The sequence below is a fragment of the Oncorhynchus clarkii genome, chromosome 3, assembly GCF_045791955.1.
Source record: "Oncorhynchus clarkii lewisi isolate Uvic-CL-2024 chromosome 3, UVic_Ocla_1.0, whole genome shotgun sequence".
Taxonomy (NCBI): domain Eukaryota; kingdom Metazoa; phylum Chordata; class Actinopteri; order Salmoniformes; family Salmonidae; genus Oncorhynchus; species Oncorhynchus clarkii.
The window spans coordinates 68,641,663-68,748,309 of NC_092149.1; the positions used below are offsets into that span (position 1 = coordinate 68,641,663).

The window sequence follows — 106,647 nt, forward strand, 5'->3', positions numbered from 1 at the left end:
TCTAGTTCTCATCAACATGTATAGTATAATCACTCCTACTGTACAGTACTGTGAGGGTTCTAGTTCTCATCAACATGTATAGTATAATCACTCCTACTGTACAGTACTGTGAGGGTTCTAGTTCTCATCAACATGTATAGTATAATCACTCCTACTGTACAGTACTGTGAGGGTTCTAGTTCTCATCAACATGTGTAGTATAATCACTCCTACTGTACAGTACTGTGAGGGTTCTAGTTCTCATCAACATGTATAGTATAATCACTCCTACTGTACAGTACTGTGAGGGTTCTAGTTCTCATCAACATGTATAGTATAATCACTCATACTGTACAGTACTGTGACGGTTCTAGTTCTCGCTCTCTCCTGCATTTGGCCACAAGTTCTCAGCAACATCACATCTTATTTCTTCTCTGGTGATGCATCTTGGAAAGTATCTTCTGGAATGTCTAATCCAACCCTGTCAGTCTTCTGGAGAAGTGTCTCCACACCCTGGCAGTCTTCAGGAGAAGTGTCTCCACACCCTGTCAGTCTTCTGGAGAAGTGTCTCCACACCCTGTCAGTCTTCTGGAGAAGTGTCTCCACACCCTGACAGTCTTCAGGAGAAGTGTCTCCACACCCTGGCAGTCTTCAGGAGAAGTGTCTCCACACCCTGGCAGTCTTCAGGAGAAGTGTCTCCACACCCTGCATTCATGGCATCCAGTAAGGACATCTGGTCATGTGGATGGTGGTCATAAACCTTCCACCTCCACGCAGAGAAAACCTCCTCTATGGGGTTTAGTAAGGGGGAGTATGGAGGGAGGAAAAGTACTGACATCCTGGGATGTGCAGCAAACCAGTCTGTGACTGCAGCAGAGAAAATGCCACATTATCTCACACAACAACGAAGGTAGGGGAGTTTCTTGCCCCTCTCTCCTCCGCTGGCACAAGTCGATTATGCAGGTCAAGCAGAAAATAAATGAGCCTCTCTGTATTGTAGGGGCCAATGAGTGGTTTGTGTAACAGCAAACCATCATTGGACGTTGCTGCACACATTGTGATGTTAGCTCCTCTCTGGTCTGGGACATCCACGGTTGCGCTCTGTCCAATCACATTTCTTCCCCTGCAGTGTGTTTTTGCCAGGTTGAATCCAGCTTCATCCACAATGATGAATGTATGTGCAGTTTGCCTGGCTTCCATCTCCATTACTCTTTAAAATACAGTAAATACACCGTTTTACAGTAATTTCGTTATGCATAGCTGTGTATGCACCCTGTTTGGTTATTGAACAGACGTCTTACCTGGACATATTGATACGAGAGTTCTTTCACACGTTCACCGTTTCTCTCAAACTGCTTCACCCTTATTTTATGTTTCTCTAGGACTTTGGCAAATGTCATTGTGCTGACCGCATTCACATTCCCAAAAGTGATATTGTCTGCCAACACTCTGTCCCGAATTCACAGCAGTTTTATTGCAAAACACAAAACAATACATATATTTCAAAATGTCAGTACATGTAAAAATGTGAACATGCTGTATTGTACTGTAATATGTAGTTAAATTATCATTGAAGGATGCACATCTCACCTGTTGTTTTGCCAGAAAATTCGTACTATTGGTGAAACTGTTGAACGCTGCAGATTTGGTTACACCCTTAAACCGGCCTCTCTCAAAGAGAGACCATGGTTTACAACAGGGTCGATAATTGTGGCCCTTATCTCATCAGAGACCACCGCTCTTGGTCTTCCTCTCCTTTGTCCTCCACGCATTCTCCCTCTCCCTGCCACTCTTCTTTCCCCACCAACCCGTCTTCCTTGATCCATGTTTCCAAACTAAATCATTCCGAAGCCATCTTCTTTTGTCTGTTTGGTAACGAGATTAAAAACAGGACACTTGGGTAGGCGTTCAGCTGAAATTGCAATCAGCTGTGTTTGGAATAATTACATTTTCTGCTGAGATTTTCTATATGTTTCAATCTGGTTACTGCAGAAATGCACGACATTTGCAATCATTCTGTTTTGAATGTGTTTTTAACAGTTTTGTGTTTGCATTTAAAAACATGTGTTGTTTGAATGAGAAAAGAGTTCATGGATTTCAGGGGGAATGTGGTCATTGAATGCCTTTTGTGTGAAAGCAATGAAAAATGATTCACAGTTTGGTTCACATATACTTCTGTTTCGCTGACTGTGTGAAGAGTTTTGACAATGTGACTTCAGTTTTGACTAATGCATGTCAGCAATTGAAAAAAACTGTAAGGTATCTTTACTTTTACTCAAGTATGACGATTGGATACTTTTTCCACCACTGCACCTTACACACACATACATGGTTCCTTTCCCATTTCTCCCGCCGCCTCCCTCTCTCTTCGCCCTTGTTCCCCTTCTCCTTCTGCTGTAGCATAGTAGCTTCGTACCATCCTGATCTGGCGAGGTTAGTGGCGTAGTGGGATGCAGAGCCAGTGTGGTAGTGCAGCAGGTTGAACCCAGGACACCAAAACACTCAGAGACAGAATAGAACGGCAGCATGTAAAAGCTGGAGCTGTATGTGTCATCTCTTATTCAGCACCAGAGCAGAGTAGCACTAACGGAGCCTACCATACAGGGCCTGGGGAGAGCAGCACACAGAGACATGATGAATAAGATTAGTAAACAGTACAGCAGGCAAACGCTGAGAAAGCCTTCCCTCCTTCCTGATTGCAGTGCTAGATAGAACTCCGAGAGCATCATCTAGTTGTATCTAAGATCAGTGTGTGCGTGTGTGTGTGTGTGTGTGTGTGTGTGTGTGTGTGTGTGTGTGTGTGTGTGTGTGTGTGTGTGTGTGTGTGTGTGTGTGTGTGTGTGTGTGTGTGTGTGTGTGTGTGTGTGTGTGTGTGTGTGTGTGTGTGTGTGTGTGTGTCAGACCTGGGTTTAAATACTATTTCAAATATCTAAAATTATCCCAATTACTTTCACATATAGTACATTCGAAATAAGTATTCAGATATATTTTATTTGAAAAGACAAGTAGTTTAATAGTTTAATGTATTTGGAAATACACTTAAAAAGTATTTGAAAATACTCAAATACACTCTTATGCATTTAACCCCGGTGTTTGAAAATAGTTTTTGAAATATGAATTTGAAGACACTCCAATACAATTTGTTTTTTTACAAATAATCACTCAAATACTGAAATAAAAGTACTTGTTTTGGACTGTGTATTTGAAAATTCTGAAATACACAGAATACTTAAATGCAGAGCGTAAGAGAGTTAGAGAGAGAGAGAGAGAGAGAGAGAGAGAGAGAGAGAGAGAGAGAGAGAGAGAGAGAGAGAGAGAGAGAGAGAGAGAGAGAGAGAGAGAGAGAGAGAGAGAGAGAGAGAGAGAGAGAGAGAGAGAGAGAGAGAGAGAGAGAGAGAGAGAGAGAGAGAGAGAGAGAGAGAGAGAGAGAGAGAGAGAGAGAGAGAGAGAGAGAGAGAGAGAGAGAGAGAGAGAGAAAGACAGCCTGTTTAGATGGAAGTTGGATATGAACAGGTTTGAAACTAGGTCAGATATTTTTTCTGTTTCTCTCTAGAAATAAATGGTTTAGTGCAGAGTGTAAAGTTGTCTTGCAGTGGAAAGGGAATTACTGTCAGGGTGGGGTTGCACTGGTGCCTAGACTGTATTGTATAATAGGTTATTAGCACTGCATGTAATCATTCCTAACAACAGTGTATGCATGCATGTGTGTGTGTGTGTGAAGGTGTGTGCAGCTGGGATCTATGGGTCTGTGTGTGTCCACTTCTTCATAATCAAATCAAATCACATTTATTTATATAGCCCTTCGTACATCAGCTGATATCTAAAAGTGCTGTACAGAAACCCAGCCTAAAACCCCAAACAGCAAGCAATGCAGGTGTAGAAGCACGGTGGCTAGGAAAAACTCCCTAGAAAGGCCAAAACCTAGGAAGAAACCTAGAGAGGAACCAGGCTATGTGGGGTGGCCAGTCCTCTTCTGGCTGTGCCGGGTGGAGATTATAACAGAACATGGCCAAGATGTTCAAATGTTCATAAATGACCAGCATGGTCAAATAATAATAATTGTCAACTATAACAGAATAGACTTCCTGTCCTGCAGGTATTTTGTTTTCTATGACAAAGAACCATCAGAGAGTTGGCCACATTCCATAGTGTTAGATGGGTTAGAATGAGGTTAAAGCAGTCAGAGGGTAAATCAAACATCTGACCCAGCCATGGATAAGAGATAACAAAGGCTACAGGGAACTACAGGGAGAAAGATGACACCACATAACCAGGGTTGAGTTTCTGTTTGCCCAACATAACATCATCTTCGACAATGTTCAGACTGCCATTGAGATGAATTCCCCAGGCATTGACTGTCTAAGGAATGTTCTATTGTACGAGTCTGTTAAACTATGTGAGAGTGTCCTACTAGCACTATAACAACCCAGTATGTTACTGTGAGATCCATCCTCATTCCCATTGATTAGAGCCCTGGGAAACTGTGTGTGTGTGTGTGTGTGTGTGTGTGTGTGTGTGTGTGTGTGTGTGTGTGTGTGTGTGTGTGTGTGTGTGTGTGTGTGTGTGTGTGTGTGTGTGTGTGTGTGTGTGTGTGTGTGTGAGTGTGAATGTGTCGGGTCACTTTCAGCCTCTGTACACGAGAGGAGTCATTGGTCCTCAGTGCTGCTCGAGGGGTTGCGGGTCGGCTGGGACAAGCAATATAGTGGATCCCCATAGAAGCAGGCATGAAGGACCCCAATCTCCAATCTCTCTCTCTGTTCACCTACTCTCATCTCCCCTTGCTGCCTTTTCTCCTTTAACTTCCCTTGCTCCCTCCTCTACTACCCTCTCTCTCTGCTCATACCTCCTTTCCCCTGTCCTCTCCTCTTTCCCTGTCCCCTCCTCTACTACCCCCTCTCTCTGCTCATACCTCCTTTCCCCTGTCCCATCCTCTCCTCTTCCCCTGACCCCATCCTCTTCCCCTGTCCCCTCCTCTTTCCCTGTCCCCTGCTCTCCTCTCCTCTTCCCCTGTCCCCTGCTCTTCTCTTTCGCTGTCCCCCTCCTCTTCCCTTGTCCCCTGCTCTCCTCTCCTCTTCCCTTCTTTCATCTTCCCCTGTCCTCTCCTTTTTCCCTCCTCTTGTGTGTCCTTGGGCTGGGCTGAGAATTCCCTCCACATGGTGTAAAGCTGGTAAACACATACAGGAGCAAGGCAGACCACGCACACTCACTGAATGGTCACAATAAACATACACATCTGTGCGTGTCAAAGCTGAGTTTTTCGTATTGGAGGTTGTTGCATTGCCCTGCAGTTTGGCTGAATATGGACCTAGAATATAGATACTGTGGGCAAGAGGAGCCAAACTGTTGTTGCAAAGTGAACTGTCTGGATTACATGTGTTTGGGCTCACAATGTTCAGTGCTGTGCAACACCAGAACAACCCAATTCGTATAACAGAGCATGAGGTCAACATTACACACTGTGCACACAGAACACACACGTCATTGGTTGAAATGACTGGAAATCTTACATACAGTAACAGACTTTTAATAGATAAAGACAATGTTATTAGACGTTTATTAATTGTATGTAAATAAAGTAAAGATAATGAAATCCATCCATGGGTTGAGCTGTTGGACCCATGGTGCTGATAAGAGTGGTTGCCTATCAACTGCATCTAGGGGTGGGCCAGCTATGTCTGAAGTCCTCCCTGCCAAGGCACAGTGCTGCTGTGAAACCCTGGTTGGCCCACCCCTAGATGCAGTTGCTAGGCAACCACTCTTATCAGCACCATGGGTCCAAGTGCAGCACTGCTGTTGTCTTCTCCTCTCTCATCTTATTCGTATTATCGCTCTCCTCTCGTGCTCTACTTAAGCTAATCACATTTGAAGATATGATATCATTTTGTGAGTATTAGATTCCCCATAAGCTGATAGTTATGAGTGGTGTAAACTGTAAACTGTAATTCTAATATATACTTTTGTCTTTAAAATAAATAAAAAACAGGTCACTCAAATGTTTCTAACCTACTTTTGCACCGTTTTCTAGGCCACCACACTCAATGTCCTGAATGCAAGGTATTTGTCAGATTAACACATGATGCTGTTTCTCCAGACAATCCAGGCATGTGCAGCACACAGACAAGACCCTGGCAACAGCTTCTGTTGAGAAAGGTAGAAGAACTTTAGCCTACTGATTGAGTACTGGGGACAACTGAGGGTTATGCTACTGTTAAAAAGTATGTTACTACGGTAAATGAGAGAACTCTTCATGCATTCCATGTTGAAGAATAAATAGTTTGACTCACTGCTAGTGGCTGGTTGGATTGAGAGGTGAGGCAGAAAAAAAGCTCTGTAGCGGATCGCGCGCGCCACGCTTCATGGAAGAGCACTTCCGTCCGCGCGCACGTCAGCAGGTGCAGAGAGCAGTGGGGGTCTCGCGGCTTCATCATCCCTGCATCGAAATTACGCCGGCATATAACAATTTTACATCAATATAACATTCTCAGAAAATGGTAGCAAAACAAAGGATCCGTATGGCAAATGAAAAGCACAGCAAAAACATCACGCAGAGAGGCAACGTTGCAAAGACCCTGGTGAGGCGAAGCTTTTCTTCATGCTGTGTGTGTTCATCATCAGACGAAAGGAGATGCAAGCATGATGACACCGATTCAGTTAATCATCACTGAGAATTGCATGATTTCAATAATGTGACCCATCCATTTCATAATTATAAATTATTGATTGTGTAGGCCTATCTGATGTTATTGTTTAAAAAAAAACGCATGTTGTAGCCTATCTAATATGATTCATTTCAAACCATTCTGATCAATCACACGACACATACAAGCCGCAATTAATGAGTTTTCAAGCCCTTCTCCATTCATTGTAATTCATGGTTGTTTGGGTGGTTTATCAATACTGATGGCTGTATGTTATATAATGGTCAATTATCTTGAATCGGCGGTTTGCCACAGGGTTTACAACCCGGTATTCTCGCAATCAATAATTAATGAGAGATCAATGCCACGTAGATAAAGATCGAGATTGTCGATAAGGATGGTGTCATCATCTGGTTGAACAGTCCATTTAGAAGTCTTGAGGTTGTTGATGAACTCTATGGTCCATCTGTATCCTGACCGGGTCACAAATACACGCACAGTTTTGTATTGCTATGCTTGTAGGAACCATAGAATTCCCACCCAAAATCCGGTTTTCCCTAACCCTAAATCTAACCCTAACTCTAACCTTAGCCCTAAACCTAACCTAACCGTAACCCCTAACCTTAACCCCTAACCCTAAATCTAACCCTAACTCTAACCTTAGCCCTAAACCTAACCGTAACCCCTAACCTTAACCCCTAAGCCTAAAATAGCATTTTTCCTTGTGGGGACAGGCAAAATGTCCCCACTTGTCGGAATTTTCCTTGTTTTACTATTCTTGTGAGGACGTCTGGTACCCACAAGGATAGTTAAACAAAAATACATACACAGATATTATAGGACAGGTAGTGATACTGATAATTATGTAACTCACTTCCTCATGGGGATTGGTTACACTGGCCTGTATTAGTTTAAATAGTGTACATTAAACACTTGTATAATTGTGGTGTAATAGCCTTAGGGAAATGGGAGGTGTTCATTATTTATTAAATTATCATAACTGCTGAATATAATGTTATAGTATTTGTTATAGTATTCCCAATTTATCCAAAGTCTAACAGATTCCTTTCCATGGCAGGCTGATTTGTTCTGTTGGTGTTCCTTAAGATGTCGGTTTTTCTTCGGACAACCTTGAATTATGAAACTATACCAGAAATCTTTACATGCCTTCAACATGACTGCATTGTGCAAGGTGACACTGAATGGAATAGCTCACTGTGGAATAGAGATTGTTTTCATTGTTTGTATTGGAATAAAGGAATACTTGGGGTTTGCGCTGTACATTCTAGATAGCTATTGTGTCATCCACAATAATACCGTACCACAATCAGAACGCACATGGGTGCTATCCAACTGTATTATGACATCACCCACACCAGACCACATCTTGTGGTTGTGATGGTTTATGATGGTGATTCTCATGCTGCTGGTCTAGACAGCCAGGCAGGCTGAGGGTTTCCAGAGACATATTGTATATCATGTGTTTTTACATCAGTGGTTTGGTTTCCACTCCTGTTTTCCATAAGAACTAGATGTGTTCATAGCTGAGTCTGCAGGGCTATATGCTAACTCAGCAGAACTCAGTTTATTATTAGATCCAGTCTATTCTGGTGTAACTGGGTACAAAACAGCCACACCGTGATGAGGACAAGGTTTAAAACAGTCAGACTGAGCCTGGACTAACAAGGTTTAAAACAGTCAGACTGAGCCTGGACTAACATGGTTTAAAACAGTCAGACTGAACCTGGACTAACATGGTTTAAAACAGTCAAACTGAGCCTGGACTAACATGGTTTAAAACAGTCAGACTGAGCCTGGACTAACATGGTTTAAAACAGTCAGACTGAGCCTGGACTAACATGGTTTAAAACAGTCAGACTGAGCCTGGACTAACATGGTTTAAAACAGTCAGACTGAGCCTGGACTAACAAGGTTTAAAACAATCAGACTGAGCCTGGACTAACATGGTTTAAAACAGTCAGACTGAGCCTGGACTAACATGGTTTAAAACAGTCAGACTGAACCTGGACTAACATGGTTTAAAACAGTCAGACTGAGCCTGGACTAACATGGTTTAAAACAGTCAGACTGAGCCTGGACTAACATGGTTTAAAACAGTCAGACTGAGCCTGGACTAACAGGGTTTGAAACAGTCAGACTGAGCCTGGACTAACATGGTTTAAAACAGTCAGACTGAGCCTGGACTAACATGGTTTAAAACAGTCAGACTGAGCCTGGACTAACATGGTTTAAAACAGTCAGACTGAGCCTGGACTAACATGGTTTAAAACAGTCAGACTGAGCCTGGACTAACATGGTTTAAAACAGTCAGACTGAGCCTGGACTAACATGGTTTAAAACAGTCAGACTGAGCCTGGACTAACATGGTTTAAAACAGTCAGACTGAGCCTGGACTAACATGGTTTAAAACAGTCAAACTGAACCTGGACTAACATGGTTTAAAACAATCAGACTGAGCCTGGACTAACATGGTTTAAAACAGTCAGACTGAGCCTGGACTAACAAGGTTTAAAACAGTCAGACTGAGCCTGGACTAACATGGTTTAAAACAGTCAAACTGAACCTGGACTAACATGGTTTAAAACAATCAGACTGAGCCTGGACTAACATGGTTTAAAACAGTCAGACTGAGCCTGGACTAACAAGGTTTAAAACAGTCAGACTGAGCCTGGACTAACATGGTTTAAAACAGTCAGACTGAGCCTGGACTAACAAGGTTTAAAACAGTCAGACTGAGCCTGGACTAACATGGTTTAAAACAGTCAAACTGAACCTGGACTAACATGGTTTAAAACAGTCAGACTGAGCCTGGACTAACATGGTTTAAAACAGTCAGACTGAGCCTGGACTAACATGGTTTAAAACAGTCAGACTGAACCTGGACTAACATGGTTTAAAACAGTCAGACTGAGCCTGGACTAACATGGTTTAAAACAGTCAGACCGAGCCTGGACTAACATGGTTTAAAACAGTCAGACTGAGCCTGGACTAACATGGTTTACAACAGTCAGACTGAGCCTGGACTAACAAGGTTTAAAACAGTCAGACTGAGCCTGGACTAACATGGTTTAAAACAGTCATACTGAGCCTGGACTAACATGGTTTAAAACAGTCAGACTGAGCCTGGACTAACAAGGTTTAAAACAGTCAGACTGAGCCTGGACTAACATGGTTTGAAATGTGTCCTATTCAGCATGTTATTGATGTCGGCCTAAAGGTCATAACACTGTATGAAACTTCATCCAATGGATGTTTGTTCAACCTGCTTAGTCTTCCTCCACCAAGCGGTGTTCTGTAGTTGCATATTCTGCAGTTTTGACCACCCTTGAACAACAACTGTCTGACCTTGACCGTCATACTAACTCTGACCTTATACATCCGATCTTATGTCCGGTGTATGTGCCCAGCCAGAGGAGGATGCCTCTCAAGATTTCCTCCTTCTACAGTGGAGGTTTCCTGGCCATTGTTACACTAAACTTGCTCACTGGGGTTTCAGGCCCTATCAGGTCCTAAAATGACAATCTCTAAAACTAAAATAATTAACTAACGGAAGAACACCGATAACAACTGTTTCATTCAGAAGAATCATGTAGTTTCCAAAGGGGTCCTAAGACATGACATAAATAGTGACATTAAGATAACGTTTGACCTGTACAGTATGTCTCAGTGGTTGAACATTGTTGTTGTTTTCTCTCCCCACTCCCTCTCAGCGACCTCAGGAAGAGAAGTACCCCGTGGGGCCGTGGCTCCTGGCTCTGTTCGTCTTCGTCGTCTGTGGTTCTGGTAAGGTGCAAACATCCAGTGTTCAACATTCTGTTTCACATTAGCCATGATATTACTCACCTAGGGAACATTGGTTAACCACAGAACTAAACCAATTTTAGTTTCACTTCAGTTTTCTGCTCAATTATTTTGCTTTTTGTTGTCTTGTGTAACAACAGCCACTTTCTCTCTAAGCCATCTTTCAGATCATCCAGAGCATCAGGATGGGAATGTGATCCAGAGGTCCCACAGACTCTCCCCTCTCTCCCCACACCCGCTCATCAGACCTGAGGCTGCTCGCCACCCTACGTACCTCCCTAACACCTCCAGGAGGCCTGGAGGTCCGGACAGCTCTGTGTCCATCAGGGAAGGCCTGAGAGATGAGTGGACCACCCCCCTTCCCCCCTCGATTTTCTCAATCACATGTTTACAGAGTTCCAGGCTGTGGAGATGAGAGCTTTTCTACTGACAGTCTAAACCACAACCAATGGCTGGCTCAATCTCGTACAGAGTGTTGTGAGTGTGAGACTGTGAGTGAATGTGTATGTGTGTGCAGTCAATGATGTGACTGGCTGCTGTGCAATACTGCTGTGTTTTATATACACTCACCGGACAGTTTATTAGGTACACCACCTTGTTCACAAAAATGGATCGCTCCTACTGACAGTGACCATGGCTTGCTATATAAAGCAGGCAGGCAGGAATCTAGACATTCAGTTACTGTTCAATTGAACGTTAGAATGAGCAAAACAATTGACCTAAGTCACTTTAAGCGAGGTATGATCGTCGGTGCCAGGCGCGCCGGATCCAGTATTTCAAATGGCCGCCCTCCTGGGCTTTTCATGCATGACAGTGTCTAGGGTTTACCGAGAATGGTGCGACAAACAAGAAACATTCAGTCAGTGTTGGTGAAAACAGCTAGTTGATGAGGGAGGTTGTAGGAGAATGGCACGAATTGTGCAAGCTAACAGGCAGGCCACAAACAGACAAATAATGGCACAGTATAACAGTGGTGTGCAGAACGGCATCACGGAACACACAACTCGTCGATCCTTGTCACGGATGGGCTATTGCAGCAGACGACCAAACTGGGTTCCACTCCTATCAGCTAAAAACATTAAGAAACGGCTCCAGTGGACATGCAATCACCAACACTGAACAATTGAGGAGTGGAAAAAACATTGTCTGGAACATGACAGCGAGTTCAGTTTACTTGAGTGTCCTGCACAGTCCCCAGACCTCAACCCAATAGAGCATCTTTTGGATGAGATGGAACGGGGTTCCGACCCAGTACTAGATGGAAGTACTTAGTAAACGGGCCGGTGAGTGTATATCTGTGTTGTGTGAGAACCTTTTTCAAATAAATGTGACTCATTTGGGATATGTCTGTTTGTCTGCTTTCAGTTCCACTTTGGCTGCTTCTATCCCAGCGCATGTTGTGCAGATTCAGCTTGCTAATAGTGTGGTTCATTTGGGGCTTCCTGGTGTGTGTGTGTACATGCATATGTGAGTGTTATATAACTTAGCACTAAAGAACCACGGCTTAATGGAATGTTAGGTGTCTTAATGTTTAAATTCCAGGTGCTAAACCGTCACAACTATTTACCAGGATTCTGTCATGTCCTTTCTCCAACATACCTGTATGACACCAGGGTTATGTCATGTCCTTTCTCCAACATACCTGTATGACACCAGGGTTATGTCATCTCCTTTCTCCAACATACCTGTATGACACCAGGGTTATGTCATGTCCTTTCTCCAACATACCTGTATGACAACAGGGTTATGTCATGTCCTTTCTCCAACATACCTGTATGACACCAGGGTTATGTCATGTCCTTTCTCCAACATACCTGTATGACACCAGGGTTAAGTCATGTCCTTTCTCCAACATACCTGTATGACACCAGGGTTAAGTCATGTCCTTTCTCCAACATACCTGTATGACACCAGGGTTAAGTCATGTCCTTTCTCCAACATACCTGTATGACACCAGGGTTAAGTCATGTCCTTTCTCCAACATACCTGTATGACACCAGGGTTAAGTCATGTCCTTTCTCCAACATACCTGTATGACACCAGGGTTATGTCATCTCCTTTCTCCAACATACCTGTATGACCAGGGTTACGTCTTGTTACTCAGCCTCTCAAACTTATGTCTCCCGAAACCATCCTTCTTCAAGGCAGATGGCAACTTATCGTCATTTGAACGGAATGCTGTTCACACATTTATCCAGTGTGGTGAGTTGTGGAGTTATACAATCACTGTTTGTTCACTTAAAGTAATGGGCCAGAGCAAGGTGCTGTTCCTGTTCAATTGGAGTGATTTGTGGACCATGTAATCTATGCAGCTGTTAACTAAGGCCGACCCTGGTGAAAAGCAGAGAAAAAGCTTAACCTACAGCTTGCAGTATACGGTAGTGCTCTGTTGCTCTGTTTCATATGTTCTCTTTTCAGTGTACAGTAGGATGATGTGGCCCTAGACACTAAACCAAGGTTAGTTTTACATTTCCCCTCCATAATGGTTAAGGTTGAGACTAAGGTTAAACTGCTGCCTACTTCTGCTGACAGCCCTGGCACAGCAGTGTTGAAGTATGCTAGAGTATGAGGACAGTGAGACTCTGCTATAAGTAATCAGCAGGCACACAGGTCTGATTGTTACAACCGTAACCCACAGCTGAACACCATGAGGTCAATGCTCAGCCTGGCATTTCTCTTTTTTTATTTTAATTTGACCTTTATTTAACTAGGCAAGTCAGTTAATAAGAACAAATTCTTATTTTCAATGACGGCCTAGGAACAGTGGGTTAACTGCCTGTTCAGGGGCAGAATGACAGATTTGTACCTTGTCAGCTCAGGGGTTTGAACTTGCAACCTTCCGGTTACTAGTCCAACACTAACCACTAGGCTACCCTGCTGCCCCGCCCCTGTCTCTGGGAGATGGAGAACACGAACACTGCCTGTCCCTTTCCTACACAGATCCCTCTGTGTGCATTTCCTATCCCATATAAACATGTTTTCCCTAACTCACCCCTGAAACACAGGACATAACATAACCTAGGCAATGTGTCAAAGCTCATCCAGCAGTGCTGCTATAACATGCCTCCAATCCTACAAGTAGAGATGCAGCCAGCTGAACTGGCTACATGCCAATAGCCTACGTGACTAGAAAAAAGGTGGAGACTACTATTGGACCGCAGGGGAGAGAAAATATATAAATCAGGGACCAGGTGCTGGTTTGTTATTTACATAAACATGTGGTATCCATACAACCACTAAGGAGGACCACCAGTTCATCCACAACACCTCAACTTTTGTTCACTTGGCAGGTCAACACTAAGTAAGAAATTGATGTTAAATGGCCTACAGGTTAAGGTTAATTATTTATACTACAGAAGTAAATGAAGACTAAAGTAAACATGAAGAGGCATGAACAAGTTGATTATTCCTTTAACATTTTATTGAAAGTTGTGAAGTGAAACTGTCAAGTGCAATTGTGTTAAGTATGTTTACAATACCTCATCTGGTTTGAGGAAACATGCACGGAACATACAACGTATACATAGAATGCAAAGAATCCATTTCAGTTCATCTTTCTGATATTCAGAGTAACGTGTTTGTTATGTTTAAGAGCTGATCATCCGGAAGTACTTTACCGTCAAAATGAAAACAAAATACATTTACTTCAAATCATTTCAAGTGAACGATGGTTTACAGTAGGCGTTAATGTTGCAGCCGAAGATATGGATACTGGATATTTGCCAGTTAAATAACCTCCACAGCTCTATTGTCCCGAATTACAGCATTAAAAAAACAGCACATATCTTCAGACCAGCCCATTACTAGGCCTAGATCACTCACCATTTGTACTTCACCTAAATAGCATCTGTCTTCTCTCCTTATGTCACTATATTACACAGTACTTACACTAAATATACAGAAATATACACAATGTAGAAAGCCCATCAACTCCTTTTTGAAAATGCAGCTTAGCCAAACATCTCAGCCCCTGCGCTCCTTTACATGAGAAGAGAAGCCGCAATGAGGTTTAACAGGGCGCAAGGCTGAGGGGTTCAAATTAAAATAAGAATGTCATAATCATCATCTCTTTTAATAAGCAAGTGTAGGCTACAATACTCCATTCAATCCCACAGTTTAAATGATGACGTCCATGGAAATGTTGTCGTGTTCTCCTTTCAGATCTCCTCCCCCTCACTCGCCAAATGGGGACTATCACACCATGATAATCCTCTGATTTTTCACGTTGTCACCATGAGAGGTGCTCCATTCTCCGTCTGTCTCTCTGTAGCACGCAAGCAGAAGAGAACCACTGTATTTATTTACATTATCAGGATTCAGCAACGCATGGCCGTTACTATCTCCCTCCATCATCGTTACCACTGAAGTCGACATCACTTGAAATTCATTGACACAGGCACAGTAACTAAGTCATGTCTACTTTCTTGTTGGTTTTGTTTTTCTTAGTCAGACAATCTTGTTCTCTCTCTCTCCTAAGTCCATGCATTTTTTGGCAATGTTCATTCTCCTATAACAGCCCCTTTCCCTCCTCTCCTAGGCAGATTGTCTTTGATAGTGTTTTTAATAGTCTTGAAACGATGACAACACCTGTCGCCGCTCTCAAAGTTAAATATGTGCAAATTCTTGTCTTAACAGCGTAGCCCCGTGCAATGAAGGCCTGGTTGTTCTGCAGCGTTAGAACAGGAGTCTGTCTGAGGACTGTCAAGTCAGTCAGGCCCTGGTTGGTTGATAGACTTCCTCATCTACCCCTCACCGGGGGTAGGAGGTGATGCTACGCAGAGGGTCCAGAGTTGTGTGATGGTTGGGTCAGGGGTAGGGTTGGTGCCTGGGCTGGAGGCTGGGTGGAGGTGGGAGGGGAGCCTGTCTGGGTCTGGGCCTGGAACTGAGCCATCTGTTCTGGGCTGGCCAGGGTCTTCAGAAGGCTGTTCTCCTGCTCAAGCTGGGAGTTCCTCTCAATCAGCTCCTTGATCTGCTCCTTCAGAACCTCCACCTCCTCCCTCACTGCGTACATCAGGTGGCTCTTCACCAGGTCCTAAAGGGACAGAGAGATGAACAAACAGAACAGACTTTAGTGTCTAGTTTTTTTAACATGACAATTAAAAATATCATATGAAAGAAGACAAAGACAGTGTTTTGCATAGTCATTTCACCCCTACCCACAAAAGACCGACTAACCTGTACCCCCACACGTTGACTCGGTATCGGTATCCCCTGTATATAGCCTCTATAGTTATTTTTTAATTTTTTTTTATACTTTATTTCATTTGGTTAAAAAAAAAATTAGCCTTTTTCTTGAACTGCACTGAACAAACAGAACAAACTTAAAATTGTTTTGTATGTAATTTCAAATCAAAACTTGATTTGTCACATGCGTGCTGAATACAACATGAGTAGTTGTGTAGTTAAGGGCTTGTAAGGAAGCATTTCCCAGTAAGGTCTACACATGTTGTATTCAGCACGCATGTGACAAATAAAGTTTGATTTGAAATGACATAAAATTGTTTTGTAAGTTTGTCCTGTTTTTTTTTTTTTTATTACCATAAATATATCCCTGCGGTTGAAAATTAGCCGGCTGGCTACAGTGCACTGTACCTGTAAAAATTAAATAAACTCAACATTATAGTCTTGGTGCAATCATAATAATGTATGCATAGCATTACTACGGCTCTTTCTGTGGGAATTACTATTACTATGTAATACATGTTAATTATTGTAGCTAGCTTCTGTTTGTTTTAATATAAGAAGTGGGTCTGATCTTAAACCTTAAACCTGTGAGCATATGGATTAAATCAAGACAAAGATTCTGTAGATTCTGGGACAAATATTCCCAGGGTCTAAATCTCCCCTTCCTCTAAAGCCTGGACAGGACTCAACGTCACCAAACAGACAAAATGGCCGGCCCACATACACGTTTTAGCCAATCAGAGCCTGAGATATTTATATCTTATATCCAGGCGTCAAATATTTTCTGTTTGCCTAGCAACAAAGGCAAGCACAGTATGGCGCGAGTGAGAGAACGTCCTTAGCGGGAAGGGATCCAGAGACAATAAAACACTAGAATGCTGAGGAAATGAAAATAAAATCCTGCACGCATGCTCATCTCGTTCACCCTGTGTCAACGTGTCTATTGAAATAAATGGTAGCTTCAGGTAGAAATCGAAACAGTGTTTTACAGAAGTGGATAGTACACATTACATAAATGTACATATGGCCCATGTGTTACCATGGTAATCTGGATACGACTTTGCGTGATGACAAACCTGGCTAACGTCTAGGCCCCCATAAATACACTTTGGCAAACTAAATATGACAGACGTCAAGGCGCATAATAACACCATATGCTGCAACATTGTTGCCAGAGCATCAAGCTATTGTCGATCTATGTAACCGCGCCAAATTAAATGGGTTACAAAGTAACGTGCAAATTCAAAGTGATTCGAGGTTTTTCAAATCCAGTAGCGTTTAGAAAGAATCAGCAAAAGGCTGTATGTTGCATGACTTCCCAGTTCTCGCTGGTTACGTGGTTATGTAATCCATTCATTGCGCTAACTGAAGCAACCTTTTCTTTTAACTGATCTTTCTCCGAATGTATTCTTCGAAATAAGTTATATTCGCATGTGATTTGTGTAGTATAGTTTGCAGATAAAGCGAGTTTTAGATTGCATAAACTTACCATAGCCTGTTCAATTTTGTTGTCTATGGCCACCACACTGGCTCCTGACGAACTGAAAGAATGAAAAGAAAAGAAGTCTTAATACACTGCATCGGTAAGAATGAATGAAAGCAACTACTGTCGATGTTGCAGGTCTAACACCAGTCATTTCAATACAATGAAATACAGTATAAATATCCTTATACAGGTGACATCACTTCGACCGAAGACCATTCTAGAGCCAAGTGTTCAGGGTGTATTGAATAGACCGCAGACTATTCCTCTCAAATGCCACAAAGAAGCAGTACATGTTCTATTACTGTCATCAATGTAAATCAACTGTTATTTTACTGTCTTCAATGTAAATCAACTAAGGGGGTTAGCTACAGCATTTCCTGGGCCAGCAATAAGCATCCTAGTGATGCCCCATCACGACAAGTGCATTTTCTCTCACTGAGCCCAATCAAAATGGCAGCCTCAGCATTAACGTCAAACAAAGGCATTTGGCTATACTTTTATTTTAATAATCAAGTTCTCTATAATACATAGACTAAGTGCTGTATTATCAGTGTATAAAGCAGCGCTTCTTTCGGAATACAGAAATAATATTAGCTGCCAGCAATAGGCATCCTCCTTGCAGCACAATGTAAACGTAAAATAGGTGTACCTATTGTCGAGCCTGACAGGTGAACTATCCGTGCTCAGTAACGAAGATAAAAACGAGATTGAAAAATTCCTTAACTGGCAAACACCGAGATCCATCGCCACTGTTGTATAGTACGGACTATTCATGCTATATCACAGATATAAACCAAGCTTTAAGCAACGAAAAACTCCTCTCTCGACGATTATCGTGTATCACAAATCACATTCTCTAGTTCCGTGGTTCGGAGGCGTTAGCAGGCACTTTATGTCCCTTCAGAAAAGCCTCGTATCCCGGGAAGCCTGAACATCTATCTACCGCTGCAGCACAAAGAATCTCCAAGGTCAGCTCATCTCCGCTCGGCTGAAAATCTGCAGCCCGGGGACATTTGCATAATGCATATAAGAAAAACAGCGCTCCGATGCACCCGATTGGTGGAGGGATATTAATATTTGCATAATCTATGTAGAAAACGCCCCTACCTGCGGCTCAGCTGATTTCATTTTCATAAATTATTTAGAGGATGCACCCTCTGCCGAAACTGGGAAAAACCGGATGAGATGGTGAGGAACACTACAGTACTTCAAAGACACAAAGAAGGGACATGTTTACTTGTCGAGAATCAGGCTACCAAGAAATGTCCGAATACCAGGAATTATACACGAGAAATGGACAAATGAAAAATTTATTTGGTACATTTACAACTACCAAAATGACTAAACGCGTTGAAAGTGTATATTATGAACAAAAACGAATCAATCATTCACACAGTACAAAATAACCTTTCAAGATCGTTGTGGATCCAAAAACAACTGAACATATCTGAATTGTATACAAGTTCTGCACGTCAACATACCGCCCCCTGGCGGTTACTATGAGCACAGCCCCACACAAGGATAACAACACTCCTGTCCACACAGGATTTACTCAAACCATTTAAGAATACCCAATTACAACAAGTGAACAAATGCATTCCGAACTCTTCCAGCATGTTTTGTATATGTGCCAGGGACACAGGCCCCTCAAACCATAGATGAGTCAGACACTAACCAAATTCACTTGAAATGCTCCTTGCACCATGTCTCTATTTTAGATAGACGCATTTGCTCATTTTATTAGTGCTCCAGAAATTAGAACTGTTGTCAGTCCCCCCCCCCGACCAAATAGCTTTAGCCACACAAAATAACTATTGACTGTAAGCAAAACACTAAGGAGTGGGTAAGTGAATTGACAGGCAAGATGGATAATAACATGTACTTGTTTTGTTAATGTCCTCATGAAAATAATGTTAGAAAAATCTAATCAGAGACTGTAGACCTGTTAACCAAACCTCCTAGAATACCCTCAGCCTGTATTTGATGTATTCCAGAACTAGCACAGCTGATTCAAAATGGTCACCTTATCATCAAGCCTCTCATTAGTTAAATCAGCTGAGGAGAGGTTTGTGAAACACTACTGTAGACTATCCATCCAGAGTCCTTGACTTGTCTACACTAAGTCAGACATGTACCTGCCCTGTGCCCAACACACCTTACGACAACCATTACTGGAGATATTGGGCTTTTTCTACTCATGCCACCATGACAAAACAAGATAAAATGACCACCCATTCTATCAAAGACAGCACAAGCACACCATCAGACCCAAAGCATGGATTCAACTGATCATTTCCTCATATTTACAGACTCAGAAACTATAGGCTAGTGCCTGGTGGGGTGGCTTCTCCCTGACCCAAAGCTACACCTCTGAAATAAGAGCTGTAAGAACCTTTAGATGTTTTGATTCTGAGGTAGGAGATATCCATCAACTTAATGAAGGGGTTCATTTTAAATAGCGCTTTTCCAGATGCTCCAAGCACTGTTCAGTGCTGTTGAAACATTGGCGTCTGAACTAGAGGTCGACCGATTATGATTTATCAACACTGATACCGATTATTGGAGGACCAAAAAAAGCCGATACCGATTAATCAGTCGATTAATTTTTTTTTTTTATTTGTAATAATGACAATTACAACAATACTGAATGAACATTTATTTTAACTTAATATAATACATCAATAAAATCAATTTAGCCTCAAATAAAAAATAAAACATGTTCAATTTGGTTTAAATAATGCAAAAATAAAGTGTTGGAGAAGTAAAAGTGCAATATGTACCATGTAAGAAAGCTAACATTTAAGTTCCTTGCTCAGAACATGAGAATATATGAAAGCTGTTGGTTCCTTTTAACATGAGTCTTCAATATTCCCAGGTAAGACATTTTAGGTTGTAGTTATTATAGAAATTATAGGACTATTTCTCTCTATACTATTTGTATTTCATATACCTTTGACTATTGGATGTTCTTATAGGCATTCTAGTATTGCCAGTGTAACAGTATAGCTTCCGTCCCTCTCCTCGCCCCTACCTGGGCTCGAACCAGGAACACATCGACAACAGCCAACCTCGAAGCAGCGTTACCCATGCAGAGCGAGGGGAACAATTACTCCAAGTCTCAGTGCGAGCGATGTTTGAAACGCTATTAGCGCGCACCCCGCTAACTAGCTAGTCATTTCACATCGGTTACACCAGTCTAATCTCGGGAGTTGATGGGCTTGAAGTCATAAACAGCGCAATGCTTGAAGCACAGCAAAGAGCTGTTGGCAAAACGCACAAAAGTACTGTTTGAATTAATGCTTACGAGCCTGCGGCTGCCTACCATTACCCAGTCAGACCGCTCTATCAAATCATAGACTTAATTATAACATAATAACACACAGAAATACGAACCGTAGGTCATTAATATGGTCGAATCCAGAAACTATCATCTCGAAAACAAGTTTCTTATTCCAGTGAAATACGGAACCGTTCCGTATTTTATCTAACGGGTGGCATCCATAAGTCTAAATATTCCTGTTACATTGCACAACCTTCAATGTTAGGTCATAATTACGTAAAATTCAGGCAAATTAAGCGGCCCAAACTGTTGCATATACTCTGACTCTCTGTGCAATGAACGCAAGAGATGACACAATTTCACCTGGGTAATATTTCCTGCTAACCTGGATTTCTTTGAACTAAATATGCAGGTTTAAAAATAGGATTTTAAGAAAGGCATTGATGTTTATGGTTAGGTACACATGGGAGCAAGGACCGTCCTTTTTGTGAATACCCACCGTATCGATTATATGCAACGCAGGACACGCTAGATAAACTAGTAATATCATCTAACGTGTAGTTAACTAGTGATTATGATTGATTGTTTTTATAAAGATAAGTTTAATGGTAGCTAGCAACTTACCTTGGCTTACTGAATTCGCGTAACAGGCAGGCTCCTCGTGGAGTGCAATCTGAGGCAGGTGGTTAGAGCGTTGGACTAGTTAACTAAGGTTGCAAGATTGAATCCCCGAGCTGACAAGGTAAAGAGCTGTCGTTCTGCCCCTGAACAAGGCAGTTAACCCACTGTTCTTAGGCCATCATTGAAAATAAGAATGTGTTCTTAACTGACTTGCCAAGTTAAATAAAGGTGTTACATTTATTTTAATTTTATAATTATTTTAAAATTGGCCAAATCGGCGCCCAAAAATACAGTTTTCCGATTGTTATGAAAACTTGAAAATCGGCCCTAATTAAAATCGGCCATTACGATTAAATCAGTCGACCTCTAGTCTGAACTACACCAAACTATAGCTTGAAATCAAAGAAATATACTTTCTCTTGTTATACAACTTCAGTACTTGGATGTACAGAATGCACATGGACACATGCCTTGCTTGTCACGGAAGACACCGTAAAGGCCTAAAGGTTGTCTTTTATGGTGATCCATCTACAGTAACTGTCAGTAAAATGGCCTTGAGTTAGACAACAAAAAAACAGCTTCTGTTCATTTGCGTAAAAGTTTTGGCTGAGAAAATTATTTAGTAAACTCCACATACACACACAAGCACAGGCTTGCCTCAGGGAGCTAGAATCTGTGAATATGGACTTGACGTTCCAGGGGAGAGGATTGCACATTCTCCCTTTGGGGACTTCTGAACAACAAGTCCCTAAAGTAGGCCTAAAGCTATGAGAGCATCGTTTATTTCATAAGACAGGGCCTAGTGAGGCTTTCATTCTTGTTGAAATCCAGAACATTAACCATAGAGATCCTAGTTTCTATATTAATTTTAATGCAAACCAAATCATAACACAACAAGGATGTGGATGAGCATCCTAGTTGGCCTACTATGCGCAGCAGACAAAACCTTCACACATACAGGGGATTGAGTGTTGCCGTCTCAGTACTTCTGGGGGAAGAATGGAACAGTGTGGAACACTCATCCACATATCCAAGACATCTCAAACACACCCTAAACACAACTCAAAAACAGACAACAAAAAAAACACTTCACACAACTCGACCCGTCCCACATCTTACATTCCACACAGTCACATACGACAGAAATCTGACCCCCGCTGTGTACAGGCTGTGTGCTGAGCTGGGGTGATTTATGCAAGTTCCCTCTTTTACACATACTACCTGGGAGGAAAGGAGGGAGAGAGGATGGCTGGGATACCTGAGAGGAAGGGTGGCCACTATTGAAGAATGTCTTAATTCTGCCAGCAGGGTGCAGGGATTAATACCAAACAGAGACACAGAGTTAGAGACACACACTAGAGCCTTACACACAAATAAGAACACATTTTTATTTACAATGACGGCCTACCCCGGCAAAAACCCTAACCTGGACGCTGGGCCAATTGTGTGCCTCCCTATGGGACTCCCAATCACGGCCGGTTGTGATACAGCCTGGAATCGAACCAGGGTCTGTAGTGACAGCTCTAGCACTGAGATGCAGTGCCATAGACCGCTGCGCCACTTGGGAGCGCATTTACAATAAACACAAAATAGGCTACTACATAGTCATTAAGGCCACCCTTTCATCCAATTATTCACAGATCTATCAGTCATAGGAAAGGTGTCCGTCTTTACACACAATTCACAGAAAGTTATCTAGTTCTGCAGAAGTTGACTTGGTGTTAGTCTGAGGTTCAAACATAGCCCAGTGCTTAGTACTGAGTCCATACAACAGTAACAGTGAATTAGAGGTCGACCGATAATGATTTTTCAACGCCGATACCGATTATTGGAGGACCAAAAAAGCCGGTACCGATTAAATCGGCCGATTTTTAAAGATGTATTTGTAATAATGACAATTACAATAACTGAATGAACACTTATTTTAACTTAATATAATACATATATAAAATCAAATTAGCCTCAAGTAAATAATGAAACATGTTCAATTTGGTTTAAATAATGCAAAAACAAAAGTGTTGGAGAAGAAAGTAAAAGTGCAATATGTGCTATGTAGGAAAGCTAACGTTTCAGTTCCTTGCTCAGAACATGAGAACATTTGAAAGCTGTTGGTTCCTTCAATATTCCCAGGTCTTCAATATTCCCAGGTAAGAAGTTTTAGGTTGTAGATATTATAGGAATAATAGGACTATTTTCCTCTATACCATTTGTATTTCATTAACCTTTGACTATTGGATGTTCTTATAGGCACTTTAGTATTGCCAGTGTAACAGTATAGCTTCCGTCCCTCTCCTCGCACCTCTCTGGGCTCGAACCAGCAACACAACGACAACAGCCACCATGGGGTACAACTACTAGAAGGCTCAGAGCGAGTGCCGTTTGAAACGCTATTAGCGCTTGTATGCTCAGTCAGATTATATGCAACACAGGACACGCTAGATAATATCTAGTAATATCAACCATCTGTAGTTAACTAGTGATTATGATTGATTGTTTTTTATAAAGATAAGTTTAATGCTAGCTAGCAACTTTTCTTGGCTTACTGCATTTGCGTAACAGGCAGTCTCCTTGTGGAGTGCAACGAGAGAGAGGCAGGTCGTTATTGCGTTGGACTAGTTAACTGTAAGGTTGCAAGATTGGATCCCCCGAGCTGACTATGTGAAAATCTGTCGTTCTGTCCCTGAACAAGGCAGTTAAACCCACCGTTCCTAGGCCGTCATTGAAAATAAGAATGTGTTCTTAACTGACTTGCCTAGTTAAATAGATTTAAAAAATATATATATATATATATATATATATTATAATAATAATAATAATAATAATAATAATAATCATAGGCAAATCTGCGCCCAAAAATACAGATTTCCGATTAAAATCGGCCATTCTGATTAAATCGGTCGACCTCTACAGTGAATATACACAGGGTACAAACATTAGGAACACCTTGCTAATATTGAGTTGCACACCCTTTTGCCCTCAGACTGGCCTCAATTTGTTAGGGCATGGACTCTACAAGGTGTCGAAAGCATTCCATAGGGATGCTGGCCCATATTGAGTCCAATGCTTCCCACAGTTGTGTCAAGTTGGCTGGATGTCCTTTGGGTGGTGGACCATTCAATCAAATGCAGCAGATGTCACAAAGTGCTATATAGAAACCCATCCTAAAATCCCCAACAGCAAGCAGTGCAGATGTAGAAGCACAGTGGCTAGGAAAAACTCCCTGGAAAGGCAGGAACCTAGGAAGAAACGTAGAGAGGAGCCAGGCTCTGACTGTGCAGGGTGGAGATTTATAACAGTACATGGCTATTAAGGACAGATTTTTCTAATAGATGACCAGCAAGGGCAAATAATAATCACAGTTGTTGTAGAGGGTGCAACAGGTCAAACATCAGGAGTAAATGTCACTTGGCTTTTCATAGCCGAGCATTCAGAAATGGCAGGTGCGGTAGAGTGTGTTGAAAACAGCATTCTGATACACACAGGAAACTTGAAATTTAAAAACGCAGCAGCGTTGCAGTTCTTGACACACTCAAACCAGTGAGCCTGGCACATACTACCACACCTTGTTCAAAGGCACTTAAATCTCATCTTACCAATCACCCTCTGAATGGCGCACACACACAATACATGTCTCAATTGTCTAATCCTTCTTTAACCTGTCTCCTCCCCTTAAATTACACTGATTGAAGTGGATTTAACAGGTGACAACAATAAGTGATCATAGGTTGACCAGGTGAAAGCTATGTCATGGAAAGAGCAGGTGTTCCTAATGTTTTCTACACTTCCTGTCCTCTTTGCCTGGAGGTGTCTTTAACCCAAATAAAGACCCAAATATACACCTGGGAAGCGCATGACCTAACCTCAGTCTACCTAAAACACACACAACACTGTGACACTGCGACCAAAGCTACTTAGCCCTGAGCTATACTGGGCTCCATTCATAAAGCACACAGGGGCATACTGGGACAGGCTTTCAGGAAGCTGCGCTTAACCAATGTTCTGTACCTTCTCAGTGTCACTGATCTGTACGTACGCAGCCAATGACAAGCAGCATATAGCCGAGGTCGGAGGTCACTATCTGGCATAATGGAAAAGGTTGAAAGCACAGTATTTTCCAACCCCAGAAGTGATTTATCAACCCCACCCTTAACCCAAACCCTAAATAAAAACGAATTCTAATAAAAAAAATAAGTAGTTAACATACATGGGCCATTCTGGCTCGGACCCACGTATTTGAGCACCAATTCTGACAATACTGCTTCTTTTGTCCATTCAATATGCGATTTACTGAAAAGCAGTTTATGGGATGGAGTATGGGCTCAATAAGTCATTGTAGAGGTTCCCTAAACACAGATCTAAGATAAGCTCTATTAAAAGCTCCATGCAGTCTAACATTTTGACCACTATGTAGCTGGGCCTTTTAGTGCCATATGGCTGCATATTGCATAGTTAGGTTGGAGACCTACTGAAGTCAGTCATTCTCTGATCCCAATCCCACACTAATATCAGGAAAAAAACACTCACCAATATCATGCATGCACCAACCACATACTAACCAATGCCATGCAATCAGCATGCAACCATCACACAACTAAACTGACAAATGAAGTGACACTTTAAACCAGTGGTTCCCAAACACTTTATTTTTTGACTGGAACTCAGTCAGGCATGAAACTTACTCTTGAAAGTTGTAATAGTAGAACGCACAAGGTGCAATTTCTAAATTGGGTAGTGCATCCTTGGTTCCTCTTGTCATTTTAGTTATTGCATACCTTAGAGCTATTTATAACTTAATCAGAAATGTCCAGATCAACTATAACATGTCTCCTAACGTTTTTTTTATTTAGGTTTTTTAGCCCATAGATATTGTTGTAATTTTTTTTGTCACTGAAATATTACATGAATACACATTAGAAATGTCAAAATGTATAGAATTGCAAGTAAAGTAGCTTTTAAACAATTTTTTTTGTTGTTGCAGGAAATAAGCTTTAAACCTGCAAAATTCTTTCCACCAACAAGATGTGTGTGAACGGGCGCAGTGGTTAAGGGCGCTGTACTGCAGCGCCAGCTGTGCCATCAGAGTCCCTGGGTTCGCCAGGCTCTGTCGTAACCGGCCGCGACCGGGAGGTCCGTGGGGCGACGCACATTTGGCCTAGCGTCGCCCGGGTTAGGGAGGGCTTGGTCGGTAGGGGTGTCCTTGTCTCATCGCGCACCAGCGACTCCCTGTAGCGGGCTGGGCGCAGTGTACGCTAACCAAGGTGGCCAGGTGCACGGTGTTTCCTCCGGCGCATTGGTGCGGCTGGCTTCTGGGTTGGATGTGTGCTGTGTTAAGAATCAGTGCGGCTTGGTTGGGTTGTGTATCGGAGGACGCATGACTTTCAACCTTCGTCTCTCCCGAGCTCGTACGGGAGTTGTAGCGATGAGACAAGATAGTAGCTACTACAACAATTGGATACCACGAAATTGGGGAGAAAAAAGGGTCAAATTCAAAAACAAAAAGAAGGTGTGAACAGTTTGTGTCATTAACAGTGCCCATAGAAATAGACATGCAGGGTGGGCGCAGGATGTTCCCCAAATCTGGAAGTGAAAAAGTTTGGAAACCCCTCAGGGCTGCACACCCAATTTTTCAGTTTTTGATTTGTTAAAGTTTGAAATATCCAATAAATGTCGTTCCACTTCATGATTGTGTCCCACTTGTTGTTGATTCTTCACAAAAAAATACAGTTTTATATCTTTATGTTTGAAGCCTGAAATGTGGCAAAAGGTCGCAAAGTTCAAGGGGGCCGAATACTTTCGCAAGGCACTATATATATATATATATATATATATATATATATATATATATATATATATATATATATATATATATATATATATATATATATATATATATATATATATATATATATATATATATATATACACACACACACATACACACACATATACATACAGTTGAAGTCGCAAGTTTACATACACTTATGTTGGAGTCATTAAAACTTGTTTTTCAACCACACCACACATTTCTTGTTAACAAACTATAGTTTTGGCAAGTCGGTTAGGACATCTACTTTCTGCATGACAAGTCATTTTCCCAACAATTGCTTACAGAGATTATTTCACTGTATCACAATTCCAGTGGGTCAGAAGTTTACATACACTAAGTTGACTGTGCCTTTAAACAGCTTTGAAAATTCCAGAAAATTATGCCATGGCTTTAGAAGCTTCTAATAGGCTAATTGACATCATTTGAGTCAAATGGAGGTGTACCTGTGGATGTATTTCAAGGCCTACCTTCAAACTCAGTGCCTCTTTGCTTGACATCATGGGAAATCAAAATAAATTAGCCAAGACCTCAGAAAACTAATTGTAGATCTCCACAAGTCTGGTTCATCCTTGGGAGCAATTTCCACACTTTCCTCCATTTACCAAAAGCTTTCCGCAATGCTTGAAGCACAGCACTGTTTATGACTTCAAGCCTATCAACTCCTGAGATTAGGCTGGCAATACTATAGTACCTATAAGAACATCCAATAGTCAAAGGTCTATGAAATACAAATGATAAAGTGAGAAATATATAGCAGTCTGCAGCGCGGGCAAAAAGTTGCTCCAGAACACCCCCCCCCCCCCCCCCACCACGAGAAAAAAAATGCACCAACAGCCCCAAATCACTTTCCGCAGCTATGCTTGCTACTGTAGCTAGCTTCTTTGCAATGACTTGGTGCAGTCAAGAGAGGCACTACCAGATGGTATGATAGACAAACTTGTTGATGCCATAGGTAATCTAACTAGCACGAGTCGGTTTGGCTACTTTCGCTATCTTCCTCCGTGCCACACACACCGGCCCCCGCACCTCTTGCCCTTCCCCCACCCTTCTGCTAAAACGAGCACAGCGCACCAGCTCTCTCAAGTCACGTGATCAAGTCTCCATTGCCATTTTAAAATTACGTTATGAAAAAAACAGACTATTCGGATACCTGAAAAAATGTTAGTCATATTCTGAAATAATTTCAAATGCCCATCCCTACACTTAACACCAATCGTCAGACCAATCATTAGTCTGACCAAGACAAAAGACAGACAATTCAGCTTAGTGCATCCCTTCCTTGGCTTGTTTCCAGACTCCTGTACAGTAAGAGCAGACATACAGCCTATACCTCTTCAACTACAGTATTAAGACCCTAACCAGGCTGGCAGACATGGTAGGGGAGGACTAGGTCAGTATAGTCAACAGTAGACTAGATCCAGTAAGGGGGGGACTAGGTCAGTATAGTCAACAGTAGACTAGATCCAGTAAGGGGGACTAGGTCAGTATAGTCAACAGTAGACTAGATCCAGTAAGGGGGGACTAGGTCAGTATGGTCAACAGTAGACTAGATCCAGGAAGGGGGGGACTAGGTCGGTATAGTCAACAGTAGACTAGATCCAGGAAGGGGGGGACTAGGTCGGTATAGTCAACAGTAGACTAGATCCAGGAAGGGGGGGACTAGCGCCAGTAAGGGTGGAATAGGTTGGTATTGTCAACAGTCGACTAGCTCCAGGAAGGGAGGACAAGGTCGATATTGTCCATCTCCAGTTTAAGTCTTAGTTTACCTCTTGAGGTGCTGCTCCAGTTCCCAGAACAGCAGCTTCATGGCCATCTCGTCCTGGCCTTGCACCCGGACCACCTGCTCTCTCATCGGGCTGTCTGTTCTCTCCTCCAATAGAATCAGATATTCCTCATTTCTAGTCCCTCGCTCCCTTTCTTTTTATCATCTCGGAGTCCCACCGGAGTGTGGAGAGCAGTGGTAGAGATGAGGGGACAAGCCAGGGCTGCGTGTGTCGGTTGGTGTGTGTGTGTGTGTCAATCCTCTGCATGCGTCTCCAAGGCAGGAGAACTAGCGACTGATTGAGCAAAAACAAGTGTAGGGCAGACGTGACATCACTGCGAGGTCATGTGACCTAGTTACATAAAAGCATCAACACAGATTAGCTTCTGCCCTGATGAGCACCGCTTCTACTCCTCTCCCTGGTGAGCCCTCTCCCTTCAGAGTGGGGTACATTTGGAGCCCTCTGTGTTTAGGATGGACCCTGACCCCCCCACCCCCATTTAAGGCAGGGAGTCTGGCCCCTGTACTTGAGCCAGGTCTTTTCCTGTCACTTCTCATCAGTAGGGAGGGCTAACAGTGGGCTTAACACCTGCACGCACAGAACGAGTACAACACACACGACTGCAGTCTATCAGCCAGCAGCCTGGGTCAGGGGAACACCACAGGCAAGGACAAAGCAGGGGGGGGCTTACCTGTTCAAATACACTGTGGGCTGAGTCAGAGGGGGGCTTTGTTGGTCACATGTCCAACTGTTGCAGTTTAGCCTAAAGAACACTGACCTGACCCATGATGAGACATTAAATCATACACAATTGACCACATATTTCATGCGCTATCCAATAACTTTTATTGATTACGACACCTTTTAGGGCTACAAGTGCTCTGATTGTTTGGTAAATTCAAGTGAACGGTTATGGAGGACTAGTGAGGCCCAAAGATGGTGATTTGGCGGAAAATAGTATGTTGTAGAACATCATACTGTATTTTTATTGTAATTGTTCTCCTAATTATGCCTGGCCAAATTAACCCTGAGGGGATTGATCCAGTCATATTGTATTTGTTTGGGAAACAGTGGGTTAAAGATGCTGCCCTTGTTCTTTCAGTCTAATCCCTACCATATATAATAGCCTACTTATTACACAACTCCCAGTTTATAAATAGCAAGTCTTAACATTCACTGTCTGATGGTGATTCCATGTAGGTCTATTTTAAGAATATTCCCCAGTTTATACTGTCATATCACCAATGGGACATCTCGGCTCTCATTTCCATAGCCCAAAAATGCGACTATACCGGAAGTTTCAAGCCTGGATAGGACAACTATGGATAGAGTAATTCACTGTGGGAAAATGATGAGTAGCCATTTTGGCATTACGTTGTGGTGTGAGAGGTAGAAAGGGAGAGGGTGAGAGAGGTGCCATTTGAACATTTGGGCTGACAGCAGCAGGTCAAACAACAGAGCTGAGTCCTGCTCTCTCCGGCTCACACCAGGGGAGAATGGACCAGATACACCGCCTCAGCACGTTGCTCTGTCTCAGAGAGCGAGAGAGAGGAATTGCCAGGGACCTCACGAGACGGTATTATCACCATACTTAGGTGCCGATACGATATGTATTGCAATTCTCACGATTCTATATGTATTGTGATTCGATACAGCAATTTTATTGTGATTTGATGTTCCAAATATATTGCTCACAACATGTCTGCTGCAGAGATAAATAAAATAGATAAATAAAAAGTGCTGAAAACATGTTGGCCCACTACTTAAAAAAAAAAAAAACATGGATTACAAGCTATATGATGATAAATACCAGAGTTTTGACGTAGGTACACCCTACTAGCATTCAACAATCCTACCTAGTGAAAAAAAACAAGTATGGAGTCAAGTATCGATATAATATCGTCCAAAATAATACTGTGATAGTTTTTCCCCCCCATCACTAAACATCATGTGGTCAACTGGATCCAATACATCTCGATAGGTTCAGATAGAGCTTTACAGCCCACCATTCAACAACTATGCTCAAACATTAAGATCAGTACAGGTCTACTAAGAAAGGTGTTTGTAAGAAAAACAAGAGCAGCAGGTATGACTAATGTGGCGTGAAACCTGGTATTAGCAGGACTAACACTCCGAAAACAAAAACACATGATGCACTGCTCAAAGACCTGTTGAACACACAGCGCTCAAAGAGGAAGACCTGGGGCGGAAAAGCTGGCAATTCTTACATGAACCATGAAGAGAGGAGGGGCAACAGAAAGAGGGAAGACAGAAAGCAGAGAGAGACAGAAAGGAAAGAGAGACAGAAAGCAGAAAGAGAGAGGGGGACAGAAAGCAGCAGAGAGAGAGGGGACAGAAACAGAGAAAGAGAGAGAGAGAGAGAGAGGGGGACAGAAAGCAGAAAGAGAGAGAGAGAGGGGACAGAAAGCAGAAAGAGAGAGAGAGAGAGAGAGAGGGGGACAGAAAGCAGAAAGAGAGACAGAAAGCAGAAAGAGAGAGGGGGACAGAAAGCAGAAAGAGAGACAGAAAGCAGAAAGAGAGAGGGGGACAGAAAGCAGAAAGAGAGAGGGGGACAGAAAGCAGAAAGAGAGAGGGGGACAGAAAGCAGAGAGAGAGAGGGGGACAGAAAGCAGAGAGAGAGAGGGGGACAGAAAGCAGAGAGAGAGAGGGGGACAGAAAGCAGAAAGAGAGAGGGGGACAGAAAGCAGAAAGAGAGAGAGGGGAAAGAGAGAAGGGGGACAGAGAGAGGGGGACAGAAAGCAGAGAGAGAGAGGGGGACAGAAAGGGAGAAGGGGACAAACAGACCAAAAGCAGAAAGAGAGAGAGGGACAGAGACAAACAGAGTGATGGGGAAAGAAACAGTCAGTCGTGCCTGCATCTGTAACAGTGGTGTCCCTCCAGTCAGTCTGTGTGGAGCCACTGGGCTGTTGATGAGAAGTGACACAGAGGGGGGGGGGGGGGGGGGTGAGAGGCCTTCACTAAAGCCTAGTACCAACTGCTGCTCCCCTCCACATGTAACCACCAACACAGCTAGGCCACATCACTGTGTGTGTGGTATGAACTGGGGCTTATCCACAGAGACAATGGCAGAGCTGTCCGATTTGGGGCGATGGGAGAGGAAGAGGGGACGATGACACTAGAGGGAAGAGGAGAGGGAAAGAAGGAGGAGGGGGGGGCTCTATACATTGGCCTAGAACATGATGTTCTAACTCCAGACGGCTAGACAAACCAGAACATTACTTCCACTGCAGCAGCTGAGGGGATTGGGAGGGCTAAGCTGAGTTGGATGTATAATACTGCACACTCATCAAGTGTTAGGGGTCAGTCACATGTTATACTGCATTAAATGGACCCCCTGCGTGATAGCTTAATCAAACAGGATTGGTTGGCCCTTCCACACTATTAACCTGGACACACACACACACACACACACACGAGACAGAAAGACAGACGGGGCAGATGGATGGTTTGTGATTGTAAATCCAGACCTTCACACTACCTGCTGGTTTGAACCAGATAATAGATCATAATCCATAATCTATTATGCACAAATTGTTTTTCTTTACTGGGAAATTAGACTGGATAAGTCTAGATAAAAATGCGTAAAAAAATAAATAAAATAATCATACAGTATTCATGTGAAGTAACCTAGTACAGGTCCTCATCAATATAAACTATCTAAATGAACAGTGTGTCAGTAATCAACAATGCCAAATTCAGCACATACAAGCTCTCACACACAATTAGGCAGATTTTTTCACAAATAGGTATTTTGGCCAACCAGATCTGAAAAAAATTGAATTGGGCTGCCTGTGAGAACGCAGCCATATTACCTGCCACAGTTAACAGAAGGGTTAAGCTGAGGGCAGATGTGTACCATTCATGTAGAGCAGGCCTGGACAATTATTTTCCATGGTGGGCCAGAATCATATTACAGGATTATACATGTGTATGACTGTGTTGACAGATATCTACTGTACATTGTCATCTGATAGGGAACAGACTAGTGGTGTCAGAAGGTGGGTGAGATTGTTGTCATCTGATAGGGAACAGACTAGTGGTGTCAGAAGGTGGGTGAGATTGTTGGCTTCTACTTGGCAGGTCAGGATGAGTCATTTTCCCTTGAAGGCTGACAAGGCTGTACATCTGATGTGCAAAAAGGTCCTTCCCTTGTAGTTTGGAATTCAGTTCATTCATGAGGGCCATGATGTCCACAGTGAAGGAAAAATCGGCCAACCATTCTTTATCTTGCAGTTGATAGAATTCCACATATTTCCTTCAATTTGCAAAAACTCAGCAATCTCCGAATTCAGATCCCACACCCTTTTAAGCACCTTCCCCAAACTCAGCCATCTCACGTTTGTGTGGAAGGGGAGCTCTGCATGACCCGACTGTCTCTTCCAACAGTGAGACAAACTGGTTGTGGTTTAATGATTTTGCTCTTAAGAAGTTTACCACTTTAGTGACTGTATCCACAACCTGGCTCATTTTCAGAACACATTTACAGAGCACCTTCTGATGAGTAATGCAATGCGGGAAAATTATTTTCTGATCTGGGTTCAGCTCAGCTACTTGATCTTGTATCCTTTTCAAAAGGCTAATGTTTTTTTCTGTCAAGTTTGGGCACCCATCAGTGGTCACACTGAATAACCTTTCAATACTCAGTCCCAGCTTTGCCACACACTTATTAACCTCCTCCAATAAATATTTCCCTGTGGTTGGGTTCTTCATTGACAGCACTGAAGCAAGCTCCTCTGTAATTGCACAGTCTGGGTTTATGCCTCGTGTCACATGCATCACTGCTCTCATCCAGGGCCAAGGAGAAATAGGTGAAATCCTTTACCTCGTCTTTCAACTGTTGTTCCATATTCTCTGCGAAGTCCTCAACACGCCGTGTCACGGTTTGTCTTGACAGAGAAACTTTTTTTGTCGGGGCAAAATACTGCAGCAGAGTCAAAAAAGGATTTAATTAATTTGCCCTCAGTGAAATGCTTGCCATGTTTATCACTTTTATGGGACAGTACATAGCTAGCTCTTGCAATTCCGTCGTTTTCTGAATGCAGTTGTCAAAAGTCCTTGTGCAACTGAGAAAGCAACTCTTTCGATGCCCTCTGCTCAAAAGACATATTCCTATATTTCTCTGCATGCTTTGTCTGGAAGTGTCAGGACAAGTTGTAGTCTTTGAAGACAGCGATGCTCTCTCTGCACACAGCTTTACCTGATACCTCAATAAATAAATATTTCGATGTCCACTCTTGGCTGGAACACCCTACATTCATTGTCTACTTTCCTTTGAAAAACTAATTTTAGCACAATTTCTAGCTAGCTACTATTTGCAACTGACGTGTGTGTCAGCCTGTCAGTCACTGTCTGTCCTTATGCAGTTATTTATATGTGCCTTCAAAATAAAAGTACCACAAGCGGTGGGAGTTAAATCATGACACAAAGGTGAGTATTCATTGGGCGTTTAATTTGAATAACAAATACATTCTTCAAAACTTTACAAATCGCAAATTCTTCTTGTGACCGGAGCATGATTACGCATATGGCCCCTGGGCCGGCCTTTGCCCATGCATGTAGAGTGTAAACCAGCCACCTGCTTTTAAATGCATTGGACAGGCTATGTGTTTGTGCTTTTCCCGAAGATTCTTTAGAACTAGAGCAAACACACGTGTCAAGTGTACTATAAGTTGGGGGCATTGTGTTCTGTTGCTCTGTTAGAGGGTAGTGTGTTCATGCATGCATGTCCGTATTTGTGTGATGTGCTCTGTACTCCTGTGCAGCTCATGTTCTAATGAGCAGCTTTTACCTGGCCTCGGCAAGGAGACTTCAGAACACAAAACTGCAATAAAAGAAACACAACCCATCCCCCACTGACATACACAAGAGAGTAGAAAGAATAGGATGTGGAGTGAGTTAAGTACACAGACTAGTCGGAACTAGCAAGGCCAAACCTCCCCATACATAATGTTTGTGTTTATCTCTAACCTCTTCAAATAGAACATCCCCATTCTAATCCCAATTCTCCACAATATCACCTCTGTGTCCGAACTAGGGGATTTCATTTGTATGTAGTGCTATCCCTGAGCTGTTCTGGTCTATTAATGTTCTGTATAACTTCATGTTTCATGTTTTGCCTGGACCCCAGGATGAGTAGCTGCTGCTATCACAACAGCTCATGGAGATTAGAGGTCGACCGATTAATCGTAATGGCCGATTAATTAGGGCCGATTTCAAGTTTTCATAACAATCGGAAATCTGTATTTTTGGGCGCCGATTTACATTTTTTTAATATATATATACACACCTTTATTTAACTAGGCAAGTCATTGAAGAACACATTCTTATTTTCAATGACGGCCTAGGAACTGTGGGTTAACTGCCTGTGTTCAGGGAAAGAACAACAGATTTTCACCTCGTCAACTCAGGGGTTCCAATCTTGCAACCGCAGTTAACTAGTCCAACGCTCTAACCATTGCACTCCACGAGTAGCCTGCCTGTTACTCAAATGCAGTAGAAGCCAAGGTAAATTGCTAGCTAGCATTAAACTTATCTTATAAAAAACAATCATAATCACTAGTTATAACTACTAATCCAGTTTAGCAGGCGAAATTATTATTTCTCTTGCATATACCCTGACTCTGCGTGCAATGAACGCAACAGTTTGGGCTGCCTGGCTCATTGCGAACTAATTTGCCAGAATTTTACGTAATTATGACATACATTGAAGGTTGTGCAATGTAACAAGAATATTTAGACTTAGGGATGCCACCCATTAGATAAAATACACGTTTTGTTTTCGAAATGATAGTTTCCGGATTCGATCATATTAATGACCAAAGGCTTGGCTTTTGTGGGGCGATGGGTAACGATGCTTCGAGTGTTCCTGGTTCGAGCCCAGGTAGGGGTGAGGAGAGGGACGGAAGCTATACTGTTACACTGGCAATACTAGAGTGCCTATAAGAACATCCAATAGTCAAAGGTATATGAAATACAAATGGTAGAGAGAAATAGTCCTATAAATACTATATTAACTACAACCTAAAACCTCTTACCTTGGAATATTTAAGTCTCATGTTAAAAGGAACCACCAACTTTCATATGTTCTCATGTTTTGAGCAAGGAACTTAAACGTTAGCTTTTTTACATGGCACATATTACTTTCTTCTCCAACACTTTGTTTTTGCATTATTTAAACCAAATTGAACATGTTTCATTATTTATTTGAGGCGAAATTGATTTTATTGATGTTTTATATAAAGTTAAAATAAGTGTTCATTCAGTATTGTTGTAATTGTCATTATTACCCCCAAAAAATGGCAGATTAATTGGTATCGGCTTTTTTGGTCCTCCAATAATCGGTATCGACGATGAAAAAATCATAAATCGGTCGACCTCTAATGGAGATCCCCAAAAATAACACTTACTACACTACCAGATTTACAGCTCAAACTCCCCCTGCCCTTCCACCCCCTCCATCCCTCTTCATCTGTCCATCTGTCTGGTCCGGCATATCAAATTGGGTGTCAAATGGAAGCTAAGAGTATCGATTTTTGGGAAATTAAGGCATATACATTTAACCCTTTTTCCCATCTGAAAAATGAGGCATAAGTAAAGGCTTTGATTTCTGGATAAACATATGGAAAAGGGTTTTTAGAAAACATCAACCAGAAAAAGTCTTAAAAAGGTATCAGAAATGCATCAAAACACAATGTTCACAGAATATCAACACATTTAGTTAAATTGATTGCCTTCTTTAAGAAATATTGAAATATTGCCGTTACCAAAACCCTGCATATTTTTAAGATATTTTCTCATTTCTCTCCATCATGAGGGAGGATAATGAAAGTTCAGAGTAACAAATAAATGAAAGACCTACCAATCATAGCGATTTTACTGATACGAGTTTTAATCACTTAATAATTCATGAATAAAATTGATAACTCCGTTACCAATTTGGGAATGGAATTACCCCAAAAACGAATGGAATTACTGCAACTAAATTGGCTACAATGGGAAATCATAAGTGACAAACCACAGTTGGGTCACATGCTAACGTCCTCCCTTCCACTGGCATACTGTTATGTTCAACTCATAGCGGTTTTCTTACTCTTTCTGTTATCTGGTTGTCAAACCAAGAGAGTTAAAACAGTCTGGACAACCCCTCCCTCTCCAGTTAATATCACCTCTTCCCTGCTCTTACTAACATCTACCCATGAGCCCACTATTTCCATTCACTGTGACACCCACTGAGCACTGACCAACAACACCGGACATCAACAACGTTGAAAAGTAGTTGAGATATGGTCACTCCACCCTGGCCTTGATGTTAACGTCCACAGACGAACCGGACCAAATCTGAACCCATCATAGAATTATGTTTCACAAGTTTGGATAGCACAGTACATTACAGTACAATGAGTAGAGCACAGTACAATACTGTACAGAAAAGTAGTACTGCACTAAACTCTACCCTGCTGTATTGTACTGCACTGTAGTCTACTGTGATCTGCTGTGATGACCAGATTTGTGAAACATGAATGACATTCATATCCATAATTATGCATTTCTGTGTAGTAGAGATCAGGGATCCATGATGTAATTCCGTTACCATAATTCCATTACAAGGTGTAAATCCACTTCACTTCAATAACCAAAAGAGATTTCTTCAAACTCAAGGTGCCATGTCATAGCTGACATCCCATTCTTTCTGCAGACATCTATAAATCTTAATTCGGAGCAGATATTTAACAGTCTTTGGAAACCATGGTTACATTAAAAAAAACCTGAGGGAGATTTTACTGTAATTCCGTTACCAAAGATTGTATCTGTACATTTCTTGCACTAAAGTAATTTTTGTACATTTCAGTAGAAATTGTTAAACGTAGTCCTTGTGCATAGATTTGTATGGTTTGTTAAACTTCGATAATGTTTGTGTGACATACATTTTAAAGCGTAATTCCGTTACCGTGGAATTGCCCTGCTCTGTCCTACTTCTGACTGGAACAGTAGTGGGAAACCGGTACAATCCAGTTTGGATGGAGGGAGAGAGAGAGAAAGGGAGAGAAGGACAGCCAAATAGCTTTTCAACCTACAGCTCCATGACACAGCAGAGAGCTGAGGGCAGAGGGTATAGAGAGGACATAAGATGGAAGTGGGCAGCAGCAATCACCCAGCCCATCCATGCCATCTCACAGAGACACATTAACTAACTACTAACTACTAACTCAGTGATATACCCACTTATCATTCGCTCTATCAGACTTGAATACTCATGCACACAGAGAAAACAAAGATTGTCTCTTGGTAGTAGCCTCAAACACGCCTAACAGAGCCTCAAAATTCAATGTGACTTTTCCTCACTGGTTCTCTGAAATGCTACAGTATAGCCTAATAATAAGTATCCATCTGCACATTATTGGACAAGGATGTTACAAAGTGGTTTAACTAAGGGACTACTGCAAGCAGCACTTAGCATAAAGTTATGTAATAAGCTGTGGTCCATGTTGTAGACCTTTTTAACAACTTTTTGAAGAGCAGCAGAAATGAACTGCAGAAACCCAAACACGTCCGGTGCGTTTGCAAACAGCTAGCCAGCTAAACGAGCTAACTTAGTCTAGTTGTTTTCTCAAGGTTTTGACCATAGTATTCGTGGGTGGGGTGGTCCTTAAGTCCGGAGACAAATCCATTTTTGAAAATGAAAGTTCAATCAATCAAATGTATTTATATAGCCCTTCTTACATCAGCTGATATCTCAAAGTGCTGTACAGAAACTCAGCCTACAACCCCAAACAGCAAGCAATGCAGGTAAAGAAGCACAGTGGCTAGGAAAAACTCCCTAGGAAGAAACCTAGAGAGGAACCAGGCTATGAGGGGTGGCCAGTCCTCTTCTGGCTGTGCCGGGTGGAGATAAGAACATGGCCAAGATGTTCGAATGTTCAGAAATGACCAGCATGGTCAAATAATAATCATCACAGTAGTGCAACAGGTCAGCACCCAAAGAAGCATGGCAGCAGGTTGCGTAGCCTGCATGGCTAGTAACTTCAGAAGCAGGTGGCGGCGCCAAGATGACGTGTAGCACACAGGTCCGTTTCTTTAGCAAGTTAACCATCTATTCTAGGTAACGTCAGCTAGCTAGAGATAAATAGACAGCCATCCAATAGTTTTTTTAGCATGATCTGCTAAAAAGAACATGTTAGCTACTTAGCTAGTAGCTAAACTAGCTATCTAATGAACACACTTCCAGTCCAAAAGAGAGAACAGAAGTGCAACAAAATATCAAATGTTATATCACTTGATGAAGCAAGTCCTGGTCTAATTTCTGTTTCCTAACCTCAGATACAGAGCCCTGTGAAAGCTGTTAAAACCTGTCTGTGGACAAAGATCTCAAAGAAAGTCCCAAGTCCTGGAGAGACTGAAGGGTATATCTCCAATGGGTTATATATGCTATTGGTTTACTGTTAAAATTGGTTGTAGGACTACAAAAAGACTTAGAAGTAACAATGCATAGACATAAAACATGCATGGCAACCTAGCTACTGGGTGCAGATGTTTCTGTTCAACCCTGACATTCTGCTTATTATTTCTATTAGAAAATAATAATTTAACTATTCAATTGTCTCTTGTTTTGGAGTAAGATGAATGTCTAAACCCACTAACCATTTACATAGACGTCCTTTATTGGTCATCGAACATTCCCTGTGTATCGGTTTTAATTGGTTGACATTCACTTTCCTTTTGTCTGGTGATATTGCACAGATTTGCAGCTGCAGCTGATGTCCTTAATCATTGGTGTGGGTTTTACAATCCCTGTGTGGCTGACCTAGGATTCAACCTCTGTCCACAACAGCACCCACAAAGCAGCGTCCATTATCCTACCAAAACTATGACCTTGGTTGGGCTAGGATAACAGAACTTTAGGTCTCAGAGCGGGTGACATCACCACAATGAAGGCTCCTAGAGTTGTGTCTCACTTGGTCTTTCTTTATTACTCGCATCCCATCTCCTCACCTGTATTGTATCGCAACTGTATTGGTGGAGAAGGTACAAGGTCCCTCCCTTCTATTATTCTTCACTAATGAGTAGAGCAATAGAGGAAGGATGAGCCTAGCACTCACCTGTCAACTAGCTCACATGCACTATACACTCACCCCTCTGCTACACTCACCTTCTCCGCATCAATCTAAACAGCCAGCAGAGCAGAGCAAATATAGCACCCACAGAATACATTGCGGGTATTTCATTCTGCTACATTGACTCAGATCACACAGTCTGTAGCCGAGTTACACTGTCCGTAGCATAGGTGGTGGTGAAAGGGGTGTGACTGCACACAGAGGTAAGCTGCAGGTGAGTTCTAGCAGCCACTGATGTAATACCCGCTGAAACTTGTAGTGTCTCCTCCTGCCTAAGCATCTCTGCTGCAGGAGGATCTCTTCCTGCAAATTTGCTCAGATTTTCTTCATTCAGCTACACTCTCCAGTGGTTGGCATGCTAGCTACAAGTGTAATTTGGTCAGGGTTTGTGTCCCGGCCAGCCATACAGGGATGAAACTCATACATTACATGGCTACTTTGCAGACCATGGAAAAAAAGTGACACTTCACTGTAGTCACTCTCCAGGTTATTTGTCTATTGCCTCCACTATGCGTGCTCTACCCTCTTGGTTAAAGTGGATGTAAGATTTTCTTATGGCCTGCATAACCAACGCAGACATACAGTGCCTTCGCAAAGTATTCAGACCCCTTGACTTTCTCCACTTTGTTACGTTTCAGCCTTATTCTAAAATTCTACCCCATAATGACAAAGCGAAAACAGGTTTTTAGAAATGTTTGCAAATTTAATACAAATAAACAGAAATACCTTATTTACTTAACTATTGAGGCCCTTTGCCATGACTCGAAATTGAGCTTAGGTGCATCCTTTTTCCATCCTCATTGGTCATCAGAGAGGTTTCTACAACTTGAAAATTTAAATTGATTGGACATGATTTGTAAAGGCACATACATGTCTATATAAAGATCTCACAGTTGACCGTGCATGTCAGAGCAGAAACCAAGCCATGAGGTCGAAGGAATTGACTGTATAGGTCCAAGACTATTTTGTTGAGGCAACAGATCTGGGGAAGGATACCAACAAATTTCTGCCTCATTGAAGGTGCCCAAGAACATAGTGGCCATTTTCAATTGGAAGAAGTTTAGAACCGCCAAGACTCTTCCTAGAGCTGGCCACCCGGCCAAACTGAGCAATCGGTGGAGAAGGGCCTTGGTCAGGGAGGTGACCAAGAACCCGATGGTCACTCTGACAGAGCTCCAGAGTTCCACTGTGGAGATGGAAGAACCTTCCAGAAGGACAACCATCTCTGCAGCACTGCACCAATCAGGCCTTCATGGCTGAATAGCCAGACAGAAGCAACTCTTCAGTAAAAGGCACATGACAGCCCACTTGGAGTTTGCCAAAAGGAACCTAAAGACTCTCAGACCATGAGAAACAATATTCTCTGGTCCGATGAAACCAAGATTGAACTCTTTGGCCTGAACGTCAAGCGTAATATCTGGAGGAAACCTGGCACCATCCCTACGGTGAAGCATGGTGGTGGCAGCATCATGCTGTGGGGATACTTGATGAAAACATGGTCCAGAGCGCTGAAGACCTCAGACTGGGGGCGAACATGACAACAACCCTAAGCATGCCGCCAAGACAACGCAGAAGTGGCTTCAGGACAAGTCTCTGAATGTCCTTGACTGGCTCAGCCAAAGACCGGACCTGAACCTGATCAAACATCTCTGGAGAGACCTGAAAATAGTTTTGCAAGCAACGCTCAACATCCAACCTGACAGAGCTTAAGAGGATCTGCAGAGAAGAATGGGACAAACTCCAAATACAGGTGTGCCAAGCTTGTAGCGTCATACCCAAGAAGACTCTAGGCTGGAATCTCTGCCAAAAGGTGGTTCAACAAAGTACTAAGTAAATATCTGAATACTTGTGATATTTCAGTTAATTTTGAATACATTTGCAAAAAAAAAAATCAAAACGACTTTTCATTATGGGGTATTGTGCGTAGATTGAGGGGAAAAAATGATTTAATCACTTTTAGAATAAGGCTGCAACGTAACAAAATGTGGAAAAGGTCACGAGGTCTGAATACTTTCCGAAGGCACTGTATGATGGGATTTTTATTGGCCTTGTGGGCATGTCAAATGCACTTGTACATGTTGTGACGGCCCTGAATTATTTTGAGCCGTCTCAGTGCTTCTCCTTCCAATAGGGTGCTTTCCCTTTAATTCCCAATTAAATAGCCAGCATCAGCTGCGCAAAAGTGGCGTTTGTGATGGAGACGTGACTGAGGATGTGTTCCCGAAACTTCTCTATTCCGGTTGTTTTGTTGCTGTTAAACGTGTGTTTTGTAGCCTGAGAGTTTACCCAGGATCGGATCCACTCTTTGCGTCCGTGGACTACTCCTCTCTATTCTTCGTGGCCTTTCTCCGCTGGAGATCTGTTGGCGGATTGGATTGTCTGACTGACCGACTGACTACCACCTTTTTTGTATACGGTATTTCATTTGTTTTGATATGATGTATACGGTGATGATTTATGTAGTTAGATGTAGTTGAGGAATTAGTAAGAGCAGATACGCTTTAAAGTTCTGTGGTAAAATGGTTATATTGATTGTATGATTTAATACTGGGTTTACGCTACACGGAATGAACGGACCAACATTGCGTGACAAAAGTCACTTGAGTTCACTGAACTCCTTTACCGGGCGGGACTCTTTTTAGGCCCGAGGTACAGGACATTTCTGGAGGAACCAGAACTCATTGTGTTATATTATTATGTGTGTGTAATCCATTGATGTTGCTAATACAACCCACGCAAAAGAATAGTTGTTTTTGAAGTTCTTTCAATGTTTTAAGGGTTTATGAAAAGTTGATTTCCCTTCTGACGTTTACATAAGTCCTTTGTAATGGTGTAGACTTGACGGACCAGATGGGACTCATTCCCTCCCAAACTAAAAGGAGAAACCAATGTTTTCTCTGGTAGGCACAACCTACCTGGCACCCCTATAAAAAAATAACCTCAAGTCAAAACCGTTACAATGTGGCTTGTCAATTCTATAATGAAACAGGATTAACAAATCCTCACATATGGTTTACATTTTGTAGAGATATTTTCTCAATTTAAAATGATACAATTAGAAATAGGAAAAGCACTCACATCTGAGAACTTGTGTGCGTGTGGGAAATAATTTGCTGATACTGGCAAGATAACTGGGTTTTAGTTTTTTTATCAGACAATTAACTAGGCTAACCATGTTGAAGGACGCCAGCTACTGTACATGCCGTCATGAAATGGATTAGTGCAAGCCCCACCCTTGTAATGAAGGTAGGCCTTAAGGATGACATGCTCAGGAGAGACATTAGCAAATATCACTATCATGAGGGTGTGCAGAATGGAATATTTTAAGGTTAATTTGTAATTTGTTTGCTTCATGTTATATATCATCCTGGTGTAATTAATATGCAGTTCACAATTATTACCACTAGCTAGGTCTCGTAACGTGAGGTTGATAATACATGCCTAGCACAAGCTAGCAGTTCATTAAAATTACAGTATGTTTGTTGAAACTAAGTGGGCAATACACCTGGGTAAAATATAGTTGCGTTTTGGAGGAAGCAAACAAAGACCTAGGAGAGAGATTGGTGACGGGGGGGAAAGAGGTTGATTGTACTGCTGCTAGCCAACTTTTGATGTAAACAATTAGTTATATTGTTGGCTGTCGTGAGAGAACTTCATCTATCTAGCTGAATAACCAGGTTAAACTGAGCTTTCTATACCGTCACATCCCGCTAGCTATGTGGTTATTTCTGTGCTAGCCAAGTGTAGCCCACACCACCAGAGCAAACAGATAAAACAGGAAATAAACATTGTTTGATGATTTTGTTTAGTAGATCTGATAGCAACAAGTCCGTGTGTGTATAGAACTCGTTTATTCGGTTTTTTGGTTGGCTCCAGAAAAATGAACTTGTCATTTTGTGCTAGCAAGCCAACTAACTAGCTAGCTAGAAATGATGGAATGCCGCAGCACCGAATGTTTACTGGGGAACCTCTTGGTTGTGCGTGCATATAGAACTTGCTACTGTTTTGACAGTTGAAAAGGTCTTCATAATAATAGTTCTCCCTGAACGAGCCGACTGAAGCTCCTGATTACATGCTCCAATACACCCAGTCTCCATAGGTCTGTCAGGCCAGAATAAGAGAAATTACATCTACACATTAAATGGATGCACACAGAGCAGTCATTGCTCCCTCTCAAATCCTCAATTGTTCACTGTGTGAGAAACAGGACCTGTAGAAAACCTAAACAGCAGGTGGAAGAGTGAAAACTGGTACACTACACCCACAATAACATCTGCTAAACACATCTATGTGGCCAATACAATTTGATTTGATTCACACTTGAATATTGACTTAAATAGATGAGTTTTGTTGATCTGTAATCTGCAGTTCATTCTGGGAGGCCGTCCTTCTTAAACCCTGGCCTGTAGAACTATAGGATCTTACCCATTCCTTCCTTCCTCCGTGTGTGCGTTGTATCTAATTAGATGTCCAGAGAAAGAGAGAGGAGGAACTGAGTGGATTAACTAGAGACTGTGTCAGGCCAAAGGCAGTGACGACAGGGGGCTAACATAAGAAGTGCGTGATCCCACACACACAGCTCGCTCAGTGGCTGCAGCGCCATACATGGACTAAGGAAGTTTACATACACTTAGGTTGGAGTCATTAAAAGTCATTTTTCAACCACTCCACAAATGTATTGCTAACAAACTATAATTTTGGTAAGTCGGTTAGGACATCAACTTTGTGCATTCACTTTATCACAATTCCAGTGGGTCAGACGAAACAAAAATAGAACCGTTTGGCCATAATGACCATCGTTATGTTTGGAGGAAAAAGGGGGAGGCTTGCAAGTCGAAGAACACCATCCAACTGTGAAGCACGGGGGTGGCAGCATCATGGTGGGGGTGCATTGCTGCAGGAGGGACTGGTGCAATTCACAAAATAGATGTCATCATGAGGATGGAAAAATATGTGGATATATTGAAGCAACAGCTCAAGACATCAGTCAGGAAGTTAAAGCTTGGTCACAAAGAATACTTCCACAGTTGTGGCAAAATGGCGTTAGGACAACAAAGTCAAAGTATTGGAGTGGCGATCAATCCCATAGAAAACTTGTGGGCAGAACTGAAAAAGTGTGTGCGAGCAAGGAGGCCTACAAACCTGACTCAGTTACACCAGCTCAGTCAAGAGGAATGGGACAAAATTCACCCAACTTGTTGTGGGAAGCTTGTGGAAGGCTACCTGAAACGGTTGATCCAAGTTAAGCAATTTAACGGCTATGCTACCAAATACTGATTAAGTGTATGTAAACTTCTGATCCACTGGGAATGTGATGAAAAAATAAAAGCTGAAATAAATCCCTCTGCTATTATTCTGATATTTCACATTCTTAAAATAAAGTGGTGATCCTAACTGACTTAAGACAGGGAATTTTTACTAGGATTAAATGCCAGGAATTGTGAAAAACTGAGTTTAAATGCATTTGGCTAAGGTGTGTGTAAACTTCCGACTTCAACTGTATATTTACCTCGAGTGTGTATTTATGGACCACTAACAGATTGAGAGAATGAGTCCATCTACTGGTATGCTACTACTTTCACAGAAAACCACAAAAAGGTATTTCTTTGCTAATTAACTCAAGACACTGGCCTGTGTCCTATGTCCTGTGTAACACACTCACAGATACAACCTACAGCCATCTACTACTGTTGAGGCCAATGTAGCTGCTGTGCGCATATGAGTGTTTATATATTATGATATTGAGAAAGCAGAGGCCAGAGGGACAGAGAAAGAGAGAATAACAAAGGAAGAAAAAGCCAGAGGGATGGAGCGAGAGAGAGTAGCTGTGTGTGGGTGGATGCGACCGGTTTGAACCGGTCAGCTGTGACTCTTACTGAGTGTTGAAAGGACAGCCCCTTTTACAGCAATGCATCCCTGCAGAACAGTTAGAATGCTTTAGCCAGAGGCCTGCAGTAGTAAGTAAATACATGGGGCCTGGGGCCATTTGGGGTCCACCATCTGATGCCATTACTGGTCAACGCTGTCAAGTGGTCAAAGTGAAGTCTTAAATTAACATTTAACACACTTCACAGTTTAATGTAATGGCAGAGGAAGAGAACTCTTACCTACAGATGGGTAGTGAAAGGGCAGGTCAGGAGAGAACATGGAAAAAAGAGGGAGACAAACAGATTAACATATAGTACACACACGGATCTACAATTGTGCGACTGTGCCACTTCCGAACAACGAAATTATGCCGAGACTCAGATTTTTCACTTTATAAAGGTAAAACATGATTTCAAAGTCTAACAAATCAATGAACAATTTCTCCAGAAAATTTCACAAAAACACAATTACTGGAAGAATTATTGTAAAATCTGTTTCATTCTGTAACCAAATGTATATCTGCACAGTTATTCATGTAAATGTGTTTTTGAAAAAATTTCTGTGAAAATTGTTAAGTGTTCCTTGTGCATAGAGTTGTATGGTTTGTTAAACTTTGAAATCAATGGTTATGTTAGTATACATTTTAAAGTGAAAAATCTGAGTTTCAGTGTAATTCCATTGCCATGGAAATTCCCATAGGTTTACAGTAAATATGTCTGTATAATACACAAATAGTGTGTATGTGTTGATGTATGAGGGGTTTTGGGTTAGGCAAGGGCAGGACCAGTGACTAGGCCAAAGGGGAGGGTAGAGCAAAACAAATGGTTGTTCCTGTGTGTAGGCTACACACCGTTACACCACAGAAAAGCACTTCCTAATAAAATGGCCATATAATATGCCACCTGTGAGTCACCCCACACACCCTCTTGCTCTCGTTCTCTCTAGTCCCTAAGCCTGCTGACTCATTCAACCCAGAGCCATAGGGTCTATCCTCACTCAGCTTAATCTAAATCAACACTACATCATTACCATGAATAGGCATACATTGTGTTCCATACATTCAGAGGCAGACTGAGGCCAGGGTGTGGTTTTGTCATGGTTAATCATCCTTAAATCAATCAAAACAGTCACCTTGCAGGTGTTTCCCGGGCTCAAAGTAGGGCTAGGCGATCCCGAATTAATCCGAATGCATGTTTTTGCACTATATTCTAAAATGCATGTATTGCAGAATCTAGGTTAAGTATTTATGTGCGTTTATGTCCGCTTGTTCTCATTTTGTCTTTTTGGTCTGGTCTCATTTGCTCTTTCTGTGCACATTCCCATTTACACCAGAGATCTGTATATAATGATGTCTCCGACCCTAACAATGGGAGTTGTTGTCCCAAAGGGGCATACAACAAGCTTCGGTTCAAAATAAGCACATCAAAACGCATTGGGCTTATTTTGGCGAGAGTGAAACCTCTCGCTTCGCCTATTTCTCCCAAGCCCTTCCCTCTACCACAACAACAAAGGTGAGAGTACCTTCTTCCTCTCTGACAAACGGGTTCAACTCGCTATTTGCATTGGTGATTTAGTCCAACAGAATTGGTTATATGGACAACAAAACAAATGGGAGACATTATTTGACTGTAATAGAGGAGAAATTAACCTTTCGATCCCTACCCTGTTTATATTTCAACTACGAGCAGAGCAGACACTACTAAAACAGATCTACCCATGAACAATCATTCTGGAAAATGAACGCTTAGTTTGTCACGCGCACATTAAGGTACCACGCATCGCTAGCAGCATTTTAGTCAAATAAAGATTATTATATTAGATGTTAAGTCTGTTTTATAAATGTGAAATAGGCATAAAATAATGAAGGAATTTGCCACTCGTTCTCATTCTGATTTCAACATCTGAACAAAGTGGACAGGCTAGCATGCTGTTCAAATAGTTGGAGATGGACAGAATGTTGTGTTCATAACAATTCAACTGTTTTCCTTGTTAGCTGAATTCAGAGCTTGTGAAACTATACCTAGATCCAAGTTGGCTAAAATTGAAATATAAAAATTAGCTGGTTACTCACTAGCACGTGGGCTTGTGCTTGAGAGATTGTTTATGCCTGCTACATTATTCGTGAAGGTGCATTTTGCATGGTTCTGGTTACATTTGTAACAAAAAGGTCATTTTTATAGACAGACCTGAAAGCCAGATCAGTGATTGCAAAAAAAGCAATTACAACTATTTTGATTAAACGAGCTCTGAATTAATTTGATTATTGCTGACTGTTTTAAATGCAGTGTATTTGACCTTTACATTGTACAACAAAGCTAATTTAGATCAAGATATATATCATGAATTGCCCACACTTTGCCCACACAAAAAATGTGAGATAATGGTTTTAGACCATATCGCCCAGCCCTAGCTTATGTGCTGACAATACATAACTGTCCACTGGTCTCCTCCCAGTTCAAACGAGTACAGCATATCTCTAGACTCTAAACCACTTCAATAAACCCAGTGGGGAATATTTACACAGTATAGGGCTACGTTTTGTCCTCTCTCTCTCTCCCCTCTTCCTTCAAAACCAGCAGACAAACAACCTATCAGGGAGATTGTCCAGTGAGCAGTAGAGGGAGGAGGCTGATTAGAGGAGTGACACTGACAACTGGTGGACATCAGAGGTAACAGCATAGTTCACAGGTCTCAGATGTATGCAGCACAATGGATGCCTAGCCAACATGAATTTGATCTCCACCTATATGCCAGAAATAGCCTCGGGCCCTATGCTTACTAGATTACTGGCAATGATACAAATTTAAGTTTTAGATGACAATGGCAAACAAAATAATGATATTGGGCCTATATTATAGGCAAGGGCTATAGGCAAGGGCCACATTAGAAAAGGGGTATTTACAAGGGGACCAGACATTTCCATTACTCTTCCTAAAATCGGTATAAGAACAATGGCAAACAATTATAATCTTATAAACTCACTTTCATTCAAATTCAATTTTGCTAAAAGTTCCTTTTAAGTGCTTTAAGAGTAGCCTTATTCAGTGCATCAAATTCTTTAAATAATGGAACACATTATTTACTGTTTTACGTACTTAATCTTTAGTTGTTTTTTTTACACATAGGAAACAAATATTTTGCGTATGGCATCTGTTGACCATTTTATGCATGGCATATCTCAGTTGTCTACCTTTTGCAGAGAAGTCTCTCTCCCCCCACATCAGTAGAGAACGGGCCCTATAACAAACTGCACAACCAGTTTTATCCCTCCCCTGTAGTCCCAAATAAAGTCAATTCAAATCGATAGATAATATCATAAGATCACCTTTGGCAGTGACTAACTGAGTCTTTATGATTAAGTCTATGAGCTTTGCACACCTGGATTGTACAATATTTGCAAATTCTTTCAAAATTCTTCATGCTCTGTCAAGTTGGTTGTATTTGTAATGGCAGCAGATACTCTTCCTGGGGTCCAGCAAAATAAAGGCAGTTACACAATTTTAAAAACATTACAATACATTCACAACACATTAAGTGTGTGCCCTCAGTGGGTCTTATGGTTGTGGAGGTATAAATTCACAAGCTCTGAATTCATTAGATTATTGCCAGCTGTTTGAAATGCAGTGTATTTGACCTTTAAATTGTACAACAAAACTTAAGAGTTCAAATTTAAGCAAAAAATAAATATGAAAAACATACCAATATATTCACAACACATGAAGTGTGTGCCCTCAGGCCCCTAAACAACCATTTTGAAGTCAAAACCTTAACCAGGCCACTCAGGAACATTCAATGTCATCTTGGTAAGCAACTCCAGTTTACAGTGGGGCAAAAAAGTATTTAGTCAGCCACCAATTGTGCAAGTTCTCCCACTTAAAGATGAGAGGCCTGTAATTTTTTAGGTACACTTCAACTATGACAGACAAAATGAGAAAAAAATCCAGAAAATCACAGTGTAGGATTTTTTATGAATTTATTTGCAAATTATGGTGGAAAATAAGTATTTGGTCAATAACAAAAAAGTTTCTCAATACTTTGTTATATACCCTTTGTTGGCAATGACAGAGGTCAAACGTTTTCTGTAAGTCTTCACAAGGTTTTCACACACTGTTTCTGGTATTTTGGCCCATTCCTCCATGCAGATCTCCTCTAGAGCAGTGATGTTTTGGGGCTGTTGCTGGGCAACACGGACTTTCAACTCCCTCCTAAGATTTTCTATGGGGTTGAGATCTGGAGACTGGCTAGGCCACTCCAGGACCTTGAAATGCTTCTTACGAAGCCACTCCTTCGTTGCCCGGGCGGTGTGTTTTGGATCATTGTCATGCTGAAAGATCCAGCCACGTTTCATCTTCAATGCCCTTGCTGATGGAAGGAGGTTCACTCAAAATCTCACGATACATGGCCCCATTCATTCTTTCCTATACACGGATCAGTCGTCCTGGTCCCTTTGCAGAAAAACAGCCCCAAAGCATGATGTTTCCACCCCCATGCTTCACAGTGGGTATGGTGTTCTTTGGATGCAACTCAGCATTCTTTGTCCTCCAAACACGACGAGTTGAGTTTTTACCAAAAAGTTATATTTTGGTTTCATCTGACCATATGACATTCTCCCAATCTTCTTCTGGATCATCCAAATGCTCTCTAGCAAACTTCAGACGGGCCTGGACATGTACTGGCTTAAGCAGGGGGACACGTCTGGCACTGCAGGATTTGAGTCCCTGGCGGCGTAGTGTGTTACTGATGGTAGGCTTTGTTACTTTGGTCCCAGCGCTCTGCAGGTCATTCACTAGGTCCCCCCGTGTGGTTCTGGGATTTTTGCTCACTGTTCTTGTGATCATTTTGACCCCACGGGGTGAGATCTTGCATGGAGCCCTAGATCAAGGGAGATTATCAGTGGTCTTTTATGTCTTCCATTTCCTAATAATTGCTCCCACAATTGATTTCTTCAAACCAAGCTGCTTACCTATTGCAGATTCAGTCTTCCCAGCCTGGTGCAGGTCTACAATTTTGTTTCTGGTGTCCTTTGACAGCTCTTTGGTCTTGGCCATAGTGGAGTTTGGAGTGTGACTGTTTGAGGTTGTGGACAGGTGTCTTTTATACTGATAACAAGTTCAAACAGGTGCCATTAATACAGGTAACGAGTGGAGAACAGAGGAGCCTCTTAAATAAGTTACAGGTCTGTGAGAGCCAGAAATCTTGCTTGTTTCTAGGCGACCATAATTTGCAAATAAATTCATAAAAAAATCCTACAATATGATTTTCTGGATTTTTTCCCCTCATTTTGTCTGTCATAGTTGAAGTGTACCTATGATGAAAATTACAGGCCGCTCTAATCTCTTTAAGTGGGAGAACTTGCACAATTGGTGGCTGACTAAATACTTTTTTGCCCCACTGTATATTCTGTACAGGCTTCCTTCTTTTCACTCTTTCAATTAGGATAGTATTGTGGAGTAACTACAATGTCGTTGATCCGTCCTCATTTCTCTCCTGTCACAGCCATTAAACTCTGTGGAGGATAATTTCTGTCTATAATAAAGCCCTTGTGGGGGAAACTGATTCTGATTTGCCTGGCCTGGCCTGGCTCCACAGTGGTTGGGCCTTTGCCCTCCAAGGCTCACCCATGGCTGCACTCCTGCCTAGTCATGTGAAATCCACATATTAGGGCCTAATACATTTATTTCAATTGACTGATTTCCTTATATGAACTGTAACTCAGTAAATCTGGGAAATTGTTGCATGTTGGATTTATATTTTTGTTCAGTATACTTCAGCACCAGATCTGTAAAATATTAATTTAGCACTGTTATCTAAGTTAATAAGTCAAATTCCTGGGGTAACAATACCTATCACTTATACAAACAGTGATAGTGTCTGAACAACATTGTAGTTACATAATTACCTCAATCACCTCGACACCGGTGCCTCTGCACATTGACATTGACTCTGTAACAGTACTCTGTTATTTACTGCTACTCTTTAATTATTGGTTATTCTTACTTTTATTTTGGGGGGGTGGGGTGTTAAGACTGCATTGTTGGTTAAGGGCTTGTAAGTAAGCATTTCACTAAGGTCTTTACCAGTTGTATTCAGCGCATGTGACAAATAAAATAAAAATTTGTACACCAGTCACTGAGTCATGTATTGCTTCAAGCTTTGAAGGAAAACTTTAGCTACTCTTTTTTTGATCAGTCAGAAGAGGATCTGGAAGGCGCTTTGTGCTGAGGAGTCACAATGCAGAACAGTTAGAGAACCACTGATTTGAGCCAACAATGTATTTTGCTTGCTTTAAAAAAAAGCAACATGCATACGGGTACATTTTTGCTTTTAAATGTTTGTATAGAGATAGCTTCCTGTACAACATGTCAAATCAAGATACAAGACAGGCCAAGGGGGGCTCAACTGTATTAGTTGGAATGTAAAATGGCACACTAACAACTTACCTTCTTTCCCCCCCAAGAAACACACCTGTTCCCAGTTGCCCATTAAAGCTTGAGAAAATCCTATATTCGGCAGGTTTTTATCAAGCTATCAGAGCAGATCACATGGAACAGCTATTCTGAACAATCACAATACAAATTTGGCACCATCCCAAGTACTCAGACATTAAATGGTTGATATATTGTGGTCTCAGCAATGAGGTATAATATTCTGGTGGTTCTGGCAAATATTTATGCCCCTAATATGGACGACATATAAACTTCTTGGAAAATGTGGTGTCTATACTGCCTGATCTAAATAACCATCCAAGACAAAGACTTCAGTGTGCTGGATACATTTTTGTACCGCTCTTCTAATAATAAGGAAAAAAAGTCCCTCTCCCTCCCTCTATCCAAATTATAGTGCATTCGGAAAGTTTTCAGATCCCTCAACTTTTTCCAAATGTTGTTACGTTAGACTTATTCTAAAATATATATTTTTTAAATGTTTCCCCACATCATCTACACACACACCCCATAACGACAAAGCAAAAACAGGTTTAGAAATGAAAAAAAAAAAAAAAAACATTTAAATAAGTATTCAGACCCTTTACTCAGTACTTTGTTGAAGCACCTCTGGCAGCGATTACAGCCTCTAGTCTTCTTGGGTATGACACCACAAGCTTGACACGCCTGTATTTGGGGAGTTACTCCCATTCTTCTCTGTAGATCCTCTTAAGCTCTCAGTTTGGATGGGGAGCGTCGCTGCACAGCTATTTTCTCTCCAGAGATGTTTGATCGGGTTGAAGTCCGGGCTCTGGCTGGACCACTCAAGGACATTGAGACTAGTCCCGAAGCCACTCCTGCGTTGCCTTGGCTGTGTGCTTAGGGTTGTTCTTCTGTTGGAAGCTGAATCTTCGCCCCAGTCTGAGGTCCTGAGCGCTCAGGCCAAAAGAGTTCAGTCTTAGTTTCATCAGACGAGAGAACATTGTTTCTCGTGGTCAGAGTCCTTTACGTTCCCTTTGGCAAACTCCAAGCGGGCTGTCACGTGCCTGTTACTGAGGAGTGGCTTCCGTCTGGCCACTCTACCATAAAGGCCTGATTGGTGGAGTGCTGCAGAGATGGTTGTCCTTCTGAAAGGCTCCCCCATCTCCACAGAGGAACTGGAGCTATGTCAGAGTGACCTTTGGTTCTTGGTCACTTCCCAGACCAAGGCCCTTCTCCCCCGATTGTGCAGTTTGGCCGGACGGCCAGCTCTAGGTAGAGTCTTGGTGGTTCCAAACTTCTTCCATTTAAGAACGGAGACCACAGTGTTCTTGAGGTCCTTCGATGCTTTTTTGGTACCCTTCCATAGATCTGTGCCTCGACACAATCCGGTCTCGGAGCTCTGTGGACCTTTCCTTCAACCTCATGGCTTGGCTTTTGCCCTGACATGCACTGTCAACTGAGAGACATTCCATAGACAGGTGTGTGCCATTCCAAATCCTGTCCAATCAATTGAATTTACAACAGGTGTACTCCAATCAAGTTGTAGAAACACCAAGAATGACCAATGGAAACAGGATGCACCTGAGCTCAATTTCAAGCTCATAGCAAAGGGTCTGAATAGTTATTTTCATAAGGTTTGTTATTTTTATTTGTATACATTTTCTAACTCTGTTTTTGCTTTGTCTTTATGGGGTATTGTAGATTGATGAGAAATGTTTTATTTAATCCATTTTAGAATAAGGCTGTAAAGTAACAAAATGTGGGAAAGTGAAGTGTCACAATACTTCCCGAATGCACTGTATATTGTCATTTTTAGAACAATTTGGTGTTTGATGATGCATGGTGGGCACTATTTCCCACAACAAGGCAATACAATTTGTTCCCCCTCATGTTTTCCATACCTTTTCACATATTGACTATTGGTTCATTGACAAAAAATTGTTGTCACTTGTCAACCAGAGCAACTATGACAGCATTGCAATATCTAACCATGCTCCTCCAGTTTACATTCCCTGGTAGAAAAAGCCTGGTGCCTTAACTCACTGAAAAAAGTTTGTTGATTTTTTCACAGCTCAAATGGTCTTTCGTGGAAGTCAATAAGACTCCTGATATTTCTCCTCTATTCTATGGGAAATGTCAAAGCTTTTATTCATGTACATATAATCTCATACTCAGCCAACAAAAACAAGAAAACGTACAAAGGTGCCTGAGATTAAAGACCGTATTCAGCAAACTGATCATGAGTACTCCATCTCTCCCTCCCCTGACCTGTACAGAACTAGACTCTCTTTACAATTAGATAGAAATCAAGTCAAACTAATTATAGGAATTATAGGACTATTTCCCTCTATACCATTTGTATTTCATAGACCTTTGACTATTGGATGCTCTTATAGGCAACATAGTATTGCCAGCCTAATCTCGGGAGTTGATAGGCTTGAAGTCAAACAGCGCTATGCTTCAAGCATTGCGAAAAGCTGCTGGCAAACAGTGGAAAGTGCAGTTTGAATGAATGCTTACGAGCGTGCTGCTGCCTAGTACTGCTATATCAGACTTAATTGTAATATAATAAGCACACAGAAATACAAGCCGTAGATCATTAATATGGTCAAATCCGGAAACTATCATTTCGAAAACAAAACGTTTATTCTTCCAGTGAAATACGGAACCGTTCCGTATTTTATCGAACGGGTGGCATCCATAAGTCTAAATATTGCGGTTACATTGCACAACCTTCAATGTTATGTCACAATTACGTATAATTCTGGAAAATGAATTACAGTCTTTGTTAGGAAGAAATGGTCTTCACACAGTTCGCAACGAGCCAGGCGACCCAAACTGCTGCATATACCCTGACTGCTTACACTGAACGCAAGAGAATTGACACAATTTCAGGCACCGCATTGATTATATGCAACGCAGGACAAGCTAGTTAAACTAGTAATATCATCAACCATGTGTAGTTAACTAGTGATTATGTTATGGGGCGTCAGGGTAGAGCGTTGGACTAGTAACCGGAGGGTTGCAAGTTCAAATCCCCGAGCTGACAAGGTACAAATCTGTCGTTCTGCCCCTGAACAGGCAGTTAACCCACTGTTCCTAGGCCGTCATTGATAATAAGAATTTGTTCTTAACTGACTTGCCTAGTTAAATAAAGGTTATACGCTAAGTTTAATGCTAGCTAGCAACTTACCATGGCTCCTTGCTGCCTGCACTCGCGTAACAGCCTGCCACGCAGTCTCCTTGTGGATTGCAATATAATCGGCGTCCAAAAATGCAGATTACCGATTGTTATGAAAACTTGAAATTGGCCCTAATTAAATTGGCCATGTCGATTAATCGGTCGACCTCTAATCCAGATCAGTGCAGGACGCACTTTCTCTACTATCCTTGCAAAGAGACATATAATTATTGAGGAAAAATGTCCACCCTCCATTGCAGTCGATGGCTGCACAATTTTATTCACTTTTTAAAACTGTAATTGTTGTTGAGAATGTGCACCCCTTTAGGTTCCCAAGGTCAGGAGATGACAACAATGTAAAAATGTCCATGTCCTTGACTGTACATGACCGATATGAAAACATATGAAAAAATATATATATCAATTGATCTGATATTGTATACCATGGAATGTAGGTAAAAGTATTTGTGAAATATGAATAAAAAACAAACTTCTAAATAAATCCTGACAGCCAATAGGCACTAGATGGAGCAAGAGACCTACTCAGTGACCGTAATAGCTGAATTAATACAATAGATCCATTACCTCTCTCTCCTCAGTTTTGCCCCGTCATAGAGCCATTACCTCCTGAGTCCTGTACAGTCTGCAAATAATACTGACCCTGTAACTGGCAGCTCTGCTCACCCAGGCCTCTTCAAAGCAGCAAAATGATCCTCTCAAAACAAAATTGGTAAATCATTCCTACATTTTACCCAAACTTTATGGTAACAGAGGCCTAGAAAGAGAGTCAAGGTAACGCATTAGTGTGCCGTAAAAAAATATATGTTTCAATAAATCGTCCATGAGAGGTGTTGTATTAATGTTTTACAGAGCTATCATAACTATTTGAGTATGTGTGTGCATGAGCATGTAAAGGTTAGTTTATGTCATCTGAACTAGCTGGCCCAAAAACAAACAGCACAAAGTCATGTTAAAACGACTCCCTCTCAATCTAAACACAACCATCAGAGATGACAGCTCCTCTACTACATAAACCTCTCCATCACCGCAGGACCACGCGGGTAAAGCTAGGTGGGTGATTGTGAGTGTCTCCAATCCATACAGCTTTAGAAAAGAACCCAGTGCCTTCAGTGCTCTCTTTGCCTGTGGGTGTGTTCTGTCAGCTGATGAGACATGATAAAACCGACACCCACACACACACGCTCCACACGTTCCACCATGTAGAAACCAGGTGGAAAATATGATCTGACAATGGATCTGTGTAATATTAGGACTTTAACAAGGTCTGACTCACTGCCCATGACCTCAGTGTATGTTTGAGACTAAACAGGAGGTTAAAATAAAACAAACTGTTTTGAGGTTATTGCAGGACATAGCCTACATTCACCCTGTTGGGTGGCGCACAGTGCAAGCCTGTGTGCGTGTTAGCATGCATGTCCACAGGAAAAGCTATTCATCAATACTGCATGATACCAACACCGGAGCTCAATGTGTGAGTGTATGTCTGCTTACGCATGTGTATGATATGGCACAACAGACTGGATATCATGAAAACCTGTCATCATAAAAACTGCTTAAATCTGTGATTTTATTAATTTTAAATATGAAAAGCTCATAACCTCGGTACAGTCAGACAACACTTGCTACGGAACCAGCAACGATGAGTTCCCAATTTATGACCTGGCACACGCACCCAAGCACACACCCTGCAGTGCAAAGATCAGAAGGACTGTCCTGCCTGTTATTCAGAAGCAGTCACCAGCCTCTTAAATTTAGATAAACTCAAAGCACCTGCCACACCAAACACCACGCACAGACACACGCGCCTGGTTGCAGTGGTGAAAAAAACCTGAGTGAAAGAATAAACAAACGGTCATTAATTTAAAAAAATTGGGCAAGGAGTCCAGATAAGTAGGTACAATAAGATGTACCCGGGGCAACACTGCAGTAAATACAACCTGTCAGACATATACTGACAAAACAGCCCTGTCATCATCAACATCAGAGGTTGGTTAACCCAGCAGACTGACTGAACAGGCTTCTGGTTTAGTTAGGGGTTACATGGCTGACTGAAGCCTCAATCCCCAGGGCCCAGTTTTCAAAAGTTATCTAGAATTTGCCTCTCGGATAGGATTGAATGCATAGAAATAGAATGAATGGAAAGGGACGAATTATTGACCAGCCAGAGAAAAAAAGGCAGTCAGAGGTGTGGTGAGGGGTGAGGACATCAGAGGGAGCCAGGCAGCCACGCAAGCTCTGGCACTGACACTTAAGAAATGACTCAGTGCTAAGCTAAGTGCTAAAACAAGGGCTACTCAGTGCTGAATGATAGCACAGGGGATGAGCATGCTACAGAGGGGCTATTTATATTGGTAATATAAAAGGCTACACTAAAGGCTAAGAGAGCAGGGTCATGCTGTATGCTAATGCTAACGTGTTAGCCACAGAGTCACAAAACCCATGGGCTCTCATTCAGCTCTGTCACCATAGAAAAGGGGATTAGTTCACAAAGTGATGGGGAGCAGCTATTAAATCCAGAGACAGGATTAAACACCACATATGACCTATCAAATGATATGGATACATTTAAATAGATTGTTTTAGAGCACCAGGCTCCAACAGTATATAATGGAAGTTAAAACCCAAAGAATGTGAGACTACATACTACTGCGCAGGAAGGTGGAGATTTGAGGAAGCTCATTTAGGAGGGAGAATATGGGAGTTTGAGTTCAGAAGAACTTAATTCTTGGATTTTAGGTTTAGATAAAAAATTAAGAGAGCAAGTGAGAAAGTGAGAGAAAGGAGGGGGATAAATTATTTTGTGCCAAGCTATCGTCTCCCCCAGTGACCTCATTTCACACGGGCCGGACAGACCGGGTTAGACTGGGGCTGTTCAGCTGGTGACACAAGGGAAATTTAATTGTGCCTGCTCACTAGAGCAGCAGAGACACATGGGCCTTCACGCAAGGCAGCAGCATGCTCACAGAGACAGGGCGTTAGAGAGAGGGGGGTGGGGTAGGTTGAGGCGGACGGTGTGTGATGTGCAAAGTAATCTATTGCAAGTGTGTGTTCCTATGTGCACAAGTACATTCCTGGGTCCAGGACTAGACAGCGTATTGGTCACAGGAATTCCAGGTATGATTCAGCGCATCAGTGTTCAGAGAGCTAACAGACGACCTCTATCAACACCATTCAATACTAATACAGGGAGAGACGGGGCCAGACAGAGGGGAAGAGTGAGGGACAGAAGGAAAGTGTGAGTGACTTACCCCTAAGTTTAATTCACAATGACTGAAGTTTAAATTAAACGCTGCTCAAATTAGAAGTTACAATACAATGACGTCATACCCCTTCAAAGAGGTAGAAGGCCTAAAAGGAAGATATGTGCCTGTTGAAAAGCTTTAGCCTAAAATGGCATCCCACATCTGCTTTATATAAAGGTGGTTCCTCCTACCTATTGGTGAAGGAGGGTGTTATGCTATCTAAAGCTCTAAGGCCTCTGAGATGAAAGGTAGACTACAAACAGTCCATTATAACCTATTAGCAATTACTAGGCCAAGACATGCGCACATGCACCAATCCATCCCCTTTGTGGCTTGAATAACAACAGATATCATCAAAACAGAGAGAAATAAAGTCAGAAAGAAAAGGCACATCTGCACCTGGATCAAAGAGGCCACTCACTAATTGGCCACTCACACAAGTTGCTGCTCTGCTGTGTTCTCTGGGCTGTGTAGTATGGGAGCAGAGAAGGAGAGAGATACACACGTACAGCAGCAGATTGCCAAATAATAAAATAGCACATTAGACAAACAGGTTGTTTCATGGAAGCCTTTAGCCTAGCGTATTTACTTGACACAAACTCACCATAAAATCAAAGCACACGCATAATTGACATGGTCAGACTGCACACAAGATCCGAACACAGTTTAGAGTTCACATCAGAACTGAAAATGTGCTCCCGGTTTGACCCGGTTTGACCCAAGCTGAAGCCCAGGCCTGGTCGACATCACAGAAATGAGCCCGAACACGATAAATTTTAAAAAAGATTGCAAGAAAACGGTAGGCTATATTGATTTCAACTGGTGTTGAGAACAGCGTGGCAGAGGCCAGCGGCAATAAACTGAGGAGACGAGGAAACCCTTGAGCCTAGAAAAAGCACAGAGGAAAATTCACCTTAGTTATGATCTACTGAATTATGAAAATACTGGAATGGTAGGCTGATGCAATTGAAGGCATGTATCAAATTCTTGCTTATGCGGAAACTCTTAGTCATATACAGCCGTTATACTTATTTAAAACAATAGTCGTGTGGTCACCTAGATTATAAATTCAGCACTGTTTTGATTGGGACAGCGCCAATCACGCTGCTTCTAGACAAGAGTGGGGGACTCGTCGACATAAATCCATCGATGTCGGATCTTTGTTTTCACTGAATCTCCGTTTGGATATTTGGTAACACTTAGGCCGCTGAAATGTTAGCTAAATTGAGGTGAGTGCTAATGATTATCTTTATTCTAGTTTGCTCATATATTAGCTGATTAGAACATTTTGCTAGCATGTTATAAAAGTGGATGTTGCTCTTCACTCACGCAGTAGCCTGTCCTACTCCCAACCAAAACCTGTGACGTGTCTGAATCAAACAACGTGATAATGTTTCACTGAATCTGTCTGTATATTTGGTTAATTGATCTCTGGCTGGACAAGTGGAAGTGGTACCTCATGTATTAGTTCACTCATCAATCACTGATCATGCAACAATGTAGTCTAAATCAAGTGTATTATTTATCCATATTTTCCTATCGTCCCAATCCCACTGAAACCCAATATTCGGATTCCTGTCTCACATGAAAATTCCTAACTTTATTCTGTTATCCATAGGTTGCATTATCAAAGCACGTCTCACCTATTGCATGCCAAAATACCTCTAACATTTCCCGTTTCTCTGCGCTGCCTCGTATTGCTGCCCCTTGAGCTTCAGTAGAGAATGTGTGATCAACAAATGGTATGATAGTAGATATGTATTCTTTAAAAAAAAACATAGTTGGTCCCTGTTAAGATATCTTGATATTTAAACAATCTCTTCATCTCCCTGTTATTCATGAGCTGATATGCTATCTGTATAATCAACTTGATTTTGTCAAATAGGAGATATGTCATTCGTTGGAGGTTATCTAGAAAGCTTAGCAACTTTGGTCATTTTACTTTTGTTTGACTGCCGTTGCAAAGTTTATATGATTCGACAAGTCCTGAGCACACCATGTCGAGATAGAGCATTTCAGCAGTAGGCCTAGGCTGAATTGGGGAACATAACGCTCTGAATTTATGAACGGCCTGTTACGCAATTCACAATGTTATTGCCGATCAAAGTTACTCTAACATGACTAAATATCAGTTTCACTTACTGTGCAATCTTTACATAGTGCCGCAGACAAGACAGTCCCTGCGTTACATTGCTATCTTATTTTGGGAGAACCCCAAGTGACCATACCTTGATTTTTAAAAGCTTTACATTGTCACTTCTGATTATTGCAGTTTTCCCAGAAATATGAATTATTCCCGGTATTGAAACTTGGTAGATTTGGGGGGGAAATATTACTCCCTACTACATAATTTTAAAAAAAGTTACCTTTATTGCAAGTCAATTAAGAACAAAATCTTATTTACAATGACAGCCTACCAGGGAACAGTGTTAACTGCCTTGTTTAGGGGCAGAACGACGGATTTTTTACCTTGTCAGCTTGGGGATTCAATCCAGCAACCTTTCGGCTACTGGCCCAACGCTCTAACCACTAGGCTACCTGCCGACCCAATGAGTTGGGCTAGCCAACTTGCCTAAATATTCTAATATATATATATATATATATTTTAGAAGGACAAGTTTGAAAAGTGCGTGATCTAATTGACTCAACCAAAAACACAACTTAAGCTTTCTTAAATGAATCAGAAAACCAATAGTTTTTTCTGGTATTTATTAAAGGTTAGCTGGCTTACTCGTTGATCCTGCTTTGTAGTATACCCCTCTGGAGCACAGACAGTGGAGTATTGCAGTAATTTAGGCCTACACTGACTGCTAAATGGAACTAATACAGTCCAAGTATGTTGCCTGGGTTCAAACACTGGTAGTATAATAACAGAGAGCAACACATACGCTACATGAATATACATATTCCAGAATTAATAGATCCCAACTAATACAACAAACATACCACCATTGTGTCGCTCTCCACCCTGTTGCTATTTATGACTAATCGCAATGTGTATACTGCTATGGTAGTCTAATAAGGAGGCCTATAATCAATGCTTGCAGACCATGACAAGTATTTTAGTATCCAATAAACCAAAGGGGAATAATTAGTATAAAGCCAGGGATCTAAACACAAGAGGTAGCTAACCACATACGTCAGCAAAATAAACTCAATACTGCTGTCCACACAGACCGCTGGGGTTGTGTAAGGACAGGACAAGACAGGCAGGGCAGGTGACAGTGAGACTGACTCTGCTGATGCCGTTTTGGCTTCCAGATCATGTTTCAGTCCTGCTAAAGCAGTCATTTATCTTAGAGCTCCAGGAACAGACACACTAGTGTTTTAACGATACAAGAATTTTAACGTCGATACGGATACCAAGTTTAGTATCACAATACCATTAAAAAAAAATATATATATATATATATATAGGGAAAAAAGTATTTGATCCCGTGCTGATTTTGTACATTTGCCCACTGACAAAGAAATGATCAGTCTATAATTTTAATGGTAGGTTTATTTGAACAGTGAGAGACAGAATAACAAAAAAATCATCCAGAAAAAGACAAGTCAAAAATGTTATAAATTGATTTGCATTTTAATGAGGGAAATAAGTATTTGATTATGAACACACTCTTAAAGGGAGTGCTCCTAATCTCAGCTTGTTACCTGTATAAAAGACACCTGTCCACAGAAGCAATCAATCAGATTCCAAACTCTCCACCATTGCCAAGACCAAAGAGCTCTCCAAGGATGTCAGGGACAAGATTGTAGACCTACACACGGCTGGAATGGGCTACAAGACCATCGCCAAGCAGCTTGGTGAGAAGGTGACAACAGTTGGTGAGATTATTCGCAAATGGAAGAAACACAAAAGAACTGTCAATCTCCCTCGGCCTGGGGCTCCATGCAAGATCTCACCTCGTGGAGTTGCAATGATCATGAGAGCAGTGAGGAATCAGCCGAAAACTACACGGGAGGATCTTGTCAATGATCTCAAGGCAGGTGGGACCATAGTCACCAAGAAAACAATTGGTAACACACTACGCCGTGAAGGACTGAAATCCTGCAGCACCCGCAAGGCCCCCCCTTTCTCAAGAAAGCACATATACATGCCCGTCTGAAGTTTGCCAATGAACATCTGAATGAGTCAGAGGACAGCTGGGTGAAAGTGTTGTGGTCAGATGAGACCAAAATGGAGCTCTTTGGCATCAACTCAACTCGCTGTGTTTGGAGGAATGCTGCCTATGACCCCAAGAACACCATCCCCACCGTCAAACATGGAGGTGGAAACATTATGCTTTGAGGGTGTTTTTCTGCTAAGGGGACAGGACAACTTCACCGCATCAAAGGGACGATTGACGGAGCCATGTACCGTCAAATCTTGGGTGAGAACCCAAGAAAGAAAATGGGTCGTGGAAGGGTATTCCAGCATGACAATGACCGAAAACACACAGCCAAGGCAACAAAGGAGTGGCTCAAGAAGAAGCACATTAAGGTCCTGGAGTGGCCTAGCCAGTCTCCAGATCATAATCCATTAGAAAATCTGTGGAGGGAGCTGAAGGTTCAAGTTGCCAAATGTCAGCCTCGAAACTTTAATGACTTGGAAAAGATCTAGAGAGGAGTGGGACAAAATCCCTCCTGAGATGTGTGCAAACCTGGTGGCCAACTACAAGAAACGTCTGACCTCTGATTGCCAACAAGGGTTTTGCCACCAAGTACTAAGTCATGTTTTGCACAGGGGTCAAATACTTATTTCCCTCATTAAAATGTAAATCATTTTATTACATTTTTGACATGACTTTTTCTGGATTTTTTGTTGTTGTTATTCTGTCTCTCACTGTTCAAATAAACCTACCATTACAATTATAGACGGATCATTTATTTGTCAGTGGGCAAACGTACAAAATTAGCAGGGGATCAAATACTTTTCCCCCCTTTTGTGTGTGTGTGTGTGTGTGTGTGTGTATGTGTGTATATATATATATATATATATACACACACACACATATATATACACTCACAATCACAGAATGGCACTTGATCCAGACAAACTTAGCTACTGTTGTGTTCAATCTTTGGGCATCTTTTGAGTTCAATATCATTACGTCTAAACCTTTGTCCTTTTTTGTTGTTGCCAAAAACAAAACAAGATATCCTGATCTTTCTTACATCTCTCAGATAAAGGACAGACACTTCAGAACAAACATCCTTTTTGTGTGTGTGTGTGTGTGTGTGTGTGTGGGGGGGGGGGGGGGGGTCTGTTAATCCATGTAATGAATCGGTTATTCAATAGCACTAGACGGGGGGCTTAGACTGTAATGGGTTTTTAAGAAATTCGAGGTTGAATGTGGCTATGGAATTTGGGCTATGGAATCTAGTTGAAACCAGACAGGGGGCAAAGGAAGTCAGTGAATGATTTTTGGTAGTGAGGAAGACAAAGTGATTTAATAAAGTTTTTGGTGACAGTCAGCTTTGAAATTAGCACATTTTGCATATTATCGCAAACAGAGTACTACAAGGTAGTGGATTCAGCTGTAAACTAGCAAGGAAAGTTAGACTACAATCAAATTTGGAAGCTACTGGTATCGTCTTGCATTGTAAAACTATATGGACATTGTCTTTGTGAACAGTAATGAACAGTTTCAACATATATACATACATACCATGTTTCATTATTCAAGGGGCTGCACTGACAGACTTGATCCTCTCAATTAAGTGAGACAGAACGTAATTGATTAGAACGTAGTGAATTACCTAAAATGAATCATGTCAAGATCTGGGTCTCAGGCAGAGCCTGATATTTATATTGTATTGGAGACCTGGCTAACTGATAAAACCCTAGACTGAAGTTGCTATGGATGGTTACAATGTGTTTAGGGCTGATGGGAAAGGCAAATAATCTTCTTTCTGTGTCACTGTTAAAGGCTACATCCAGTCCTAAACCATTTGTATTGCTGGCTTTAAGTCTTCAGATGTGTTCAAACTCAAGAATAACAGTTCTAGGAATCTAACGTCCACCTTCCGCCAAGAAGTGTGTACTAAACGAATGCACTGATTTAATTGCAATTTTTATTACCCCACAGGTGTTGATTTTTGGAGATTTTAAACATTACATGGGAAACGCAGGATGCTGATTTTCTAAATGATTTTTGTACTAATTTAAATTTGACACAGCTGATTAAAGCCCACTCGTCCAAACTTAAAGGACCCTACGAAATCGACTTTGATTGACCACATATTTACAAATACTCCAGAAAAATATGCTGGGAGTGGGGTATTTGCTTTGAACATTAGTGACCACTGTCCCATTGCATGTGCCAGGGATATACGGATGCCTCGATTCAAACCTCGATTTATCAAAAATATAAATTTGAACCATTTCAGTGAACAGGCCTTTTGTGACCTTTATTTGGGTCACTTTGAATGTATTGCATCTATACCTGACCCAAAGTTGGCTCTGAACCACTTCTAAAATGTTTTCAATTCTATTGTAGATAAAACATGCTCCCTGTTGGATCTCTAGGGGCGCTATTTCATTTTTGGATAAAAAACGTTCCCGTTTTAAGCGCAATATTTTGTCACGAAAAGATGCTCGACTATGCATATTGACACTTGACAGTTTTGGAAAGAAAACACTGAAGTTTCAGAATCTGCAAAGATATTGTCTGTAAGTGCCCCAGAACTCATTCTACAGGCGAAACCAAGATGAAACGTCAAACAAGAAATTAGCAGAATTTCTGAAGCTCTGTTTTCTAATGTCTCCTTATATGGCTGTGAATGCGACAGGAATAAGCTTAGACCTTCTGCCGTTTCCCCAAGATGTAGGCAGCATTGTGACGCATTTGTAGATTGAGCCGGGCTGGGCTCAGACTTGCTGCACTGTGTTAAAATGACAGCGAGTCACTTTGTGACTAGAACCCGTTGTCTCACTCACTCCTCAGGGGCCACCGCAGAACATCAGTGTTTATCACGCTGTCCGAGTTACTGAAGCTGCAACATGATTACTGACATTTCTGACTGAAAGGTTCCGATACCAAAAACCCTCATTTGTTTAGGAAATATATTCCCTATTCCCTCAACCCTTGCTCTTTTACGTGACATGTATGCATCACCTACAGTGGGGCAAAAAAGTATTTAGTCAGCCACCAATTGTGCAAGATCTCCCATTTAAAAAGATGAGATGTAAAAAGATGTAATTTTCATCATAGGTACACTTCAACTATGACAGACAAAATTTTGGGGGGGGGGGAATCCAGAAAATCACATTGTAGGATTTTTTATGAATTTATTTGCAAATTATGGTGGAAAATAAGTATTTGGTCAATAACAAAAAAGTTTCTCAATACTTTGTTATATACTTTTTTTTGGCAATGCCAGAGGTCAAACATTTTCTGTAAGTCTTCACAAGGTTCACTGTTGCTGGTATTTTGGCCCATTCCTCCATGCAGATCTCCTCTAGAGCAGTGATGTTTTGGGGCTGTTGCTGGGCAACACAGACTTTCAACTCCCTCCAAATATGTTCTATGGGGTTGAGATCTGGAGACTGGCTAGGCCACTCCAGGACCTTGAAATGCTTCTTACGAAGCCACTCCATCGTTGCCCGGGCGGTGTGTTTTGGATCATTATCATGCTGAAAGACCCAGCCACATTTCATCTTCAATGCCCTTGCTGGTGGAAGGAGGTTTTCACTCAAAATCTCACGATACATGGCCCCATTCATTCTTTCCTATACACGGATCAGTCGTCCCGGTCCCTTTGCAGAAAAACAGCCCCAAAGCATGATGTTTCCACCCCCATGTTTCACAGTAGGTATGGTGTTCTTTGGATGCAACTCAGCATTCTTTGTCCTCCAAACACGACGAGTTGAGTTTTTACCAAAAAGTTATATTTTGGTTTCATCTGACCATATGACATTCTCCCAATCTTCTTCTGGATCATCCAAATGCTCTCTAGCAAACTTCAGACGGGCCTGGACATGTACTGGCTTAACTTCTTGATTCTACTTGAGACGCATATGTCTCAAGTAGGCACCTGGAAATGCAAATGCGCTACGCTAAATGCTAAATGTACTCGTTAAAACTCAAACCTTGATCAAAATTCACAAGCAGGGTATTGAATTAAAGCTACACTCGTTGTGAACCTAGCCAACAAGTCAGATTTTTAAAATGCTTTTCGGCGAAAGCATGAGAAGCTATTATCTGATAGCATGCAACACCTCAAAATGCCTGAATGCGACGTAAACAAAGACTTTGCTTATCCGGCGCAACACAAAACGCAGAAATAAAATATAAAACATTCATTACCTTTGACGAGCTTCTTTCTTGGCACTCCTATATGCCCCATAAACATCACTATTGGGTCTTTTTTTCGTTTAAATCGGTCCATATATACCCAAAATAGCTTTCTATGGAAGCTGTGTCATTCAGAAAAAAACATTGTTTTTAAACGCTGCGTCATTTTTTAAAATTAAAAAAGTCGACGATAAACTTTCACAAAACACTTTGAAATCCTTTTGTAATCCAACTTTAGGTATTAGTAAACGTTTATAATCTATCAAAATGATTACAGGGCGATGTATATTCAATAGCTCCTCGTCTGCAAATCAATGGCTGCCATTGTCCACATTCACAGCATCCTGGTGGAGACTGGAAGAAACGGAATCCAGATAGTTGGATTTTCCAACAAAAAATTCAATTGAAAATGACGACAATGGCGACATCGTGTGGAATTTGTATGAATTGCATGCAGGTCGATATAAAATTTTGTCCTCTTTTAACAACCCATGAAAGTGACTTGTGGAAATTATTTTTAGCTTTCAGAGAGCAGTTTTTCTTGCGTTTTTCAATGAAACACACAATCTGTTATAGTCACAGCCGTGATTTAAACAGTTTTAGAAACTTCAGAGTGTTTTCTATCCACACATACTAATCATATGCATATACTATATTCCTGGCATGAGTAGCAGGACGCTGAAAAGTTGCGCGATTTTTAACAGAATGTTCGAAAAAGGAGGGGGTAGAAGTAAGAGGTTTTAAGCAGGGGGACACGTCTGGCACTGCAGGATTTGAGTCCCTGGCGGCGTAGTGTGTTACTGATGGTAGGCTTTGTTACTTTGGTCCCAGCGCTCTGCAGGTCATTCACTAGGTCCCCCCGTGTGGTTCTGGGATTTTTGCTCACTGTTCTTGTGATCATTTTGACCCCACGGGGTGAGATCTTGCATGGAGCCCTAGATCAAGGGAGATTATCAGTGGTCTTTTATGTCTTCCATTTCCTAATAATTGCTCCCACAATTGATTTCTTCAAACCAAGCTGCTTACCTATTGCAGATTCAGTCTTCCCAGCCTGGTGCAGGTCTACAATTTTGTTTCTGGTGTCCTTTGACAGCTCTTTGGTCTTGGCCATAGTGGAGTTTGGAGTGTGACTGTTTGAGGTTGTGGACAGGTGTCTTTTATACTGATAACAAGTTCAAACAGGTGCCATTAATACAGGTAACGAGTGGAGGACAGAGGAGCCTCTTAAAGAAGAAGTTACAGGTCTGTGAGAGCCAGAAATCTTGCTTGTTTGTAGGTGACCAAATACTTTTTTCCCACCATAATTTGCAAATAAATTCATTAAAAATCCTACAATGTGATTTTCTGGATTTTTTTTCTCATTTTGTCTGTCATAGTTGAAGTGTACCTATGATGAAAATTACAGGCCTCTCATCTTTTTAAGTGGGAGAACTTGCACAATTGGTGGCTGACTAAATACTTTTTTTGCCCCACTGTATAGCCTATATCATAATCTAAATCAATAAATTGGTAAAAACAAAGTGGGTTAACTGCCTGTCCAGGGGCAGAACGACAGATTTGTACCTTGTCAGCTCGGGGGTTTGAACTCGCAACCTTCCGGTTACTAGTCCAACGCTCTAACCACTAGGCTACCCTGCCGCCCACAGTAACGTGCTGACCAAACCGGAAGCGCGCATGTTGATTTTGTACCCCCACACCAGACACAATCAGGACACGCAGGATGAAATGTCAAAAACTCTGAACCAATTATATTATTTTGGGGACAGGTCGAAAAGCATTAAACATTTATGGCAATTTAGCTAGCTAGCTTATTTGTACTCGGATATAAAACATTGGGTTGTTATTTTACCTGAAATGCACAATGTCCTCTACTCTGACAAATTATTATTTTTAAAATGAACTAGGCAAGTCAATTAAGAACAAATTCTAATTTACAATGACGGCTTACCCCGGCTAAACCCGGACGACACTGGACCAATTGTGCGCTGCCCTATGGGACTCCCAATCACAGCCAGATGTGATGCAGCCTGTATTCGAACCAGGGACTGCAGTGACGCCTCATGCACTGAGACAGCTGCACCACTCGGGAGCCCAATTAATCCACAGATTAAACGGCAAACCAAATTCCTCTCTCATCATCTCTTCCTTCCTCAGGCTTCTTTTTTTACTTCTTTGGACTTTACATGGCAGCTGGCAACCAACTTTATGGTGCATTACTACAACCGACTGGAGTGTGGACGTCAGTTCATCTTTCAATCACCCACGCGGGTATATTCTCCTAAACACCAATGAGGAGCTGGCCTTTGGGTATATGACCTTAAAAACCAATGAGGAGATGGGAGGCCGGACTTGCAGCGCATTGAGTGTCACAAATAGAACCGATTTCTATTGTAACATTACAATTCACTGTGAGAGGTTTTTATCAGAGTCCAACAGAGTTAGGGCTGTGAAAAAAATAAAACAAGGATAAATATTGGCAAGGGACGAGTGCAGTGGGTACTTATAGGGGTTGCAACCAAAGATGCTAGCGTGATGAAACCTTGGGCCTGTGTGTTTTGGGACGAAACTAAACAGAAAATTATGTCAGCAATAGGACTCAATATACTTTGCATTTCAGGGCTGGAAAAAATCTGACCACTGTCAGCATTACAAGGACGAAAGGGAAAACGATGGAAGGCATGATGTCAATTAGCCTAGTACAATAGAGACCCAAATTTAGAAGGCAGAAAGCAGTCATTAGTTATCCATCTCCAAACACTAACACCTAGATCATACTGACAGCGTCATTGGGCAAAATGGAAACAGCATTCACCTTTTGCTAACATTTCTGTCAAGCTGTCAACGCATACAGTTTGATGCACACGTTCGATAAAACCAACATATGCACCACACAGAACGCACTGCAACTCCCTCTGCGACGCAATGCTGCAAGGCAAACGCAGCGTTCCACTGGAAACAAATGTACTTCTGGTGTACCAAAATGCAATGACCGAGGCGTAACACCCTGATTGAGTGTGCAGCCTAGCCGTGTGTGTAATGAGGGGTTAACACGAAGTAAGCATTCATTATTTCCTGCGCTGATTAACTCTGACAGTGGAGCTGCCTGGGCAGTATAGGCGTGTCACTGACACAGCTACTCAACATCATCTTACTGACATCTGCTACAGCACGCTCTGTCAGGTACTGAGAAAACTAGGTCTATACATCTACATGTCACACACATCAATTATCATACTATCTCCATTCCATTTGCAGAACATTTAAATTGTACTTCTCACATATTAATAGATTATCCTTTGGTGGCTAAGGCTCAACTCAATACAAGTCAATGTAAAGTTCTTCATACAAAAAAGTAAACTGCTGACTAGGAGGCTAATTCACCAAGATGATCTGCTCATTTGTAAAGGGCTTTGGGTTACGAGAAGACTGTAATCCACATTACCCTCCTAGATTATACATTCCTCAGAGTACACCATCATGTGACAACAGTAGCCATCCCTCAGCTCCAATATCGCTATGGCTGTGGAGGTGAGCCGTGGCCCAGGGGTTTCCAAGGGGCAAAGACCGCCATATGAACACGTCTAGCTGGCTGTAGAATATTCAAAATGAGAAACAAAATTAGTTCTTGTTGATCCATATCCCTGGTTCACTACACTTTGTCTAAAACATGCTCTACACGTAGGATTTAAGATCATATGGTGGCACCATATTCCAAAACCATCACATAAGTTCTAGACAAAAGAGGTTAGAAACCTAAACGCTGTTAACTTTCTTGGGCAGTGTGTGTGTGTGTACACTAGAGGTCAACCGATTATGATTTTTCAACGCCGATGCCGATTATTGGAGGACCCAAAAAAGTCGATACCGATTAATCGGCCGATTTTATTTTATTTTATTTATTTGTAATAATGACAATTACAACAATACTGAATGAACACTTTTAGTTTAACATAATACATCAATAAAATCTATTTAGCCTCAAATAAGTAATCAAACACGTTCAATTTGGTTTAAATAATGCAAAAACAAAGTGTTGGAGAAGAAAGTAAAAGTGCAATATGTGCCATGTGAAAAAGCTAACGTTTAAGTTCCTTGCTCAGAACATGAGAACATTTGAAAGCTGGTGGTTCCTCTTAACATGAGTCTTCAATATTCCCGGGTAAGACGTTTTAGGTTGTAGTTATTATAGGAATTATAGGACTATTTCTCTCTATACAATTTGTATTTCATATACCTTTGACTATTGGATGTTGTTATAGGCACTTTAGTATTGCCAGTGTAACAGTATAGCTTCCATCCCTCTCCTCACCCTTACCTGGGCTTGAACAAGGAACACATCAACAAAAGTTACCCACAAAGAATCGTTACCCATCGCTCCACAAAAGCCACGGCCCTTGCAGAGCAAGGGGAACAACCACTTCAAGGTCTCAGAGCGAGTGACGTCACCGATTGAAACGATATTACAGCGTACACCGCTAACTAGCTCGGGAGTTGAAAGGCTTGAAGTCATAAACAGCTCAATGGTTGAAGCACAGCGAAGAGCTGCTGGCAAACGCATGAAAGTGCTGTTTGAATGAATGCTTACGAGCCTGCTGCTGCCTACCACCACTCAGTCAGACTGCTCTATCAAATATAAAATCATATACTTAAACATAATAACACACAGAAACACGAGCCTTCGGTCATTAATATGGGCAAATTCGGAAAATATCATTTCGAAAACAAAACTTTTATTCTTTAAATGAAATACGGAACCGTTCCGTATTTTATCTAAAGGGTGGCATCCATAAGTCTAAATATTCCTGTTACATTGCACAACCTTCAATGTTATGTAATAATTATGTACAATTCTGGCAAATTAGTTCTCAACGATCCAGGCGGCCGAAACTGTTGCACGCAGAGTTAGGGTATATGCAATGAAAGCAAGTGACACAATTTCCCTAGTTTAATATTGCCTGCTAACCTGGATTTCTTTTAACTAAATATGCAGGTTTAATAAAATATACTTCTGGGTATTGAATTTTAGAAAGGCATTGATGTTTATGGTTAGGTACATTCGTGCAACGATTGTGCTTTTTTTTGCAAATGCGCTTTTGTTAAATCATCCCGTTTGGCGAAGTTCGCTGTCTTTGTTAGGAATAAATAGTCTTCACACAGTTCGCAACGAGCCAGATGGCCCAAATTGCTGCATATACCCTGACTCTGTTGCACAAAGCAAGAGAAGTGACAATTTCCCTAGTTAAAAGAAATTCATGTTAGAAGGCAATATTAACTAAATATGCAGGTTTTAAAATATATACTACTGTATTGATTTTAAGAAAGGCGTTGATGTTTATGGTTAGGTACACATTGGTGCAACGACAGTGCTTTTTTCGTGAATGCTCTTGTTAAATCACCCGTTTGGCAAAGTAGGCTATGATTCAATGATAAATTAACAGGCAACGCATCAATTGTATGCAACGCAGAACAAGCTAGATAAACTAGTAATATCAACCATGTGTAGTCAACCTCTTTGGGATAGGGGGTAGCATTTTCACTTTTAGATAAATAGCATGCCCAATTTCAACTTCCTGCTGCTCATGCCAAGAATATAAGATATGCATATTATTAGTAGATTTGGATATGAAACACTGAAGTTTCTAAAACGGTTTGAATCATGTCTGTGAGTATAACAGAACTTATGTAGCAGGCAAAACCCAGAGGACTAACCGTTCAGAATTATTTTTTTGTCTGTTCAGTGAGTTCTCCTTGGCAAACTTCATTTGTGCAATGAAGAAGTAGGCCATCTAGGAACTGCGTAACACAGTTGAGAGTTGCGCAAGACGTGAAAAGTAGCATGGTTTGTTGTCTTCCTGTATTGAACACAGATAGACCAGTCTACAATTTGATCGATTATTAACGTTTAAAAAAGACCTAAAGTTGTATTACAAAAGTAGTTTGAAATATTTAGGTAACTTTTGAGATATTTTGTAGTGACTTGCGCATTTTGGAAGCTGTTTTTTTTCTGGATCAAACGCGCTTTATAAATTGACATTTGGATATATATGGACGGAATTAATCGAACAAAAGGACCAATTGTGATGTTAATGGGACATATTGGAGTGCCAACAAAAGAAGCTCGTCAAAGCTAATGCATGTTTTAAATTTTATTTCTGCGCTTTGTGTAGCGCCTGCAGGGTTGAAATATGCTACCCTCTTTGTTGACTGTTGTGCCATCATCAGATAATAGCTTCTTATGCTTTCGCCGAAAAGCCTTTAGAAAATCTGACATGTTGGCTGGATTCACAACGAGTGTAGCTTTAATTGAGTATCTTACATGTGTGATTTAACGAAAGTGTGATTTTTATATAAAAAAAATGTTTTGCCGCGCTGCATTTTCCCTGGCTTTTGGGACGCAACCGTCCCCTATACCATAAGAAGTTAACCTGTTAAGCCTATAGGGGCGCTATTTCATTATTGGATAAAACGTGCCTGTTTTAAGCGCAATATTTTGTCATGAAAAGATGCTCGACTATGCATAGAATTGACAGCTTTGGAAAGAACACAGTCTAACGTTTCCAAAACTGCAAAGATTGTATCTGTGAGTGCCACAGAACTCATTCTACAGGCGAAACGTCAAACAGGAAATGAGCAGAATCTCTGAAGCTCTGTTTTCAAATGTCTCCTTATATGGCTGTGAATGCAGCAGGAACGACCATGTGCTTTCTGTTGTTTCTTCAAGATGTCTGCAGCATTGTGAAGTATTTGTTGGCATATCATTGGAAGATTGGCCATAAGAGACTACATTTTCCAGGGGTCCGCCCGGTGGCCTTTGTCTAAATTCGTGCGTAATCTCCAGTTGCGGTCATTTTGTCCTGGGATTCAGAACGGAACGCACACTTCCACGAAGGATATATCATCGAAGAGATATGTGAAAAAAAACCTTGAGGATTGGTTCTAAACAATGTTTGCCATGTTTCAGTTGATATTATGGAGTTAATTTGGAAAAAAGTTTGGCGTAATTGATGACGGGATTTTCGGGTTTTTTTGGTAGCCAAACGTGACGCACCAAACGGAGAGATTTCTCCTAAACAAATAATCTTTCAGGAAAAACTGAACATTTGCTATCTAACAGAGTCTCCTCATTGAAAACATCTGAAGTTCTTCAAAGGTAAATGATTATTTGAATGCTTTTCTGGTTTTTGTGAAAGTGTTGCCTGCTAAATGCTAACGATAATGCTAACGCTAAATGCTACGCTAGCTAGCTACTGTTACACAAATGATTGTGTTCCTATGGTTGAGAAGCATATTTTGAAAATCTGAGATGACAGTGTTGTTAACAAAAGGCTAAGCTTGAGAGCTAGCATATTTATTTCATTTGCGATTTTCATGAATAGTTAACGTTGCGTTATGCTAATGAGCTTGCCGGGATAAATACACTCCTGGATACAGGTTTTTTTGGTAGCCAAACGTGACGCACCAAACGGAGCGATTTCTCCTAAACAAATAATCTTTCAGGAAAAACTGAACATTTGCTATCTAACAGAGTCTCCTCATTGAAAACATCTGAAGTTCTTCAAAGGTAAATGATTATTTGAATGCTTTTCTGGTTTTTGTGAAAGTGTTGCCTGCTAAATGCTAACGATAATGCTAACGCTAAATGCTACGCTAGCTAGCTACTGTTACACAAATGATTGTGTTCCTATGGTTGAGAAGCATATTTTGAAAATCTGAGATGACAGTGTTGTTAACAAAAGGCTAAGCTTGAGAGCTAGCATATTTATTTCATTTGCGATTTTCATGAATAGTTAACGTTGCGTTATGCTAATGAGCTTGCCGGGATAAATACACTCCTGGATACAGGTTTTTTTGGTAGCCAAACGTGACGCACCAAACGGAGCGATTTTTCCTAAACAAATAATCTTTCAGGAAAAACTGAACATTTGCTATCTAACAGAGTCTCCTCATTGAAAACATCTGAAGTTCTTCAAAGGTAAATGATTATTTGAATGCTTTTCTGGTTTTTGTGAAAGTGTTGCCTGCTAAATGCTAACGATAATGCTAACGCTAAATGTTACGCTAGCTAGCTACTGTTACACAAATGATTGTTTTCCTATGGTTGAGAAGCATATTTTGAAAATCTGAGATGACAGTGTTGTTAACAAAAGGCTAAGCTTGAGAGCTAGCATATTTATTTCATTTCATTTGCGATTTTCATGAATAGTTAACGTTGCGTAATGGTAATGAGCTTGAGTCTGTATTCAAGATACCGGATCCGGGATGGGTAGATCAGAGAGGTTAACAGACAGGTAAAATGCCCATTCAGTTGCACTTCAAAACTATCTCCAGACAAGGTTTCGTGTCGGCATTTAAAAATAAGTAGTGTACCCTTATGGACAAATAAACCCTTGAAAGCGCCTCAGTTACGGCATATGACTGCCCGGCCATAGCGGTCATACATACCTAATAGGACCATTATTCTGCTTTGAAGTGGAATTTTTTTAAACAGAAAACCGATTTGTAGTTTAAACATCAAGCAAAATCCCTAGTCTGTGTGTTTTAAAATGCAGAGTCACTGCAGTCTAAAGTATACAAAATGTCACTTCCAGCTGAGCACTGCCCTGTCTAGTGTCTAAGGAGTAGCATAGAGCGCTCTCAGACAGTGAGAGCGCACACATGGTTGTGTCTGCCATCTCACATACACACACTGTCTGGCATCCCACTCACCCACACACAGTGCTGCCGTGGCGACCTGGATTCACCCAATCCAAACAATTCCTAACCACCACCAGGCACTCAGCCGGCTGCATCACTCCACTAGGAAGAACTCCCCCCGCATGCAAGGTCATGTCCAGGACACTGTGTTTTAAGGCAAATGCTGACTAAACAATTAATGGTCTAAATGTCATTCAGCACATCAGATACAACATTATGGAAGGAATGTTAAAAGCAGCATGCTGAAGGTAAAAAGAGACAACATGGGACAATCTCTTTAGTGATGTGTCTATCAGCTGGCCTACTAGTGTAGGAGATACTGTCACTTTTATGCCCCAATATCAATCAATCGGTCAAAAACATAAAGGCACTGATTTGGGACTCACCCATCATCGTCTCCATCCACGGCTTTGAAGAGTCCGGCAGAAGAGGTTAAGGCACTGACGGCCGTGGCGGCGGCTGCGTTACTTTCAGTCCCCAGGCCTGTGCCTGCCGCAGTGCCACCCTCCCCAGCCAGCTTGGCCATGGTCTGGGCCAGCAGGGCAGACTGGTCCTGGAAGAGCAGGCGCTGGGCATCCTCCAGCTGGGTGGTGGTGAAGGAGGGCAGGCTGGCGTACAGGGCACTGGCTTGGGAAGCCAAAGCCTGGGTGTGGGCCTGGGCACTGCTGAAGTCCTGGGGCATGCTGACCCCGGGTGGCTGCGCCTGGGGGTGAGACTGGGCCAGGCCACTGCCGTTTTGGGGCTGGGAGTCACTCTGTGGGTTAGGAGGAAGCACATTGGAGACTAGACAGCCCTGGTTAGGGAGGGCAGTGTTAGACAGCTGGGTGGCAAGTCCTTGGGCTTTGCTTGGGAATGACTGCTGTTGTTGCTGATGTTGGTGGTCCAGGGGGAGAGAGTGTCCTTGTGGCTGCTGCCCAAACCCAGTCACTCCTCCTGGGCCCATTTGAGGCATTAACCCCCCTCCTGCAACAGAGGCCTGCTGGGGCTGCTGTTGGACGAGACCCTGGGGTTGGAGCTGGGGCATGGAGCCAACCACCTGCTGCTGCGAGACTCCCATCATCTGCCCGGATCCAGGCAGGGCCTGTGGGACAGCAGGTTGGGGTAAGCCTGCCTTGGGCTGGGGGTAGTCTGGAGGCATGCCCCCTCCCTGGCTCAGCCTGTGCACCGGGGCTACCTGGGGAGTCGCAGAAGGCTGCTGTGTAAGAGCATAGCCCATCTGCTTCTGGAGCACCCCCACTAGGCTCTGAGCTGAGCCAGGAGCCGGGATGGAGGCTGCCTGGGCGTAGGTGAGCGGCTGCTGGGGCATAGGAGTGGTTTGGTGGGGTATGGTGGTCTGGAGGCCCACCATGTTGATGGGGGCAGGCTGGTGAATGCTGGCAGGGACTGAGGGAGCCACGGTGGGCAGCAGGTGAGACTGGGACAGCACCATGGGGAAACCTGGGCGGGAGGTCTGGAAGGACGGAGGGGGGTTGGAGTAGTCCTGGTAGTGGGGGTGGGGCTGGAGTAATGGGGGGCCTCCAGCATCTCCACTTCCCACACTCTCTGTGTAGTGACTCAGTGTGCTGACTGTGCTGCTCACTGAACTCCCACTGGTGTTCTCCCTCTCCGACCCCACTTTCACACACTCAGGCCCACACGGCCGCATGCTTTCCACAACCCGGCCACTAGGGGCAGTAGCCTCAGAGGACAAGGGGGCAGGGGCCGAAGCTGGGGTCTCCTTGTCATAGTACTCAGCACATGTCCATCTGCCCTTTTTAAATGGCTCTGAGCTGGAGTCAAGCTTGACCACTCTGAAACGGGAGCTAGTGGTGGCAGGAGCTGGGGTTGGGGGGGGCTGGGAGGAGGGGACTGAGGCTAGAGCCATGCCCGAGGAGCTCATCCCTGGCTGAGGTATGGCAGCTCCTCCACCCTGTGTGCCACTGGAGGGCCCCAACACCACAGAGCCACTGGCAGCAGCAGAAATCATAGTGATGCTCGAGTTCACAGTTCCAGAGCTTTGGTGTTGGATCAGATTGACATTGGGGTTGCCAAAGTTACTCCCCATCAAACCTCCAACCCTCCCACTGCAACTCATCACACTAGGGGGGAAGCCACCACCACTGCTGCTAGCGCTGGTGCTAACACCTCCCATCACAGATACATTGGAAGAGCTGTACATATTCACATTACAAACATTGCTGGTCAGGGGATTAGCTATGCCAACAGTAGCTACTGCAGCAGAGCTGTGCATTCCAGGGAGAGAGACAGCTGCTACAGGCTGAGTAGCAACACTGGCAGAACCCACTGAAACATTCTCCAGAGGTACCTCCATTGTAGAAGGCATATTTAGGGCACCCCCAGCCCCTCCAGAGGTGGGAGTAAAGTGGGGGTCAGAGGAAGGAGGCTGAGCCAGGGCCTGCTGAGGGTGATTATGTTGCCTCTGGTGATGGTAGTGGTGCACATTTCCGTTCACCATCCCTCCGTGCTGGGGACCCTGGGGCAAGGAGTGGGGGGGCTGATTGGGGGAGATAGCCCCGGGGGTGTCCGCCTCATGAAAGTTATTCAGCGTCTCCTCTGAGGAGCTCCTTGCGCCCCCAGCCATGTCATTGGCCCTGGAGAGGGAGACATCCAGGATCTCTGAAGAGGACAGATCCTCTGTATGAGACTCATCCAGATCATCATAGCTCTCTGTGTCCTCCGCTATGCTGTTGTTGGTGCTCACAGAGATCTGTGCTGGAGTCACGCTGGTGATCTGGAAGCCACTCTTCTTCTTCATCATCATCTGAGACCCAGAGGAGAGCGCCTGGGGCTGTGGCTGGGAGTGCAGGTTAAGGCTGTGGGGCGGGTGCTGAGGCCCAGGGGAGGATGATCCAACAGGAGGTTGAGACTGCATCAATAGGGGGGATTGGTAGTCTTCAGTGGGAACGTGGCATTTGCTAACAGCTGGACTAGTCGGTGTTGACAACGTGGGAACACTCCCGGCGCCGGTGTTAATGTTGCTAACATTACCCCTTCTAGGAAAATTCGCCGGGTGCGCCATCTTTCTGACGCTGCCAGAGTCTCCTGCAGAATGAGGATGGTGCATTTTGAAAGATTCCAGGGGATAACGTTACACTTCGTTAGGGCAGCCGTTTGGCAAAAACTGATATTTAACAATAACTTAATATCAACCGACAATAAATAAATCTGTTTTAAAGACAAGGTTCAAACGTTTAGCTTTTTGGGATTTCTAAACGTCTTCCCTCGTGACGGAAAATGCTCGCGTTTGACAATCAGTTGACGAGCCGAAATGCTAACAAGCTAACTAGCTGGGCTTGCTAGCCAGTTACAGACGCGTATGTTCTCACATACAAGCCAGCATTTCGTCGTTGTACTATATTATCTCAATAGGTAAATTGTTATAATTTATAAATTGTTATAACACAAACTGAGTAAGCAGTAAGCATCCAAAACGAGAGCTGATACAAAGTGCAACGTTAGCTCCATCACTATCCACACACTGTGGTGAGTTGCATTATTGAATTTCTCAGAAGCAAAAAATGAAAACAAGCAATCCTTTACCGATATAAGGTTGTCCTTAGGAGAATATATCCACTTAATTCTCTCGCAAAACGGGTTAATCCATTCTGAAAAGTCTGTTATAGCTAACGTTAGCTAGTCCAATGTTTGCTGTATCACTCCCTCTTCCAAAAGCTATTCACAGCCAGTCCGCCTTCTTGTTCTTGCACTGTGGCTCGAACCGTTGAAGTGTGACGAGACCGATGGGAGGAGGGTTTCCACTAGTTACCACAGCCACAGAGTGAGAATTGTCTATATCGTAAGAATTCGTGAAAACAAAAATGCTTTTTGGTCTTGACATAAGGTTAGGGTTAGGCATAATATTAGCAGTGTAGTTACGGTTGAGGTTAGGTTTAAAATATGAAAATAATTGTCAGAAATGGGCGTGGTTTATGAATGTGTGGCTGTGGTAACTAGTGACGACGGGGGAGGAGAAAACTTGCTAACATGGCGACCACGCATGCTCTATTGATGCCCAGACGAGTCAGACAAAAAGCAGTCTGGAGAGAAGAGACTGAGAGAACAACAGGGGAGAGGCAGGCAACGGACAAAAAATAGTTTCAGTAGGCCTAGATCATGTTTCGAAAAATACCAAGCGACCGAACCAAAACGACTCTTACAGAATATTCCCATTCCTTTACCCTTGTGCAACCCAACTGGATAAAATCATAAATGCTTGCAGCTTGTCATGATTTTAAATAGGCTTATGAGAGATGGATAGGGAAATGTGTTATGGGTGTCATAATGCCAATAACATTATTTTCATGAACAGTAGACAAGAGTATCAATATGGTAGGATAAATCACTCAAAAAAATGTATTTTCCATCAGCCATGTTGTTATGTCGTTTTCGTAGGGCCTCAAGTTCTGTTTTACCTTTAACTTCTAACAAAAACAACACAAGGAAATGTTTTGGTCTGAACAAAACTTTAACAACACAAACAACAAGATCAGTTGTGTGTTTTTACTGTGAAACAAAAGGCATGCAGACAGAATATTCTGCAGACAGAATGGAGCCGGCCAGACGTTTTCACTGCACTGACGATTATTCTACATGCATGTATTGTGAGAGTGTGTTTTTTGTGGTGGGTACTCCAGGTCAGTAACCCCTCCCGTTGCCACGAAGTCTGTTCTGGATGTGTGCGTGTACCTCCACCTCCCTGTATTCTGGTGCCTTCTGTTTTATCACTGTTGGCTGCCATCGAGACCAGACCCACCTGTTGTTGTGAATGTCTTAGTGAATAACAGCAGATAGTCTGGTACCATCTGAATGTGCTTTGTTTGGCCAACTTCTCTGACTATTGTTGTCATGACATACTCCTCTCTCCTATTCTCTCTTCTCCTCTCATACTATTTCCTCTACTTTCCTCTCACCTCCTCTCATCCCTGAGTCATTGGCTCAGTCACAGCCACCAGATAGTTAATTAAAACACCAGGAGGCCCTCAGGACTGTTACACTCAGGTGGGACGTTGTATGAGAGGAGTTAGGGAGAGAGAGAGAGAGATGTGTTTGTGGAGAGGACAGAGGAAGATTAAGTGAATGAAATAGAAAGAATCAGAGAGAGGGGCTATGGGGGAGATAGACAGTACAGAGAGGGAGCAATAGACGATTGAATTGAGAGAGAGCGAATGAGAGCATGTGCCCATTGTGGGTGACTGGCAGGCAGGCAGCAGCAGGCTATGACCAGACCGTGCAGGCAGACAGATTGTGCTCATCCATACAAATGACGGAGGGAGAGAGAGCCAGCGAGAGGCGAGCGCAATGTAAGCGTCTGGTACAGTCAGCAGCTTTAAATCACTCTGGCACTCCACAACAAAACACACTGAGCACTATTGTCCTGCCCTAACAATAATGCTCAATTTATACACAGACTGTCATTTTGTAAACACTAATTTCTTTGATGGGAATGACAAAAAAAATCTTTCCCGTCTTCAGTTTTTATGTCCAGCGGCGCTTATCACTTCCTCTTGAACTCTCAATGAGGGAGAGCTCGGTTAGTTGTTTTGGAAAGTTTGTAGTTTTGGAAAGTTTTGAAAGTCTATTGAAAAAGTTTGGTTACTAGCTATCTACCTTTTGAATTTGGATCCCACGCTGCAGTTGGCATCAGTTGCTGTGACCACTACTGTCTGTCCAGTGATCCTGCTGACCAAGGCCAGGTCTGAGGAGCTGTTTGTTGTAACAGCTAACCTAGCTGCTAGCTAGCAGCCTATCAAGCTAGCAGGGCTTTCATGAGGGCTTGAACGCTGCCCGCAACGCAGTTAGCCATTGTGGCTAGGACCACGGATTGTCCCGAGCTTGTGGCTGTCTAGATCCCTGCTGTTTGTTGTTGTTGTTTTCAATCTTCCCTGCGACCTGCCCCGCCTGGAACTGCGAGGAGTAACAGCGTAACTTAAGTTGCTACTATGACAAAGGCCAAAGCCAGCGGGAGTACCGTTGAGGACAATGGTGTCTCTATCACAGGTGAAGTATCTTTTAAACAAACAAAATGAGTTCTACAAGCAGTTGTTACAACAACAAGAGTGTTTTGTCCAAATACTGTTGGGAGTCAACTATTACAAGAATGGACAACCTCAACAGAGGTCCAGGACCTCTCAGTTCTCCCAGGATCAGTTCAAGAAGTTTAAACGTGAAAAGGCAAGATGACAGCAATCTGTAAGTCATTGAGAGAGGATGTCAGTTCTGTATGTGTATCCATGATAACAATGGCAGAGAAATCTGATTATCCCGAGGGACAATCAGCCCCCTCCTGTACTCCCTTTTCACCCATGAATGCATGGCCATGCACATCTCCAACTCAATCATCAAGTTGGCAGATGACACAACAGTAGTAGGCTTGATCACCAACAACGACGAGGGAGGAGGTGAGGGCACTCAAAGTGGGGTGTCAGTGTAACAGATGTGAAACGGCTAGCTTAGTTAGCGTGGGCGCTAAATAGCGTTTCAATCAATGACGTCACTTGCTCTGAGATCTTGAAGTAGTAGTTCCCCTTGCTCTGCAAGGGCCGCGGCTTTTGTGGAGCGATGGGTAACGACGCTTCGTGGTTGTCAGTTGTTGATGTGTGCAGAAGGTCCCTGGTTCGCGCCCGGGTATGGGCGAGGGGACGGTTTAAAATTATACTGTTGACCCAGATTACTGGTTGCTGCGGAAAAAGGAGGAAGGTCAAAAGGGGGGTGAGTGTAACAGATGTGAAACGGCTAGCTTAGTTAGCGTGGGCGCTAAATAGCGTTTCAATCAGTGACGTCACTTGCTCTGAGATCTTGAAGGGCCGCGGCTTTTGTGGAGCGATGGGTAACGATGCTTCGTGGGTGACTGTTGTTGATGTGTGCAGAAGGTCCCTGGTTCGCGCCCGGGTATGGGCGAGGGGACGGTCTAAACTTGTACTGTTACATCAGTAAAATAAAATCTCACCAAAGGAGATGATAGTGGACTTCAGGAAACAGTAGAGGGAGCATATGTACAGTGCCTTGCGAAAGTATTCGGCCCCCTTGAACTTTGCGACCTTTTGCCACATTTCAGGCTTCAAACATAAAGATATAAAACTGTATTTTTTTGTGAAGAATTAACAACAAGTGGGACACACACAATCATGAGGTGGAACGACATTTATTGGATATTTCAAACATTTTTAACAAATCAAAAACTGAAAAATTGGGCGTGCAAAATTATTCAGCCCCCTTAAGTTAATACTTTGTAGCGCCACCTTTTGCTGCAATTACAGCTGTAAGTCGCTTGGGGTATGTCTCTATCAGTTTTGCACATCGAGAGACTGAAATTTTGTATATGTATATATTCTTATTTCATCCCTTTACTTAGGTTTGTGTGTATTAGGTAGTTGTTGTGGAATTGTTAGGTTACTTGTTAGATATTACTGCACTGTCGGAACTAGAAGAAAAATCATTTCGCTACACTCTCAATAACATCTGCTGACCATGTGTATGTGGCCAATACAATTTGAAGGCAGAACAACATGGTTGTGGACGGAATTGCAAAATCTCCACTTGAAACCTGATCTCGGAGAAACTGAAGAGGGACAGCAGATTGAGGTGGAGCACGCCAACATGACTGTTAAACCCACCACCGGCCCAGGTAACAATCCCAGGCCGATAGTGGTCAAGTTCCTGAGGTTCAAGGACAAGGTAGCTGTTCTGGAAAGAGTCAAGAACTTGAGAGGAATGTATATCTTCCTCAACGAGGGCGACTCAGAAGCTGTGCGCCAGAAGAGGAAAGAACTTACCTGCCAGAGCGCGTGGGGACATTGCTTACATCCGCTATGACAATATATGTAGTCTTAGAAATAAGGTTCATGAATTGAATAACTTGCTAACATCAGATAACATTCATATATTATAAATTTCTGAGACTCGCTAGATAATTTATTTGATGATACAGCAGTAGCAATACAAAGACATAACATCTATAGAAGAGATAGGAATGCTTACGCAGGAGATGTTGCTGTATATATTCAGAGCCTTATCCCTGTAATGCTTAGGGAAGATCTTATGTCAAGTGTTATTGAATTGTTGTGGTTGCAGGTGCACCTGGCATATCTAAAGCCTTTTATTTTGGGGTGTTGCTATTGGCCACCAAGTACTAACAGTCATTATCTACACTGAACAAAAATATAAACGCAACATGTAAAGTGTTGGTCCCATGTTTCATGACCTGAAATAAAAGATCCAAGAAATGTTCCATATGTACAAAAATACTATTTCTCTCAAATTGTGTGCAGAAATTTGTTTACATCCCTGTAAGTGAGCGTTTTGGCCTTTGTCAAGATAATCCATCCACCTGACAGGTGTGGCATATCAAGAAGCTGATTAAACAGCACGATCATTACACAGATGCAACTTGTGCTGGGGACAATAAAAGGCCACTCTAAAATGTGCAGTTTGTCACACAACACAATGCCACAGATTTCTAAAGTTTCGAGGGAGCATGCAAATGCAATGCTGACTGCAGGAATGTCCACAAGAGGTGTTGGCAGAGAATTTAATGTTAATTTCTCTACCATAAGCCACCTCCAATGTCATTTTAGAGAATTTGGCAGTACGTCCTACCTGCCTCACAACCACAGACCGTGTGTAACCACGACTTGCCCAGGACCTCCACATCCGTCTTTTTCACCTGCGGGATCATCGGGTGGGGGGGGGGGGCTTCTGTGCCTGGCTCCCCAGTGGGTCGGCCTGGCTCACAAATGGGGTGAGCCTATGCTCTACCAGGCCCACCCATGGCTGCGCCCTTGTCCAGTCATGTGAAATCCATATATTAGGTCCAAAATGTATTTATTTAAATTGACTGATTTCCTTATATGAACCTTAACTTAGCAAAATCTTTGAAATTGTTGCATGTTGCATTTATATTTTTGTTCAAAATATATAAGTGGTGTAAAATGATTGATAGTGTATGTGATGTAAACATATACAGTGGGGCAAAAAGTATTTAGTCAGCCACCAATTGTGCAAGTTCTCCCACTTAAAACGATGAGAGGCCTGTAATGTTCATCATAGGTACACTTCAACTATGACAGACAAAATTAGGAAAAAAAATCCTGAAAATCACATTGTAGGATTTTTAATGAATTTATTTGCAAATTATGGTGGAAAATAAGTATTTGGTCACCTACAAACAAGCAAGATTTCTGGCTCTCACAGACCTGTAACTTATTGGATATAGATACTTTTGTACCTGTTTCCTCCAGCATCTTCACAAGGTCCTTTGCTGTTGTTCTGGGATTGATTGGCCCTTTTCGCACCAAAGTACGTTCCTCTCTAGGAATAGAACGCATCTCCTTCCTGAGCGGTATGATGGCTGCGTGATCTCATGGTGTTTATACTTGCGTACTATTGTTTGTGCATATGAACGTGGTACCTTCAGGCATTTGGAAATTGCTCCCAAGGATGAACCAGACTTGTGGCGGTCCACCATTTGTTTTCTAAGGTCTTGGCTGATTTCTTTTGATTTTCCAATGATGTCAAGCAAAGAGGCACTGAGTTTGAAGGTAGGCCTTGAAAAACATCCGCAGGGACACCTCCAATTGACTTAAATGATGTCAATTAGCCTATCAGAAGCTTCTAAAGCCATGGCATCATTTTCTGGAATTTTCCAAGTTGTTTAAAGGCACAGTCAACTTAGTGTATGTAAACTTCTGACCCACTGGAATTGTGATACAGTGAATTATAAGTGAAATAATCTGTCTGTAAGCAATTGTTGGAAAAATTACTTTTGTCATGCACAAAGTATATGTCCTAACTGACTTGCCAAAACTATAGTTTTTTAACAAGCAATGTGTGGAGTGTTTGAAAAACTAGTTTTAATGACTCCAACCTAAGTCTGTATAGATAGCTAGCTAAGTGAATTAAATTTCACCAGCTACCTAAATTCATATTAGCTAGCAATCTTGATTTTTTAATCACTGTAAAAAACAAACTCCAAATGCATTTGTAGGTAGCTAGCTAACAACCATGGAGGAGGGTGAAAGGAAAGCAGCCCCATCTGTCAAAGTGAGAGTAGGCTATTCTGGACAGGGCTGGTACTTTTGTGTAGTTCCTGTCCCTAGAAGTGATGATGTAGATAATTGTAACATAATATTCATTGCAGTGTAATTTGAGTAGAATGAAGTCTTGTGAGGTTTTCTGTCCTCAGATAAAGAGGGCTATGAAAGCCTGTCTACATATGAAGAGGTCCCAATGAAGAGCAGTGGTTCTCAGTCCTGGTCCGGGGAACTCAAAGGGGTGCACATTTTGTCTTAGCACTGCACGGCTGATTCAAATGACCAACTCATCATCAAGCTTCAAGTGGTATTTATATATTCATTTGTGATGCTATCCTTGATATGATCCTGTTATTGTCACATGCTACACATGCACATATGTGTGCCCATGCATCTATCAATCCAATGTTACCATGATTTGTTATCAGAGATATTATACTTTAGTATTCCACAATGACCTGGTGATGTAAACGTCTAACAATTACATTGTCTTCCATATTCCTACAGTTACCTTGTAACTGGAAATTCCTTCAAAATGATTGCCTACAGTTAACATGTAGGGCACTGCAAGGTTGAGTGACCAGGGCCATCTGGGACTGCCTCCTGGAGGAATTCATGTGTGTGAAGGCTACTGGTGTCCTGCATAACTTCATGAGGATACACAGGAGGACCAGGAGGGGTTCTGCAGCTCGCCGCCATGTGCCAGATGAGAAGTTTGCTTCTCTGCAGGATGTTTCAAGGATGGGGTCCAACAATGCAGCAAGAGAGGCAATCCGTGTGCGGGAGATCTTCACCTCCTACTTCTTTGGAGAGGGTGCTGTTCCCTGGCAACACCATAGACTACACTGTGCACAACCAAAGGCTATTTTAAGAGCCATTCGTATTGCTGTAAGAGTACACTTCCATTTACTTAGCTATGTCAACTGCAGTTATACATTTCCAGTTTATCTCCCTTTGATTTCTACCTCTCAGGTGAGGGTGCTGTTTAGGTAAGGGTGTGATGTCTGTACAAAAACAAAACAGGCTATTTTACATCAACCATATAAACATTTAAAAAATAACAATTGGACACCCTATAACCCACATCTACACACTCATATATCAATCTGATTTATGGATTGTGCACCTAAGCAGGCTGTTAAGGGATTTTTTTTATCAATAATGACTAATTATGTATACATTTCAATCAGGACTGACTAATCAGAATACTATTATGTTACTGTATAGATGTATGAATTTTCTTTTAATCCCAGTACTGAATATAATGTGTGTAATTATAATAAAGAATTAGAACAATGACTGTCTGTTCCTTGGTAGAAATAAATGAATTTATCGTCAGACTGGCTAGAATGCTTATCTACACAGGAAGACCTTGGCTCGGTCATAAATTATCTAAATTGGTGGGTGACGATGCGGGAAGGCTTGAGAACTATACTGCCATTGTACCAGAGTGGAGAAGAGACGGGACAGTTCGAAAACTAATGACGTCATTTTCAGTTTATAACCTCTGGTAAATTGTATCGTGTTCAGTACTCTCGAGAATAAACGCTACAGATTGATTTTGAGACTGGTCTCTGTCCATTTTATGCAAATAAGGATCTTACAAATTCTTAGGAGTGGGCAGAGTGTTTCATTGAATTGGTTAAATAAAACATAAAGGAATTTAATAGGCTTGGGTGTATAACTGGCTCCTTCTACCTTCAAAGAATAGGCAAGAGGACCAACCATGGAGAATAGTATAACACTTCATTATTTCTATAACTACGCTATATTGTTTGTCCTCATGTGTCCGTTCATGTTTTTCGGCATAAAGTACTCTGCAGCCACTTAGTGTGGTGTGGACACCAGGTGAGGCCACACACACAGATTTCTGTTGAACACTGTCACTTTAACGACCTTATTTTCTCAATAACAGTCTCTCTCCTTCACTTCATCCCTCTCTCCTCTTCTCCCTAAATCCTCTAGGTTAAATCAGCTGTGTCGGTGAACCCCTCCCACATCTGAACTGGCTACATGAAGTGCACAGCATGATCAGAGGAGAGAGGTCACTTGGTCAGATTAACAGGAAGTATTATTAAAGAAAGTCTTTAAATTGAAATACAGATATAGATGCAATAGTCACAGAGTTAATGATCCAAGGTCAGTTTTGAATTTCTCCTCCTGATTATTATGATGACTAACAATGTTAGAATAAAAAATAAAAACAAGGCTTAAACATGCTCTCTCTCTCTCTCTCTCTCGTCTGCAGATACTGTATGTTTTAATGTGAGAGGATGCCAACCCCCAGTCCCATCCTCACCACCTCACCCACTTTTAAGATAACCTTCGGGCCGACCAGAGACACTATTATGTAGTTGTGATGAACTGAGAGAATATTCGGGTAGCACTGATTCATTAATCATATGCTCCCTTCCCTGCTCCTATGTTCTTACCTCTTAGCCTTTCTGTCTTTTACACCTTTCTCGCTGCCACCTCTTTCTTCCTCTGTCTTTATAATGCACAACAGATGTGCATTGAAGCTATCCTGTGATTATCAGATCAATGCAGATGAAGGGCATTAGATATTGAGATGAACCGGTTTTAGAGTATTTACATGATGCATAGGAAGTGTAGTGTACTGTTTATATGAATTACAAATCAGCCTTTAACTAGTTAAATCTTGTTTCAAGTATATTTGTTACAATGTGTAACCATTGATGTCCCAGGACCAAGATTGGTAAACACTGTTGAAGTGTATAGTTGTAATACATACATGCAGACACAGCATCATTCAAAGACTGGAAATTGATACTCTTGGTATTGGATATGGCTGAAAAATTATCTCAAAGACATCCATACCTGAACTGCACCTTTATTTGCCAATGTAGAGTACATGATCAGTGAATATATTAAATGTACGGACTACAATGTGGGGATCTCATGCATGGTAATAACTACATGTATATACAGTACGTCTTGCATTCTTGGCACAAAGTTATATTGTATTCTACTCAATCCATAGACATCACTAATGTCATTCAGACTGCTCTGAAGTTGATACAAAGGCTATGATAGCGGAGGTTCATAGCCAAGTTCTGAACTAATATGTATACCAAACGCTTGGGTCTATACACAGATCGGCTAGATAGCTAGCTACACATCCATAGGCATACAGGTATTTTTATCCTCCACTGCACCATAAGAAAGAACATAGCTAGCTCTGATATTTAATCTATCTGCATTGCATGGCAAATATCAGCAAGGCAAGCTTACAAAATTGTAAATTCTATTTACAGTAAATGCTTTAGCTAGCTAGATTCTTTACATCCACTGTTTTACAAGACAACAGCCTGGTTTGCTGGTTGTTTCAGGAGTCCCTAAAACATGAAACATCCATAATTAAAATTTCATACTCATGTCACAACACCCACAAAGCTAGCCAGCTAGCTGGCTAATGTTAGCTAGTCAGCTAGCTTGCTAAATCGCAATTTTTGTAAATTAACTTTATGATAAAAAAATATGCTTAATCGTTTCTCTCTACATTAACTAACATATTCCTGTCAACTGTAATTTTTTTCTGTGCCACCAGAGACTCTGGGTTCGCGCCCAGGCTCTGTCGTAACCGGCCACGACTGGGAGGTCCGTGGGGCGAAGCATAATTGGCCTAGCGTCGTCCGGGTTAGGTAAGGTTTGGCCGGTAGGGAAATCCTTGTCTCATCGCGCACCAGCGACTCCTGTGGCGGGCCGGGCGCAGTGCACTCTAACCAAGGTTGCCAGGTGCATGGTGTTTCCTCTGACACATTGGTGCGTCTGGCTTCCGGGTTGGATGCGCGCTGTGTTAAAAAGCAGTGTGGCTTGGTTGGGTTGTGTATCGGAGGACGCATGACTTTCAACTTTCGTCTCTCCCGAGCCCGTACGGGAGTTGTAGCGATGAGACAAGATAGTAGCTACTAAAAAACAATTGGATACCACGAAATTGGGGAGAAAAAGGGGTAAAAAAAAACAAAAAAACATGGGATAAGGACATCCCACCCGGCCAAATCCTCCCCTAACCCAGATGACGCTGGGCCTATTGTGTGCCGCCTCATGGGTCTCCTGGGCATGCCCGGCTGCGACACAGCCTGGGATCGAACCCGGTTTGTAGTGACACATCAAGCACTGCCGATGTGCCACTCTGGAAGCCTGACGCTTCTCCTGTTTTTGTATTCACTCCATGTTCGTTCCTATTAAACTCACCGACTGCACCTGCATCCTGCTTCTCCGTTACAACGTTACATGTTGTGTTTATATTTTCGTTCAGTGTATTTATGCCAAAATATTTACTCTATTCTACTGAGCCATTTACTTTATGTTCGTATTCTTATATTTTATTATTAGGGGTTCAACAGCAAAGCTGTATTTGTTGCCGTTGATTATTGTTCCTCTTCTTCCGTAATGGCACATTCACATGCAAATTCCCATGAAATGGAAAGGCTTAGTAAGGTGCAACTTGCATAACGGTGAAGGGCCAAGGGCCACACCCTCTCATGCAATGCCATGACAATTGGCCAGATGGTGGCGCTATAACAAAGCAATTGAAAATGCAAGCTTTGAAAGGTCATGCCCCTCATGATGGATTTTTTGCCATTTTGAATTTTGTGAAAAACACTTAAAACGCTACTCTTCTGGCACTGAATGACCCATCTGCCACGAAATGTGATATGTGGCATCTATGGACAAAGTTCTCCCAACCCAATATTTTCCAGACTTGTAACTAAAACAACATGGCCGCTATTGATCAATATGCATTCACATGGGCGTGATCTGGCACATAAATTCATAGAAATCAGTCACGGATATTCGAATTGTAACAACTTGTTATACGTTTTCCAAACACTGTGAAGACTCAGCATTTCATTGGACGGTGTATAACATAATAAAAACCTAACTCAAAAGCAAACCAATAGGCCATACTGTGTTTCACAGCTCTTGACATTAAGGAGGCTGATGTAAATGTAGTTCAGTGCAGCATGCTGGTGACAGGTGAACAGAGCAGGAATTACTGAAACAACAGGGGCTTAGGGCCAGTAGAGGAGTGGGCCATGCCCAGTGATGTGGGGTGGAGTGTCTGTGCCGGTCCCAGGCCCTCTATCTGGGCCTTTTGTCCACTCAGCCCCCTGTGTGTATGTGTTTCCTCGCTCCTAATGGGAACCAATGGCTTATTTTTGTTGGACAGTCCTCCTACCAGAAAATGTATATGTTGTACTAGGTATTTTAAATATATATTTCTTTATGTATTTTTGGGGACTTTGTATCATTTGATTTACACAACACACCTACCACTTTGAAAATGCAAAATATTTTTTATTGTGAAACAAACAAGAAATAAGACAAAAAAAAACAGAAAACTTGAGTGTGCATAGCTATTCACTCCTCCCCTAAATCAATACTTTGTAGAGCCACCTTTTGCAGCAATTATAGCCACAAGTCTCTTGGGGTATGTCTCTATAATCTCTTGGGATATGTGTCTTGGGGCGGCAGGTTAGAGCGCTTGACTCGTAACCGAAAGGTTGCAAGATTGAATCCCCGAGCTGACAAGGTAAAAACCTGTTGTTCTACCCCTGAACAAGGAAGTTAACCCACTGTTCTTAGGCTGTCATTGAAAATAAGAATTTGTTCTTAACTGACTTGCCTAGTTAACTTGCCTAGTTTTGCCCATTCCTTAAGGCAAAGCTGCTCCAGTTGAATGGGTTCCGCTGGTGTACAGCAACCTTTAAGTCATACCACAGATTCTCAATTAGATTGAGTTCTGGGCTTTGACTAGGCCATTCCAAGACCTTTAAATGTTTCCCCTTAAATCACTCGAGTGTTAGCAGTATGCTTAGGGTCATTGTCCTGCTGGAAGGTGAACCTCCGTCCCAGTCTCAAATCTCTGGAAGACTGAAACAGGTTTCCCTCAAGAATATCCCTGTATTTAGCACCATCCATCATTCCTTCAATTCTGACCAGTTTCCCAGTCCCTGCTGATGAAAAACATCCCCACACCACCATGCTTCACTGTGGGGATGGTGTTCTCAGGGTGATGAGAGGTGTTGGGTTTGCGCCAGACATAGTGTTTTCCTTTTTGGCCAAAAAGTTCAATTTTAGTCTTATCTGACCAGAGCACCTTCTTCCATATTTTTGGGGAGTCTCCCACATGCCTTTTGGCGAACACCAAACGTGTTTGCATATTTTTTTCTTTAAACAATGGCTTTTTTTCTGGCCACTCTTCCATAAAGCCCAGCTCTGTGGAGTGTACGGCTTAAAGTGGTCCTATGGACAGATACTCCAATCTCTGCTGTGGAGCTTTGCATCTCCTTCAGGGTTATCTTTGGTCTCTTTGTAGCCTCTCTGATTAATGCCCTCATTGCCTGGTCTGTGAATCTTGGTGGGCGGCCCTCTCTTGGCAGGTTTTGTTGTGGTGCCATATTCTTTAAATTTTTTAATAATGGATTTAATGGTGCTCCGTGGGATGTTCAAAGTTTCTGATATTTTTTTATAACCCAACCCTGATCCGTACTTCTCCACAACTTTGTCCCTGACCTGTTTGGAGAGCTCCTTGGTCTTCATGGTGCCGCTTGTTTGGTGGTGCCCCTTGCTTAGTGTTGTTGCAGACTCAGGGGCCTTTCAGAACAGGTGTGTATATAAACTGAGATCATGTGACAGATCATGTGACACTTAGATTGCACACAGGTGGACTTTATTTAACTATAATTATGTGACTTCTGAATGTAATTGGTTGCACCAGATCTTATTTAGGGGCTTCATAGCAAAGAGGGTGAATACATATGCACGCACCACTTTTCCATTTTTTTTTTATATATATACTTTTTTTAAACAAGTTATTTTTAACATTTCACTTCACCAATTTGGACAATTTTTTTGTATGTCCATTACATGAAATCCAAATAAAAATCTATTTAAATTACAGGTTGTAATGCAACAAAATAGGAAAGATGCCAAGAGGGATGAATACTTTTGCAAGGCACTGTATCTAGTAAACACTTCGGATACAAGGTCGGTGTCTCTTTTTTGAACAAAATAGTAAGGTGGCCAATGTGTCGATAATACGGGACATATTTTTTTTGCTAATCCGCTTATCAAACAGCTGATAGTAGTAGTATTTCCACTTAAATGTCAAACATGCTAATTTCTAACCCGTTAGCTAACCATTTTTACGACACCAATAATCACAAAACATTGATGGCTTGATAACGAGAACACTGTTGAAGGTAACATACAGTGGGGCAAAAAAAGTATTTAGTCAGCCACCAATTGTGCAAGTTCTCCCACTTAAAAAGATGAGAGAGGCCTGTAATTTTCATCATAGGTACACACAAAAAATCCAGAAAATCCCATTGTAGGATTTTTAATGAATTTATTTGCAAATTATGGTGGAAAATTAGTATTTGGTCACCTACAAACAAGCAAGATTTCTGACTCTCACAGACCTGTAACTTCTTCTTTAAGAGGCTCCTCTGTCCTCCACTCGTTAAATGTATTAATGGCACCTGTTTGAACTTGTTATCAGTATAAAAGACACCTGTCCACAACCTCAAACAGTCACACTCCAAACTCCACTATGGCCAAAACCAAAGAGCTGTCAAAGGACACCAGAAACAAAATTGTAGACCTGCACCAGGCTGGGAAGACTGAATCTACAATAGATAAGCAGCTTGGTTTGAAGAAATCAACTGTGGGAGCAATTATTAGGAAATGGAAGACCCCTGATAATCTCCCTCGATCTGGGGCTCCACACAAGATCTCACCCCGTGGGGTCAAAATGATCCCAGAACCACACGGGGGGACCTAGTGAATGACCTGCAGAGAGCTGGGACCAAAGTAACAAAGCCTACCATCAGTAACACACTACGCCGCCAGGGACTCGAATCCTGCAGTGCCAGACGTGTCCCCCTGCTTAAGCCAGTACATGTCCAGGCCCGCCTGAAGTTTGCTAGAGAACATTTGGATGATCCAGAAGAAGATTGGGAGAATGTCATATGGTCAGATGAAACCAAAATATAACTTTTTGGTAAAAACTCAACTCGTCGTGTTTGGAGGACAAAGAATGCTGAGTTGCATCCAAAGAACACCATATCTACTGTGAAGCATGGGGGTGGAAACATCATGCTTTGGGGCTGTTTTCTGCAAAGGGACCAGGAAGACTGATCCGTGTAAAGGAAAGAATGAATGGGGCCATGTATCGTGAGATTTTGATTGAAAACCTCCTTCCATCAGCAAGGGCATTGAAGATGAAACGTGGCTGGGTCTTTCAGCATGACAATGATCCCAAACATTGCCCGGGCAATGAAGGAGTGGCTTCGTAAGAAGCATTTCAAGGTCCTGGAGTGGCCTAGCCAGTTTCCAAATCTCAACCCCATAGAAAATCTTTGGAGGGAGTTGAAAGTCCATGTTGCCCAGCAACCGCCCCAAAACATCACTGCTCTAGAGGAGATCTGCATCGAGGAATGGGCCAAAATACCAGAAACAGTGTGTGAAAACCTTCTGAAGACTTACAGAAAACATTTGACCTCTGTCATTGCCAACAAAGGGTATATAACAAAGTATTGACATAAACTTTTGTTATTGACCAAATATTTATTTTCCACCATAATTTGCAAATAAATTCATTAAAAATCCTACAATGGGATTTTCTGGATTTTTTTTCTCATTTTGTCTTTCATAGTTGAAGTGTACCTATGATGAAAATTACAGGCCTCTCTCATCTTTTTAAGTGGGAGAACTTGCACAATTGGTGGCTGACTAAATACTTTTTTGCCCCACTGTATTTGTTAAAGGCTGTTGAATATGCCAATAATACGGGGTGCTACACTATATTTATTTCTCAACTTTCCTAATATTAAGCACATTTCTTCTCTTTACAGCAGAAGTATAGCCTACCTGACTGGCATGAAAATGAACCACGGAAAACACGTCCTTCATTTGCTATTTAAGTGCATAGATGACATGTATTTCTTCCCCCTGACCCTGTTTCGAGGCAGGTGCATGATAATGGTCCATTCTAAATCAAAACAAATTTCACACATATATTATTTAGAATATGTAAAGACAAGATTAAATCAAGAATAGTCTTCTGATGGGTGACAATATTAGCCAATGACTTGAATGACTTGAATGATGAATGAATGATGCCCAGCTTGTATGCAGTAAGGCAAGAAACAGCACTTGCCTTTTTCTGTGACTTTTTCAAATTATAGTCACATACCCATAGGCCTATATGTTTTGGTAAGGTTTGTGTCACAACTAAAGTGGCCAAATAACTTCTTAAAATAAAGCACATTAATCTGCTTTACAATGTGTGTAGAGCCTAACTGGCCGACATAGGCGGTGAGTGAGTTTAAAATTTAGGGAAGATAATTTTCACCATAAAATGCACCTTTATAATAAAGCATTACATGCATAATCGCATTTGCTGTCACTTTTGAAAATTGTGTTTTCCTCTAATGGAACATTTGCGCATTGCTGCGCCTATAATGTGAAGAAATAACCTAATAGTTTACAAAAATTTTCAGCTATGCGTTCTGATCTGTTGCATCTGTTTTTGATGCTAGTGGTTGTATTCATTTGGGATCTATCGCATCCCAAAACTGTCCCAGTCTATGTTTGGAATATTTATTTCACGCACAGTATAGAATAGGTCAACTGTTGTACTATGGGGGATAGTAGATTGTCATAGGCTAGTGATTTTGCTGTTCGTTAGGCCTACTCATCTTGTTGGCTGACGAAATCAATATGCGCCTCGGAATTGGATAAGGACCCACGCAGTTGCATCCCTGATGTGTCTGTGGATGCCCACGGGAAATTTGATATATTATCTGCGGTCAAACAACCACCACTCATCACTGTCAAACTCTCCCTAAAACACTTCAGAGAGCAGGCCTTTCTAATCGACCTGGCCCGGGTATCCTGGAAGGATATTGACCTCATTCTGTCAGTAGAGGATGCCTGGTTATTCTTTAAAAGGGCTTTCCTCACCATCTTAAATAAGCATGCCCCATTAAAAAAATGTAGAACCAGGAACAGATATAGCCCTTGGTTCACTCCAGACCTGACTGCCCTTGAACAGCACAAAGAAATCCTGTGGTGTACTACATTAGCATCGAATAGCCCCCGAGATATGCAACTTTTCAGGGAAGTTAGTAACCAATATACACAGGCATATAGGAAAGAAAAGGCTAGCTTTTTCAAACAGAAATTTGCTTCCTGTAGGACAAACTCAAAAACGTTCTGGGACACTGTTAAGTCCATAGAGAGTAAGAGCACCTCCTCCCAGCTGCCCACTGAGGCTAGGAAACAACGTCACCACCGATAAATCAACGATAATTGAGAATTTTAATAAGCATTTGTCTAAGGCTGGCCATGCTTTCCACCGGGCTACCCCTACCCCGGTCAATAGCCCTGCACCCCCACAGCAACTTGCCCAAGCCTCCCCCATTTCTCCTTCACCCAAATCCAGAAAGCTGATGTTCTGAAAGAGCTGCAAAATCTGGACCCCTACAAATCAGCCGGGCTAGATAATCTGGACCCTCTCTTTCTAAAATTAATTGTTGCAACCCCAATTACTAGCCTGTTCAACCTCTCTGTCGTATCGTCTGAGATCCCCAAAGATTGGAAAGCTGACGCGGTCATCCCCCTCTTCAAAGGGGAGACAGTCTAGACCCCAACTGCTACAGACCTACAGTGGGGAGAACAAGTATTTGATACACTGCCGATTTAGCATTTTCTCCTACTTACAAAGTCTGTAATTTTGTATCATAGGTACACTTCAACTGTGAGAGACGGAATCTAAAACAAAAATTCAGAAAATCACATTGTATGATTTTTAAGTAATTAAGTTTCATTTTATTGCATGACATAATTATTTGATCACCTACCAACCAGTAAGAATTCCGGCTCTTACAGACGTGTTAGTTTTTCTTTAAGAAGCCCTCCTGTTCTCCACTCATGACCTGTATTAATTGCACCTGTTTGAACTCGTTACCTGTATAAAAGACACATGTCCACACACTCAATCAAGCAGACTCCAACCTCTCCACAATGGCTAAGACTAGAGAGCTGTATAAGGACAACAGCAAGCAGCTTGGTGAGGAGGCAGCAACTGTTGGCGCAATTACTAGAAAATGGAAGAAGTTCAAGATGTCGGTCAATCACCCTCGGTCTGGGGCTCCATGCAAGATCTCACCTCGTGGGGCATCAATGATCATGAGGAAGGTGAGGGGTCAGCCCAGAAGTACACGGCAGGACCTGGTCAATGACCTGAAGAGAGCTGGGACCACAGTCTCAAAGAAAACCATTAGTAACACACTACGCCGTCATGGATTAAAATCCTGCAGCGCACGCAAGGTCCCCCTGCTCAAGCCAGCGCATGTCCAGGCCCGTCTGAAGTTTGCCAATGACCATCTGGATGATCCAGAGGAGGAATGGGAGAAGGTCATGTGGTCTGATGAGACAAAAATAGAGCTTTTTGGTCTAAACTCCACTCGCCGTGTTTGGAGTGTTTGGAGGAAGAAGAAGGATGAGTAGAACTCCAAGAACACCATCCCAACCGTGAAGCATGGAGGTGGAAACATTATGCTTTGGGGATGCTCTTCTGCAAAGGGGACAGGACAACTGCACTGTATTGAGGAGAGGATGGAGGGGGCCATGTATCGCGAGATCTTGGCCAACAACCTCCTTCCCTCAGTAAGAGCATTGAAGATGGGTCGTGGCTGGGTCTTCCAGCATGACAACGACCCGAAACACACAGCCAGGGCAACTAAGGAGTGGCTCCGTAAGAAGCATCTCAAGGTCCTGGAGTGGCCTAGCCAGTCTCCAGACCTGAACCCAATAGAAACTCTTTGGAGGGAGCTGAAAGTCTGTATTTCCCAGCGACAGCCCCGAAACCTGAAGGATCTGGAGAAGGTCTGTATGGAGGAGTGGGCCAAAATCCCTGCTGCAGTGTGTGCAAACCTGGCCAAGAACTACAGGAAACGTATGATCTCTGTAATTGCAAACAAAGGTTTCTGTACCTAATATTAAGTTCTGCTTTTCTGATGTATCAAATACTTATGTCATGCAATAAAATACAAATAAAGTACTTAAAAATCATACAATGTGATTTTCTGGATTTTTGTTTTAGATTCCGTCTCACAGTTGAAGTGTACCTATGATAAAAATGACAGACCTCTACATGCTTTGTAAGTAGGAAAACCTGCAAAATCGGCAGTGTATCAAATACTTGTTCTCCCCACTGTATGTGAGAATGCTGTTCATTGACTACAGCTCAGCGTTCAACACCATAGTATCCACAAAGCTCATCACTAAGCTAAGGACCTGGGACTAAACACCTCGCTCTTCAACTGGATCCAAGACTTCCTGACGGGCCTCCCCCACGTGGTAAGGGTAGGCAACAACACATCTGCCACCCTGATCCTCAACACTGGAGCACTTCAGGGGTGTGTACTTAGTCCCCTCCTGTACTCCCGGTTTACCCACGACTGCGTGGCCAAGCACGTCTCCTACACCATCATTAAGTTTGCTGACGACACGCCTGATCACTGACAATGATGCGACAGCCTATAAGGAGGAGGTCAGAGACCTGGCAGTGTGGTACCAGGACAACAACCTCTCCCTCAATGCGAGCAAGACAAACAACAACAGGGTTGAAATGGAGCGGGTCGAGAGTTCCTTGATGTCCACATCACCAACAAACTATCATGGTCCAAACACACCAAGACAGTTGTGAAGAGGGCACGACAGGGGAGACTGAAAAGTACTACAGCTGCACCATAGAGAGCATCTTGACCTGATGCATCACTGCCTGTTATGGCAACTGCTCAACATTTGACCATAAGGAGCTACAGAGCGTAGTGCGTATGGCCCAGTACTACACTGGGGCAAAGCTTCCTGCTGTCCAGGACCTAAAGACTAGGCGGTGTCAGAGGAAGCCCCCCCAAAAAAATCAACTTTCCACCTTCTACACTACTGTCCCGTCGATGTGGATAGGGGGCTGCTCCCTCTGCTGTTTCCTGAAGTCCACGATCATCTCCTTTGTTTTGTTGACATTGAGTGTGAGGTTATTACCACATTCCGAGGGCCCTGACCTTTCCCTGTAGACTGTCTCATTGTTGTTGGTAATCAAGCCTACCACTGTAGTGTCGTCTGCAAACTTGATGATTTAGTTGGAGGCGTGCATGGCCACGCAGTCATGGGTGAACAGGGAGTACAGGAGAGGGCTGAGAACGCACCCTTGTGGGGCCCCAGTGTTGAGGATCAGCGGGGGGAGATATTGTTTCCTTCCCTCACCACCTGGTGGTGGCCCGTCAGGAAGTCCAGGACCCAGTTGCACAGGGCGGGGTCTCGAGCTTAATGATGAGTTTGGAGGGTACTATGGTGTTAAATGCTGAGCTGTAGTCGATGAACAGCATTCTTACATAGGTATTCCTCTTGTCCAGACGGGTTAGAGCAGTGTGCAGTGTGATTGCGTTGTCTGTGGACCTATCGGGGTAGTAAGCAAATTGGAGTGGGTCTAGGGTGTCAGGTAGGGTGGAGGTGATATTGTCCTTGAGCGCATGCTCTGAGGACGCGGCTGGGGATGTCGTCTGGGCCGGCAGCCTTGCGAGGGTCAACACGTTTAAATGTTTTACTCACATTAGCTGCAGTGAAGGAGAGCCCACAGGTTTTGGTAGCGGGCTGTGTCAGTGGCACTGTATTGTCCTCAAAGCGAGCAAAGAAGTTGTTTAGTTTGTCTGGGAGCAAGACATCGTGGTCCGCGACGGGGCTGTTTTTTCTTTTGTAGTCCGTGATTGACTGTAGGCCCTGCCACATACCTCTCGTGTCTGAGCCGTTGAATTGCAACTCTACTTTGTTTCTATACTGACGCTTAGCTTGTTTGATTGCCTTGCGGAGGGAATAGCTACACTGTTTGTATTCGTTCATGTTTCCGGTCACTGTAGTCACCAGATGCTGTAGTGTCCTTATCGGAAGTTTAGATATTGAGCTAGGTCGGGCAAGAATTGTCATTTTTTCCTAATGCTAACGACCCTGTTCAAAATCCTGTTCAATAATCTGGTATGTGGTTCTCTGTAACGGACGGATGGCTTATAGCGAGAGGCGGGTGTGTTGTGTACCTCCAGTCTAGTTGATTTGCAAATGTTCATCGACATTGTTGTCATATTGGTTTAGATATGATGGTAGGGAGATTTGAATTTGACATTGAGTTTCAACCAATGCTTATGCTATTGTGGAGTCTATTGTCCCCACAGTGATCACCAGTACATGACCAGTCAGTTAGCCATACTGTTCTGATCCTGCTCCTTGGACCTGTCTTTCTAGTCCAGAGGAGAAAGGAGGGCAGAGGCTGATTCGAGTGACAGAGACAGGGACATATTACATCTCTGTTAGATGATCAATCAATAGAGGTATGTTAAACACATCTGAAACAACCTGTTCAAGCTCCTCCATGGCGCCACTTCCTAAACACACATCTCAGTTACAGCTGATAGAGTAGCACTTATACATTTCACAGATATCACTGACTTGACAGCAAGGAAAAATAAAAAAATATCTGACTGATAGTCTTTCAAATTAACAAGACTATTACAGTATACAGTGCCAACCAGCGTACTTTACACAAATATGCAGTTCTGTGTAAAACAAAACAACTCTTTCTTTCTTTCTTTGAAAACTTAACAGTAAGTTAAGCGACCATAGTATGATTTCATTTGGCCCTTCATATATAGATTTATGAGTCTGGGAAGTATTGCATCATGTAGCTACACTGCCTAGCTAACTGAATCTAATCATGTTTATGAATGGTCCATCCTTCTCATCCTGCAGTGAGTGATAGGAAAATAGAGAGTTTATGAACCGAAGCAACAATAGAGTGGTGAATGAAGCAAAATCCTCTCGCAATTACATAAATGCAAACCTCAAAGTAACGTTGACCCTGACAGGGGAATCAAAGCCCTGAGTCATGACCATGGCAGTGTTAATTTAGGGTTAGAGGAGGTCTTTCAACACTTCTCTCAGGTCTGAAGAAAAACCACAGAGACAGCCAGAGTGAAATCTGAGCCCTGAGAATAAGGTGTGGAGAATCTACTGAGTAGGAACTCTTGAGTATACGCCAGGTATTCTCCATAGTACTGCCAATCACACTATGTTGTATAACCCTGACTGGTCCTGAAAGCGTGTATCTTGCAATTGTACTGTATGTATGCATGTTTGTGCATACATTCATGTGTATGTGCTCGAGCTTGAGTGTGTGCCTGTGTGGATGCTACTGTACAGTAACTGCATGATCTGTCGGCCTCTGTCCTTGTTTATAGCCTTTCGACACACTCCCATAACGAAGGTAAGACCTGCCAGGCTGAGGGAAGTCTGTGGGGGAAGTGCCATGATGTGGTGAAGGGTTCTGAGGTAAATGTTAAGGTGGTGAAAGGTAGGCAGGCGAGAGGCTCTGAGATCAGTCCTTTAGGAGTCAGAGGTTTGTGTGGACCAGGACATGGTGCTACTGGGTCACAATGTGGTGAGAGATCTCTGAGGAACAGAGGAAATGTGCCTAGTCAACAACATCAGGAGCAACAGGTGATAGTGTTGACCTGGTGGTCTAAGCTCAAAATAGTTATAGTTGAGAACTCCAATGTTCAGGTTATCCACATAAATACCCTACAGACATACAGGCAGGCCTACATATCTGCCTCAGTAACCCAATTGTGATTAAAGTTGCTCCCTTCCCTTAATCTAGTCATGTGGAACAGCTCTATCTAGTGGTAAATTAGCTAATGTCCTTAAATCATAGAGTGAACATCTGGAGTTGAACTGTATTTATACCAGAGTTGTGGACTTGAATCACATGACTTGGACTGGAGTCTGACTCCAGTCACAACTGTTTTGATGAGACTGGAATTGATAGACAATAACATAACTTGAGACTTGATTTGGACTTGGAGCCTCAAGATTTGGGACTCAACTTTGACTTGAGACTGATTACTTTAATTTACCTGTCCAGGTTTTGTAATGTTTTATCACTCATTTTGTTGCACACAGTCAACGTGGAATACTCCATATGCTGCCAAAGACAGTAGCCGCAACAATGCCCTTGCAACAAAACTGAAACAAATTGGCTAGTGAAACTTACTGACTGCACTCTGATAGGACCAATAAACTGTCAATCAACACAGGTAGGGTGGTAAACAAGCAAACAGATTGATGATTTGCTGTACGGATATAGGATCGATCGGGTGCAGCGCAAACTTCAAATTATAGGACGAAAGGATTGCCATAATAAATTAATATGCAGCGCCAAAAAACTGTTTGGTGATCAAGAATACTTTGCAAGCTCATCAGCAATAGGGCAACAATTACTAGCATAGGTCTACTGGTATTTTGGTATGTAACAACTGCTTGAAATTGATCATTTAATGCATTTGGAATTGGTTTAAAATGAATTATCACTGTGGCAAAGATGCACCACAGGCGCGGCTTTTCACCTGCGCTCTACAAACTCCCGCCAGTGGAGAGTGCTTTTTTTATTGTGCTCATGAATATTCACAAGACTCATGAGGTAGAAGTTCTGTTTATTTAATTCAATGCATGGTTTCCTTTGTTCCAGTGGAGGTTCCTCAGAGGAGGAAGGGGAGGACCATCCTCCTGTGTGAATAATTTATTGCCACCGGGACCCGCCGGTGTAACTGCTAAACTGCTTGCTGCTGACTGTATACTGTACTGATTGTAGCGGGTTTAAGCGTGTTAGTTCTAGTAGTTATGTTGACTACAATGTTAATATGGTGACAACAATGTAGGATGATGTAAGCTGTGTGTAGCAGTTATGATATGAAGGTTTGGCTTGGAAAGCAATTTTTCGCCTGGTCACAGAAAGCTATCCACAAGCGAAGAGAAAAGAAGTCTCGAGGTATATTGCTCGCCTGAGGTAGAGTACCGTATGATAAGCTGTAGACCACACTATATACCAGGAGAGTTCTCATCTGTATTATTCGTAGCCATCTATTTACCGCCACAAACCGATGCTGGCACGAAGACCGCACTCAACCAACTATAAGGCCATAAGCAAACAAGAAGATGCTCATCCAAACGTGGCGCTCCTAGTGGCCGGGGGCTTCAATGCAGGCATACTTAAATCCGTTTTTACTTCATTTCTAACAGCATGTCACGTTTGCAACCAGAGGGGAAAAAAACTCTAGGTCACCATTACTCCACACACGGAGATGCATACAAAGCTCTCCCACGCCCTCCATTTGGCAAATCTGACCAAAAAAACTAAAGCAGGAAGTGCCAGTGACTCGCTCAATACAGAAGTGGTAAGATGACGCAGATGCTACGCTACAGGACAGTTTTGCTAGCACAGACTGGAATATGTTCCAGGATTCATCCAATGGCACTGAGGAGTATACCACCTCGGTCATCGGCTTCATCAGTAAGTGTATCGACGACGTAGTCCACACAGTGACCGTACCTACATGTCCCGAACAAGAAGCCATGGAGTACAGGCAACATCCGCATCGAACTAAGGCTAGACCTGCCGCTTTCAAGGAGCGGGACGCTTATAAGAAATCCCGCTATGCCCTCAGACGAACGATCAAACGAGCAAAGCGTCAATAAAGGATTAAGATTGAATCCTACTGCACCGGCTCTGAAGCTCTTCGGATGTGGCAGGGCTTGAAAACGATTACGGACTACAAAGGGAAACCCAGACGCGAGCTACTCAGTGACGCGAGCCGACCAGACGAGCTAAATACCTTTTTTGCTCGCTTCGAGGAAAGAAACACTGAAACATGCACGAGAGCACCAGCTGTTCTGGATGACTGTCTGACAACTCTCTCTTTGAGCAAGAACTTTAAACAGGTCAATATTCACAAAGCCGCGGGGCCAGATGAATTACCAGGACGTGTACTCAAAGCATGCGCGGACTAATTGGCAAGTGTCTTCAATGACCGAGTCTGTAATACCTACAGTTTCAAGCAGACCACCATAGTCCTCGTGGCCAAGGAAGCGAAGGTAACCTGCCTAAATGATTACCGCTCCGTGACACTCACGTCGGTAACCATGAAGTGCTTTGAAAGGCTGGTCATGGCTCACATCAACAGCATCCTCCCGGATACCCTAGACCACTCCAATTCGTATACTGCTCCAACAGATCCACAGATGACACAATCTTAATTGCACCCCACACTGCATTTTCCCACCTGGACAGAAGGAACACCTATGAGAGAGTGCTATTCACTGACTACAGCTCAGTGTTCAACACCATAGTGCCCATGAAGCTCATCACTAAGCTAAGGACCCTGGGACTAAACACCTCTGCAACTGGATCCTGGACTTCCTGCTGTGCTGCCCCCAGATGGTAAGGGTAAGCAACAACACGTCTGCCACGCTGATCCTCAATACTGGGTCCCCTCAGGGGTGTGTACTTAGTCCCCTCCTGTACTCCCTACTCACCTATGACTGCATGGCCAAACACGACTCCAACACCATCATTAAGTTTGCTGACGACACAACACCGACAACGATGAGACTGCCTATAGGGAGGAGGTCAGAGACCTGGCAGTGTGGTGCCAGGACAACAACATCTCCCTCAATGTGAGCAAGACAAAGGAGCTGATCGTGTATTAAAGAAAAAGGCAGGCTGAACAGGCCCCCGTTAGCATCGACGGGGCTATATTGAAGCGGGTCGAGAGTTTCAAGTTCCTTGGTGTCCACATCACCAACGAACGATTGTGATCCAAACACACCAAGACAGTCATGAAGAGGGCATGGCAACACCTTTTCCCCCTCAGGAGACTGAAAAGATTTGGCAGGGGTCACCAGATCCTCAAAAAGTTCTACAGCTACACCATCGAGAGTATGCTGACCGGTTAAATCACCACCTGGTATGGCAACTGCTCGGCATCTGACCATAAGGCGCTACAGAGGGGAGTGCGTACGGCCCAGTAGATAACTGGGGGCGAGCTTCCTGCCATCCAGGACCTATATACTAGGCGGTGTCAGAGGAAATCCCCAAAAATTGGGTCACCCGTCATAGACTGTTTTCTCTGCTACCGCATGGCAAGTGGTACCGGAGCGCCAAGTCTAGGACCGAAAGGCTCCTTAATAGCTTCACCCCCAAGCCATAAAACTGCTGAACAATTAATCAAATGGCCACCAGACTATTTATATCGCCCCCCCCATTTGTTAAGTACAGTGCTGCTACTCGCTGTTTATTATCTTTGCATAATCACTTCACCCCTAACTACAAATGACCTCGACTAATCTGCACCCCCTCACATTGACTCTGTACCAGTACCCCCTGTATATAGCCTCGTTATTGTTATTTTATTGTTACTTTTTATTATTTTTTACTTTAGTTTATTTGATAAATATTTTCTTAACTCTTTCTTGAATTGCACTGTTGGCTAAGGGCTTGTAAGTAATCATTTCACAATAAGGTCTACTGTTGTTGTATTCCGCGCATGTGACAAATAAAGTTTGATTTGATCTGATGAGAGGAGGAGTGAAGGAATACAACGATCAAAGGGATCATTCATGCTGTTTGTATGTGGCTGCGATGAAAGTGAACTGTGTTTGCGTGTGTACAGGGGTGTATTCATTCCTCGGGTCTGCTAACGATTTTGAAATAGAAGCAAACGTAACGAAACGGGGATAAACTTACCTGAATTTGTCCAGTAGAAACTCTTGTTTCCAACTGTTAGACTAATGAATACACCCTAGATCAGCTATATGCTGGCAAGAGTGTGCAAGGCGGTATTGAATGTGTCAATGTCTGTCATCTTGATTACTCAAATTTCTATCAACCTACGTTGTAAACTTCCATTCATAGGCTAAGTTGTAGCTAGCAACCTCATGATGGGCATAGGGAAAATTTGATTATCATGTAGTACCTTAAACCTATCGATGTTATGTTAACCTGGGTGAATGGAATATGAATGACAGTCATCCATTATGCTGTAATAGAAATAAGGCCATGCTCATGATCATCCTCCCACATCTTAAATGGCAACACCGCCACTGCTTTGTTCATATTTCACAGGTTATGTCGGAGTTCCGTTGCTACGTTCAAAACAACTGGGAACTCGGAAAAATACGAAATCAAATCATGACGTCCGAGTTTCCAGTTGTTTTGAACGTGGCATTTGTCCTATGTCTCTGTCATTCTGGTTGTGCGTAATAGGAGCGCGCGCGCCCAAATAGGCTACGTGGCCTGTGCTCCACGCTTTGGAGTCAGAACGTTGAATAAGAGAAAATGATTGTTCCATGTATGCATGGTGTTGAAATATCATGAATAATCATTAAGTCTGAATAAGACGAATGTAACAATGGATGTGGAAATTGCCTTTTACATTGTAGTACCAGGTTATTGGTTGTAATTGCCAATTGGGTAATTGTATGGTCCTGGGGGCCACGAGCTTATATTATTTAGGCCTACCTGTTTGCCTGATTCGATTTGGTTTTTCAATGGGAGGTTACAGTCTTGCCCTCTACTTGTGTCTGCTCAGATAGAACAGGTTAAGCCTGATACAGAGGCTATTTCTTTTGGTCTATTGGCTCTGTATATTTGGTCAATCTACCGTATACCACAGGTATGACCATTTTTACTGCTCTAATTACATTGGTAACCAGTTTATAATAGCAATACGGCACCCCGGGGGTTTGTGGTACATGGCCAATATACCATGGCTAAGGGCTGTGTCCAGGCACTCCACGTTGCTTCGTAATTAAGAACAGACCTTGTATTTTGGCCATATAGCACACCCCCCCGGGCCTTATTGCTTAATTAAATATAACCCGTGTTCACCAAGACCTGTAAATAAATATACACTGAGCATGTCAACCTGCCTTGCCTTCTGCTGATTTCATGCCCTTACAACTGCCACAAGGTCCCTATTTTACAATAACATAGGCAAATCAACATGTGTTGTAGACAGAATAATGAAAAGGGCTGTCTGGTAGCCTCAGTAAATAGACGACAATGTTTTGTAGTTGAACAAGTTGTTGCATGTATAGATTTTTTTTTACTTGACTTGAGACCTGACTTGAAAACTTGTGACTGGGCTCTTAGAATGCACGACTTGGACTTGACCTTTTTTTGACCCGTTCAACTTGGGACTCGACTTGAGACTCCGGACCTTGTCACTTGAAATTTGCGTGTGACTCGAATAATAGTGACTTGGTGCCACCTCTGATTTA

At 42.4% G+C, this 106,647-nt stretch overlaps 2 protein-coding genes across 5 annotated transcripts; one reads left to right on the forward strand and one right to left on the reverse strand.

Moving 5' to 3' along the window:
* Positions 1-6,467: 6,467 nt before the first annotated feature.
* On the forward strand, positions 6,468-11,771 carry LOC139406093 (stress-associated endoplasmic reticulum protein 2). Its single transcript, XM_071148561.1, has 3 exons — positions 6,468-6,551; positions 10,349-10,421; positions 10,596-11,771. The coding sequence occupies exons 1-3, from the start codon at positions 6,468-6,470 to the stop codon at positions 10,634-10,636; spliced, it is 198 nt and encodes a 65-aa protein (XP_071004662.1). The 3' UTR covers positions 10,637-11,771.
* A 2,071-nt stretch (positions 11,772-13,842) lies between these two features.
* Positions 13,843-79,131, reverse strand: LOC139402412 (TSC22 domain family protein 1-like). 4 transcript variants are annotated; one of them, XM_071146384.1, is made up of 4 exons: positions 78,962-79,131; positions 75,808-78,463; positions 17,113-17,164; positions 13,843-15,471 (listed from the first exon to the last, which is right to left on the reverse strand). In XM_071146384.1, the coding sequence occupies exons 2-4, from the start codon at positions 78,438-78,440 to the stop codon at positions 15,211-15,213; spliced, it is 2,946 nt and encodes a 981-aa protein (XP_071002485.1). In that variant the 5' UTR covers positions 78,441-78,463; positions 78,962-79,131; the 3' UTR covers positions 13,843-15,210. The 4 variants fall into 4 exon arrangements, with proteins under 4 accessions (XP_071002485.1, XP_071002486.1, XP_071002493.1 ...); XM_071146385.1 differs by having other exon boundaries at positions 75,808-79,131; XM_071146392.1 differs by lacking the exons at positions 75,808-78,463; positions 78,962-79,131 and adding an exon at positions 28,604-28,877.
* Positions 79,132-106,647: the final 27,516 nt, after the last annotated feature.

Bases quoted from the DNA above. Each gene is read 5' to 3' on its own strand.
- LOC139406093 (XM_071148561.1), top strand. From the start codon at position 6,468: ATGGTAGCAAAACAAAGGATCCGTATGGCAAATGAAAAGCACAGCAAA. The intron at 6,552-10,348 runs GTGAGGCGAAGC...ACTCCCTCTCAG, and splicing joins GCAACGTTGCAAAGACCCTG to CGACCTCAGGAAGAGAAGTA. The intron at 10,422-10,595 runs GTAAGGTGCAAA...TTTCTCTCTAAG, and splicing joins CTTCGTCGTCTGTGGTTCTG to CCATCTTTCAGATCATCCAG.
- LOC139402412 (XM_071146385.1), bottom strand. From the start codon at position 78,485: ATGCACCATCCTCATTCTGCAGGAGACTCTGGCAGCGTCAGAAAGATG. The intron at 17,165-75,807 runs GTGAGTCCCAAA...TCATTCTTTCAG, and splicing joins GTGGATGGAGACGATGATGG to TTCGTCAGGAGCCAGTGTGG. The intron at 15,472-17,112 runs GTAAGTTTATGC...CTGTCCCTTTAG, and splicing joins ACAAAATTGAACAGGCTATG to GACCTGGTGAAGAGCCACCT.